General features: G+C 43.4%; 6 protein-coding genes across 9 annotated transcripts; 3 read left to right on the forward strand and 3 right to left on the reverse strand.

The window, feature by feature from the left end:
• Positions 1-299: 299 nt before the first annotated feature.
• Positions 300-22,505, reverse strand: MRPS5 (mitochondrial ribosomal protein S5). The gene is made up of 12 exons (XM_032352801.1): positions 22,400-22,505; positions 20,068-20,148; positions 18,018-18,155; positions 17,057-17,182; positions 15,404-15,637; positions 14,332-14,366; positions 12,499-12,589; positions 8,174-8,220; positions 7,632-7,689; positions 7,262-7,324; positions 3,148-3,284; positions 300-680 (listed from the first exon to the last, which is right to left on the reverse strand). Exons 1-12 carry the CDS (start codon positions 22,455-22,457, stop codon positions 456-458), a joined length of 1,293 nt encoding a protein of 430 aa, XP_032208692.1. The 5' UTR covers positions 22,458-22,505; the 3' UTR covers positions 300-455.
• Positions 22,506-33,234: 10,729 nt separating this feature from the next.
• ZNF514 (zinc finger protein 514) lies at positions 33,235-35,675 on the reverse strand. The gene is given in 3 exon segments (XM_032353703.1): positions 33,235-34,241; positions 34,244-34,268; positions 35,569-35,675. Coding segments are annotated over 3 exon segments (723 nt in total). The 3' UTR covers positions 33,235-33,650.
• On the reverse strand, positions 35,334-42,562 carry LOC116595940 (zinc finger protein 514-like). The gene is made up of 5 exons (XM_032352802.1): positions 41,914-42,562; positions 40,383-40,471; positions 37,025-37,151; positions 36,569-36,652; positions 35,334-35,728 (listed from the first exon to the last, which is right to left on the reverse strand). The coding sequence occupies exons 1-5, from the start codon at positions 41,930-41,932 to the stop codon at positions 35,697-35,699; spliced, it is 351 nt and encodes a 116-aa protein (XP_032208693.1). The 5' UTR covers positions 41,933-42,562; the 3' UTR covers positions 35,334-35,696.
• Positions 42,563-43,782: 1,220 nt separating this feature from the next.
• On the forward strand, positions 43,783-62,524 carry ZNF2 (zinc finger protein 2). Of its 4 annotated transcripts, XM_032352805.1 has the most exons (8): positions 43,783-43,843; positions 46,625-47,106; positions 49,813-49,872; positions 50,399-50,450; positions 56,087-56,158; positions 57,331-57,457; positions 59,753-59,866; positions 60,385-62,524. In XM_032352805.1, the coding sequence occupies exons 5-8, from the start codon at positions 56,126-56,128 to the stop codon at positions 61,389-61,391; spliced, it is 1,281 nt and encodes a 426-aa protein (XP_032208696.1). In that variant the 5' UTR covers positions 43,783-43,843; positions 46,625-47,106; positions 49,813-49,872; positions 50,399-50,450; positions 56,087-56,125; the 3' UTR covers positions 61,392-62,524. The 4 variants fall into 4 exon arrangements, with proteins under 4 accessions (XP_032208696.1, XP_032208694.1, XP_032208697.1 ...); XM_032352803.1 differs by lacking the exon at positions 50,399-50,450; XM_032352806.1 differs by lacking the exons at positions 49,813-49,872; positions 50,399-50,450.
• A 15,201-nt stretch (positions 62,525-77,725) lies between these two features.
• On the forward strand, positions 77,726-78,697 carry LOC116596402 (zinc finger protein 2-like). Its single transcript, XM_032353704.1, is given in 3 exon segments — positions 77,726-78,368; positions 78,371-78,536; positions 78,538-78,697. Coding segments are annotated over 3 exon segments (969 nt in total).
• A 5,764-nt stretch (positions 78,698-84,461) lies between these two features.
• On the forward strand, positions 84,462-98,673 carry LOC116595942 (zinc finger protein 135-like). The gene is made up of 4 exons (XM_032352807.1): positions 84,462-84,812; positions 85,549-85,715; positions 89,149-89,229; positions 92,138-98,673. Exon 4 carries the CDS (start codon positions 92,459-92,461, stop codon positions 93,401-93,403), a length of 945 nt encoding a protein of 314 aa, XP_032208698.1. The 5' UTR covers positions 84,462-84,812; positions 85,549-85,715; positions 89,149-89,229; positions 92,138-92,458; the 3' UTR covers positions 93,404-98,673.
• Positions 98,674-107,030: the final 8,357 nt, after the last annotated feature.

Raw genomic sequence — 107,030 nt, forward strand, 5'->3', positions numbered from 1 at the left:
ATGGTTTGCCCATTTTCCTCTAGTTTCAAGCTGAGTGACTGTAATCAAGTCATTGGGTTGACTCACTGAATTCAGTGTCTGCCTTTAGCTCAAATCATGATCCCAGGGTCCTGAGATTGAGCCCCAGATTGGGCTCCTCGCTCAGTAGGAAGTCGGCTTCTCCCTCTCCTTCTGCCTGCCGCTCTGCCTGCTTGTGCTCTATCAAATAAATACAATCTTAAAAAATAAATAAATAAAGTAGCCTTGATACTGTGTATGTACTGTTCTTTCGCAGTTCTCGGTAGATATCACATGCTCGATAAGTTAAAGCTATAGTTATTTATTATTTGTCAATAAAGAAGGTGGGCCTGTCCTTTAAAAGGAAAGTGACATTCCAAAATGTGAGTGGCTGAGCCTCCTCTAGATGCTGGACAGTACCAGCTGCTGCAGCTGTGCGAGGCCAGAGGGAAGGAAGCTCAGGTAGCGGCTCTCTTTAAATTCGACCACACTGAGCGCTTCATTCCCTGTGTGGCCCGTACTTCTTGCCAGTCCAGTTTGATGTCTGGAACCTCATCTTCCGGCTCAGGATCCTTTCTCAGGGCTCCCTGTGGGGAGGCCACCACGATGGGCAGAGGGCCACACTCCTCCCGGAATTCTACAACGTGGAGACTCTTCTTATCGGCCAGCTGTTGATGGGTTTCCTGGGCAAGACCAAATGGAGAACGCCAGGTTAGGTCTATGAGATGTATCTATAACTGAAAGAACAGGAATGTCCACAGACCACTTGGGGACTTAACATTTCAGAGGATTCTGGGCAATGTACCTTGCAGCTAAACGATGGGATCGGGAGTGGATGGCATCATCTCCCCACTCCCCACTGGAATGGAGGAAGAGACCTTGGCCTCTGGTCTCTTGGCTTCTAAACCCCCCAATGATGTGTCATGCCATGCCCAAAACTGAACTTGAATCTCATCAAGACCCCAGTTCTAGCCACTGTTTTATAGGACACATAGGGAGAGAAGACATTAAGAACCCACAAGTATTTAGCAGTAGATTGGGAAGCTACAGGACCAAAAAAAAAAAAGGCAAGGAAAGAAAAAGAGGGAAACCTACAGACTAGAAGTGACCTAAAAGACATGGCAAGAACTCATAATGTATAGACCTTTTCTGTAAACTAACAAATTATGCAAAAAACTTTTTAACAAAATTAAACAAATGGGTACATTACTATGAACACCACCCAGGTAACTGAAGATTTCAGGTATAACAGCAGTGCAGGGTATTTTTCAATCTTTATCTTTTAGAAATACATACTGAAATATTTACAAATGCTACAAGGTGATGTCTGAGACCTGGTTCAAATGGGGGAGGTACTGAGAGCAAAGGTGGCCACAGCTACTAACTGCCAACACTGGGTGAGAAGGCCATGTGGATTCATTACAGACAGCAGCCACAGAAGACCGGAAAAAGGCAAATAAATTTAGCAGATGGCTTATTGATAGCACATTAAAATACCTGATATGTCCAACCTCATTTTCCAGACTCTATGGCCATCTTATACTGTTCTAATTCTATGTAAGTTTGATATTAGAAACATGAGCTATTTCATAGAAAGAAAATAATTTAAATTAGTGGGTCTTACAATCAATGGCATATTGCTTAAACTGGTGACATTCTTTCTCTTTTTGAGTGGCACATAAAATAATGCAACATTTTATTTATGTATTATTTTTATTATTTTTGAGAGAGTGCATGTGCGTGTGGGGAGATTGAAGAGATTCCCAAGCAGCCTCCACGCTCAGCACAGAGCAATGTGGGGCTCGATCTCATGACCCTGAGATCTTGACCTAAGCCAAAATCAAGAGTCAGTCACTTAACTGACTAAGCAACGAAGGCACCCTAAATAATGCAACATTTTATAGTTGATGGCATTTTAGAAGAGATGATACATGGTGATCATATCAGAAAATTCAAAGTACTAACATAAAACAAAAATATTACAGGGGCGCCTAGGTGGCTCAGTCTGTTAAGCATCTGCCTTCAGCTCAAGTCGTGATCCCGGGTTCTGGGATCAAGCCCCCACATCGGGCTCTCTGCTCAGCAGGGAGCCTTTCTCTCCCTCTGTCTCTGCCACTCCAACTCGTGCACACACTCTCTCAAATAAGTAAAGTCTTTAAAAAGAAACAAAAAAATTACATAAAAGAGCAAGTTTCCCTGATCATAAATATAAACTATCTAAAACCAATACCTTAGTTATATCAAACAAACCTCTAATGTGAAGTCTGAATTTAGAAGTCCTTTTGAAGCCTATTTTTTATAGTACCAACACATACCACTGTTCAAAAAGGATCTTTTAACCAAAACTTTTCTTCCAATTAATTTTTCCTATTTTACACAGGGATATGTATAATTATTCCAAAGACCACATTATTCAAAACGAGGTATCACACTTCCTAAGTATCAGGAAGACTATCACAGTTGAATCTCTTGAACCTGGTTGTCTTTTCTGCTCACCCAGCTGCTAAGGTCTATCCATCCCTTCAAAGGACAGGCCATCCCTTGGAGCAGGTAAAAGGGCAGCCCAGGGGAGTAGAGCAATTGTGCTCCTCGCCCAGGCTGAGGGGGGCAGGCTGGGTGGTAGCACAGGGCTCTCATCTCTGCAGAGAAATAACTTGGCATGTTAAGTTCATGGCTCCTTCTGACTCAGGTGTCCGTCTGAATGACCTATGCGGGTAACATGAAAACCGCTTGTGCTTCTCCTGAAGACAGCACTCTTGAGTGGACCGGCTTCACTCTAGTCCCAACTGAAAGGACTAAATCAGGAAACAGACTTTCTCTCTCTTCGTTACATTTCTATACTGTTAGAACTGTAGAACAAGCATAAATTCTGTTCACAATAAAACACAGATTATAATTACTGGCTTCTATAAATATTTCATTTCAAAACTTTACGATAGCCACGAGGTATTTTTTAAAAGGGTAATTTTCATGAACTAACTCTCCAGTTCGATTAATTAAACAGATGCAGCCACAGGGAGCAAAGAATGCCCAAGCCCTCAGGCAGTAACGGGACAGCAACTCCAAGAGGCTCCCAGGACATCACGGTCCAAATGCCCACAACTGAAACATGAAGAAGAAATTCTGTTTCAGAGCCCAGGGAAGGGTTACCTGGCGGGAGAGCCCATGGAAGAGGCCCCGTGTGAGGTTGAGCATGTTGACGGACCCAGAGACCTTGGCATACATGTCTTTGATGCCAATGAGCCGGCAGATGGTGATGATGGCCCGATGGCAGCGGAGCCCATAGCCTAGAAAAGGAAAAACACCATTAGTCACCTTGCTGCCTTTCACACAGCTTTGGCTCTGAGTTTGGGAGGCCCTGCTTCACATTCTGGCTTCATCACTTCTCTAGAAAACTTACTTCCATAATGGCACTGATTTAAAACAGATGTTATAAAGACTAAAGAAATAATATATATAAATCTCTTAAGCAAGTGGGCAAAAATACCAGGGATGTTATAAAGATTAAGAATATAAACATTAAGTTCTTGGCCCCCCCATGCCTGAGTTGGCTAAGAACAGAGGAACACATCTGTTTTCACCCTCCTCAATTGCTCAGTTGCACTGAGATCTACTTCCTCTTCCTGGAAAAACGCCTCTCTTGGCTTTGGTAACACACCCTCTCCCTCTCCCCCCAAAACGCAGCATCTTAATTGCTGTTTTCAGGCACTTCGTGGAACTTGCTTATCTGATGTTTCCCCTCAGTAGAATGCGGGCTCTGTGAGGACTAAAATAGTGTTTATTTCTACTGTATCCCCAGAATCTAGATCAGTACCCAGCAAATGCAGGTAGCAGGGAGGGAAAGACACCCCAAGTTTAGACTCTAACATTTTGATAAGCCAAGACATGGAACCCAGCACATACCTCCCTGCTTTAAGACAGAGGATCTACTCTGTGTTCCTGGCTTTCTAATTTCCAACTTGTAATGGTAATTCAATATATGTATGTAAAAACTATATGGATATAAGGACCTAACACAGAACCGTGCTTTCTACTTGCAACAGTCAGTTAAATGTGGATCCCAGAGCTATGCCAGATCACGTGAAAACTAGGGACCTCAGAGGATAGCTAAGACAGGCAACAACAGGTGGTTTGCCCTTCTTTGTGGAGTTACATACACAGGACAAGTGTTCACGTGAGAACAAATGCACACGTGCACAGGTATGTATAAATGCACACACCTCTGGAGACTGGTGCCCATGCAAGACGGTGCAAGGCAGGTTGTGGAAGGGCCTGGAAGGCAGATTCTAACCTGCTACCACTCACAGGGCAAGAGCCTCCCTTCTCCACACCCACTTAGCAGAGCTGATGCTGGGCTCCCGAGGGAAGGCGTGTCTACCGCACAGGCACTGGGCCATACACAACGCTCCCCAAATGGGGGCCAGTTTTGTATATATACAAACATCCATGCAATAGTGGTCACAGCCCTATGGTAATTATTTGGATATACTTGGATTGTAAACAATTCCAGGCAAGAACTTTGTCAAAACCCTTTTTTTTTTTTTCGGTTTTCTGGGTTTTTTTTAAAGATTTTATTTATTTATTTATTTGACAGAGAGTGAGATCACAAGCAGGCAGCAAAGAGAGAGGGGAAGCAGGCTCCCCAATGAGCAGAAAGCCTGATGTGGGGCTCGATCCCAGGACCCTGAGATCATGACCTGAGCCAAAGTCAGAAGCTTAACCCACTAAGCCACCCAGGCACCCCTCAAAACCCTGGTTGAATGCAAGTTAAATGTATGTGTGCATGTGTGTGTATGATGTGATATGGGGCATGCTTGGCAGTGCTGCATGAGGCATTAACCACCACACTGCAGCCAAGGAAGAAGCATCCCAAGGTCAAATAAGTTTGTGAATGCTGCCTTCTCTAGCCCACTCTGGGAAATTCACACCGCACAGCAGTGCATTAAAGACTTCGACAACCCCAAAGATGCCCAAGCATCTTTTCCTACTTTCCGTAATCGTTTTCCCACATGCACTCTTTCTGGAGTTCACACCTATTAATATCTCCTCACAGAAATAGCAATACATGGGAACATAGTTTAGAAACTGCTATCTTGGGACGCCTGGGTGGCTCAGTTGGTTAAGCGCTGCCTTCGGCTCAGGTCATGATCCCAGTGTCCTGGGATCGAGTCCCACATCAGGCTCCTCGCTCGGCAGGGAGGCTGCTTCTCCCTCTGCCTCTGCCTTCCACTCTGTCTGCCTATGCTCGCTCGCTCTCTCTCCCTCTATCCCTGACAAATAAATAAAATCTCAAAAAAAAAAAATTAGAAACTGCTATCTATAATGTATCCTACTGTTTTAGCTTCAAGATCAGGAAATTTAAACCCGGGACGCTTCAGTGGCTCAGTCAGTTAAGCATCTGCCTTCAGCTCAGGTCATGATCCCAGGGTCCTGGGATTGAAACCTGCATAGGGCTCCCTGCTCATTGGAAAGCCTGCTTCTCCCTCTCCCTCTCCCCCCCTACCCCCCATGTTCCCTCTCTTGCTGACTCTGTCAAATAAATAGATAAAATCTTTAAAAAAAAAAATTAACCCCAATGCACAGGGAACAGGTTCAACTATATAGAAACCTGAAAAATACAGCTTCAAGAGACAGGGAAGATTAAAAAAAACAACTTTAGCCATTAATTCAGCCATCCTTCAAAAATCTTTCAGATATAAATTTATCTATACTAACACTGTTCAACAGAAATAGGACATAAGCCATAAATGCAAGCCATCTATGGAATTTTAAAATTTTCTCATCAATGTATTTGAAAAAAAGAGGTAAAATTAATTTTAGTTAAATCTTTGATTAACCTAGGGGCACCTGGGTGACTCAGTGGGTTAAGCCTCTGCCAATGGCTCAGGTCATGATCTCAGGGTCCTGGGATTGAGCCCCGCATAGGGCGCTCTGCTCAGCAGGGAGCCTGCTTCCCTCCCCCACCCTCTCTCTGCCCACCTGCCTCTCTGCCTACTTGTGATCTCTGTCAAATAAATTTTAAAAATATATATTTTTTAAATCTTCAATTAACCTATATCCCCAAACACTATCATTTCAACATGTAATCAATAATAACTTTCAGCTATTTTACATTCTTTTTTTTCATAATGAGCCTTTAAAATCTGGTGTATACTTGAAAATCTGATGTACACTTGGCAGCAGATCCCAGCAGCCACATTTCAATGGCTCGACAGCCACTTGGGGTCCCAGCTACCACAGGAATAGTGCAAGTCGAAACGTTGATGTCAAAGTGTTTGACTCAGTACTTTTTCTAATAATAAAATAAAGGTTTTTACTAGGCATACAAATGATTGTGATTTTAAAGCAGAAGGCAAGTTCTCTTGTGCACAATTAGTACTGTGATGTTTTTTCTTCCTGATTTATTTCTACATACTAGAAGCTTTGACATGAAAAGTTTAGATGTTTTATCTTTTTCTGACCCAAACTTTTTAAGATATATCTAGAGTATCATTTTAACTGTAGAACCACAGGCTAAATACAAATCCAAGTGCTCAAGAATTCTACACCCAGAGTCCACCGGGCATGACTGCCCCAGCTCCATGACCCTGAATTCTGCCTGCCTGCCCTTCCAAAGGACAGGAAGGTCCACTTTGGCATCCCCAGAGCTTAGCACAGCACCCAGTTCAACCGATACTTGATGATGCGAGCAAATGACCAGAACCAAAGAAACTGTAAGAGTCCTCCAACTAATACCATCAATTATTCTCGAGGAGGAACTCATGTTCCAACTCATCCAAACCCAATGACTCACTCGGTTGCTCTTTCCCATTCAGAACATGCTCTTCCCACCTAGAACTCCCCTGGAATATGCCTGTGTTCATTCGAGCCTGAGTAGGTTGACTACTTTTATGTCCCTGAGAACCTCAGCCTGCTTAGATCTAACGTAGGCCTTTCCTTTTGGTGTCTTCAAAAGGGAGTTCAAAAGGGAGTTTCAAGGGGCACCTGGGTGGCTCAGTGGGTTAAGCCGCTGCCTTCGTCTCAGGTCATGATCTCAGAGTCCTGGGATCGAGTCCCGCATCGGGCTCTCTGCTCAGCATAGAGCCTGCTTCCCTCTCTCTCTCTCTGCCTGCCTCTCCATCTGCTTGTGATTTCTCTCTGTCAAATAAATAAATAAATAAATAAATAAGGGAGTTTCAAAAGGGGATCAAAAACAGAGGACAGGACGATCTGGGAACATTTCTCTGCTTTATCTCTAACAAACTGTAAGAGTGTGTTTGGTTACCTCTAGGTTGTTTCTTCATCTTGATATGCGTCCTCTTAAATCTTAAAGAAATATCATGGAATACTGGAGGATAAAAACATAAACATAAAAGGATTAGGCATACAGCTTTAATGCCCTTACAAATACACAGGGCAACTGCTACTACCCTAAGCGGCTGGTACACACTGGCCAAGGATGAGTGACAAAACTCTGATTTCACTCATTACTAACCTTCTCAGGGGAGAAAACTTGTTTCTGTATTTTACATAATTATTTGTTCCAGGACACAATAACCAGCAGAGAAACACAAAGACAGCCATAGAGCTAAACTGCCACACTTAAGGAAACAAGTATAACCCTGTAAATTTTATGAGAGAAGATTAGCACTCACTTGTGTGGTCTTCGTATCGCTCTATATAATGCAGATAGTGAACTGCCCTGTTCTTCGCCTGAAAGGAAAAAGGAAAATCATTTTCTTAAATCTATTGATAGAATTTACATTTCCTTAGAGATTAAAAAAAAATAATAATATCTTCCAGAAAATGTTTTATTACAGAAAATTTCACACTCACACAAAAATTTCATTATATACTTCGAAAAGCTGAGGATTTAATTTTAAGAATTTGTGACAGTAACCCTATCACATGTAAAAAAAACATTAACAGTAATTCCTTAGTATTTTTGAACATCCTGTCGGAGTTGCAACCTTCAGCTGTCTCGCACTTTTGGTAAGCAGCCACAAGTCTGCCAAAACCAGTGCAAAAGAAAACAGATGCTGTCACGGCTGCCTTTGAGGAGACCAGTAACTGATGCCAGGAAGCCTCGGGAGAGGGTTCTTAATTTCATTATTTTTTTCTTTTTTTTTTTTTTTGTAGTTCTAATGGTGCCTAGCACACTGATCTTTTACTATCAACAAAAGAAAAATGTACATACTTTTCTGAAAGCATCCACCCGCTCAGTGGCCTTCCCAACAGCAAAACCTTTAAAAAAAAAAAAAAGGAAAAATATAAAAAGGGGCATAAATTTGGCACACAATGTCTTTCACCACATTTCAAGTGTCAATTCCTAAAATATTGCACAGCACTACATTTGTCTTCTGTCCACAGAAAACCCGTTACCCAAAACAAATGATAAAACATGAAGCTACAGGGGGGAGGGGGGTTGGGAGAAGGGGGGTGGGGTTATGGACATTGGGGAGGGTATGTGCTATGGTGAGTGCTGTGAAGTGTGTAAACCTGGCGATTCACAGACCTGTACCCCTGGGGATAAAAATATAAAATAAAAAAGGAAAAAAAATGAAAAATTTTTTAAAAAATGAAAAAAAAAAACAAAAAAACATGAAGCTACAGATGGGCGCCTGGCAGGCTCAGTCAGTACAGCATGCGACTCTTCCATCTCGGGGTTATGAGTTCAAGCGCCACACTGGGTTGTAGAGATTACTTAAATAAATGAAACTTAAAGCAAAAACATGAAGCTACAGAGACTCGCTTTTCTGTTTTGGGGCAATCTGGAAAGATCACATTTGAAATTATCTCTAAAATCCAAGGTTAGGTATATAAAACTACCTTTTATAAATCTCTAGATAAAACTAAATACACTTTAAAAAACTAACCATGCTCGGGCACCTGGGTGGCTCAGTGGGTTAAGCCGCTGCCTTCGGCTCAGGTCATGATCTCAGGGTCCTGGGATCGAGTCCCGCATCGGGCTCTCTGCTCAGCAGGGAGCCTGCTTCCCTTCCTCTCTCTGCCTGCCTCTCTGCCTACTTGTGATCTCTCTGTCAAATAAATAAATAAATAATCTAAAAAAAAAAAAAAAAAAAAACTAACCATGCTCTACACTAATAAGATAGTTTTGAAGATTTTTAAAAATAGATTAAAATAACCAAAACAGTTGTGGAAAAACATATGTTGGCTATAGAGTAAAAGCACAACTTCACTGGAACTTTTTTTTTTTTTTAACTAAGCTGTGTATTTTTAAGAAGTTGTTTTGTTTATTTGTCGGAGAGACAGCACAAGTAGGCAGAGGGGCAGGCAGAGGGAGAGGGAGAAACAGACTCCCCGCTGAGCAAGAAGCCCAATCCAGGACTCGATCCCAGGATCCTGGGATCGTGACCTGAGCCGAAGACAGGTGCTTAACGACTGAGTCACCCAGGTGCCCCACTAGAACTTTCATATGCAATTCAGATTTTCAATTAACCAGGAAATAAAATCAACAGTTCTAAGTTTGTGAATGCTTAACTCTATAAAATGAGATTTAGGGTTGCCTGGGTGGCTCAGTGGGTTAAAGCCTCTGCCTTCGGCTCAGGTCATCTCAGGGTCCTGGGATCAAGCCCCCCATTGGGCGCTCTGCTCAGCAGGAAGCCTGCTTCCCTCCGCCCCCACAATCTGTTTCTCTACTTGCTTGTAATCTGTCAAATAAATAAATAAATAAAATTAGATTTATCACAATTTAACAGAAATGCTGCTATTATTTGCTATTACATTAATTATTTACTTTGAAGAATGTATTTTATTTTTAAATTATATATACAAAAGTAACATAAAGCAATACTGCTCCATGAAATGAAATGCAAGACCTATGATAATCTGGGACAAAAGGGGCTATAGATTTTATTTATTTTTATTTTTTTATTTTTTTTAAAGATTTTATTTTTTTTTTTATTTGACAGACAGAAATCACAAGTAGGCAGAGAGGCAGGCAGAGAGAGGAGGAAGTAGGCCTCCCGCTGAGCAGAGAGCCTGATGCGGGGCTCGATCCCAGGACCCTGGGATCATGACCCGAGCTGAAGGCAGAGGCTTTAACCCACTGAGCCACCCAGGTGCCCCGGGGCTATAGATTTTAATTCCTAGTTTTAACAAAACAAATTAAGCCATATAAGTCTTAGAGGAAAATACCAATGAACTTGTATTGAAGGCTTTCTAAACAAGATACAAAATTAGAAGTGATAAAAAAAAAACTAATAAAGTTGCAATATAGGGACACCTGAGTGGCTTCGTTGGTTAAGTGTCCAACTCTTGATTTTAACTAAGGTAATGATCTCAAGGTCTCCCCATGTCAGCCTCCACACTGGGCATAAAGCATGCCTTGGATTGTCTCTTTCCCTCTCCCTTTGTCTCTCCCCTGTTCATTCTCTCTCTCTCAAAAAAAAAAAAAAAAAAAAAAAAAAAAAAAAAGCTGCTATAGAAAGGTTTAAAACTTCTGTGGATTTAAAACTTTTGTGTAGAAAAAAATTTAAAGTGAAATCAAAGTATAATAGACAAAGGGCTAATGCCCTTAACTTACAAAGAGCTTTTACCAATCAGTAAAAAAACAAACAAACAAACAAAAAGACCCCCATAACCCAATAGGAGAATGGGTAAAACAGGTAAACAGACCTCAAAAAGGAAATAATGGCAAATGAAACATGTAAAATGGTGCCCAAACTCTCATAATTAAAGAAATGCAAATCAAAACTAAGAGATCTGCTTGACAATCAGTGATGTTTGATAATACCCAGGGCTGGCCAGGGTGTGTTGGTATGGAGGGACCTAAACTGATGCAACCTTTTTGGGGGGCAATCCGGCAATACTTATCAACATTTAGAACACATCTAACTTTGAGGCAGCAATTTCACTGCAAGAAGCTTCCCTTATTGATATACTGGGGAAAGTACAACAAATTACATATACAAGAAGCTCACTGGTTTTTCTAAGCGGTGAAAAATGGAAATAATATGGACATTCACCAAAAGGGAAAAGGTTACAATAATTATGTTTCTTCACCCAATGGAACACTATGCAGTCAGTACAAAGAATGAGAGGGAATCTGTTTATGCTCCTACAGCAAGACCTCTGGGTATAATACTAAGCAAGGAAAGCAAGGTACAAAATTATGGATATACTCTGTAAATGTTTTTTAAAGGTAATTTTTAAAAAATGTTTTAAAAGGTAAATGGTGGGGCCCCTGGGTGGCTCAGTCTTTAAGTGTCTGCCTTCAGCGCAGGTTATGATCCCAGGGTCCTGAGACCGAGCCCCTCATTGGGCAACCTGCCCAGCGGAAAGCCTGCTTCTCCCTCTCCCACTCCCCCTGCTTGTGTTCCCTCTCTCACTGTGTCTCTCTGTGTCAAATAAATAAATAAAATCTTTTAAAAAAAAAAGGTAGGGGCACCTGAGTGGCTCAGTGGGTTAAAGCCTCTGCCTTCGTCTCAGGTCATGATCCCAGGGTCCTGGGATGGAGCCCCGCATCAGGCTCTCTGCTCAGCAGGGAGCCTGCTTCCTCTTCTCTCCCTCTCTCTGCCTGCCTCTGCCTACTTGTGATCTGTCAAATAAATAAATAAATAAATAAAATCTTTGGGGGGAAAAAAGGTAAATGGTGATACATCAATACAGAAGTTCTGGAAGAAATAAAAGTAACTATTAAGAGTGGTTTCTTTTGGCAACATAGTATCGTATAGATGACTTGTTATGACACTGTCAGTAAGGGTTTAAATAAACAGTTCTCTTTCCTAACACACCCATGTACGTACTTTAAAACCAGATATTCACTGGGGAAATTTTACCAAAAAGTATAAAGAAGAAAATTTAAATGATGCACAAACCTATGGACTAAACATTATTAACTTTTTGGGGATTATATTATATAATCTTCTGTGAAGTTTTTTCAGTTGCTTATTTTTACTTAGCATAATTTTATAAGTAATTCTCCATTACTCTTTAATGGCTACAGAAGATTACAATGTGTGGCTATGCTTTTTGTAACTATGCCCTTTTATTGAACATTTAGTGGCTTTTCCCTGCTAAAGTTTCACTATTATACATAACACAACAGTTTCTTTTTTTTTTTTTTAAGATTTTTTATTTATTTATTTGACGGACAGAAATCACAAGTGGGCCAAGAGGCAGGCAGAAAGAGAGGAGGAAGCAGGCTTGCCACTAAGCAGAGCCTGATGTGGGGCTCAATCCCAGGACCCTGAGATCATGACCTGATCCGAAGGCAGAGGCTTTAACCCACTGAGCTACCCAGGTGCCCCAACATAACAGTTTCTTAAGCCTTTTCAAATATCCATTGCTCTTCATGGAAAATGCAGGTAGAGAAAGATCTGTTCCTTCTTTTTCCTCTAAGGGGTTTTATGGGTTTTTTGTGGACCCAAGCCACTTAAAAGGTTTCATCTGTACAGAGAGTCTGGGCAGCAGCAAGAACCCATGGACCCCAGAGCGGAGCTCAGGCCACACCTGTCCCTACCTCCACCACCAGCACCGTGCCTATCACACCCCATTCACCTGCAGCTCCTCGGCCGTTCCCCACCGCGACCAGGACACGGACTGATTTTTTTCTTCCCTCTTTTGCTGTCATATTGAAAACATTTCTTACCTAAAAGACAAAATGTTTCATATGTATAGCACCTTAAGAAAAATCTGGGGGAGCCTAGCTGGCTCAGTCAGTAGAGCATGCAACTCTTGATCTCAGGGTTGTTGAGTTCAAGCCCCATCAATTTAAAAATAAAATAAAAAGGAAAAGAAAATTCGGAATTAAGGAACTAGAGTGACCTCCTTCCACACACACCCCCATAGTGAGTAGCTACACCATCCTCCCAAGCCCTGAGCACCAACAGCAAACTTTCTCAAAAGGAAAGCTCTCTCTGCGCCATTTCTTCAGTGGTAAAGTGGGAATAAGGCTCTCCCTTCCTATTTCATAAGGCAGTTAGAATGCTGGACTGAGAGCTTTTGAAGGGATTCAAAACTATAACTCTGTACAACAAAATTGTACACTATTTTAATGAATTTCACAAAGGAAAAGAGTTGCTGATTAAACTTTGAAAGAATTTATAACTGATAATAACATATCCCAATTATCAGAGATGTTAGAATATGAGAATATGCTCTTCTTAGAAATGAATGAAAATGCAGTACATAGAATTAGGGTAGGACTGGATCTCTGTATGAAGGATTAGGCTCACCTGATAATGCAGAATTTGGAAATACCTGCTTATTATGAACTACACGAAAATCTGTGTTTTATTTAGCTTGGTTATTTTGTTTTTTTGGTGTATTTAAAAGGCCAGGAATTATGAAACTGTTACTTCTAACTGCTTACTTACATGGCAAGCCCTTTCCCATAAACATAGCTTAAAGGAAAAGGGAGCTCCTGTTCACGTCCATGGATAATCCTACAGGAAATTATCCACATATAGAAGAATTTTCCAAGGGATTAACTTCCAAAGGTATAAACTGGTACCGAAAGACATAAAACGCTTGTAAATGTTATTTTAAATTACTGATAACAATGATACAATATACATATTTGATCACAAAATCAGTAAGTGGTTTTTCCATATGGTATTTAATTGTTCTAGCTCAAAGCGAAGCTCACTGTGAGGAAGTGCCCTGGAAAAAGTGACTGAAATTTACCTGATACAGGTTTCAGTTTCAAGGACCCACAAACAGCCAAGCAGATTGTGTCCTCATCAAGAGCTGGGTCCTCACAGCAACTCCAAGCTTTCTTCCCCTGCCCCATGGTTCCTCCTCTCTGCCCCCAAAACCAAGTACCCAATACAGCTTGGTTAAGAATTCAAGGAGAGATTGCTAATCCTACTTTAGCTTTGAAGGAGGGCTTTAACAGTAATCTCCAAATTCTGTTCTCCACAATACCACTGAGGTTGCCTGGTCATGGGTCCACAACTGGTAGCCCCCAAAAAGGGCAGCAATCAGGAGAGCCAGTATCAAGTAACTGCAATTAAAATGTCATCATTTCCTTATCCAGATCAACCCTGTGTCTCAGGAAAGTCATGCATCAAAGGCTTTTCCTCAGAGGACTGAATGGTCCTCTCATGCAGGACCCAGATGGTGCAGTCCGTTAAATGTCCAGCTCCTGATTTCAGCTGAGGTCATGATCTCAGGGGCCTGAGATCAAGCCCTGCATTGGGCTCTAGGCTGGGCGTGGAGCCTACTTGAGATTCTCTCTCTACCTCTCCCTCTGGCCACCCCTATCCCTGACTCTCTTTTCCCACCTCTCAAAAAGAAAAGACCTTTCCTGATGGTTCCTCTCGTGCTAGTTCCACTCCATCCACCCCAACTTCCAAAAGCTCCACTGGGTATTTAATTCAGCATGCCTACCTCAAGAATCCTGGTATCAAAATCATCGTATGTTTCTGTAGAGAGAGAAGAAGCAGACACAGAGATAAACGTGTCTATATGGTTAGTACATAAAAGTATTTTCCACCCAGGCACACCAACAATTTTTAAGTGAGAAAGAACCTCAGATCTCTGAAGCCAGTTCTAGAGACCCTGCCTCTTCATCAAGACTCTGGTGGCCACGCTCATCCACGCGCCCACCCTACTTTCAGCAGACGACCCCACCACCTCCTCACAGACTAAATGAAGCCACCAGACAGACAGCACTCAGACACCACGCCCCCAGCATGCACACGTTTCCACTACCAACAGCACAGGCTCCCCTGAATCCGTAGTCACAAGTGAATCCATTTATCCATTCTGGATCTGGACCCTCAGTAGGGATTTAGTTATGAGTTTTTTTTTCTCTCCAACCCACACCTTCGTCCTCTCAACTGAAGCATTTTGTTCCATTCTAAACACATTCACCTGAATCTCTCCACCTCAACTTCTCTTCTCCCCTCTAAGCCAAACTCGTTGACAAGAGTTTTTTAGATGATTTTTACTTCTTTATATATTTGGGATGGGGCGAGGGGTGGGGAGGACTCTCTTTTCTAATTCGGCCTGCTAAGTATTATCAATTTTTATTTCCTGTATACTTTTATGAAGCTGAAAGACAACTATCTAGTCTATCTCCTGTTAACAAAATAGCACTCCCAAGCTATGTTGCTCCATAGGTACCCCATGAGCAAACCTGTGTTTGGGGAACTGCACCCTACACGTGGCTCGTATAGACCCAAAAGGCATGGTACCACATTCAAGGCTCTGAGAAGTCACACAGTAAGGATGCCACACAAGTACTTTGCTTCTCATGTGTCGAATACCTCTTGGTTGTGGGCCTCTAATGTTCCATAAAATACAACTAAATAATAATGTGAAGTTATTTCGGTAATGTTCAAATCCTTTCTTGGGAAAAGGCAATTTAACAGACAAGTAAATAAAATCTTATTAAGGAATTCTAGAACTGTAAGTACTCTCTCTGTCACAAAGGAAAGCAACACCAGGACTCTGCTACCTCCATTGGGACCAGGGTCAGGAGGGCCAAGGCTGACGCCTCCCCAGGTGTTTCCGCTCCATCCTCGCTCGCGTTTAACCTTCATCTTCCTCTTCCGGTCCCATTCCTCCCTCTGCTGGACCAGATCAGCCTCTACCTTCTCCTGCTCTTCCTTGCTTCTTTGGGCAATGGTCTGCACAGCTCCCTCTCTCATAAGAGGGGCATTCAGACCAGGCCATAAGAAGCCACGACGCCCTGAAGGTTTAAAAAAAATACATTAATAAGAATTTTTAAAAATCATCCATTTCTTAAATGTTAAGCTGGCAGGCAACGTGTGTACAGATGATGACACTGCTGGATGGAGCTTAAACTAACGATCACCTGGTAGGCCACTCAGCACGGTCTATTAAATATTTAAGTGTACCTACCCCGTAACTAGTAATTCTACTTCATGATGTTACCTAGAGAAACACTCCTGTGCAAGTACGAAGCATAAGTGTGCTTGGACAAGGAGGTCCACTGAAGTGTTATTTGTAAAGGCAAAGAGTGGAAACATTCTATTGCTATACAGCAACATTGGACTGGTTAAATGAACTACGGCATCTTTAACCCATGAAATATTCTGCACTAAATTGAAAGAATAAGGTAGCTATATAGGTTTTGATATGGAACAATTTCCAAGACCTATTACCAAGTGAAAAAAGTAAACCATAAGCTAGTTCATATCATGACATAATTAAATTTTTTTTTTTAAGAAAACGTGTGTTTCTTTTAGAGTATTTATGTATACAAAAACATTTTAAAAAGTCAGAAGGAAACACATCAAAATGAGATCAATGCCTTGCTTGGGGGCAGCAACTGGGATTGGAAGAGAGAGAAAGGGCATCAAGGAGACTTTAGATTTCTCTATAATCTTTGAATTTTTTACTGAGAAAGTATACGTAATGAGACTGTTGTAACTTTTAGAAATGCTAAAAAATAAGATACAAGGTGAGTCATTAGAGAAAAAGATTCAAGTAGACAAGCAAGTGCAGTGAATGCTATTTTCTTTATGCCTGGAAGCCTATTACAATTAAAGATAATTTGTCAGCCCCCACGGCACAAAATATCGATTCATGTACACTGTACTATTTTTACTCTTCAAAAAAACACATGTATAAATGACCATGTGTTCCAGGGGTTGGCAAATTAAGGCCCCGGGGCCAAACCCTGGCCACCATTTGTTTTTGTCAAGTTTTACTAGAACGCAGCCATCCTGGTTTGATCATGTATTATCTGAACTGTCTTTGAGCTCCCATGGCAGAGCTGGATAGTTGGAACAGAGTCCATGTGGCTCACTAAAGCTAAAAAGATTTACTAACTGGCTCTTTACAGAGAAAGTCTGCCAACTCTCTCAATGAATCATAAGCTCCTTGAGAGCAGTGACTGTCACAGAAGATGCGACACAATGGCACTTAAAGCTTGTTGAATGAAAAACTGAATGAATTCCTTTCCACGGGATTTTCTTGCCCCCAGAATCATGGGACATTAAGTGAGCCATGTGGTTGAACTCTAAAACTACAGACCCTAATGCCCTTCCTGAAAAATGTGCGAGGCTTCTAGACTATAAAAACTCTCTATAAAACTAGGAGGGAAACCTTAAAAAGCAATTAGGTTTATTATAAATAAGCTTACCTTCACCAATGACCTGACCCCTGTTCAAATCCTTTCTTCTCTTTTTCTTAGTTCTTTTGCCTCTTCCTTTTCTTGCTCCTGCTCCAGTCTCTGCTAAAGCGCCTTTCCAAAGCTCATCTGCTGTCACTATAATGAAACAGGTTTTTTTGTTTTTTAATTACCAAGCAATGATCAATGGTCCTCTACTGAATGAAAAAGGCCAGAAGAGGCCACCTTCACTTGTATCACTGTGATACAAGTGGTGATCTTCTTTTTGATTTTCTGTATTTACCAAATAATCTAAAATGAATTGACTTTATAATCCTAACTTCTTTTTTTTTAAACAGAGACTGTTTTTTTTTAAGTCATCTCTACACCCAATACAAGGCTCAAACTCACAACTCCAAAATCAAGAACTGCATGCTCCACCAAATGAGTGGACCAGGCGCCCCAATTCTTTTTATTTTCCCCCAATTCTAAGTTCTTTTAATTTGCCAATGCTGAGTTCTGAAATCAATCTCCATTTATTACAAGCTAATTTCGGTTCAGATTGGACTATTTCAAATACCACTGCAAACAGGAACAGTATTAGTAACACAATGTCTACTGAAAATTAACTTTTCCTTTTGTACTCTCTCCTCTACCAAAGTGCAACTGAAAACAGACCTGAAGTACATTCTTGTTGTGAATCTAAATCAGCAGGGATTTGGGCCACAATTCAATACTTTAGGTCTCAGGTGCCCCAGACGAGGGGATTAAACTAGTGTTCACCAAGTACAGTACAAATAGAGTTGGTAGTACGTGAGATAATTCTAGGAGGTACACTAAGGAATATTTTTATTTCAAGAGCACATCATATACTAATTTTTTAAGTGTTAATTCATTAAAGGAAGAAGAGGAAAAAGAAAAAAATTAAGATACAAAAAAGCACCTTTTATTTTCCTGTTTCAGGAAATGAGAGGTTTGTGGCCAGTCTACGTACGTTTAGTGAAGAAACTATAGGCTCTATACTGTTGGCCCATCAAATTACTAGGAGAAGAAATACAGCACTGTGTCTGTAGGGCACGGCTCAAGCCGATGAAATGATGAATGTCTCTGGTTCCTGGAGACGACAGAGGGCCTATAGGTAGATGGAATAAAACTCCAAGTTAGATGCCCATGCCTGTGGAAAAATATTGCCAGCACCAAATAATTAATTGTTCCTGACACAAATAAGTCACTTATACCTGAACATTTAAGGGCCCTATTTTTTAAAGAGTTTATTTATTTATTTGACAGTTGGAGATCACAAGTAGGCAGAGAGGCAGGCAGAGACAGAGAGGGGGAAGCAGGCTCCCTGCTGAGCAGAGAGCCCCATGCAGGGCTCAATCCCAGGACCCTGAGATCATGACCTGAGCTGAAGGCAGAGTCTTTAACCCTCTGAGCCTCCCAGGCACCCCTTAAGAGTCATATTTTGAGGACAGCCTTTCTTTAAAAAATAATCATATTTAGACTGCTGAGCTAACTGCCGATCCTAGTTAGAGAAGTGAGAGTTCATCCACACGATGGATGCAGCTGTCTAAAAAAGTAGATCTGTCCTTACCTGGGTACCCACGGCGCTATGTTGCCCTGACAACCCCATGATCAGCACTGTCTACTCTGGGCAAGTAGTGACCTCTGCTATATTCAGCAGGCAATGCACCTGCGTGGAAAGACCTGTAAATGGCCTGGTTAGAAGAGCACAGTGCCAAACAGGAGAGCACCCTACCCCTTCATGCTGAAAAAACAAGGAGGGGACACAAATACACTTTACGGACTAATTTCAGAAGCATATATAAGAAATCGGTCACAGCAGTTGCCTCGGGGGAAGAAAACTGATGTGTCCGTGGTTAGTGGAAGAGATTTGCTTTTTTTGTTTTTTTGGAATTTCTCTAACCACATGCATGTTTCACACAAGAAGACGTTTTCAAACAGCCATGTCCTAGAGGCAGCCGTTTGACCAAGTCCATGGGTGGTAGTGTCCTGTGAGGGAGATGGCAGGTGACAGGAATCAGGGAAATGGGAATGCTGATTACAAAAACAGTACACACACTCCAGCTTTGTATTTCACTGGATAATCAAGTCACTGTGAAAAAAATGAGAGGGAAATTAAAACAGCCCTGGAGAGAATAAAGTTGATTTAGGGGCACTGACTTGAACAGAAAGCCAAAGAGTGACAGCAGCTGTTTTCACGTCTATGAGAAGTGAGGCCAGTCTGTGGCCTTCCTCATAGAAGCCTTCTGCAGACCATCTATCAGCTCAGGCTGGGGATACTGCCTGGCTCACAGCAGAGGACAGAGTCAGTAGCTTATGAATGAGTAAGTCGCCCAAATAAAGGGAAGAGCTCAGGTAAGCACACTCTTCTGGACCCCTCAAGCAAGGCATGAAGTTATCTCAACAAGTGGGGTTAACAAGATAAAAGGGAGTTAAGACTAAAAGTAAAGTTCCAGAAGGTCTAGGACACAATGAGATTTCAATTCTGCCCTAACTATAGGAAAAGGCATTTCACTGACCACAAGTACAACATGGGCTCAGCAAAGGTTGGCTTCCTTCCCTTCTGGAGAGTGACTAAAGAGAGGGCCCTGCGCTATGTCAGTGTAGCAGTAAGGCCTCTGTACAGACACAGCTTTACTAGGACGCATCACAGTATCCAGACAGCTCTAGACCTAGTCTTGCCACTTACTGGCTGTGTGATCTGAGCGAGTCTCTTAGCCTCTCAGAGACTCACTCGTCATCTGCAAAATGGAAACGAAACCCCCTCATAAAAAGTGGTGATAATTAACCAATATAACATGTTACAAGCCTGACACACAGTAATTACTCCAAAAATCACAGCTCTTATTTTTTAAAGCCCTGAAATATAACAACTATAATCATATAAAACTTGAAAACTACTCCAGGCCTTATGCACTTCCATTATAAAAAATGTGCTTTGTTCATTTTCATTTATTCCTACATAAAGTACGCTAGCATTAGATCTTGTAAGAAAAGGCAGTTGGATAAACCAATCTTACCATTGCTGAGAACAGTCTTCACTGCCAAAATGGAAGCTGCTGGAAAGGTATTTCGGTAAAGCTGTCTGGACCATATGTGACCTGTAAATTTTTTAAAAATTCTTTTAAAATACATTTCTACATTAAAAAGAACATTTTAAAAAATATTTTATTTATTTATTTTACAGACAGAGATCACAAGTAGACAGAGAGGCAGGCAGAGAGATGGGGGGTGGGGGATGCAGGCTCCCTGCTGAGCCAAAAGCCCCATGTGGGGCTCAATCCCAGGACCTTGGGATCATGACCTGAGCCGAAGGCAGAGGCTTTAACCCACTGAGCCACCCAGGCACCCCTAAAGAGAACATTTTTAACACCCAAAGAATATTGATATCTATAGAATAATTGAATCAAGAGAAGTAAATGAATCATTTTTGGATCCCATGACCACTTGAACATTACATCGTATCTTCTCCTTCATGCTGACATCTAACCAGTTACCAAACCCTATAAATTGTCCTCAAATATCCATCAGCTGCACCCCCTCCCATTGTCTCACTGCCCTTTCTTTGCTCAGGCGCCATCCCATGGCCACAAGATAACAACAGTCTCCTAGCAGGTCTTGCTGCTCCCCCTCTAAATCCCCACCTGTTACCAGGCAGGCCTTTCTAAAATAACACGCTTGGTCACTTCCCAGGCCCGATTTATCATTCTTTGGCTCCCTACTGCCTGCAGAACAAAGTCAAAACTCCTCCACATGGCATACAGGACTACAACGTGGCCCCAACCTTCCACATCAGCCTCATCTGTCACCATTGTCCCCTCCACCCTCTTTCACTACACCAGACTTGTAGTCATTCTTGAACACACTCTGCTCTTCAATCCCGTTGTGTCTCTGACATGCTCTCCTGAAACACCACCTACAACATCAATGAATCTTGACAAACTATGTTAAGTAAAAGAAGCCAATCATAGAAGGATACATGGATACATGAAATATCCAGAACATGCGAACTATAAAGAGAGAAAGATAAGTGGTTGACCAGTGCTGGGGGCAATGAAAAACTTGGGGGATGAGAGCCAAAGGATATACTTTAATGAAAATGTTCTAAAATTTGGTTATACAGTGATGGTTGTATTTATAAATGGTTGTTTTGTAAATATACTAAAAACCACTGAATTGTAAACTTTAAGAGGATAATTGTAGTGTGTAAATTACATCTCGATAAAGCTGCTATGAAGAGAAGTTTATAATATACCAGAAAAAGGGGTAGGCAAAAAATAAATAAATAAAAAACAAGAAAACAAACTAGACTCTGGATCCAAGTGGTATGGGTACAAAAACCTGATCCCCTCCCCGTGTAACCTTAAACACGTTTCTCAACCTCTGTGTGTTGATTCCCTCATCTTTATAATGGAAATAATAAAGGCATCTATCTCACAAAGGCACTGTGAAGAGGAAGTGAGGAAGAGCATAAACAGCTTAAGATAATCCCAGGAACACAGTAAGGGCTCACGAAGGAAAGCTACAAATGCCATAGATCTTATTTGAACCGAGCCTTGAAATAGGAGGAGGTGGTCCAATATGGGACAGAAGTAAAGAATGTTCAGGGCAGATTTTCTGCCAAATGATTTCTGGTTAAATTTCCCAACAAATGAGTTACAAAAAAAAAAAAAAAAAAAAAACAAAAAAAAAACTTCGGTTTTTAGAGGTCTTTGGTTTTCGGAATTACGAATGTTGGGTTGTGGATTTACAATAAAATAGAACGAAGAAACAAGGCCAAGTCGATCATGAAACATAGGGTAACACAGAGCAGACTGCCCCTCTGCAGGCTGCAAACCACCAAAGGTGGGAGAGGACAATTTAACAGCAAAACCTAGACATTCAAAACATCCTTCTTTTCAATAACGACACCGACCAGCCCGGAATCTAAAATGACTGATACTAACCTTATCCGACTCAAGCTGGAGGACTGCCTCCACCTGCCTCGAACCCTCACATCGACATCTCCAAGTGAACCCATCACCAAATGAATTACCATCACGCCCGCCGGGAAGGCGATGCTTGCTTCCCAGTTCCCCGCGCCTCTTAGCCAAGCACGCACTAGCAGTTTGGTGAACTGGAAGGAGACTTGGGCGGCGTCCCGCTCACCCTCACTTTACAGAGCCCTGCGATCCAGAGAAGGCGCGGAAGCGCGCAAGGTCACACAGCGGCTCTGGAAGGGACGGGAGCCGAGCATGACAGGTCCAGGGGCCGGGTTCTGTCGCTCCTTTCTGCCCGTGCATCTGCAGTCTGCGGGAAAGCCCAGGTTCCCGACCCCGCTCAGAGCCCCTCTCCCAGCATCCCGGCTCTCACCCGCCTGCAAGCCACACAACGTAGGGAGACAGCCCGCGGCTCGCACCGCCGCCGCCATAATGAAGCCCTGCGAGCGCCTCCGTCCGGACCGCCTTCTCCACTGCCTGTCGCGACTGCAACTCCCGAAAGGCTGGCCACAACCTGCGGCTGAATTCCCGAGGCCAGAGGGCCGTGCCGCCGTGCAGACTGAGGTGGTGGGGAGGGGGGGTTGTCTCTACCGGCAGCATGAGAGAGTGAGTCCGGCGCAGCCGCGGACAGCCCCCTCGGGGGGGGTCCTCGCATTAGGACCCGGGGGCGGGGCTTGGGCTGGCGTCCCGGGAAGCCGGGACTGGCTTACAGTGAATACTGCTGGGGGCACACGCGAGTGACCAGACGAAAAGGCTGCGGACTCTTGGGTTCCGTGAGGGCCTCCTAGGGCTGACAGGAGCTGGGGCTGCGGACCGTCCGCAACAAGAAGTGCGAGGTACAGACGAGCACGAAAAGTGTCTAACGCTGCAAGGGGTGATGTCTCGAGAAGGTTTAGAGTAGGTAAGACAGACAAGAAGTATAAAGTTCATACCCAACTCTGGTAAAGCTCTGACGTGTTTACAGTTATTACGCACCCTGGATTTCACACGCATTTATGGTTTCTTCCGATTCTCACGTTTGGTCACACACTCATATCCCAGGCCTACGGCTGCGGTGTTTTCACCAGCCCGGCTCATGGCTTCACTGCATCTGGGTCTGCCCGGATTGCCCAAATATGTGGATGGAGAAAAGATACGGATTTTTTTTAGTTACTTTTATTAACATAATGTACTATTAGCCCCAGGGGTATAGGTCTGTGTATCGTCAGGCTTACACACTTCACAGCACTCACCATAGCACACACCCTCCCCAATGTCCATAACCCCAGCCACCGACTCCCGACCCCCTAACCTCCCAGCAACCCTCAGTTTGTTTCGTGAGATTAAGAGTCTCTTATGGTTTGTCTCCCTCCCGATCCCATCTTGTTTCATTTATTCCCTTCCGCACCCGCCAAATCCCCTACTTTGCTTCTCAAATTCCTCATATCAGCGAGATCATATGATAATTGTCTTTCTCTGATGGACTTATTTCGCTAAGCATGATACCCTCTAGTTCCATCCACATCGTGGCAAATGGCAAGATTTCGTTTCTTTTGATGGCTGCCTGGTATTCCATTGTGTATATATACCACTAGTTCTTTATCCATTCATCTGTTGAGGGACAATCAAGGTTCTTTCCATAGTTTGGCTATTGTGGACATTGCTGCTATAAACATTCGGGTACACGTACCCCTTCGGATCACTACATTTGTATCTTTGAGTTAAATACACAGTAGTGCAATTGCTGGGTGGTAGGGTAGCTCTATTTTCAACTTTTTGAGGAACTTCTATACTGTTTTCCAGAGTGACTCCACCAGCTTGCATTCCCACCAACAGTGTAGGAGGTTTCCCCTTTCTCTATATCCTCACCAGCATCTGTTGTTTCCTGACTTGTTAATTTTAGCCATTCTGACTGGCATGAGGTGGTATCTCATTGTGGTTTTGATTTGTATTTCCCTGATGCCCAGTGATACGGAGCACTTTTTGATGTGTCCGTTGGCCATCTGGATGTCTTCTTTGCAGAAATGTCTGTTCTTGTCTTCCACCCTTTTCTTCATTGGATTATTTGTTCTTTGCGTGTTGAGTTTAAAAAGTTCTTTATAGATTTTGGACACTAGCCCTTTATCTGATATGTCGTTTGCAAATATCTTCTCCCATTCTGTCCGTTGTCTTTTGGTTTTATTGACTGTTTCCTTTGCTGTGCAGAAGCCTCTGATCTTGATAAAGCCCCAATAAGGATATGGACTTCTTTTAAGAAGTCAGTACTCCTGCTCAGCCAGACCTCCTGATTTTCAAATTTAGTACAAAAATTTTCAAACATACAGAAAAACAAAAATAGTGACAAGTTAGATTCCAAAAATTAAGATTGACTTGGTCGCTTCATCCATTTCTTTTTCTTTGCTGAGTTAGACAACCTATTTCACCCCTATTTTATGATGCATCCCTTTTTTAGTAGACTTCTAACATATCAAGTTGGCTAAATTAAAAGAGATTGATCCCACTCAGTGCTAGCAGGAATTTGGGTAAGAGGCATTCAAACAGAGGATTGAAGAAGGAAAATTACTGCTCAGTTAAAATCATAATGGTAGGATTACTGCAAAGATGGTCCCAACAATTCTTTCTCTGTCTCTAACTTACATGTTATTAATCTCATCAAGAAGTGAAGTTTAGGGGCACATGAGTGGCTCAGTCGTTAAGGGTCTGCCTTCAGCTCAGGTCATGATCCCAGGATCCTGAGATCGAGCCCCACTTCAGGCTCCCTGGTCGGTGGGAAGCCTATTTCTCCCTCTCCCCCTCCCCCGCTTGTGTTCCCTCTCTCACTGTGTCTTTCTTTGTCAAATAAATAAATAAGATCTTTTTAAAAAGATTGTGCTTGGATGGCACAGTTGGTGTAGCACCCAACTCTTGATTACTGCTCAGGTCATGATCTCAGGGTCTTGAGATATAGATCAAGACCCTGTCGTAGTCTCCACTCAGTGTGGAATCTGCTTAAGACTCTTTCTCCCTCTGCCTTTACCCTCCTCTAAAAATAAGTAAATAAATCTTAAAAAAAAAAAAAAAGTGAAGTTTATTTCCCCTTCCTTGAATCTGGACTGGACTTATCACTTGCTTTGACCAATAGAAAGTGGTGGAGGCCTCATCAGATTTGAGAAGGCAGAAGAGAGCATCAGTGAACTAGAACATAGAACTAGAACATAGAACTAGAACATCAGTGTTCTAGATCCATAAAAATTATACAGTCCAAAGAACAGAGAGAGAGAAAGAAAATGAAGGATAAGTAATGGAGCTTCATAAATATTCCAATACATATGTAATGGGAATTTCCAAAGGCAGAAAAAAATATCTGAAGACTTCATTGGAAAGCTATTGGTGTTCTGGGACTTCTAGCAAAGCCAGAAGAGGACTGGCAGCTTCCACGTTCATCCCCTAGGTATCCAGCTACCATGTAAAGAAATGTAGTTCAGCCTAGCCAAGTTGACATTTTAAAGCCATTACAGTCCATTCCGTGTCAACTTGATACCCACACACTTTACAGGAACTATTATAAAAGAACTCTATAAGAACCCTTATTCAAAAAGTGTGTTGTCCTTACCATACATAGTGTCCTGGTAAAGTTGTAAGAACCAACGGCATCTTTAACAAAATTAGCAAAACTTCTAGAAACACTTTAGCAGCCTGACCAAAGGTAGCCCTTATGGCCAGAAGCCCTGATGGCTATATGGGTCACTCCCTTGGGGATACAATATTATCCCCCTAAAAACTGATAACTGGAAGGCCCATGTATTTAGAGATTCTACTGCCAATACTAGACTCTGCCCTGCTGCATGCAGACATGGCAAAATAGTGCAGGAGATTCTTGTACTATACCCAGTTTTAGCATCAACAGGTCAACACTGTCTTTCCACAGCATCTTCCTAAATAGCCTCTTTGTGCTCTTCAACCATGAGGTTTTATCTATAAGAAGAGACATCAGAGAAAACTGCTCTTGAGCTTCATTGTATGGGACTTTATCAGGGACTGTTAACAAAAAATAGAGCAGTGAAACCAGAGTCAATTCTTCAGTACGTATTTCACAACTAAAGAAGAAATTCTTCCAAAAGTAGATGTGGTACAACTAGAAGTCTACTCTGGTAAAGGAGTTCAGACAAGATTGTCCAAGATACTCTAGAAGCAGATGATGTTCAGAAGTATATAGCTGACCAAAGACCTTTGGAAGAAATAGCTGACCTCAGATAATGAATAGCTTCTGCCCAAGATGTCAGACTGAGACTTCCATTAAAGTCCTGTTTTGTTTTTCTTCTGCTTGCTTCTATTATTTTTCTCATTCCTATAGGTCCCTGGTTGTCACCCACCCATAATGGTCCTTTTTTCTCTTTTCTTTCTCCTTTCATATAATTGTTAGGTTGGAACATATTCACTCTAATGCCATTCTTAAATTATCCCAAACAGTAAGCACTACTCTCAGTCTTACCAGCTGCTAAATATGCTGTCCATTGTCAGACCACCATGATATATTATATATATATGATTGAACAATTCTGGTCTCGTCTTAAGAGACTATAGGGAATTACAGCCAATTTTTTCCACATGTACCTACAGGGACAAATGACCTTAAACAAATCAACCTGTGACTGCTAGTGTCCCTGACTCCCATAAAAGGCTAGTTACTACAATCTAATGATCAGACCACAGGTAACTGTAGACTTGAATCTGACAACCTTTGTAGTGTTATGGGTCAGTTACTCATCACTTGGGTAGTAGGAATCCAAATAGGTAACAAAACTTATGTAAGGCTTTGGTCCCAATCTCATGTCCTGGGCAACTCCCCCCACACCTTGATTTATTTTTTTTTTTAAGATTTTTATTTATTTATTTGGCAGAGAGAGACACAATGAAAGAGGGAACAGAAGCAGAGGGAGTGGGAGAGGGAGAAGCAGGCTTCCGGCTGAGCAGGAAGCCTGATGCAGGGCTCAATCCCAGGACCCTGGGATCATGACCCGAGCTGAAGGCAGACGCTTAACGACTGAGCCACCCAGGCGCCCTCCCCCTTGATTTCTATGTGCCCCTACTGGATTCTGCTTCCCTTGCTGCCAGAACAACTGTCTTGTTTTTCTCACACTAAAACCTAATGCTGTTTAGAAATAGTATCCTAAGATCTGAGTATGTATAGAAATCCTTTGTACAGAAATCCTGTTAGTCACCAATGCTGGAAATTCTAACACGGATAGGAGCTCCAAAATGAGGAGCTTGACTATTCAGGCACTCTAGCAAGTTGCTAACTCATTGTTTACGTGGACAATCAGAGCAGTATTTCCAATGGAGGGAAATAAAAAGACTTTAGAAGACCTATCACTGACTCTGGCAGAAGTTATTAATGATATCACCTCTTCCCTACATGGAAGATCTGTAAATTTGCCTCATTTTGCTGGCACAAGTAGTTACGGGCATTTGTGCTACTCTAAACCTCTAATTGACTAACCATGGTGGTTCTGTGCCATGGCCGTAATTTCTTGCTGTTCTTAGATATATGAAATAGACACGGTAGCACTGGGTATATATTGCCTTAAAGAAAACACTACTTGGCTCAATACTTCTTCACAACTGCTCCCTTATTTGATTATTGCTGTGATAATACAATAACAAAAGATATGATACAGTTGGGAAAAATTGAAAAATCTGTAAGTTGTAAAGATCTGGAGGTCTAGTATATCTGAATTAGCCAACCTTTCTCAAGCAAGGGAATGACCAAAGCGGGGGAACTGAGGAACTAAATATACCAACAGACAATCAACACACCATATATGACAATAGAACTCTGACACACTCCTCTGCAGTAACCAACCTGAGAGGCAAACCACGGCCTCTACAGCAATCAGCTCAGAACAGCCAGAACTTGGTCAATGACTGCCAGTACCTCTATTTTGTTTGTCCCCACTTTCAACTTAGGATCAACCATAGAGAGCCAAATAAGCTCCCCAAACCAATCATGTAAGATGTCCTGGGGCACCTGGGTGGGCTAAGCCTCTGCCTTCAGCTCAGGTCATGATCTCAGGCTCTCTGCTCAGCAAGGAGCCTGCTTCCCCACTCCCTCTGCCCGCCTCTCTCCCTACCTGTGATCTCTCTCTCTGTGTGTCAAATATATAAATAAAATCTTTAAAAAAAAAAATGTCCTGCTCCCAGTTAACCTACCTCCAGCTTTCCCGTGCTAACAACCTCCAATCAGGGCATCCCTGAAGCTTCATTCTTTTTCTCAGTATTTTTTTTTTTAAAGATTTTATTTATTTATTTGACAGAGAGAGATGACGAGCAGGCAGAGAGGCAGGCAGAGAGAGAGGAGGAAGCAGGCTCCCTGCTGAGCAGAGAGCCTGATTTGGGACTCGATCCCAGGACCCTGGGATCATGACCTGAGCCAAAGACAGTGGCTTAACCCACTGAGCCACCCAGGAGTCCCTCTTTTTCTCAGTTTAAAGCATTCTTCCTTTCTGCATGCCTCTGGATCTCTGCCAAATGCAGGTGATAGTAGCTGATCCTTTGCAATCGCAGGCTCTGAATAAATAGCCTTTGTGCTCTCATTTGAGTGAGCTTCACTTATTTTCACAAGTACAGAGCCCTTCATCTTACAGAGAAGGCTGAGACCCAGAGAATTGTGGATGTGACCTCACACCCAAATGGCTTTGCAGTATTGGGTCTTGAGAAACAGATTCCTGGTCATCTGTCAAAATCCATCATCCTCTTTTTCCTTAATAACAGAATCCCCCCAACTTTTAACTGGACTATTTGCTGCCCAGGACAAAGACCAATTTCTGGCTTCCCTTGCCATCAGATCTGGTCCTGTGTCTAAGTTCTCGCCAGTGATCTGTAAGCAGATAAAGTATATAGCAGTTATTTGTTGAGGAATATCTAAAGTACAGTCTTCATGTTTATGCTTTGTTTATTTTGGATAATTGAAGAATTGAGGATGTGGAGAATTGAAGAATTGAGGATGTGCACTATTGGTGGGAATGCAAACTGGTGCAACTGATGTAGAGAATAAAGGCAAAAGAATGTAGGTAAAATTAAGTCTCCTTATAACTTACAGCCCATTGGCAAATACTTGGGTGGAAAAAAAATGGAAAAAAATAATTGAAGAAGTATTTTCACATTGACTTGAGTGTGTGCTTCTGTCATAAAGAACTTGGCTGGTCTTTGTCCTTGGCTCCCAGGAGGTAATTGTGAAATCTGTGGAAATTCCTTTGTACAGGAATAAGAGTGTCTTTGTTATTCATAGTGGGTCTTGGGGAACCACACCTGATAGTTCATGCAGATGAGATGACTCTTGGGATGCCTGGGTGGCTCAGTCAGTTAGGCATCTGCCTTTGGCTCAGGTCATGATCTTGGGACCCAGTCCTGCATTGGACTCCTTGCTCGGCAGGGAGCCTGCTTCTCCCTCAGCCTGCTGCTCCCCCTGCTTGTGCTCCCTGACAAATAAAATCTTAAAACAATATATAAAAAGGTGACTCTGGTTTCCCCTGGTTTATACTAATCAGATGATTCAAGATGGGGGCTGGCCAAGTGAGAAAGACCCTTCTTGTGATTAGAGAGTTGGGACTCTGAGCCACGTGATATCAGCCTGACCTCCAAGGAGGTTAAGAGGCACTGGAAATTGAGTTCAACTGTGTGGTCAATCCAACTGTGACATGAACCCCAGTAAAAACTTTGGCCTCTGAAGCTCAGGTAAGCTTCCCTAGTTTGCAGTACTCTGCATAGTTAACACATTGCTGTACCAATCAGTGGTGTGTTCCTGGAGAAGATGAAAGCCTCACATTTGAGATGCTGTCAGACCTCAATCTATGTGCCTCTTCCTTAGGTTGAATTTGATTTGTATCTTTTTGTTGTAATAAAATTGTCATAATAAATATAGCCCTTTCCTGTTCTGAGATTTGCTCAGAGAATTATCAAACCTGAAGGAGTGGTGGGAACTCCCAAATTTGTAGCCAACTCGTCAGAAGAGTAGCCTAAGGACCCCCACATTTGTGGCTGGTGTCTGAAATGAGAGCAATCTTGTGGAGTACTGTATCTTTAACCTGTGGAGTTTGACCTAATTCTCATAGTTGATATGAGAAGTCATTGTAGTGCTACAAAATAAAATAGCAATGAGTTTTTATGTACACACATACCAACCCACCCCCCAAAAATGGAACAATCCCAATCTACATTTGAATCTGAAAAATAATTATAGGAATCAACATTGTATTTTTCTTAAAAAATATTTAATTGGTAGTTTTCTAGAAGGAAAGTTTTTTATCTAATACAAAAGTGTGAAGTCAAGGGCACCTGGCTGGCACAGTCAGAAGAGCATGTGACTCTTGATCTTGGGGTGGTGAGTTCAAGCCCCATGTTGGGTAAGAGATTACTTAAATAAATACTATTTTTAAAAATGTGGTATATCAGGGCACCTGGGTCGCTCAGTTGGTTAAGTGACTGCCTTCAGCTCAGGTCATGATCCTGGAGGGAGTCCTGCATAGGGCTCCCTACCCAGCAGGGGGTCTGCTTATCCCTCTGACCCTCTCTGCCTCATGCTCTGTCTCTCAAAAAGTAAATCGTTTTTTTTTAATATTTTATTTATTTGAGAGAGAGAGAATGAGAGAGGAGTGAGCATGAGAGGGGAGAAGTCAGAGGGAGAAGCAGACTCCCCGCCAAGCAAGGAGCCGGACATGGGACTCGATCCTGGGACTTCAGGATCATGACCTGAGCTGAAGGCAGAGGCTTAACCCACTGAGCCACCCAGATGCCCCAAATAAATAAATCTTTAAAAAAATAAAATGTAGTATATCTGTACAGTAAAATATTTTTTTATAAACAGTGTGAAGTCAGAAGCAGTGAGAAAACATGGGCAATACAAGTTTCTCAAATTAACACCTGGTTAGTAAGCACCTATGAGAGGAAGTGGAGGAAATTATCTGAAGCAGCTGATAATCTGGTTCAGGAGACAAGAAAGGGGCAAGCTGATAAACAAATGCTTTAAAGAGATCAAGACAGTAATAAGAACTACCCACACATCTTTCATTTTTAAAAACCTTAAGCAAATGCAAATGCTTTTACAATTGCAAATCAGTAAGATATGACTTCACATCCGTGTTCAAGAGAATTCTTCCCTGATGAGAGGGTATTTGACCAGGGTTCTACTTATTCTGAGAAGTGGAGAGGGCATTTCAGGCTGGTGGAGCAGGCAGGGGAGTGTGAAGGTATCTCTGAGGTATGGCAAGCAAATTAGTTTGTCTGTAATAGAGGTTCTTGTCAGGAGTAGCAGGAGGTTAAGGCAGAGTGAAGAGGGCGTTAAATGCCAAACTGAGGAGTGAGGATTTTTCTTGTAGGCAGTACAGAGGCTTTCAGACAAGGCAGTGGGTACAGACTGATAAGAATGGTTACCATAGCAAAGATACACAAGACAGATGTTAAGCAAAGATCAGCTACAAAGTTGCAGGTATCCAGGTATATAAAGTGACTTAAGTTGGGGTTAGAAAAGAGCACTGGGAGGAAAGGTAAGACAGAGCAAACTAAGACAGTACTAATGTAGTAAATTTGCTGTTTCTCTCCTGTATACTTTGGCTCTCTGGAAAGAAATTCCCATGATTTCTAGGTTACTAGACGGGCATTCTGATCTCAGCTGTCTAGATGCCTCCATTCATCCTGTCTGCCTGCACCTCTCAGCCTTAGCCAACCTGTTGGACCTCTAGATTCTGCCTGTCTGCATGGACCCACTTTGAACTGATTCCCTGAAGTCTAGGCTCAGTGACTTAAAATGCTTGAAGGACTGTCTTTAGTATAAGCTAATCTTTTTAGTCAAGACTCCCCTGCTCTCTGCCAGCTCCTACTCCTGGTGTCTCCACATAAATTTCAGATGCATCATGATATGAACTTGAGACCCAGAAAGCTTAGGGTTAACTATTACAGAAAATAAAGACATACAGATGGCTTGAAGTAACAGACAAAGTAGGAAAAATAGTTTAGCAATAGTTGGTATATCTGTATATTTGATGTTTTATAAAAGCAATTTTACTGAGGTGTAATTTATATACCATAAATTTCACCCATTTTGTGTGTGCAATTCAATAATTTTTAGTAAATTTACCAAACTCTTCAATCATCAACATAATCCAGCTTTAGGACATTTAGGACTCTTTCTAATATTTGCATTTATTCCCAGTTGCTTCTCCCGGTACCAGACAACCACTAATCTACTTTGCCTCTGAGGATTTGCCATTTCTGGACATTTGCTATAAATGGAATGGTGGCATCTGGCTTTCACTTAGAATAATGTTTTTGAAGTTTTGATTTTTTTTAATACCCACATTTTAATGATTTTAATGTTTAAAAAAGATTTTATTTCAAAAATCTCAAATCTCAGAGCATAAAGATCTAATGAAATTTGCTTTTTGCTCAGACTTTAAAAATATCACTCCAGCCTCTTAAAGAGAGGTAACATGTAGTGCCATGGGGGTTTTTTTATGGGGAAGACCTTCAGTCTCTCAATCTCAAAACCACAGCTGTGAACCAGAAGGAAGAGAGACCTAGCCCAGCGCACGGCACTTTCAAATCAGTTTTCTTAGCCCTAAGATAGGGTCTGGCTGAATCAGTGGTGGCTCTCGACCTAGCGCAGCTTCAATTCTCTTCACCCACACAGTAGCACCTCTGCTCCCATCAGTAACAGGATAGGGAGGCGAAGCACAGTGCCGTTACAGAGAGCCCCACCAGGTAGGAAATCACTTGTTGAATCACTCAGATACCTTTCAGCTCTTGCTTTATGAATCTCAAGCCTGAAAGGAACTTTTCCCACATTCATTAAGTTCCCAGGGTTTCTCATTGGAGTAAAGCCTTAATGTATGCTGAGGCCTGAACTATACTAGTGGGTTTTCCCAGTTTCACCAAATTCAAAAAGTCACTCCAGTACACATTCTCTGATGTGCAAAATGGGTGGAACATTGGCCAAAGGCTTTTCCGCATGCATTCTATTCCCAGGTTTCTAACTAGCAGGGTAAGTTCACTGATTTTTGCAAAAGAAAGAGGTATGGCTGAAGATTCTCCGACATTCACTATTTCCATAGTGTTTTTCTCAAAAATAAATTCTCTGATGTTTATTGAGAGATGAGCTCTAAAAGGCCCTCCCACCTTTATTGCTTTCAAAGACTTTTCTTTTCTAAGTGTTCTTGTGCTTAGTAAGAGAAGTATCACAGATTGCTTTTACCACACTTGAGTTATCTGATATTTATTTATTTACTTACTTACTTACTTACTTAGTTTCTGAATAGTATGTGACTGAATAGTATGTGACAGTGCATTGATAAGGCTTCTTGCCAGTAGAAACTGTCTGCTGTTGAATAATATGTGTCCTCTGACAAAAGCCTCTCCAAATCGATCACATCTACTTGGTTTCTCACTAATATGGATCCTCTGGTGTTTGATAAAGGGCGAGGTGTGACAGAAAGCCCACCTTCTCTCTTGACATCGAAAGAGCCTTTCTTTAGCATGTACGGTCTGATGTTGAATAAGACAGGTCTTCCAACCAAGTCTTCCCACATACATTACACATACAGGATCTCTCTCCAGGGTGTGTCATGTGAAAACTCTGTGGGCTCCAGCTGAAAGCCTTCCTACACTGACTGAATTCATATAGCTTTTTTTCCAGCATGACTTTTCTGATGTTTAATAAGGGATGCAGTATGAGCAAAGGCTCTCCCACATTCATTACATTTGTAAGGTTTCTCTCCAGTATGAAATCTGTAATGTTGAGTGAGAGATGAACTCTGGCTGAAGGCTCGCCCACATTTATTACATTTGTAAGGTTTCTCTCCAGTATGAAATCTGTAATGTACGATGAGAGATGAACTCTGGCTGAAGGTTCTCCCGCATTCCCTGCATTCATAGGGCTTTTCTCCAGTGTGAGTTCTCTGATGTTTAATAAGAGATGAAGTATGACCAAAGGCTCTTCCACATTCATTACATTTGTAGGGTTTCTCCCCAGTATGAAATCTGTAATGTAAAACAAGAGATGAACTCTGGCTGAAGGCTCTCCCACATTCACTGCATTCATAGGGCTTTTCTCCAGTATGAGTTCTCTGATGTTTAATAAGGGATGAAATATGACCAAAGGCTCTTCCACATTCACTGCATTCATAGGGCTTTTCTCCGGTGTGACATCTCTGATGGCGCCTCAGCTCTGACTGGAAATGGAAAGACTTCCCACATTCATTACATTTACAAGGTTTCTTTCCTGGATGGCTTCTCTGGGAGTTATTTCTCCCTGAAGTCTGTCTGAATTCTGTGTCACATTTATAGGCTCCTTCTATAGGAACACTGCGTTGGTTAACAAGGACTGATCTCAGGTCTAAACTTCTCCCAAATTCACTCCGTTCATGATCTATCTTAAGGGTGGTAGATTTGTGAGAGATTGGCATTCCTTTCAGATGTCTCGCCTGGATTTTTGGTTGTATTTCTAATTGGTCATCACAACCACAGGTTGCTTTCAGTTTGCAGAAGCAGAATTCATCTCTGGTGTATTTTTCCACTGATGCTATCTGGAGTAATTCTTCTTTAGAAATTCCCTGATTCAGTACGGATTCCTTGGCTTTAGGCCTTTTCTCCCAGTCTGAGAGGAGGGGAAAAAAAAAAAAAAAAAAAGACAAGACATTCTCATATTAACTGTTCCATGTGCCCAGAGGAAGTAAAGTCCTATAATGGATGTAAGGTAATGAAGCTTTAAAATAATACCTGAGATGTGTACAGTTTCTTTCAAGTATAGTGTATATCTGAAGAAGGTTTTGGAGTTATCAAGAGGTGATAAATTACTGAATGGAGATTAGGAAAATCTAAAAAAATATCGTTTGGATTCCAGTACACACGGTAAATCTAACATAAAGATGAGAAGAGGGTAGGAAGATGTCCTCCACAAAGTCCCCTCAGCACCTCAGTAATATACTATAGTATATAATTGTGACAGGCAAAATAATTCTCCCCCAAAGACATCCATGCTCTAATCCCAAGAACTTGTAAATGTGTTGTCTTACATGGCAAAAAGGACTTTGCAGATATGATTAAGGGCCCAAACCCTTAGATGGGGAGATTATCCTGGATTATTCAGATGGGCCCAATCTAATCACATAAGTCCTTAATTAAAATCAGAGAACATTTCCTGGCTGGGTCAGAGAGATGTGTGAGAATGACTCAGCCCACCATTTCTGGCTTTGAAGATGGAGTAAGGGCACCATGAGCCAAGGAATGTAGCAGTCTCTAGAAGCTGGAAGTATTTCTCAGTTGACAGCCAGCAAGAAAACAGGGATCTCAGTTTCACAACTGCAAGAACTGGTTCTGCCAACAACTCAAATGACAGAAAACAGAATCTCCCCTAGCGACTCCAGAAAGGAACACACCTCTCCTGACATCTTTTGTGAGATCCATGCCAGATTTCTGACCTATGAACTATAACTAAACTCGTGTTTAAAGTCATTAAGTTTGTATTCGTTTGTTTCAGCAATAACAGAAAACTAATGTAATAATAGTAACACTTCTGAAGAGGTAGATGATTACTGATTCCAGTGCTCCCAGAAGCCATATTCTGAATCAGTAGGTCTCATGTGGCCTCTGGAGATCTGGATCTTTAACAGGCTCCCTGAGAGATTCTGAAACACAGCCATGTTTGTAGAGCACTGTCAAGACTAGATCCAGAGGTCACACCCTTGCTCCCATTCTAGAAGGGAAAAAAGATCAAGAAAATATGAATGTAGCAGAGATTAGCAACTTCACTCCCTGATCTCTATTCTAGGCTCCTTTAATGAGGCCCAGCCTGTGCTCCCAGGATAGAGCACTTATTTCCTGAGATTTTATCTCTGACCCAGGGCTATGATTCTACCTGAGATCGATACTGGCACAGACTGTCACCTTCCTCCATTGTGCCTTAGTTACACATGGCAGGCAGAAGAGCTTGAGTCCAGAATTCTGCTCCAAGAAGTGAGGCTCATGAGGTATTCTCAAGTTACCTAGGAACACGTGGTCTCAAAGAGGTGACATCAGTAGACAGTAAGGAGTAATTTTTGTTCCTGGAACCACCTCTGTTGAAGCTCAGCTTGATCAAGCATGAAATGTCTCTACCTTGATCTTCTTGACATCTACCATCTGTCCTTGCCTGTAACCCTTTAATTTCTAGGCTACTCTACTGTTTGGTCTTTCACTAACTCTCTTAACCCTGCTGGCAAAGGAAGGCCTGGCCATTTACAACCGTCAATCCTTTGATTCCATCCAACATCTCCATATGACATCTAGTGATGCTGAGTGGCACCAAGAACCCAGAAAGGGTGGGCAGAGATGGGTTCCAAAGTATAAATACTAGAGAAGAAAATGAGCATCTCTTCTTTCTGACACCAGACATAATTACAAAAGCCCGAGAATATTCAAAATACTGCAGTGGAGAGCTCCTGACAAGTGGTCTTACCTTCTCAAAGGAGAGCCCCGTGAGCAAGGGTTCAGGGCAATTTCTCACCCATGGCTGGTCCTTATTATGTGTGATGTTGCTTAGTTCTCATTCACTCACCTGTTGAGATTTCTCCTTCTAATACACAGGGTTCTTTCCCTTTCTCCAACTGGGAGATGACATATGGTTTAGCCACTGGAAGCCCTGATGGTAGAGAAGGAAAAGGACCATGACTCTGTATGTTAGAGGCAAAGGCTTTGGCTCTAGGTCTCTCTGGGGGAGATCAGACTGTAGGTGTAGAAGCCTCCAGGTCTCTCTGGGGGAGATCAGACTGTAGGTGTAGAAGCCTCCAAAGAATAGGCACTGTAAAATATTGGGAGCAGAATCATGAAACTTCATATGGAGCATAACTTTTTCTAGGAATTAGGACCCCAAGGTCAATGTAAATGCCTAATTCCATAACCCCAGGGCAAAACTCAGCAAACAGGCCTAGAAACCCCAAGCTTTTAAACACCAATGAAATAAAGATGGCAGGCCTGACAGGCAGGCTTTGGGCTTTGGAGGAGTTGAGCTCACCCAGAGAGGCCAGGTTCTTGAAGTTCTCCAGCATCACTACCCTGTATAGGTCCTTTTGAGCAGGGTCCAGCTGTCCCCATTCCCACTGGGTGAATTCCACAGCTACATCCTCGAATGTCGTCAGATCCTGAAACATAGAAAATACTCTTGTACCCTAAGGGAACACACTAGCAGCCCCAGGGAGAAGAGTGGGTGGATGTCTGAGTAAAACCTTAGGATGTAGAAGGGATTCCAAGAGTACCTAGCTATCCCAGTGCCCAGTGTTTTTTGTTTGTTTGTTAGTTTGGATTTTTTTAGATTTTATTTATTTGACAGACAGAGATCATAAGTAGGCAGAGAGGCAGGCAGAGATAGTGGGGGGAGGTTAGCAGGCTCCCCACTGAGCAGAGAGCTTGATGCAGGGCTTGATCTCGGGATTTGACCTGAGCTGAAGGCAGAGGCTTTAACCCACTGAGCCACCCAGGCGCCTCACCAATACCCAGTTTTGGGTCTTGTCATCCCCAAAATATTTTAAGCTGCTCCAGGGATTGTATTATTGTTACTACTTGGATCCTACCCATTGATGCCGACTTGTCAGTATCACGCTGCTTATTTTATATATATATATATATATATATATATATGGATCTCAAGATCTCAGGCCTACAGAGACAGTCTGCTTACATAAGGGAGGTAAATGAAATTCATTTCTTCCATTTTCCACATAGTTGCATTTAATTAGAATCAACTAGAAGTAACAGACTAATATGTTTTGCATTCCTTTTTTCTTAAGATGCATTTACTTATTTGAGAGAGAGCATGAGTGAGTGTGGGAGGGGCACAGAGAGAGGAGAGAGAAACTCCAGCAGACTCCTCACTGAGCTTGGAGCCTGACATGGGGCACCATCCCAAGACCCCGAGATCATGACCTGAGCCCAAACCAATAGTTGGATGCTTAATCAACTGTGCCACCCAGAGGCCCCTGTTTTGCATTCTCAGATGCACTAGTATCAACAGTCTCCAACTATTTTTGAAACTTGTGGCCTATGATTTTAAAGACAATTTTTACTAAGTCCAAATCAAATAATTGGGGATTTATAATAATATATCACCACCACCACACAGTTCAGTGAAAGTATATCCAGTGGCCTTAACGAATCAGTAAGTCTTTTGTGAGTTTGATTAACACAAATCCTCTCCCCCAAACCCTAATCACTTTTCGTCCCTACTCATTCAATTCCTGAATGTGCAAAACTGACAGACTGAATCCCAGGTCCCCACAAGGTACAACCATTCTGTGGGTCCCAGTCAGGACTCTCCTGTTATCCTCTGTAACAAAAATCAGAACACCTCCCATCTGACTGTTAAATCCCTGTTACTTTTCCCAAAATATATTTAGAAATCAAATCCCATTTAGGCATTGATTCCATAAAATAAGTCAAAGTAAAATTTTACATTAACCTGAAAGTCAGTCCAAAATAGTCAAATATGGAAAACTCACTGCTATAGTAACATCTTGTGATAGATTATATTATTTGTTCAAAATAATCACTGGCTCTCCCTACAGGATTGAGTTCCCTGCCCCAACAACGCAGGGGTAGTCAAATAATCTGCTTTCACAAATGGGATGTAAAACAGGTAATGCAAGCAAGATATAAACCTTTGTTGGTATAAGTCTTTGAGAGTTTGCAGTTGTTATTACAGCATAACTAGCCTAAACTGGCTCATTAAGAAACTAGTACTTAATGTAGGGTTCTGCCATAGCAAAAAGCCTAAAATATCTGACTTTGGCTTCAGGGCCGGTAGTAAAGAAACCTATTGGTAAGATGGCAACCTACATGATTTGATGGTGAACTGTGTGCTAAAACTGTTATCAGCAGTAACTGCAAAGATGAACAATGTAAGCATGAACTTGTGATGTTACAAGAAGCACCTAGAACATCAGTAGTGTGAGCTGGTTATTACTGGCAGAATCTGACAAAATATTACAAGAAAAAAAATGAGCTTAAGAGTTTGTGAGTTTACAAAATAAAAATGGAAGGCAAAAGAACATGTCTAGAAATTCCAGGACTTGGAGAGTTAGAGATTAAACCAGTTCTCCTTTCCAATTGGTCAAAGACAATGTAGATAAGGCTTTTGCAGTGACAAAGGATGATTAAAACTCAACCTAAGGGAAGGACCAAATTATGAGTGTGATAACCAAACCTTTTTTTAAACCTCTGAATAATTCCCGATGGCTCCCAGGATATCTTTAGGGCAACCAAAATGCTTACTGTCTAAAAGAATGGCTGTCCTGAGACAGCCTCAAAGCTCCACAATTAAGCCTAAAGAAGTGTATATTTTAAAAAGAACTGTGGGTAAAACTTGACACATGGAAGTGACAGAAAACAAACACATTAAAAACTGATTACAGGGGGCACCTGTGTGGCTCAGTGGGTTAAATAAAGCCTCTGCCTTCGGCTCAGGTCATGATTCCAGGGTCCTGGGATCGAGCCCCACATTGGGTGAAACTAGAATGCCTTCCTTATGAGCCAGATAACCATAAACAAGTTACCTTATCTCTCTCTGCCTTGGCTTTCTCAGTTGCCTCTCTGTGCCTTAGATGCCATTCTTCAAAATGAGAATGTTTGAAAGATGAAATGAGTTAGTTCAAGTAAACTGTGTAGAATAGTTCCTGATACATATTTAGTTCTCAGTACATAATGGCTATTACGGCTTTCATCTTTATCATTAACATGATTACCATCTTCATTTTACAGTTGGCAAAAACAATGCATAGAGAAGTCAGGTGCATCTTCCAGCAAGGAAGTAGTGCGTTAAGTCTATCTCCTCACTAATCCAGGAAGATAACATCTGAACAGGGACATAGACTCAAATGGCTTCCCCACCTGTCTATACCCTCAGAACCTTGTCCCTCTTTTCTCCATGAACCTTCCCCCAGCCTCTCCAGCACAGGCTGATTTTTCCTTTTACTAAACTTTGAAGGAAAGGCCTATCCGTGACACTCCCATCTGTCATTAAATCATGCATATCCTTACTGTGGCTGGGGCTGCATCCTAGGTACCAGAGTCCTCTCCCTTCTGTGGTAGTGACATTCTTTCAAGGCCAGGGCTCTCTCACATTACTTGGTACTCACTGCAGTGCTCATGACAGAAATAAACTAAAGGATCTGAGTGAGTACATACATACAGAGCAGAGAGGAGAGGGCCCTGGAAAGGGCCAGGGAGGCCAGCATCCACCTTGATGGGCTCAGGCTCCTACAGAGCAGGAATTGGGGTCAGTTCCCCTTGACATTGAACAAAGGGGCTCCAGAGAAAAGGGGGCAAAGACGTCCGCAGTTCAGTCATTTGAGAAAAAAACGAAGAGAACCTCAACTCACCTGGGACCTGGCTTTCAGGAATAAACTGGTTGTTCCCTTTTCTCCTGGGTATCTCTCTGGAGGAAGAGGAGGGTCCTGAGAAGGGAGAACTAGGAAGGTAAAAGGAGCCATAAGGAAGACTAACCCCATGGCCTTTGCAGCTCCCAGACTCCCCACACTAGAAATCCCTGAAGAGTCAGTGTGTCTTGGTTCTGGGGACAGAGCTGGTTCAAAGGGAGCTGAGTGGCAGCCTCTATCTATCCCACATGAGAAAGAAGTGCACAAACTCCCCGCCCCCTTCATGTCCAAAGGCCACAGCAGGCTGCAGGTAACTTAGGTTTCACCATAGCTTGGCCACTCCACTGGACAGTTATGTACTGGGCATCCACAATATAAACGTGGAGAAGACTTCCAAGAAACTTTAAATCTAGCCTGCGGTATAAGACAGGTTAAAAATACAAAACAAGGCCCAGGGCAAGGCGACAGAGGGATGGGGACTCTAAGGGAAAGCAAGTCACACCTTCCCCTCATCCTTGGGAAGCCAGCTCAAAGGCTGGTTCTTCCTGACAAGTTCCCAAGCATCCTTAGTTCTCTGCAACCATACTTTGCAAGTCCTTCTATGATAGGGTTTTGTCCCTTACTGCTTTTAAAGCCTGAAAATCAACTATACCAGATAAGTGGTCACAGCTAACAACAACGATAAAAGCATGGGTGGCAAGCAGCATGGTACAGTACAGGTCAGCACTTCTCAAACTTGAATGTGTGTATGGATTCTTGAGGATCTTCTTAAACAGACTCTGATTCAGTGAATGTAGGGTAGGGCCTGAGAGCCTGCATTTCTAAGGAATTTCGAGATAATTCCTGTGCTGATGGTCTACAGAACACAAGGCATAAAGGAATACAGAGAGGGTGGTAGTCCCACAGATGCAGCCCAGTTTTGCCATTGGCCAGTCTTGTGACCTTGAGCATTGGGACTGAAGACAGAAAAGTCTAATTAAAATGCCATTTGGTGAAGGACAGTAGATTCTAAATTTACAAAGGAATGGCTTAAAACCTCCTGGGTCACCTAGATTGCCTCCTCCCAAACACTAGTGAAAGAGTGGTACAGAAGGTGATCCCCCAGCCATGTGCACTGCTAATCGTGTACAGTTGAGCTAGAGGAATCTTATCAATGAAGCAATAAAGGAAAGGGCGGGCAGGCTCTAAATGGCCCCACTGCCCTCTGATCTCTGGCCAAGGGCTACTCCCCCACAGCTTTATATTGTTCACCCTCTCCCTCCCACACAGGAAGAGATCCTCTCCCGCCCGCTTCTCTCTCCTCTGGCCTTTGGGAAGACTTCCGTGGCCATCACCTCCACTTTTACCATGTTATCTGGATACTGGGACCTCATGCTCCTGGGCCTGGCAAATTAGGAAATGCCACAGGGAAGACGGTTACAGGCTCTGCCCCATCACTGGAGTCCCCGGCTTATTTCTAGAGTCGTCCTCCTCCTCGGCCCACTACTAACTCCCCAGAAGGGCTTCTGGCCCTCTGCACCCTCGAGAGCCAAACCTGATGCTGTGGAGTCCATAGCTGGGTCTAAGGGGCGACGTCCTTTCACTAGGTCCAAATCTCTGTTCTGCGGCCGCAGCCCTGCGGTCCTCCCTACGATTCAGGGAGCAGGGAGTACGCTGGGTGACACCGGGCATTCCCACTCCGCGCGGTGACACCCAGTCGACCCGCACGGCCCTGAGCAGGGATATCAAACCCGAACTGCCGCCCCGGCGCGGAGCTCTGCCACCCGAGGAGGGGCCGTTCCCCCGCTTTCAGGCGCGCTCTCAGACCCCTCACGAGCCCGGCCTGGGGGCACTGGCGCCGCCCCGCCGCCTTTCTCAGGACCACGCTTTGGAACCCAGTTCCCTCGCAGACCCACACCCACAGTGACGACTATACCACCAGGAGGTAGGTCCGTAGCCACGCCTGCGACCTCGGGGGTCACTGCGCCTCCGCTGCCCTAAGACCGCAGGATTTCGGGAGAGAGCCTCACAGGGACACGGACCGGCCCTGCAACTCTGTCCCCTAGCTCTAGGCTCCCAGACCCCCTGGCAGGCGGGCAGGCGGAAGAGCACTCCCAACTGTCACGGGCTGGGGCGCGGTGCCCGCGATAAACCCGCGCGCCCGAAGTCACAGATCCCACAAAGAGTAAAGCCCTTCCTGGCCCAAGACCGTCCGGAGCCTGCGCAGATGAGCCGCCTCGCGGGGGTCAAACAAGCGAGCGTCCGGGGCGGGTCCGCGGGGCGGGGCGGGGCGGGGCGGGTCCGCGGGGCGGGGCGGGGCGGGGCGGGGCGGGGCGGGGCGAGTGGCGCCAGCGCCTTGGGGGCGGGAGAGAATGGTCCTGATGGTGCGGGCCGCGAGTCCTTTGGGAGCCGCACTGTTAGCCACCGACCAGGGTAGAGGGTTTCCCGGGCTCTCACCACCAGCTGGGAACTGAGAGCAACTTCCATTTTAGGCTCCATAGCCAGGTTTGGGGCTGTCCAACCAGAAGCCACTGGAAATTTGTTAAGAAGAGAAGCCTGGCCCTACTCTGAATCTGCCGAGTAAGGATTTACAGGAGACTCTCTAGGCATATCTCTTACAGAGTGCCCAGGACATACAGCTGGCTTATTGCTAGTTACTTACTGCTATTCTACAGGCCGTCCCGTGCCTCTCCGCCTTCCTCCCACTTCTCCAAGCTCTGAGTTCAGAGAAGGGTCAACGAAGAAATGATATGGACTCCTTCCTGCTCCAGAAACGAGTATCATTTACATTTCTAAAAGAAATGTAGAAATGGTCTGAATATTAAAACGATGGCTCTCAGGAGGCAGTCCTCAGCCAGAGAGGGGACTTGTGAAGACTGAGTGGTTTATAGACCCTGTCGAGGGGTTCTGGGACAACCCATTAAGTCAGGGCAAAACCCACCATTTTCCCCTCTTGCTTTTCAATCTGTCACTTTTTCCCAGCACTCACGGTGGCACACATGGCCAGGATGGCATAGCAAGTGCCCAAAAAAGCAAGCCCTCTTCTTCTGGAGCGGGGAGGGGGCCAGCAGGTGGCATGGGGGTGCTGCCAGGGAACCCTGGTTTTGGCCCAGGAGTTTGTTCTCTTCTGTGCTCTGCAACCAAGAAGGGAAAGGGATGGACAAATGAGAAGAAAAAATGTCATCTCATTTGTGACTTAGCACAACTAGGAGAAATGGAACTGCTTCAGATTATCTTGAGGAGCACCCTCTGTGCCTGGTGTGCCTTTTGGCATTGGCTTGCTACAGTGTCTGAAATATCCGTCCTCTTAAATTCAGGACAGAGCCTGATCCAGAGGCCTCTGTCACAATGCACATGTTACCCAAGAGAGTTAATCAATAGCTTAACAAGTTTGTTAACAAGTTAACAAAACACTCTTCCAGTGTGTTTTCATGTGCCACTGGAGGTCAACTACTGTTAGGGTAGCTCTGGTTTCCAGCAACCCAGTAAGTTTGTGCACTGCCCCCAACATTCCCTTTTGCTGCTCCTTTATAGGCTTTATAACATTTCTCCCATTCCAACCCAGTGTGACTACTGTTCTGTACCCATAGTTTTGCCTTTTACAGAATGCCATATAAAGAGGATTATGTCGTATGTAGCTTTTTAAAAAAACAATTATTTATTTGACGGACAGAGATCACAAGTAGGCAGAGGCAGGCAGAGAGAGAGAGGAGGAAGCAGGCTCCCCTCTGAGCAGAGAGCCCAAATTGGGGCTCGATCCCAGGACCCTGGGATCATGACCCGAGCCGAAGGCAGAGGCTTTAACCCATTGAGCCACCCAGGCACCCCTAGTATGTAACATTTTGAGAGTGGCTTTTATCACTCAGCATAAAGCCCTTGAGATTCATCTCTGTTGTCATGAGGATCAATAGTTCATTCTTTTGTACTCTTGACTCCAGCTGTCCTGTAAGGAAGGCTGTCCTAAGGAGCCATACACCACATCCACTTACATCCTATTTATAAGAACACTTGGCCCCATCTACCTGCAGAGTAATGTACTCTTTAAACATGTGCCTGGCTAACATTCTATTGCGATGGAAGATGGAGAGAAAAAACAGAAGACATCAGATTTTAGGAACAATATTGGTAAATTGAAGTTTGTTCAGAGGAAGAGCAGGTGGCAAGAACATCTCTAAATCAAATTAGCCTGAGGGAGATGGCTTATCCTATTTTAAGCCAATTATAAAAAAAAAATGTAAAGGTGCTTTTGTAAGGCAGAATTGAAGCATAGATTTTTCTATAGATCCCCTGTGTGCTCAGGCATCCATCATCACACAACCTCCAACTTTCCTGGGCTGGGAGCCCCATAGTAAAAAACAGAAACCTGTTCACAATTAGGAGTCAGGAGTATGCAGTCATTGACAGTGGACTAAAGATGCCCCAATGGTGGCCATTCTGAAAGAAGGTATTATGAAAACAAAAACATAGAAGTAGAAAGCCGTTCCAATCTGGAATCAGATCTGGGTATTAAAAGCAACAGTGTTTTTCAAGTATAGTGTGAAATTGTGCCAGAATATTTCTCTCCCACCGATCACCCAGCTTCTGATCGTATGCAATTTCCACTCTCAGTATCTAAGGCTAGATAAATTAAAAACAGCAACACCCAGGAGGGAAACAGCAAGAAAGGATGTCCGTCTTAGACATCATGACTTCAATCAAGTCCTAATTCTGGAAGATCCAAACCCTTACTACAGTACAAAACCATCCCCAATCTGGCCCCAAATTACACTTGTCAGAACCTAAATACCCACTGGCCACTCATCTTGCTACTAATTTTTCGCACTTTTATCCCCTAGTCTGTATCTTTACAAGATGCTATTCTCTTTACATAGATTGCAGTGTGTGTGTGTGTGTGTGTGTGTGTGTGTGTGTGTGCGCGCACGTGTGTTTAAAAGATTTTATTTATTTGGGGGTGGCAGAGGTAAAGAGAGAGAATCCCAAGCAGAGTCCACACTGAGCATGGAGCCCAACTTGGGATCCTGAGATCCCGGAGATCATGACCTGAGCTCAAACCAAAAGTCCAAAGCTTAACCAACTGAGCCACCAAGACACACTTTCTTTCTTCTTAATAAAGCAAGTGGGTTTTTTTTTTAAATAAGATTTTATTTATTTGACAGACAGAGATCACAAGTAGGCAGAGAGACAGGCAGAGAGAGAAGAGGAAGCAGGCTCCCTGCTGAGCAGAGAGCCTGATGCAGGGCTGGATCCCAGGACCCTGAGATCAGGACCTGAGCCTAAGGCAGAGGCTTTAACCCACTGAGCCACCCAGGTGCCCCAAAGCAAGTGTGTGTGTATGTTTGTGTGGGTTTTGTTTTGTTTTGTTTTGTTTTGTTTAAGTGGATCGGTTATAAGACTGTAACTGTTACAGGCCTTTTTAAACATTTTCAGCCACAGTTAATTGCTTCCTGCTTGCACTCCCCTAGTGTCTCCAGTGTAACATATAGAACATACTGCATTGTTTTAACTTGTACATTCTGGTTTTTCCTTTAGACCATGAGTTCGTCTGAGGCAGTAACTAGGTCTTACTTACATTTGTAACAATGCCTTGTGTATGGTAGGCATTACAGGTTTTTTTTTTTTTTTTCAAAGATTGAGGTTTTTTTTTTTTTTAAGATTTTATTTATTTATTTGACAGAAATCACAAGTAGACGGAGAGGCAGGCAGAGAGAGAGAGAGGGAAGCAGGCTCCCTGCTGAGCAGAGAGCTTGATGCAGGGCTGGATCCCAGGACCCTGAGATCATGACCTGAGCAGAAGGCAGCGGCTTAACCCACTGAGCCACCCAGGCGCCCCGCATTACAGGTTTTTTTAGTGAAAGTGTCAACTTGTTTCCGAAGTAGTGTTTTATCATATTCTTGCAATCTCCAGTGTTCTCTGAAGCTCTAGCTCAGTGGTTCTTAGCTTTAGTAGCACATCAGAATCACCTGAAGATCTTTGTAAACTCTCTCTCCTCGGAGTGGACCCCCGTAACAATGTGTCCAAAGCTCTTCAGGTGATTCCGACATGGAGCCACCGATGAGAATCCCTACATGTCTCCAACTAGGGCCCTTCTAGCAGTCCCAAAGAAGGCAGGCTGGTGTGAGCTCACACTCTCCGGCAGTCAGCCAACTGCCCAGTTAAACAGACGTGTATCGTGGGCTTTCCTCTTCCGGCGCAAAAATGTGCACATACCCTGCCTCGGGCCCAGCCTTGTCCTAGAACCAAATTCTGCCTTTCTCCCAAATTTCAGAACAAAATGCCTGAAAGCGGACAAGCTGAAGCATGGAAAAACCTCTTCCAAGCGCCAGGAGCGCCAGGAGACTCGTTCTCTGTCTTCCGTCGGTGAAAAACAAGGGTAGGGACCGGCCCCAAAGATCACATTTCCTTCGGATGGCCCTTCCATCAGAGGACTGGAGGGACGTGACAACACACGTAGGCAGTACTTCCAGGGTCTTACAATTCTCCCATACATCTTCTCTCACCTGGCTACAGCAACTGGAACGCTCTATTCAAACCGCCAGAGAGCCTTCAGCCCGGTTCCCAGAAACGTGCGCTTGCGCAAAATTTCACACGTCATAGTGGGGCGCGCCGACCGCTGAGACTTCTGGGAAATGGAGTCTGTGAGGAGGCCGAACACTGTGAGCGCAGACGTCAGAGCCTTTACGCAGGCGCATTGCTTTTCAGACCTGAAGAGGCGCCGTCTTCCTGGGTACCCAGCACTCTGTGTAGGAGGTGAGCTCAGGCTGCGGGTGTTTGACTTCGAGATGTGGAGTGAGCGCAGCGGCCGAGAGAAGGGGACACTGAGAACTTGGGGGAGGTGCTATGGGAATTCAACGGGGTGACGCGGGCAGAGCCAGCCTGCAGAGAGAGAGAGAGAGAGAGAGAGAGAGAGTGTGTGTGTGTGTGTGTGTGTGTGTATCCCCGCTCGGAGAGGTGCAAATGGAAAGTTGCCCCTCGCCTCCTGTGTGTGTGTGTGAATTCCATCGAGTGTGGGCACTGTCAGGAGTGATCTTTCATCATACACCCACTATATGCCAGATCCCAGCTTTCAGGTTGGAAGTTTGGAGCCTTCTTCCGCTCCTGTCGTCCTCCTTCCCATAATGGGTGTTTAATAAATATGGGTGGAATCAACACTAAATCTTTGGGGACGCTGGCTCCACCCCTCCGTCTTTCTCAGAAAACATCTCAGATTGTCTCGGTTAGCTCCCTCCGTACGAGGCCCTCATTTAAGGATAGATACATCATGTTTTAGACTACATCATTAAACATTAAAAAAAAAAAATTAACCAAGGAAGTTTAACTTTTAAGCTGGTTGGAATCCATTGTTGAAACCGGTGATTATTATTTAGCTTATTGACAAGTTTGATTCTAGAGGTAACTACATCTCTGAGATATCTGTGATTTAAAAAAGGATATTTGCAAATTGAGTCTGAGATGCAGTCCTTAAAGCACTTGGCTTGACATATATGGTTATCCATTAAACCAGTAATTAAAGCTACCTTAATGCCTAATGTGTCTGTTTCAGCTGTCAACATCATGCACAATCTTTTCTTAGTTCAGAGGAATGAATGGTAAAACGAATGCTTTAATATCATTCTTTGGAGGAGGTAGGATTTGAGGTGGGGGGGAAAAACAGGGAAGAAGTAGCAAAGCATTAGGCAGATTTGAGAGGGAGCTGATTTTAACTGGAGTGAAGTGTCAAGGAGTAGTGGGAGACAAGGGTGGAGAAAAGTACACTGGCATGAGAACAGAGGATCAGGACAAAACACAGGGCAACTGGATAGTATAGTTCTGATCTGAAGACTGTCAGGAAGAAAACTATTTTGGGACAGAAATTCTAGAGGCCACATCCAGGACTAGAGAGAGAAAGGGACTAGTGGCAGGGGGCCAGTTGGAAATGCAAGGTAATCCTGATGTGGGTTGTTACAGACCTGAATTAATGGTGTCAGTGGTAGGAAAGGATAAAAATGACAATGCAGAAGAAGAGTCAGAAGGACCTGGTGAGGGGCGCCTGGGTGGCTCAGTGAATTAAAACCTCTGACTTCAGGTTGGGCCATGATCCCATGGTCCTGGGATCAAGCCCCGTGTTGGGCTCTCTGCCTGACGGGGAGCCTGCTTCCCCCCGTCTCTCTCTGCCTGCCTCTCTGCTTACTTGTGATCTCTGTGTGTCAAATAAATAAATATTTAGAAAAAAAAAAAAGAAGAAGAAGAAGAAGAAGGACCTGGTGACTAGATTTGGGAGGAAAGAGAGCAAGTTAAAAGTGAATTGGAGGCATCTGGGAAAATGATAGAACATCTGACAGAAATGTCAAGCTAGGGAGAGGGATTAATTGGGGAGTTGCATAGGGGAAGATGTTTTAAGGTGCTGGCAGAATGCCTGAATCAAAATTTGCAGTCACTTGGAAATGCCAGCTGAGTTTGGAAGAGTCATGGGGACTAGACTGGAAACCATCTCCGTAGAGGTGGAAAATGGAGGGCCAGGTGGATGGACTTTCTGAGGGATAGCAGGAACATTGTACAAAGACTAAGTGTTGTTGGGCAGAAGCCAGGTTTCCAGGGCAAGACTGGGGAAAAGAAGCCGGAACTTGTCAGAATAATCAAAAGCTGCAGAGAAATGAAGATAAGGAGAAAAAGACTATGGTAATTAGAGGTGCATTGGTCATTTTCAAGTGTACAGTTTCAGATGGTGAGGGGTGACAAGAACAGAAGAAGATTCAAAAAGAGGAGATGGAGTTGATAAGTATGTATTACCAAGAACTTTGATCATGAAAGGAAAACCTAAATGAGAACTCTTTTTTGCTAAAGAGAGGCCATGGGATTCGGTGAAGAAGGTTTCAGAGAGATGAGAGTTGTATCTGTTTGAAAATATGGGGAAGAAGTTACTGGTGAGCTGGGAGATGGTGGAGAAAGCAAGACCTGGTAATGCAGGGACCAGATTCAGAAAAGCAACAGTAGTGGAAAAGGAGGTAGGACACACAGGACACTCAGGGAAAGACCCAGAGACAGAAACATTTCTGTTTGGTCTTCACACCCCATGCTACCACGCACATAGCAGGTCCTTGGATATATTTGTTGACTCATAGGGTGAATGAGTGGATGAATGGGTTGGTGTTGGGCAGTCGAAAGGAAAGCAATTTTCATTTATTGAAGAGACTAAGATAAACACTTTACATTAACTGTCTCATTTACTGTTTATAACTACTCTGTGAGATAGGTAGTAAACAACTGGAGGTCAACCTTTAGCTTAATTTGCCCAAGCCTTCATCGTTAATAAATACGTGCCCATGGAATGCTTTTTACCACACAGACTTTGGAATTCTTGTGAGCATTCTTCCAAAATCGAATGGCAAGGATGCGAACAGGAAAAGCTTTCCAGGCAAGGGCTCATTTGAAGATCTAGAATAAGAATTTGAAGAGTTGTTTGTTTTTTTTCTCTAGAAATACTCTGAGAACCAGCAGTTGGACAAGAGAAAACACAAGTGACTCCATGTGAATTTGGTATACTTGGGGAGCCCTGAGTATCACTGGGAGGCTACTGAAGCGACTGCCAGGGGAGGGAAGTCAGCCTGGCAGGGATCCCACGAATCATAGCACCTCAGGAGTATTGGCTGTAGTGTAAAAGGTTACTGAATGGCTGGGGAGCTTTTATGCCCACCACCATTTGTAAGGTGTTCAGTGCTCGTTTTATGAAGTCATAATCCAATAAACAAAACAAAATTGTCTTTAAGGATTTAAACATTGAGCAGTTTTAACTACAATCTCAGATGTAGTTCAGCAGATTTGTTTGAAAAGCTCAAATGGCTTTCGACAACATATTCAAATACTTTGATTCCAAAGTGATTCCTACTCTTACACTTAAACCTATTCTAAAAAAGCAACAACACATTGTAATTAATGTTTTCATTCTTTCTACCTTCCTAAGATTATAACCCGTGTAGCCCATTATTCTATATGCTTTATTTGTATTCTACTTACGCATCACAATAGCTCTGAGGTATGTACTTTCATTATTCTAATTTTACAGATGACTGGGTGAACTGAGACAGAGGTTGAGAAACTTGCCTAAGGTCATACAGGTAGTAAGCAGAGCTGGAATTTTATTTCTGGCAGTCTCTCCTGTATCTCAAAATACTAATTTGGACTTCTTACGAGGGCCCAAGAGTAATGTGGTGTTTTTTTTTAGTAGTTTTTTTTTTTTAAGATTTTATTTATTTATTTGACAGAGATCACAAGTAGGCAGAGAGGCAGGCAGAGAGAGAAGGAAGCAGGCTCCCTGCTGAGCAGAGAGTCCCATGCTGCGGGGCTCCATCCCAGGACCCCCAGGATCATGACCTGAGCCAAAGGGAGAGGCTTTAACACACTGAGCCACCCAGGTGCCCCCAAGAGTAATGTTTTAAAACCCTTCTGGGAATGGGGGAATCTTGACAAGCAAGGGAAGGATTACGGTCTTAAACAACACAGCTTGCAGGCTACTGATGATATCTTAGCTGTTTCCATTTGTGTATATATCACTCTGCCTCCTCCTAACAAGATTCAAATCCCAATCTCTCAGTCCAAAAAAAAAAAAAAAAAAAAAATTGTAGTTACACTAAACATGTTTTCCAGTATTTTTTTTAAGTTTTTACCTTTTGCATAGTTTTTTTTTTTTAAAGATTTTATTATTTGACAGAGATCACAAGTAGGCAGAGAGGCAGGCAGAGAGAGAGGAGGGAAACAGGCTCCCCACTGAGCAGAGAGCCTGAGGGGGGCTCAATCCCAGGACCTGGAGATCATGACCTGAACCAAAGGCAGAGGCTCAATCCACTGAGCCACCCAGGTGCCCCACCTTTTGCATAGGTTTAAACATTTTTGCAAACTGGTGTTCACCCTCAAGGTGGTAATCTTTGAAAGTTTTGCTTGGCCAGTGCTCAATAACCCATTGTCTAGTAAATATGTATTGGTCTGGTCTTTTTGAAAACTTAACTGTACCTTAGTAGTATCTCATACTAAGACAATCTAGTGGGCTCATCTCCTAAAGGAGGAAGGATTAAGTCTGCATGATTACTTTGCCTCTTTAGACAAGCTCATACTCCTTCCTCTCCCCAGTACTGATTAGTCTGTTTGGGGTTTGACGTTCCTGATTCTGGGATTACTTGGTTTATCCACATTCCCTTGATTTCTTTTATATATCCTAAGGATACATCTATACTTTGTGAATAGTCATACAATTAATAGAAAAAAAAAAAAAAACCAAAGTACTTGTTTGTATCACTAAAGGTGTATTTGCCCTCTTTGTATTACAATGATTTTTAAAATATATTATTTTTTTTTCTCATTTTGAGTATGGAACTTGTGGTCTTTCAAAATTCAAACTGTTTCATTCAGCAATAATAATTTTTATAACCTGGCCGGTGGAAGCCAGAATCACCTGGTTTTTCCGATCCAAAGATTTGGTTGGCAACAGCTCAAACTCTAAATACTCCAAACTGTACCCAGTAGCTTTCCCTCCAAACCTCCTCCTCTGTTGCTCATCTCCATGAGTGGTACCTTAGTGCACACCGTTGTTCAGATCAGTGACCTGGAGATCATTCTTGCTTCTCCCATCACCCTCAGCCTCCACAGTAAGTCTGTTGTCTGTTCTTCATTTTTTTTTTTAAGATTTTTTAAATTTATTTGTCACAGAGAGAGAGCACAAGCAGGGGGAGCTGCAGACAGGAAGAAGCAGGCTCCCCAATGAGCAAAGAACCCAATGCAGGACTCGATCTCAGGACCCTAAGATCATGATCTGAGCTGAAGGCAGATACTTAACCCACTGAGCCACCCAGGCATCCCTGTTTTTCATGTCTTGACAGTAGTTCCACTTTTGTCCATTTCTGCTGTCACTACTTTCATTCAGCTTTTCATCATTTTTCCTTATTTAATTATGAGATTCCTCACTGGTCCAAATCACCTCCATTCTTGCTCTCCTCTAGTCCCATTCTGCTACAGCTACCCAGAATGGCATGGCTGCCTGTGTCGGAGGTCCCCAAGATCACCCCCCATTCAAGGATTTGCTGGAAGGATGTGGGGCTCAGCCTATACTTGCATTCATGGCTAAGACAAGGATGTACAGCTAGGTCAATCAGGGATGAGAGAGGCAGAGTCTGGAGAAACCCAGCTACTGGCTTTCTTGTGCTCTCTCCCTGGCCATGAGGAGTCACACCAAACGCATCCTCTCCAGCAATAAAAATGCAACAACATGTGTGTGATGTTCCAGCTCACAAAGCCTCATTAGAGGCTCAGAACCCAAGTTTTTTTTATTGAGAGCAGGTCAGGTAGGCACTCTCTGCCTAACACATACCAAAATTCCAGACCCTCTGGCAGGAGAGCAAGTGTTCAACATAAACCACATTGTTTGTTCAAATAGTTTGGCATAATGGGCCACCCTTCTTTCTTAGGGAACCCTCCCCAAATCGAAGTTCCCAGACCCCAGCCAAGGACCAACCTCGCAAATGGAATTTTCTGAGAATAGCTATCTTGGGTTTGCTTTAACTTTTCTATATACCCACATTCCTTCCTGTTTTTTCCCCCTGTACACCAACGTAAATACATACTCATAAAAACAAAAATCAGGGTATAAAGAATTACAAGAAATAGAATAAAACCATTTGAAATGCCACCACTCAAATTGCACTTACATTTTAGTGTATATTCTTTCAGTCCTTTTTCTTTACATATGCTTATACACAAGTAAATAGCTTTAAGTGTGCATTCTTTATTTAATATTTGTAAATTTGTTTTAAAAAATTTTTTTAACAAAACATCACAGACAAAGTTGAACTCTCCTGGTTATCTGTCCCAATTCCATATCCCTCCCTTCCCAGAGATAACTTGTAATTTGGTACTTATTGTCCCACACAGATTTTTGTAGATATTATTTACCTGTTTTTAAGTTTGGGTTTTTTTTTTTTTTTTTTTTAAGATACATTGATTTGAGAGAGAGAGAGAGTGTGAGCTTGGTAAGGAGGGGCAGAGGTAAAGAGAGAACCTCATGCAGACTCCCCAATGAGTGTGTAGTCTGATGGAGGGATCAACCTCATGACCCTGAGATCATGGCCCTAGATGATGACCTGAACCAAAATCAAGAGTCAGAGGCTTGGGACGCCTGGGTGGCTCAGTTGGTTAAGCAGCTGCCTTCGGCTCAGGTCATGATCCCAGGGTCCTGGGATCGAGTCCCACATTGGGCTCCTTGCTCGGCAGGGAGCCTGCTTCTCCCTCTGCCTCTGCCTGCCTCTTTGTCTGCCTGTGCTCGCTTGCTCTCTCTCCCTCTGTCTCTAACAAATAAATAAATAAAATCTTTAAAAAAAAAAAAAAGAGTCAGAGGCTTAACCGATTGAGCCATCCAGGTGCCCTGTTTTTTAAGTTTTATATAGATGTTACACAGTAATTCTAAAACTTTATTTTTTGCTCAGTAATTACCTTTTGTGATTTATTATTAACACTAAGCTCTACTTCATTTATCTTAATGTATAATACTCCAATACACATAAGTTCACACATAAAATAACAATTGGTCCTTCTGATGAACATTTAAGTTGTTTGCAGTTTATCACTAGTGATCTTTTCCTCAATGATTTGTAATGCCGGCTCAGTTGTATATCAAGTTTCCCTACATGTTTGGATATGTTGGGGATTTTTTTATTTTAGTCTATTGGTCTGTTATCTGTGTGGCTATTTTTTTCATGAAAATGAAAATCATATTATAGCATTGAGGTTAAAAACTGATGGACAGACCTGGGTTCAAATTCTCCCTCAAATTCTCCCTTTTAACCCTAGCTTTCGTAATCTGTAAGATAGTACCTATCTGTGGGGCACCTGGGTGGCTCAGTGGGTTAAAGCCTCTGCCTTCAGCTCAGGTCATGATCCTGGGGTCCTAGGATCGAGAGCCCCACATCGCTCTCCGCTCAGCAGGGAGCCTGCTTCCTTTCCTCTCTCTCTGCCTGCCTCTCTGCCTACTTGTGATCTCTGTCAAATAAATAAAATCTTAAAAATGATATTCTCACTTACTTCCTTAGGACAAACTCCTAGGAAAGACTTGCTGAGCCAGAGTATGTGTGTTCCAAGGCTCTTCATACAATTTGCAATGATCTTTCTAAAACACAAATCTGATAATACTTCCATGTTGAAATACTTCAGTGATCTCCATGCTTGTGGTCCCTCTTCCATGTATGGGACCATACAAAGCTGTCCGTGATCTAGCTGGTCTCTGTCTACTTCCCCACTGCATTGCTCACAGCCTAGACCGCTGCCATTCTAAACTAGTTCCAGTTGTTCATTTTTCCATGTAAAGACACACCTCCTTATTTTTGAAAACTTGGTACTTTTCCTGCCTAGAATGTTCCACCTCTTCCCCCAAATCAAGCTTTACATCCCATTTCTGCCAAGGAACTTACAGCCTCCTGTCTGGATGAGGCAAGCCTCTGCTGGGCTCTGAGAGTTTGTTGTGGGTATCTCTGTATAGTACGTACCCATCCTGTAGTGACACACTATCGGGGCTACTGGTTTGTCCTATATTCTAAGCTATAAGCTTTTAGGGGACAAGGACAGTGTCCTAAAGTTTTTGTGTTTGGTATAAATAGTTGGTGCTGAATAAATGTTGGTTGGATAGACGGATGAGTGAATACAAGGATCAGTACCCGTATCCCCTTGACCGCAGGAGAGTACTCGGTGCGCCCCCTCTTTGCCTCGTCCTTCCTCGGACCGCACTTCCCGTCCCACTCGTGATTTCCAGAAAGCTTGACTTAGACTCTTGAGTGTGGGAAACTGAGACCTACTCAGCTAACTCAAGGAAAGGGGGTTAGCGATAGGATTCACACCAAGCCTAAAACAGTTACAGGAATCCCAGAATAAAGGAGGCTAGTCTAAATGCAAATTGGAGCCCAGGGGTGGTCTGCATGCATTGAGGGACTTCACACCAGTAAAAAACCCTTAAGTCTTTGCTCCAGTGTTTCACCACTAAGGTGACCAGGCTCTTCTTCCCCCAGCCTGTGTCTAGTCTTCCCGGGTCATTCCTCCTACACACGCATGGAATCTGCTTCCGGGTAGCTTTGGCTCCCCTGATCCTCATGGTTACTTCCGTCACTCCTGATACCCTTTCAGCTCATTGCTCACCTGTTATGCTGACATTTCTTAGCTCATGTTCCCCTTTCCAAGCTAGATCACATCTCAGTCCACTACCTGAGGCCTATGTCAGTGTGGCTCCAGGGGGAGAGATAGTGTCATGTGGAACAAGATGTGGCTGCCCAACAGTGGCTCCTTTAGCACAGGGTTACAAATGGGGTATTTTTCCCTTAATGAGGCTGTGGGTATTTACTGGACATGTCTTTCCATATAGTCATTTATAAAATTTCTTAGACTTCTTACCTGGTAACTGTCAGGGCAATATTGAATGTGAACTTATATAGTATAAGCTTCATATGTTCTTGATTCCCAGGAACAGAGCTCTACATTTGGGGTCACGGTCAAACCAGCACCCCCTTGTGTCCTGAATAGCACTATCTGTGGCCTTTCACTCCATTTCTGGTTTAGGGTGGGGTTGCTCCTAGCCTGGCTTTGCTTTGTCTTCCCTGTTTGTAGGGTATTAAGAAAGAGAATGGGTATATAACTCACTGGTATTTGGAGACTTCTTGCTTTATGGGTCAAAAAACTACAAACCAAGACTTGTCTTTCTCATCCCGTACCTTTTCCTCGTTAGGACTCTGGCCTTTTCTACAAGGAGAGTACACAGGAGGGAATGGCTGCTGTGTCTCCGACTGCCAGATGCCAGGTGAGGTGAACTTTGTGTGTCTGGAATACTCGGTTAGTCTCCAGATTGTAACCACTTTTCTCTCTTTATCCGGGAGCTGCTTGAGTCAAACTGAGCCAGGTAAATGAAGGGCTCTGGGGGGGAGTGCGTCTTTCCCATTTGACTTGTGGTATCCTTCAGTGACCTTCTCTTGCCTTGAATATGTGCCCAGTAGTGTGTCACCAGGGACACGGCCCCTGTGGACTTGGCTCTGAGAGCTTTTGCCTAAAAAATGATGGTACAGGTTGGCTTGGGTGGTTTGAGGGAACAGTTCCTGTCCTGACCTGCCTTCAGTGCATCCATTTGAGAGTGGACCCCAAGTATTCCAGGAAGTGTTGGGTTAGGCTGGGGGATATGACACTTGTTGAAGAGCCCCTCAGTGACGTGGTAAGAGTCCCAAAGAGAGATGAGTATAGGTAGAGACATGGGGCTTGCCCCACACCTGCCCATGGACCTGGAGTCTTGAATTCTATGCTCTAGCTTAGAACTTGCACACTGGAAACTCATCTGGGGTTTTAAGATTGGGGGTAAAGATGCTGTCTTACACAATCACAAAGCATTTGCGTGAAATGAGGGGATCCTAAGGACAATGTAATCAATACCATCATTTTAAGGATTTGTAAAACAACAACAACAACACCCAGATAATTGGTAGAATTCAAATAAGGTTGTAGATTATAGTATAATATCAATGGTGTTTGCTTGACTTTCATAATTACACTGTGATTATATTAGAGAATATCCTTGTTTTTATAAAATAGGAGTAAAGAGGCATCATGTTTGCAAGTTACTCTCAAGAAGTTCAGGAAAGAGGAGAATGTGTATTTACTGAGAGAGACAAAAAGATAAAGCACATGTGGAGAATGTTAACATTTGGGGAAGCTGGGTGAAGGGTACATAGGCATTCTTTGTTCTGTTCTTGCAAATTATCTGAAATTTACAGGCTTGGCTGTGAATATAAGAATTAAGACCAAGAACTTCATGCCTCAGGGAATTATGCCACTTTCTCCCAAGTGCTTCAAAGCCCAGCTTCATCAGAACAATTTTACTTACCCTCCTTCCACAACCTCAGGGCTATCATCTTTATGACTATTTCATCTGGTCCATTTAAAGAGAAGGGTTTTAAGTAAGGGGCAATGTGATTGTGTTTCCAGGAATCAGTGACATTCGAGGATGTGGCCGTGATTTTCACAGATGAGGAGTGGAGACATCTAGTCCCTATTCAGAGGGACCTCTACAAGGAGGTGATGCTGGAAAACTATAAGAGTATTGTCTCATTAGGTAAGGAGAGCTTCCCATAAGAAGTTAGACTCGGTACTGTGTTAATGGGGGGTTGAGGGGCCAATAAATGATACCTCTTCTCCCACCTGACTTCTGAAGCAGTGAGAGACAAGATAGAGGAGTAGAAGGTATGGCTTAGGGGTACAGCGACAGTGGGCTTCTTCATCCTGAACCCCAAGATTGGACAGACTGGCTTCCTGAGCCATGGGCAGATTGTACAACCCCAGCCTCCCTTGTTCAGGAGCCTGTCCCTATAGTATAGAGGACCCACTCTCCAAAGGGGGTGGGGGGCAAACAGAAGAAGCTGAGTTACATATGCCCAGTTCCTCCACCAGCTCATCCGTCAGGTAACTTACTCAGCTCCGTCCAGAGGACTAAGGATGCCATCTTGTTAAGAGAAAATTTCTCCTCAGAGAAGCAGAGGAGGGGAGGAAGAAGTGTTTTCCTTTATTTTTTTTTTTAAAGATTTTATTTATTTATTTGACAGAATGAGAGAAAGAGTACAAGGAGGGGGAATAGCAGGTAGAGATGGAGAAGCAGGCTCCCCACTGAGCAGAGAGCTGAATCCCAGGCCCCCGGGATCATGACCTGAATCGAAGGCAGTCGCTTAACCGACTGAACCACCCAAGTGCCCCAAGTGTTTTCCTTTAAAAAGAGGGCAGGTATGGGTGTAGAAATACAAGCTTGTGCTTCAGAGTAAGTCACTAAAAGTGTGTTTCATTTTGAATATTGATCTTAAGTGCAGGCTTAGATAGAGGCCCACAGAAGGCACTTTGCAGTTATAGAGACTTGGCTGACAAAAGGAAAATTAAGAATGACTGCTCTGAAGGCCCCCGCCCGGCTGGCTCAGTCTATAGAGCGTGGAACTCTTGATCTGGGGGCGTGCGTTTAAGCCCCACATTGGGTGTAGAACCTACTTTAAAAAAAGAAGAAGAAAAGGAAAAAGAAAAAGAATGTTGGTTTGAGATATTCATGAGAAGTAAAGGTTGGGCTCCTGTACATAATGCCAACCTCTCGGGAACTTCCAGAATTAAGAGACTGAGAGAGTGTGCAGATTCAGAAATAGGTATAAAACAAGCAACAGGTGGCCATCAGAGGACTCACACTGCAGGTTTTCTATGAGGCCAGTCAAGAATTTAAGTATGCCAAATAGGAAAAACAGGATAGCCAGGATAGAATGTTCAGGGAGCACTAAGGGAGACTGCTGAGCCTTTGTCACAGACTTTGGTGGGATGAAATATTGGGGAAAATAGAATTCTTAAGATCAGAAACAGGAAACCAAACAGGAAGGCAATGGATGTGGCCCATTTATAGTAGGTGATCAGAATTTAACCAGATAGGTGATCCTTGGGCTCAATAAGAAGGTGTTTCTCTTTCACAAGTTGGGGACCCCCAATGTAAGGGAAGTTTAGACTTCAAGACTGCTTCTAGGATGGATTGTTTCTTTCAGTGACCAAAAATGGATAGGCTCACTTGTAGAAATTCATCCCAAGCAAATAATAGCATCAGCAGCCCAGAGTGTACAAAAATGTTCGTCACATCATTGTTTGTTAATAGCGAAACAGTAAAAACAGTCTGAATGGCTGTCAGCAGGAGATTAAATAAATTAGATTATCCCATACAACTAACAGCGTGTAGCCATTAAAGTGGTGATGTAGATCTGTGCTAGTCGAAGTAAAGTAACACTTTATTATGTGAAAAAAATAAAATTTACAAATTAGCATTATTTCATAACCCATTTTTTAACAGAATGTATCTATAGGTATCTTTCAGTTTCAAAATGAATAGAAAGAAAGAAAAAATGAATACAAAGTACAAAAGGTGATCTTTCTTTTTATTTCTACTTACCTCTAATTTTCCTACGATGAACGTGACCCACTTGTGTAAATAAAAGCTTAATACTAAAGGGTAAACCAACCAACAAAATTACATGTTTTTTTACTCAGGATGATCTGTTTTCATTCTTATCTTTCCTGAGCCAAGGACTCCTTTCCACGATTGTACCAGTGCTAAAGCTATGACATCCCATTCACTTCAGCGGGGAGAATAAACACATTAGTTCAAATGGATTTTATCAACTTTTGACCAAGTGCTACTTGTTCCTTTGTAGAACCTCAGTCTTGACCTCCATTGTGAGCTTCCCACATCCTTTTGCCTCACTTTGTACTCTGCATTCCCAGCGTGGGTCCTCTGGCTTTCCATTTTCTGTCAGAAAGAGGGAGAGGTTGGGTTTAAGCTTCGGAATAGTTGCGTATTTCCATCACATACCTGGCTTGTTTCTTTCTCCTTGAGCAGGACTTCCAGTTCCTCAACCTGACATCATTTTTCAGTTGAGGAGAGGGGATGAGCCTTGGGTAGTTGATCTTCACGGATCTGAGGAGAGAGAATGTCCAGAGAATGTCTCTCTAGGTAACTGTGTATGAACAGAGCAGGGCCGACTTTTGTTTTGTGGCTGTTATTTGGTGGGTGTGTGGGAAGGAGGCTTGGGTACCACATTTTTCTCACATTCACATCTTCTGCCTTAGTGTTTATTCTCTGTCACCCACCAGCTTTCGTTTTTTTTCTCCGCACATGAAAGTGTTACTCCTCTTTATCCATCAAATGTTGTTTTTCTCTCAGATCTGTCATGTTGCCCATACACACCTATTGCCCACCGCCCCCCAACACCACTTAGCCTACTCTCCCAATTATCCCGGCCATGCTCCCGTGGAAAGTCTTCTCTCTCTTCTGAGCTGTCCGCTGTCAGCTCTGTTCTCTTTTCAAGTCTCAGTCTTTTCCCAACACGAACAACTGTCTATGGGAGCCAGCGGGGCAGTCCCTGTACACTACTGTTCAGATTTATTGTAGCATCTCATCTTTCTGCTGTCGTACTGTAGTATTTCCTAGCCCAGGAGAGAAACTGCATCTGTATTTTCTGTCTGTTCCAGACCGGGAGACTAAGCCCGAGATTCACGGTCCTTCAGAAGGAGAAGAATCAGAAGGAATGGGGAGGGGAAAGCTTCGAGGAGAAGTTCCCGTATGTCCTAAATTCGACGCTCATGCACTGGAGGGTGAGTCAGAAGCAGGGAAAGAGAGGCCTGCCATCCAGACCTGCAAGAAGTCCCTTTCCCAGAAGGAAAGCTTGCAGCCGGGGTCTACCCCTCTCAAGAAAATCCTCACTAAAGAGAGAGACCAGGAATGCAGCCACTGTGGGAAGACCTTTTTTGACCACTCATCCCTTACCCGCCACCAGAGGACTCACACTGGAGAGAAGCCCTATGACTGTCACGAGTGTGGGAAGGCCTTCAGTCACAGGAGCAGTCTCAGTAGACATCTGATGTCTCACACGGGGGAGAGCCCCTATGAATGCAATGCCTGTGGGAAGGCCTTTTTCGACCGGTCATCCCTAACTGTCCATCAGCGAATTCATACTGGAGAGAAGCCCTTTAAATGCAGTGAGTGTGGAAAAGCCTTCTTCGACCGCTCATCCCTTACTCGACACCAGAGAATCCACACCGGAGAAAGCCCTTATGAATGTAATCAGTGTGGGAAAGCCTTCAGCCAGAAAAGTATTCTCACTCGACATCAGCTCATCCACACCGGCAGGAAGCCTTACGAATGTAACGAGTGTGGGAAAGCCTTCTACGGCGTGTCATCACTGAACAGACATCAGAAGGCTCACACTGGAGAACCTCACTATCAGTGCAGTGAGTGCGGGAAAGCTTTCTTCGACCGTTCATCCCTTACACAGCATCAGAAGATCCACACCGGAGACAAGCCGTATGAGTGCGCCGAATGCGGGAAAGCCTTTAGCCAGAGATGCCGGCTCACGCGGCATCAGCGAGTGCATACAGGAGAGAAACCCTTTGAATGCAGCGTGTGTGGGAAAGTCTTCAGTTCTAAGTCATCCGTTATTCAACACCAACGGCGTTACGCCAAACAAGGAATAGACTGAGTTGGGTGAAAGCTTTAGTCAAAGGACCTCCGTAGAAACTCAACCTAGGTCTTCCCCATTGTAAGCAAACCCATCCTTTGAGCATTCTACTTATTCTGGCTACGCCTCTCCTTTTCCACCTCTGCTACCACAGTGTGAATAAACATTCTCTACTTACCGTGTTCTAGAACTGCAGGATGCCAGAAGTTAGGATGTGACTCTAAAGGGTCGACACTTTGCAGAAGTTTGTTAGACAACAGGATAAATATTAGGAGGTGATCGTCAGACATGTCTCTTGTCTGAGGCCCCAAATATCACTGCACTTTAAAAACCGGAGGCTCAAGCAGGAGGGAAGGCGAAGTTAAAACAGCACTGTCGTTTCCAGAACACTTCTTTTTATAGCTTGCGTCCCTTTCCCTGGGCGCTTTTTTGGGCCCTGGTCTTGTTCTTTGTGTCCCAACTTCTAGGTTCCTTTCTACTACTACTACTACTACTACTACTACTACTACTACTGCTGCTGGCTAGCACTTAGTGCTACTACTACTACTACTGCTGGCTAGCACTTACTGAGCGCTCACTATGGGGTAAGCACTCAGTGGAGAGTTTGGCAAAGAGTAGACTGTTTGGTCCTCTCACCAACCCTGTGAAGTAGAAGTAGGTACTATTACTATCCTCATTTTACATATAAGCAGACTAAAATTTAGAGGTATTAAATAATTTGCCCAAAGTGACACAGCTTGTAAAAGGTGAAGCTAATCCTTGAATACAAGTCTACCTTCAAAGTCTATTCTCTTAACCATTATGCTATGTGGTTTAATAATTTATGTACAGGTATCATCTCCTCAACTAGATTAGAAGCACTTGGAGGCGTGACTTAGGTGTCTTTGCATCTCACACAGTGCCTTGCACATAATAGGTGCTCAATAAATATTTATCTGAATTAGTGATTTTTCTACTTACCAGGTTCTCTCTATTTAAAACATCTGTTGAGTGTACATCCTTTCTCTGAATTTTCAGTGTAGACTGCACCTTTATCCTCTCAGGCTCCCATTACTGTGGTAGTCATTGAATTCTTCCCTCTTCCTTATTTTTTTTTTTATTAAAAGATTTTATTTATTTGTCAGAGAGAGAGTGTGTGTGCATGCACAAGCAGGTAGAGGCAGAGAGAACCAGGCTCCCTGCTGAGCAAGGAGCCAGATGCAGGACTTGATCCTAGGACCCCAGGATCACAACCCAAGTCAAAGGCAGGGGCTTAACCGACTGAGCCACCCAGGCATCTCTAACCTCTTCCTTACTGAACAGGGGTATGTTAAGCTTTGGTGCCATAATAAGTAACCCCTAAACTGAAAATTCACATCTCACATAAAATCTGTTATGAGTCAGTCCGTCTCACTCCATCTTCATCATTTAGAACATGTTGCCTCTAAGGGTATCATGAAAGAGAAAGCTGGAAGATATTTTAGGTTATTTCTAAGGACCATCACTTGTGTCCACATCTCATAAACCAGAACCTAGCACCAGAGGCCAGAAAAGTAAACAAGCACCTCAGTATTTGGTAACATTAAAAGTGTCTGTCACGAATTACATTTTGCACATTACTGACATTTTGCACATTATGCTTAGACCAGTCTTTCTAAATGACCCTTTCCTGCTCATCATTGCCTTACTTGAGACCTAAAATAGCTCCCTGTTTAATGAAAGCTTCTCTGAATATTTAAGGTCTGCCTTGATGTGATTCCACATTAAGTTCTGACTCCCAAAACTCTTCTATGCCCTGGGCCCAGTCCTTTATTTTTATCTTATTAAGGATCAGGGACTAGGCAGCTTTGGCCCTAGGCATCTGCATTCCCTTTCTAGTTGCTTCAAGTGAAGCCCGGAAGAGGACTTGATTCTAGACAGAGGCTGTCTAGAATTTAGCTTACCTGCATGAATCCCAGTGGACCAAGATGCATTTCTCCTAAGAGGTAAAGCCAGATTCAAGAAGATGGATTGCCAAACAGACACCCTTCCCCCACACCCCAGTCTACTAACAACCCTATTTGTCCACCTTTCTTAAAGCAGATGAGTGACAGGGAAGACTTTTCACGTGTGGACTCTTGAAGCAACTTGAAGAAAAACACTTCAGAGAGTGCAGAATCTATTGGAGTGGATAATATCTCGTATTATTTAATAATGTCAAGTAGAAAATAAAAGGGACTATTAACAGACTTTGGACTGGACTATATCTGAGAGTTCTGAATCTTTAATCTATTCCCTTGTTAAAAATAAACACGATTGAGTATTTCCCCCAAGATATTCTGCCATTGTCAGCAAGATGAGACTAGAACAAATTCAGAACACTAATGGAATTCTGAGTATGCTGATAAGTGAAACAATGGGGACATTGCCTTTGTTCCTTTTTTAAATTTGGTGATCTGCAGAGCATTTTTAAAAATGTGAAGTGCTATTCTACCTCCTACTAAAAATTCTGAGGGAAGGGCCATTTTCCCTTTTAACTGATATCTTCCAAGAGGGCATACAGTACTGGAAGCCTTAAATTTTTTTTTAAAGATTTTATTTATTTATTTGACAGACAGAGATTACAAGTAGGCAGAGAGGTAGTCAGAGAGAGGAGGAAGCAGGCTCCCTGCTGAGCAGAGAGCCCGATGTGGGGACACGTGGGGCTCGATCCCAGGACCCTGAGATCATGACCTGAGACGAAGGCAGAGGCTTTAGCCCACTGAGCCACCCAGGCACCCCATGGAGGCCTTAAATTTTGAGGTGTTAGCTTCACCAAATGATCATTGGGTGTACAAATCTTGGAATCAGAAATCGGTCAAATTGGAAGTATGCCCTATTTTTAAAATCAAAAATGAAACTGATGGAATTAATTTTAATATTTGAATTTAATTCAAATATTTAAAATTTTCATGCAGTGTTACTTCAACATGTAATCAATACAAAAAATATTGAGATACCCTACATCCTTTTTTAAGAAACTGAATCTTCAACCACTTTGTATTTAGAGCACGTCTCAAATTCAGACTAGACATATTTCAAGTGCTCAATAGCTATTGCCTTGAATAGCACAATTTCAGATAGCCATCAGGAGCTTTTAGAGGGAAAAGATAAAGGGATTGTTTTGGTCATTGGAGATGTTGGAGGGATGCTTGCTTCTGGCCATGAGGCAAGCACTCTGCACCTGTATAAGGTAGTCATCTGCTTCCAGTAGGTCAAGTGGGGTCCAAGACTGGGAAGCCTGTTCTTACCATCCCTCAGACACATTTTTAACACATCTCAAAACAGCTGCTTTGATCTCTGTGTGCCTGTCTCCTTTGTTCTGAGTTGGATCTTTTGTTACCTCAGGTGGGGAAGAGATTGTTATTTATGAATCTTTAACAACCCAACCAGGATATGGAGGAGGATGTATCTAAGACTGCCCGTTAGTGAAAGATGAAAATTTCTTTGATCATTTCACGTTTTCTGAGCAGACTATTAGAATCCACTTATGATTCTGGAGGGAGGAGGGGTTCTGTTAGAATGAGCAAAGCATGAATGGGTGCTGGCGAAGGATGTGCCCAATAGAAGCCACTGGAGGTCCCCCACCACTCCAAGATTGTCAATACAAAAAAGGAAAACTACAGAGGAAGACAAAACCATGATGATAAAGTTGGAGGTCTTGGGAGTGATTGTCCCACCATTTTCTTTCTGATTCCTTGGTTTGATCAAAAAGGTAGATCCTGGAAGTTGTGTCTCTGATATTACAGAAAAGCTAATGAAGTGGAGTCAACTGTAGCTAGTTCTGTGCTTCACCTCGTTTCTATATTGGGAGGTAGCTGTAAGTTGCCCTTTGATGTGTAGCCACTGATCTAGTTAATTCTTTTCTATACCCATTAAGTTGATCTGTCGATAGCAGTGTAAATTTAGCTTCACCTAATACACTAGCAATTTATTTTTATTGGCCTGCCCCTGAGATTTTTTTTTTGCATTGTACCATAATTTGATAAAGCAAGATTTAAATAATTAAAATAATTAAGTTATTCATTATAGTAATGGCAGTATCTGTTAAAAAGAGAAGGAGAAAAAGCCAGTAAATAGTACATAGTTAGTCACTGCCATGGGCAACTGAGGCTCAACCCCACTGGGACATGGGAGTCCTGTTGCATGGGCTTCATAATTGTCTGCCCCTGAAGCGGGGAGCATTTATCTACTGGCTTCCATTCCCTGGTGGTTAAGTGCTGCTGCATGAACACCCAAGGTTTCTGTAGTCATCCCCTTTGGCAAAGTCAGAGACTCACTCCAGGGAGTAAAGTAACGAGGGTGGGGTACAACTGAAGCAAGGGTTTATCTGATTATGTTTGCAAAAGTGGTTGCTGCCGTGTGGCTGGGGTAAAATTTGGGCCAAGAGAATATGGGGTAGTGCACCCAAGGTGTTTGGAATGAGGGTAGAGAGTAAGTTCATTTGAATACATTGAGCTTGAGATGCTTGTGAAATATCCAGACATATGTGGGAATGTTCTGTAGGCAAAACTGAAGGTGAAAAGAGTGATCCCAGGTATATGGGTGGTGAGTGGTGGGAAACAGTTTATCAAAGTGTAGGTAGGAAGAGACTAGGATCTAGGATAGGTCCTTGAAGAATATGGAGATTAGACAGGCATGAAGTGAGGAAGAGCCCACAAAAGCAGAATGCATAGAAGAGGATAGGGAAGCAAGAGAAACACTAGGTGAGAGCAGGGTCACAGAAAGACTTTCAAGAAAGAGGATAGCAAAAAAGTATTCAATGCTGCCAAGTGGTCAAGAAAGACAAAGCATTAGCCTTTTCAGGAAGATGGCACCAAAGGGAAAGGAAAACCCCGCCCTTCCCAAAGCAGAAGCCAAAGCAAAAGCTTTGAAGGCCAAGAACGTGGTGCTGAAAGGCATCCACAGTTACAGTGAAAAGAAGATCCAAGGTCACCTACATTTGCACAGCCCAAGACACTGTGTCTCTGAAGGCAGCCCAAACACCCTCCAAAGACCCCCGCCAGGAGAAACAAGGTTGACCACTATGCCACCATCAATTACCCCTGACTATGGAGTCAGCCATGAAGAAAATGTAAGACAACACCACACTTGGCTCATTGTGGATGTCAAGACCAACAAGCATCAGATCAAACAGGCCCTGAAGAAGCCTTATGACACTGACAGAGCCAAGATCAACACTCTAATCAGGCCCGATGGAGAGAAGGCATACAGTGAATACTGAATACGGTGCTTTGGATGTTGCCAACAAAACTGGGACCATACTAAACTGAGCCCAGCTGGCTAAATATAAAGGTTTTCACCTTGGTGGCGGGATGGGGGAAGACAAAGCAATAACGTCCACTCCCCGCATGTTTGTCGGTAACTGGGATGGTGGCGCCAAAGCCATGTTGGAATGAATGTGGTTAAGGAATGAGTGGGGAGTGGAAGGTAGAAATAACAAGTATCCTCAGTGCTGAGTAGTTTGGCTTTAGAAGAAGGAGAGGTCAAGACTGGTAGCTGGAGGGGGACGTAAGACTAAGCAAATACTTCTTTTAAAATAGGAGAGATGTGAACATGTACCAGGATGCCTTCAGGTACAGGGGACAGAAAATTCTTCCCTAACTTGCTTAAGCCTAAAGGGACTTTATTAACTGATAGAATTGCAGAGCTCAGGTCTAGTTCTTGTTTATTGTTATAATTGGCGAGGGCAGTAGAATGGAAGTAAGGAAAGGCGAATTTGTATATCTGATTACAGGTAAGTATGGGAATTCTCTCGGATGCTTCTTGCGCACCCCGCACCCCTCCCACCTCACCCCACACCCCCCACCCCCGGCAAAGTGAGGAAGATGAAGTAGCAGGGGCCTGGGGAGAGCAGAGGTTACAAAGATCCTCCTGGAGAACTGAATTGCAAGCAGCATAAAAACAGGCATACGCGGTGCGGGGTCCGCCTGGCGAGGGCGAAAAGATCCAGGAGACAGCTTTAGTTCTTCACCCCTTCACCCCTCGACCTCCCTTCATCTTTACTCCAAATATCAATTTCCACCTTTTTTTTTTTTTAAAGATTTTATTTATTTGACAGACAGAGATCACAAGTAGGCAGAGAGGCAGGCAGAGAGAGAGAGAGAGAGAGAGAGAAGCAGGCTTCCTGCGGAGCAGAGAGCCCGATGTGGGGCTCGATCCCAGGACCCTGAGATCATGACCTGAGCCGAAGGCGGAGGCTTTAACCCACTGAGCCACCCAGGCGCCCCTGGGAATTGTAGATTTTTGAGGGCACTGTGCGCCGGCGCTCTGTGGTCCTTGCTGCTTGTAGGGCCGCCGCGAGCAGGTTGGCGCCCAAGGTGAGGACCAGGGGTAGCGTGTGGTGGGAACGGCGGCAGGGGCAGGGAGGTGTGAAGAAAGGACGGGGAAGGAAGGAGGGATTCGAGACGCGATGACGTGAGGGTGGAACCGAAATGGGATGTTTCGAACTATCCTTGGCCCCTTCCTCAGGCTGACCTTGATCCGACCTGCTGCAGGGCAGGGGAGGAGGCGCCGGCTGCAGGCCGGGCGCTGCTCAGGGTGACGACGGGGCTCGGAGGTGTAGTGAGATGTCGCTAGCCTGATCCCAGAGCGTGAGTGCCCTGGGGTGCGCAGGGCCGCGCTCCGCGGTGCGAGTCCCTCGGGTAGAACGGTGCATTTCCTCCCCTAGCCTTCCTTTCCGAAGCTTACCCTGCTGTCCTTGCCCTACTTACCCGTGGTAGGGGTTCAGTACACCGGGATTGAACTGGGCCCACAGAACCCTGTTGGTCCGTCTTTCCCGGAAAACACCTCAATCGCTCATTTCTCTCCGTTCCCTGGGCCAGGTCCAGGCGTTTCAACCTCTTACACCCGGCTCCTTGGAGCTGCCCAGTGGTGCTCCCTCTTCTGAGTGCTGCTTTCCAATGCCAGCCAGACTTCGTGCACAACTTGGTATTTCAGTTAGTCTGCAGATAGTTCTGGAGTACTATGTGGAAGTAGCTTTCTTAGTGTGAGGGAACCAAGATGTGAGTCCCAACATTTACCACCTACTTGGCAAGACAAAGATACAAAGATAACTTACATACTAGGCGATTGAATCAGAAATCTGAGAGTTCAAGGAAGATAAAGACCCTGACTCTTTGTTTCATCATGAGGATCCATTTGGTTCTGGATTGGAAAAGAGTTTTTATAGGCTTGGCTGGAAACAGCCATAGCTTATTTTAATGACACTGGTGGGCATCTTAAGATTAATACCACCTTTTGGTTCTGTGAGCTACATTGGATGCTGTGTCCTCTATGTACCCGCCAGACTCCAAAGAGCTCTTGAGAGGAGAAGTCTGGTAGCAGAACATGAACAATGAAACCTTAGGTGAGGAAGGTAGAAGGGTTGCCTTTGCTACCTCTCTGGGTCTCTGGGTTGCAAATTACGGAGACCCAGCTCAAACTAGTATGGGGGTGGGGGGAGATTTCATGCTGAGGATATTTTTTTAGGTCATGGAGCCCCAAAGAAAAGAATACAGGTGGGTAAACTGGGACTGGGGACCCTCTCTTAACTCCCTGCCTCTGCTTTTGTATGTACTTATATTTCATGTTTTCCTGGCACTGCTGACCGGCATTTCTGCTCTCCAATGGCTTGACAAAATGTGACTGTCAAGGGCTCCCAAGTGGAGCCTCATGAGAAGAGACTGACCTCTTTTTCTTGGTTCCACTTCCAAAATTCCATGAGAAGGACTAATTGGTTCAGATGCCAATCAGCTTTGGCCAGGAAGTAGAGTCTGTTTTTATTATTGTATCCATGTGGGTAGAGCCATTTCCTTGAAAAGTGTAAAGTATTGGCAGAGCTCAAGAGACGGAACAGTAGCTGCTCCCTGTTGCCTGTCACTCACCCTGAAATAGGACTACTAAGAAAATTACTTTATGTAGAGTAATTTACACCCTGTCCTTGCCATAGTCCCTTTCTCTGAGAACTGCTCTTTCTGCTCCTGGGAATGGCTGAGTGGGCAAGAGGTGGAAACATGATCTAAGGTCATTAGTCTCTCAATGGCTAACAACAGATAAGGTCCTGAGAATTCTGAGTAGGAGATGCAGAGACCATGGCCAGTGAATTGTGGGTGTTAGATCAGCAAGCCCAGGAGGGCTGGGAGTTAAAGACCTCACTGAGCCTTATCTGTACAGAGGACAATGTTCTGAAAACATTCTGTTGGGAGATGAAGAGATGCAAGACCCATTTAGCCCCTGATGGCTTGAGAGAGCACCCTTTATCTCAGCACCATTCTCCTTTGTGGTTGCCTCCATGCCCATATCTGATGGCCTGCATACACAGAAATTATAAATATAATCTTGCTATCGGCCATTCTAAGTGTCCAAGATGGCATATCCACGTTCTCTATGTAGAGATCTTAAGAGCAAGAGATAAAGAATGTGCAGCACCATCATCCTTCAGTATCCAGCAGGGTACACAACTCTATTAATGAAAAAAATAAAATCTGATTGGTAGTGGATCACAACCATATCAGAATCCCAAATATGGTGCCAAATAGGATTTATCCTGCTGAACCATAGGGATTATGTTACATAGAATCAGCCTCAGATGAGCACTGATGGATCCTTTTACCCTTTTTTTCTCCTCTAACGTCCTCCCTACTGGTACTGACTCCATCTTGCAACAGCCTTTGTAATAGAACCCTGACAGAATATTGTTCTAGCTTTCTCTGTGGGCAAGCTTGGGGAGACCATTGTTCCTGGCCACTCCTGGAAGGGTTTTTCAGATTCCCTGAATAAAATTTCTGTCAGATGAATGCATCTTTCTCTTGAGAATATTACCTCTCCTGTCTTCCAGGTACTGTTATGTCACAGGTGGTCTCCACATCAGGCCCAACGATGAGTAGGATTGGAGAGAAGAGGACAGAGATTCTTCATCCTGTTCCAGATGGATAGTTACTCTGTGTAGTCTGCCTTCGCTTTCTGATATTTGACTGCTGACAGCTTTTAAGACTCACCCCTCCTATCCCTTGAGTCTCACACCTGTACAAGCTGATAAGAAAGCCTGAATGCTGTCTCCCTGGGCCTTGGCAAGAGATCCACATCACACAAGCCCCTTCCCGTGGGCGTGGGAACACTCACCCTGGTCCTAAGCACAATACAAACCCAACCTCCTTTTTTCACTCTCTTAAGCCATTTTGGGCCAGATTGAGAGACTGACCCTGGTCTAGACCTCAGTTACGTAAGTAATGAACCTTTTCATACACTTGGTCTGTGTTTATGTGGCACCGTCATTCTCAGTATTGGAACCAAACTTTGGGTGGGGCCTGTCTGCCTCTGCAGGTGACCATTACACTCTGGATACACTAGCCCTCTAGCTAATCCTTTATTTCTCATGGTCTTCTGAGATGCCAGCCCATGTAGGGTCAGTGGTCAGTCAGTCCACTGGTTGGTCCTGCTGCCCGGTATTCAGGCCTGGACTCACCATTGAATAGCTGGGTGTCATTTTGTGTATAGCCTCCTAGTGCTGTGGAAACTTAAAAAAATGGCTAACAGAGGAGCTGGCTCAGTTGGAGGAGTGTGCAACTCTTGATCTCAGGGTTGTGAGTTCAAGCCCCGTGTTGTGTGTAGAAATAATAAACTAAAAAATAAATAAACTTTTTAAAAAAATGACCGTGACCAAAAAAGATTACCCTGAAGAAGCTGGCTGGGGGCGCCTGGGTGGCTCAGTGGATTAAAGCCTCTGCTTTCGGCTCAGGTCATGATCCCAGGGTCCTGGGATGGAGCCCCTCATCGGGCTCTCTGCTCAGCAGCGAGCCTGCTTTCCTTCCTCTCTCTCTCTGCCTGCCTCTCTGCCTACTTGTGATCTTTGTCTGTCAAAAAAAAAAAAAAAAATTTAAAGAAGCTGGCTGGAGGGGCGCCTGGGTGGCTCAGTGGGTTAAGCCGCTGCCTTCGGCTCAGGTCATGATCTCAGGGTCCTGGGATCAGGTCCCACATCGGGCTCTCTGCTCAGCAGGGAGCCTGCTTCCCGCTCTCTCTCTCTCTCTGCCAGTCTCTCTACCTACCTGTGATCTCTCTCTGTCAAATAAATAAATAAAATCTTTAATAAAAAAAAAAAAAGAAGCTGGCTGGAATTTCTAGAATCTGGTGTCTGACTCCATTTCTTGGTTAGATGAAACACAGTCACTTTTTTTGAACCTGTACTTGGGACCTTTGGCAATCAGGAAGGAATTAGGACAGGAGGCCAGTGCTCTTCAGATCCCAGTAGGGGCCACAGAAGTCATAAGGCCTAGATGCTGTGTGTTTTGGGTTTTTTTCCCCTAAAGATTTTACTTATTTATCTGAGAGAGATCACAAGTAGGCAGAGAAGCAGGCGGTGGGCCGGGGCGGGGGGCGGGGGCGGCGTGGGGAAGCAGGCAATACAGGGCTTGATTCCAGGACGCTGAGACCATGACCTTGACCTGAGCCAAAGGCAGAGGCTCAACCCACTGAGCCACCCAGGTGCCCCGACCTAGATGCTGTTTAATTTCATTATAATGCCCACCGTATCCTATAAATAACACCTGACCTGGCTTAAATGTATTTCTGGTCCTTAGAACTAAATAAAACTTGACTACTAGTACACTAATCTGCTTTTACTGTGGGGTTTTTTTGTTTGTTTGTTTTGTTTTTTTTAAGATTTTATTTATTTATTTGACAGAAGGAGATCACAAGTAGGCAGAGAGGCAGGCAGAGAGAGAGGAAGGGAAGCAGGCTCCCTGCTGAGCAGAGAGCCCGATGCGGAACTCGATCCCAGGACCCTGAGATCATGACCTGAGCCAAAGGCAGCGGCTTAACACACTGAGCCACCCAGGCGCCCCTGCTTTTACTGTTTTATTGGTGATCATATAATTTTCACAATAGCCTTTTAAAAAATGTTAGTATAAGCATCCTCCTGGTTGTCTTGAATTTAAAAGTCAAATTGAGTTATTTATTAAATTGCTTGCTTGTATCAAAATACTACAGAGTATAATGCTTATTATAGGTTTATAAAATGGGGTAAAAATTGACTTCATTGTAAACTCTTTTTTTTTTAATAGTTTTCTGATATGGGTTCTGTTTCCAGGAAGCTACTAACTCAGGAACAGAGTTGTGGCAATATCCATAATTTCCATCTCCTGGGAAAGGGTGAATTTGCTTCTAGGCTTGCTCTGCTCTTAGAAGAATATTGAGAGTAAGGACTGTTTCGTACCAAATTGATATGTAGAGATTTTTAGTTTGAGTCAGAGAACTACAGAATGGGATCTTTCATGTCTCCTTCTCTAGCTCTGCCAGCTCTGACCTGGGCCTTTTCCAAGAGAACATAGAAGAGGAGAGAATGGCAGCCAGGTGGCAGGTGAGTTAAACTTCCTTTAGTCACGAGCTTTTTTGCAAACCTTAGAGATTATCCCATTATGATAGAAGTTGGGCTCTATAGAGAAGACTAGTATGTTTGCTGGTTTCAGATTCTCTTCTTTCTTGCCATACAACCCAGCTGTAGGGATCTTCCTTCTGAACGGCCCTTCATAACGCCTGGGTGACCGGCCCCATCATGTGTTTTGTAATGGATGGGAGCAGAGGATTGAGGCAGTTCTCCCCTTAGCAGTAGCTTGGGGAGTGTTTAGAACTTTCATGAGAACATAAAAATTCTGAATCTTCTAGTCCCTTTCAAAGGGACACCATATTTTTAATCTTTTTTCTCCAGTTTTAGTTCTTAAAAGTATCTTATGTTCCATGTACACTTATCATGGATCTTCCCTTGACTTGAGAATCAGCTGTTCAGCCTGAGATCTTGTGGATCCATGCGTGTTAGAGCTGAAAGGGAACTCAAAGATCATCTAATTGAATTCTTTAATTTTATAGTTTAAAAAATTAAGACTAATAACTGTCCCTGAAGTTTGGAGGCTCAGCCATGGATATGACATAGGCCATCACCAAGAGTTTCATGCCTCAGGTCACAGAACTGATGTATGATCTGTACCTCTTTTTTTTTTTTTTTTTAAGATTTTCTTTATTTATTTGAGAGAGAGAGAAATCCAGCATGAGCAGTGGGGAGAGCAGAGGGAGAGGAAGAAGCAGGCTCCCCACTGAGCAGGGAGTCCAATTCAGGGCTCAGTCCCGAGCTGAAGGCAGATGCTTAACCAACTGAGCCACTCAGGTACCCCATCTTTTTTTTTTTTTAAAGTAGTCTCCACATCCAGTGGGGAGCCCAACACAGGGCTTGAACTCAATGACTCTGAGATCAAGATCTGAGCTGAGATCAAGATTCAGACGCTTAACTGACTGAACCACCCAGGTGTCCCTCAGACTTATATCCCTTATGTAAAATATCCAGTGCCCTTATATCATTAAAACCATTTCTTTCCTATTTCATACATCTTCCAGTGCTGTATTCTTTTCTCTTCCTCGGTAAGACATAAAAGAAGACACATGGGTGAGTAAGAACATGTTTGTCTTTCAGAAGTCACTCAAGTTTAAGGATGTGGCTGTGAGGTTCTCAAAGGTTGAATGGAAGCAACTTGTCCCTATTCAGAAGGCTCTTTACAGGGAAGTGATGCTGGAGAACTATCAGGGTTTTGTTTCTTTGGGTAGGCATGACTTTCCTTGGTGACTCAGAATCTGCCGTTGGGTGTGTGTGTAAAGATGGCCCTTCTTTTCTTACCAGGGAAGAATTGTATGTCTTTGGATAGATCCCTGGGAAGGGTGTAAATGGTTTGTGAGTTTATTTAACTTTTATTGTTTGTGTTTAACTAATGGCTGTCAGGACTGTCAGTAAATGGCCTTTTTGATCTGGATAGAGTCTGTAGGGTACGTGAAGTTTGGTCTGAGACCCTAGCTTTAAGCAAAAAATTGTATTAAATAAAATGGAAAATGGATAGCCCCTTTCCTGGGGATTTTCATAAGGGGGGAAAATCAGATAAATGTTTATTTGTGTTTTACCTAAAATTGTGAAACAATGGGAACAATGCAGGCACTTGGGAATGGGGATTTAGGTAAATGAATCATTGTACATCCATAATGGACTACAGTATAGTATGGGCCTTGACCATGAGTGATATTTATAGAGTTGGCAAGATATTAATGATATCCTGTTGAATGATAAAAGCAGTGTACGAAATGATTGGGACCCAAGTACATTTACAACATGTATCTATATGCATAGAAAAAGTCTGGAAGAATCTACACCAGAATTCTATCCCTAATTATCTTTGACTAGTAGGCTTACAGGTAACTTTTTCCCTTTTTTATATTTCTTAATTGTCTACAATGAACATAAAATTTTTTTTTAATTTAAAAAATTAAAGGCAGAGGGAGAGCGAGAGAGAGAATCCCAAGCAGGCCCATGCTCAGCATAGAGCCTGACATGGGGCTCGATCTCATGACCCTGAGATCATGACCTGAGTCAAAATCAAGATTTAGATACCCAAATGACTGAGCCATGCAGGTGCCCTGAACATGAAATATTTTTAAAGCTACAAAGAAGATAAGGAAACATTAAATGCATAGTGATTAACACCAAATTTAATACAGTGGTTGCCTCATCGTGGGGAGGAAGAGGGAATGAGGGAGGGGCTTCAATCTTAGTTTTAATGTTTCTTTCTTTTTTTTTTTAAAGGTTTTATTTATTTATTTGAGAAAGAGGCAGTGGGAGAGAGCATGAGCGAGGAGAAGGTCAGAGGGAGAAGTAGACTCCCCGTGGAGGTGGGAGCCCGATGCGGGACTCGATCCTGGGGCTCCGGGATCATGACCTGAGCCGAAAGCAGTGGTCCAACCAACTGAGCCACCCAGGCATCCCCTTTAATGTTTATTTCTTAAGTTAGATGATGGGTTTGTAGGTGTTTGTCTTAGTCTTTATGCCTTTTATATGTCTTAAACATTTAGTAATGCATTTAAAAATTAAATATAGAAAACGTATATATTTCACTATATAAATTTATATATATATGACATTTATAAATGTCACTAAATCATTAAAAGAGGGGTGCCTGGGTGGCTCAGAGGTTAAGCCTTCAGCTCAGGTCATGATCTCAGGGTCCTGGGATTGAGCCCTGCATCGGGCTCTCTGCTTGGCGGGGAGCCTGCTTCCCCCTCTCTCTCTGCCTGCCTCTCTGCCTACTGTTGATCTCTCTCTCTCTGTCAAATAAATAAATAAAAATTTTAAAAATCATGAAAAGCCAAAGACATTATAATTTTTCTTTTTAAGGATTGCTAAAAAATTGTTTACTGATGTTTTCAGTTTTAAGCATTTAATATTAACTGCACATAAGCTGAATAATATTTCTTAAACTGTTCCAGTTTAATTTGTAGTTGCATCAGATTCATTTTAATTGCACAGAAGTGTAATTAAGGGATACAAATCTATTATTTAAAAAACTACAAAAGAAAGTCAGGTAGCTTCTTCACCTTAGTTCCTTGAGGTGTGGAATCTTCTCCACATTCTACTTCTCTAAGCTAAGAATTTTCCCTCAACTCACAAGAATACTAGTTCCACCTGGGGGAGGTTCCTAGATCAGGGCAACTGCTTCAATAGATCTAATTCAGATTTTCTAAAAAGTCGGTACTGACTTCCCTTCAGAGAAGGAGAATTAGCATCTTAGTTTAGAAATTAGCATATGCTTTTTGGATACTTCCATTTTCCTCTCCAGAGACTAAGAGGATCTTATTAAACCCTGGGAATGGTTGTGAATTTCCATCCCAAACAGCATTTCTCCTTTTGTCCTTTGCGAGCAGGACTTCTAGTTCCTAAACCTGATGTGATTTTCCAGTTGGAGAGAGGTGAAGAGCCAAGGAAACTTGATATTCAGGAAGATGAAGAATATAAAGTCCCAGGAAGCACATTTCTAGGTATGTGTGAACTGGGCAGTTGGGACTTCGCTGGACAGTTCATTAGAGACCACTCCTTGGGCTAGTCATAGGCCTGTAGAGACAGTCACTGCTATACTGGGCCTTTGTCTGGAAAACTCCGGTCCAGAGAGCCACATGACTTTCTTGTCACCTTTATCAGGTTTATGCTCAAATGCGCTGTCTTCTCAGTCAGGCCTGCCCTGATGACCCAGTCTATAACTGAACTCTCTCCGTCTCTTTCCTCCTCCTCTGCACTACCTAGCTCGCTTCTCAGTGTGTCTTCCTAACGTGCCATATTTTTACTTGTTTGTTTTGTGTTTGTCCATACCTATCCTGATGAAGATATAAACTCCATCCGAGGTTTTATGTGGTTCACTACTGGACCCCAGTGTCTGGAACAGTACGTGGTATACAGCACTTAGGTATTTGTCAGATGAACAGACAAACATCAGGGTCTCACCTGTTGGGGGTTTTGGGAGAGGGGGCTGAGGGAGGGTTGAGACCTATTTGTATTTAACTCTGATAACACTTTTTTATCTTTCCTACTTAAATCTTTTACAGTATCTCCTTCCCCTTCCCTTAAAAACCATTGTCATTGACAGTTCACTTTCTTGGGTCCTAGACCATCTTCCCACTTACTCTCTGCTGTTTAAACTCAGGGACGTGTAGTAAACTGAGCAGTCATTTCCATGCTTTTGCCCTGCTTTTCTGCATGTACCTCTCCCTGAAATGTTCTTCTTTTGGTTGTTTGCATGGCTCACATATCTTCCAGAGCTCTACTTAAATGTCACTTCTAGATGACCATTCTTAAGTTTTCCCTCTAAAGAAGGCCCCATGCCAACTTCCATTCATTTATTTCCTTCACTGGACTTACCGTATGTGTTCCATTTTATTTGTTTACTCTCTGTCTTCTGTCGTGTAGGATATAAGCATCGTGAGGGCCGGGCCATATTTCTCTTGTTCAGTAGAGTCCCAGTGACTTCTTAGAGCTCTTTGTAGGCACCTAGTAAGTATCTAATGAATGAAAAACAGAAACATGGGTGGTGGGCTAATGCACACCTTCTACTTCTCTGTTCTAACTCTGCCATTTTTCAGCCTCTCTGTGATGTTTTTCTTTTGAGGAGTTACCAATAAACCAGACAGTATTTTGTATTCATTCTTTTCTTTTCCTTTTTTTTTTTTTTTTAAGATCTTATTTATTTGAGAGCATTGGAGAGAGAGAGAGAGCACAAGCCAGGGGGAGAGGCAGAGGGAGCAGGGAGCAGGGCTGAGCAGGGAGCCTGATGTGGGACTCGATCCCAGGACCCCAGGCCCATGACCTGAGCCGAAGGCAGACACTTAACCAACTGAGCCACCCAGAATGAACTCCTGTTCATTCTTTTCGTAACATGGATAATGTTCTCTTTTTCACTAGCATCAAGACCCAGTTATATCTGTAATTTCTATTTGTTTTAGACCAGAATGCTAGACTTGAGAGCCAGGACCCAACTCAAAGGCAGGATGTTTCTAAAAAAGTGAAGTCACAAAAGACATTAATGGAAACATTGAGAAAAGATGGTCCTCTGGGTCTTGTACTTGGCCCAGAAAACCTTGAGGGCACCAAGAAAGAACATCTTTCAGGGAAAACTTTGAAGAAATCCTCCTCCGAGGTGGACTCGCAAAGATCCACTCCTGCCAAGAAAACCAACAGTAAGGGGAGAAACCCTGAATGCAGCGTATGTGGGAAGACCTTATATAACCACATATCCCTCACTCGTCATCAAAGGACCCACATGGGAGAGAAGCCCTATAACTGTCAAGGGTGCAGGAAAGCCTTCAGCTATAGAAGTAGTCTTAAGAAACACCTGATGTCTCACAGTGGGAAGAGCCCCTTTAAATGCAGGAAATGTGGGAAAACATTCTATGACCGAATAACCCTTACTGAACATCAGCAAACTCATACGGGAGAGAAGCCCTTTAAATGTCATGAACATGGCAAGGCTTTCTTTGTCTGCTCGTCTTTTACTCGGCATTGGAGAATTCACACTGGAGAAAGTCCTTACGGGTGTACAGAATGTGGGAAATCCTTTAGCCAGAAAAGCATCCTTGTGCGCCACCAGCTCACTCACGCTGGTGAGAGGCCTTACGAATGTCAGGGGTGTGGCAAAGCCATGGCTGACTGCTCCTCCCACATTCACCACCGCGAGCACACATGGGAGAGCGCGCTTTCGAAGGTCATGAGTGCACGAAAGTTTTCTTTGACCGCTCATCACTTAAATGGCATGAGAAAGTTCATAGCGGAGACAAGCCCTATAAATGCACCGACTGTGGGAAAGCCTTCCTCCAGAAGAGACCCCTTACTCAGCATCAGAGTGCACACCAGGGAGAAGCACTGTGAGTGCAGCGCGTATGGGAAGGTGTTCCAATGCAAGTCCTCCATCACCCAGCACCAGCGACCTTATGCCAGCCAGGCTTCAGAGTATCACAGACATGCTTCTGTCCTGCAAAGGACCCCCACAGAGACTTAACACGCCTTTGTGCAAGAAAAGGAAGCTTTTCTGTTTGAGCGCCGTCTAACTTATGCTTATTCTCATGCCTCCGTTTAGTCTAGAGTCTCAATAAATAGTCCCAGTGGACCATGCCACAGACTTCCTCTGGGATGTCTCATACTTTATATAATACTATCACGATCCCCAGAGGAGTCAGAAGCTCTCCAGTCAATATGTTTTGTAAGTGTTTGAATGGGACGCTAAGATAAGCCTTATTTATTTATTTATTGAATGGGAACTATCTCATATCTGTGCACTGCCGTGTCCCCAGTGTGGTGCCTGCCACTTATGACATATTTTCTCAATATGTGAAAACCTGTCTAATCATGAGAACTTGAGTCCCCCGTCAAAAGTACTTTCTAGAACTAGACACTTTAGTAAGAAAATCACCAAGAAGCTAGGAAGTATGCAGGACTGTAAATACCTTCACTGTAATGGTGCTGTTAGCTCCTAATCCACTCTTCTTGGAGGTTCCTAGAGCCCTGGTTTGGGTATGCAAGTGATCTTTGCTCAGGATCCTTAGTTTCCCTGACCTGTGCTCTTCCGCCGTCTAACCTGACCATTGCGCTCTAGTAGACTAGCCCATCGCCCTTGTTTCTAGGTTAGTGGTTGTGTTTTTGTTTTATATTTGTTTAACCTCATTGGTAACTAAAATCCCTTAGCCTGGTTCTGCCGTTCCATCCATACCCTAGACACACCACCTTCCCTTTCTCATAATGTATTTGTGTATAAGGGAAAAATAATACACACCAAAGGTTCAAAGTCCAGTTGCAAGTCAGCTGTAGCCACGGCAGCTGGGTGGGGTTCCAGGCTGAAGAAGTCAGCCACAGTGAACCAGGAGATGGGGCTATGTCTAATCTCAAAGAATATCACAAAGCCAAAGTTAACTCCAGGCATAGCTCATCCGTGAGTTCTCATCCTTCAGTACTAAGGCAGCGGACATGAGGATGTAACTGAGAGCCAGGCCATCACATCCTATTAGACATGATGTCCTTCTTGCCAGAACATCAGTATGCGTGAAACCAAAATCCACACTGTCCTATCCACACCTTCACAGTGGCGACATAGATTGACTTCCTCACACCTACCTCTTAGGAATCCCTCAGTAATAAAGCAATAACTCCAGAGAGCAGCTGAGAGAACACGAGCACTTAGATGAGGAGGAGGATTCCTCACATCTAGGTGGGTTTTTTTGAAAAGCACAGTTGTTTTGATTTCTTATACTATATTGGTATTACAATGGATGAAGGATAGAGAAGTAGCATGGCACTCTCTTCTTTCGTCTTGTTAATGGACAGCAATCAGCAGCCATCTTGTGACTTTGAGGATCTAAACCATGCCTAAAGGACGGGAAAGGAGAAAAAACAGAAGACATCTGATTGCTGGATGATCTTATGGAGATTCCATGCCAGCTCTAGACTACCTACTTCTGATCTTGCATGAGAGAGAATAAACCCTTATGTATTTAAACCACTATATTCACAACCAAAGGAAATTCCTGTTAAAGTTGATGGGCAAAGAGAAGCAGAAGCAGTGTATCTGATCCAACTCCTCTTGTTTCCTTCATACATTCAGGTTGCTTCATCCAGCCACCCCTAGGGAGGCCAGATCCCACAGCCCACTGTGTGGCAAGCCTGGAAGTGGTACAAGGAACGAGAGACTTGAGCTGTGCAGTTGTTTGGCCTGTGGCAGGTGATGGGGAAAGACTGACACCCCCAAAGAGATAACTGTCCAGCTGAAGCTGGTGCAGTCAGATGTGCAGTGGGTTCAGAGGCTCAGGCAGCTGAGGTGGAGCAAAGTGCTGAGGGTATGTGCAAAGGCCCAAAGGTAACATGTAACTAGACTAGGCACATACTCATGCCTAATTTATTGCCTTTGCTGTTTATTTCACTCCAAGTTTGATTGCCTGTCTCCAATCTGCCTTCTTCTCTCCCTACCCGAGACCTGTAACTCCTCTCACTTCTGTTGAATCTCATGTCCCTGGGACTTCCACCTGTTTGCCACTCAAATCCCACCTTTCCATTTCCAGTTTGGCCCTCTCCCGTGGTGACTAAAGGTTTCCTTGTTATGATCGCTCTGCGTATCAGTTTTTACCTCAAAGTAAATGTCCTGTCAAGGTAATGTAGCCTCTAAGGAATGCAGAGATGCTTTCCTGGTGGGATGTTGTGGCAAACACAGAGACAGACTAGAAGGAAACAGAAGCCCTCACTAAATTTAGGAAAACCCTTAAGAGACTATGGGGACTCACTGGGGACCAATGGATTTTTATCTTAAAGTGTCTCAACTCCACTCTACTATGGAACACTAATTTATGTGCTTGGGCCAGCTGGTATTGTCCAGGACTATGAGATTTGTAAATTAAGGCCTCTGTAAATAAAAGTAGGGTTATGAAGGAAGGCCAAGTTTTCCAAAAGCACACAAATGTGAAAGCCAAGAAAAGCAATGAGGGCAATATTAGTTTCAGGCATTTACACCTTCTCTACAAGCACAGAGAAGAGTGTACTCGGTTATTGATCATCTAAGGAGCAGTAAATACTCTGGGATACTCCTCCCATGGACCTTAATCTGTGGCATATGTGTGTTGGGAGACACCCAATAAATAAAATTAATTATATGTTAGAAAGAGATAAGTACTGTGGAAAAAAATAAAGAAGTGGTCAGCAAGGGCTTCATAAAGAAGGGGAAAAAAGGTTTGGAGGAGGTGAGAGAGCAAGTCATGTGAATACCCTCCATGCATATACTGGATACTGCCCCCCCCCCCCCACATGTCTATCCAGGCAGAGGAGGAAGCACAGAAGCTCCATAGTGGAAGCATGCCTCACTGGATTGAATGACAGGCCAGTGTCAGGAGAACAAATGAGGGGAAAGTGGTAGAAGATGAGATCAGGGAGTGGATTTTTCAGGACTTTGTGTGCCACTGTAAGGACTTTGGCTTTGTTTTGAGATAGGAGAGCCACTGTGTTGAGAATAGGATGTGTAGGGCAAGGGCAGGAGTGAGACCAGTGAGCAGGCATTTGCAGTGATCCAGGTAACAGACGATGGGTGCTTAGACCAGGGGGGCAGCAGTGGACATGGCGAGACGTGGTCAGATTCTGCATGTATCTTGAAAATACAGCCAACAGGATTTGCAGAGGAACTGGGTGTGGGCTGTGGGATAAAGAGAAGAATGATGACTCCAAGGTGTTTGGACTGAGCAACTAGAAGGAAGAGCTGCCATTTACTGAGTTAAGGAAAACTACAGGAGGAAGAGTTATGGCATTGGGGGAGGAAGGGCATCAAAAGTTCAGTTTTGAACATCCTATATTATAGATATTTATTAAAGAAGGAAAGACTAAAGAAATTGAGACAGCTCAAGTTTGGAGGAGAAGCCCATGTTAGAGGCAGAAATTGGGAACACATTTGGTTGGTATTTAGAACATGTAGACTGAACAAGATTACTAAGAAGTGAGTGTTCACAGAAAAAGAACAGGATTGAGCCCTGGGACATTGCAACATTTACAGCAGCTTCAGCAGCCCTTGGAAACTTGTTAGAAATGCAAAATCTCTGGCCCCACCCCAGCACCCTGAATAAGGGTAGAGAGAGTTCAGCACTGTGTTTTAACAAGCCTTCCAGGCGATTCTGATCATTGTACATTTTGAGAATCACTGGTTTCGAGGCTAGGGAGAAGAGGAGTCTACTTAAGAGACTGAGAAGGAGTGACCAGTCAAGGAGGAAAACCAGAGTTTTTCCAGGAGCAGAGAGTGGTCAGTTTTCGACTGCTGGTGATAGATAGGGAGACTGAGAACTGCCCATTGATTTGGTAATAAAAGAAGGGGGATTTCTGTGATGCGGTTGGTTAACAAAAGGGAGGACAGGATCCCAGGTGTTCAACCACCCTCCCTTTTAGACAAGTCAACTAGTGGCACCTTTCATATATAACAGTATTTCAAATTAACTATCCACTCCATAGCTCTTGCTAATGGAGGAAGGGAGTTGGGGGGGGGGGGGGAGTTCCTTTCAGTTGTTCTTTGAGCTGGTAGAGCAGTGTTCTCTACCACATGCCCTCTCTCCTCTCAGCCCTAACTGACTGGACCAAAAGCAGCCAATCTTACAAGCCAGTTAGGAGATGAACATACCTATCTGTGTAACAAACCCAGTGTAAGAGTGGCTCACATAAAGTATAAGTTTACATCTCACATTAAAGTTCAACCTCTGTTCCACCAAATTGTCAGGGGCTCAGTTCCTTCTATGGGGTTGGTTTGCCATTCCTCTGGGGTTAACCTTATCCACGTGGTCCACAAGGACTTGTGTTGTAGCCTGCATGGAAGAGTTTTCCTCTCCCCTTTAACAATCACTTGCTGTCATTTCCCTGGCAAGGGGTAGGGATGATAAGAAATGTAATCTTTACTCTAGGAAGTTTTAGGCCTACCTAGAAGTTGGGAACGCTATCAGAGTAAGGAGAAATTGTCATTGTGGTTTCTACCCAAACAGGGACAGTTAGGCTAATTTGATTTTCTTTCTCTGGAATCTGAACTAGAGAAAGCTGGCTACTTTATTGTGGGAGGATACGGGAAACCATGCACCGGCCTGAAGATACACCCAATCCCAGTTGGGACCTCCTCGAACTTCTCTGGAATCTTGAGAGACTTTTCATGTTCCAGTCGCCTTGAGGTTAGCAGTACCAGTGTTAGGTCCCCTCCCAAATGGGTACCCCAATAATGGGTCTGTGATTAAAGGAGCGAGACAATACAAAGCGAAAGTCAAGTAAAGCTTTATTTCACGCCAAGCATCAAGAATCAGACCCGCTGTCAAACAGACCGGTAGGGCCGCCCCTTACATTGGACGACCCTTCCCTGCTTTCCAGACTAACTTTTATAGAGCAAAGGCCTGCGGTTGGGCCTGGCCACACACTAGGCCAATTAAATTACAATGGCTAATTAAATTACAATTCACCCCACAGTAGTCATGGAAACTAGCCCATCACCTTGGTAGCTAGGAGACAGTATGCGCGCCCCCCCACCCCTCCCCCCCCTCCACTCATCAGATGTCTCCACCTGGCTTGACCCACCCTTGTATCTGGGCTTTTTTACCTGGAGCTTGTTTCCGGGACTTGTTTTTAAGTCCCCTGGGGGAAGGGCAGCAGGGACTGTTTAAGGGTTAAACAACAAAGTTATTAACTTCAATGGAAGCCTCTGGGCTAAAATAAAAATATAAAATAGGTCCTTATACCAGTTATCAACCAATAACTTCTTGGGGACCTGTGTCTGTGTTGAGGTAATTTCCAGGAGTGAGATTTCACTTTTCCTTATTCTGAGACACAGCCTGGAATACACACCCCTGGTTACTTTATATAAGCCCTGTTCCCATCACAATGGGCTCACACCACGGAGGCGCAGAAAGGAAGCCACGGGCAGGGAGCACCGCAGGTAAAGAGAGAACCCGGCGGGGGAAGGGCAGGATGCCGCCAGGCCCTTAGCCCCTCACAGTTGCGGGGCAGTAAATGTGTCACGCTAGGCGGGGTTTAGCGTGGCCGAATACATCCTGTGGGCCTGGGTCCAGGGTCCGCATCAGGAAGGCTCCGCCTTTCGAGCAGCCAGCAAGGGTTTTTCTAAGGGGGGTCGACGCTCTCGTAGAGCCGGTAACTGCCTGGCGTCGAGGGACTATTAGCCCCGAATGGGGAGGTCCGCCTGGCTAGCGTCCCGCGGAGTCCTCTGGGAAGCGGCGTTCCGTGACGTGCGCCGCGCCCCGCGGAGGGTTCTGGGAGTTGTAGTTCAGCTTCGAGCTCGGCCGGCGAAACTTGGCCTGGCGGGCTCCTAGATACCTTTGTCGCCTGGCCCGGGCTTCCTCCCCGTCGAGCAGGAGGTCGAGCCTGTTGTCGAGGAGGGCTGAACGCGGGGCCTTCCAAGTCTGAGTGGCCGGAAGGAGGGCGGCGGGAGGGCCCCGGGGTGGCGCCAGGCTGCCCTGTGAGATTCGCGCGCGCGCGGTCCCGGGCCTCCGAGTGCACCAGAGCGGTGGACACCCTGGGTCCCTCGCGCTTTCGCTGCTCCCTTCTCCCGCGGCATTCGTCACCTGCGTGGGCCGGGGGAGGGAGTAGCCATGGAGCCTGGGGCAGAGGTGAGAATTTCGGAGGGATGCGGCCGCAGAGCCTGCTGGAGAGAAAAAGGGAAAGGCTGCCCTCTGGCTGGGCAGTCTTTGGAAGGGGAAGCATCACGTCTTCTCTGTGAGACCACAGCCCTTTCCATCTGGTTGGTCTCACGTTGAGGTTTTGCGGGAGAGCCCGCTACCTCTTGCCCTGCTGGTCTTTGGAATGATGTATGCCTCCCTTGCACCCCAAATCATCAAATCCAACAGTGTGGCTTTTGATAATGATTTCGTTTTCTTTTCACGGGAGTCCCATAAGGTGGTAGGAAGGAGATTGTCATACCCATTTGGCAGATGGGTAAAGTGAGGATTCCAGAAGTCACAGGATTTGTTTAGAATCCAGGATCCCCCCCCCTTAAGACCCATTGCTTTCCTAAGAAGGCCAGTATTGTATCTGAAAAACCAGTGTTCAAGAAGACTTTAACTAGTCTTCCTTCATCCTGTGAGCCTGGAATAGGACAAGAATGGGTCCTTAAGTGAGGAATGGATGGACACACAGAAACTTTGAGTATTACTTTGACTCTCACTCAGCCGATGAGAGAGAGAAATAATGTATTTAATTTATATGTCCAGATTTTCATAGCAGAGTCTTAATAGAATTTAAGGGCACAGGAGTATAGGAGGAGTGGAAGGCAGTGATGGTCATGTTTGTCTTGATTCAGGGATGCTGTGGGATTGTCCCTTGATTTCCTGTGTTGATTCTTCTTAGGTGACAAGTAGCTATGTACGGCAGTATCTTCAAGTTTACCACAAGGCAAGAGTAATCATCATGGCTCCTGACTCCACTTGTAGGGTTACTTTCTGAGGACTCACACCTTTTCTATGCTGGAGAAAATGGCATGACCACGGTGCTACTGACCCCTGCCTGCATCCCAGGTGGGTTAATTTCTTCTTTATTCTCTTTTGTTTTCAGAACAGAAATATGGTTTCCTCCATTGTTTAGGAATTGCTCAGCCATGATTCCTAGACCACTGGGTTCATCCTGATAAAATGATGAGTGATGAACCAGACAGTAAATGCTCCTCACTTGGGCAGAACTTTCCCTTTGGCATTCCTTCTCGATACAGTGAGTGCTCAGTTCACTCTTACTCGCACTTTGGTGCTGTCATTGGCCTCGTGGTCAGACACAAAGTAATAAAAGCCAGTTTCCCTGACCCATAAAATTTACCAAGACAATAAGATAGAGATAAGGAAAATAGTTAATCAATAAGAAGATATATATACATATAAAGATGCAGGAATGACTGGTAGGACAAGTCATAAACGGCCTTGGAAGAGGTTTTCCATCCTCTAGAGTATTTGAGGGAAAAAATACTGGGATAAAAGCTATACTTTGGAAAATAAGAGAGAGTAGGTAGTAGGTAGTTGGAGAATAGAATAGAGGAGAGAGAAACAGCTTTGGCAGAAAGTCTGTAAGCACGTTGGAGGTCTTCACGGTATGTGTGTCACTGTAGGGTGAGCTGGAGTGTGGTAAGGGAAGTTTAGGTATTTGTAGTCAGACTGCAGGAAAACCTACATGGGGTCTTATTCCAGAGGTAAATAAAGCCCCATAAAAGTTTGTAGAGGCCCAGCAAGATGAAACATACCTCTCTCTGATTGAAGGGAAATTAGTCAAGATGTTCTGTAGGCTCTGGCCTGAGACCCTGGGAGAATAGCAGACTCTGTGGTAAAGGCAGTGGGACGATTTGACAACTTCAGACCTGCCTCCCAGCACATAGGTCTGAAAGGCTGGGGGTTCTGATCTGAATTTGTAGATCTCTTTCAGAGGAAAGGGGAGACAGAGTCAGTAGCCTCTGTTGGACAGTTTGCGGTTGGTCTTCCTATGTCTTCCAGCCCCAGCACATGCACACTGAGCAGCAGCTCTTTAACAAGTTCAGTTGCTGAGGTTTTTTCAGGAAACTAAAGTCTGAAAGGAACTGCCAGTTAGTCTGTTACTGTTACTATTTGTAAAGAGAGGAAACCATATAAATTATATTGCTGTGCTGATCACTCCTAAGGCATATGGCCTTAAGGGACCATGAACTTAAATAAAAAGGGTAGTGATTTCATACTTAAAGTATTAAAGAATTAACATATGTGAATTTTTTTTAAGGTTTTTTTTTTGTTTTTTTTTTTAAGATTTTATTTATTTGTCAGAGAGAGAGGAGTGAGGGTGAGCACAGGCAGACAGAGTGGCAGGCAGAGGCAGAGGGAGAAGCAGGCTCCCTGCCAAGCAAGGAGCCCGATGTGAGACTCAATCCCAGGACGCTGGGATCATGACCTGAGCTGAAGGCAGCTGCTTAACCAACTGAGCCACCCAGGCGTCCCAACATATGTTTAATTTAAGAAACAAAACAGAGGAGCATAGGGGAAGGGAGGGAAGAATAAAACAAGATGAAATCAGAGAGGGAGACAAACTGTAAGAGACTCTTAACTAGGAAACAAACAGCGTTTGCTCGAGGGGAAGGGAGAGGGGGAATGGGCTAACTGGGGGCTGGACATTAAGGAGGGCAGGTTACGTAATGAGCATTGGGTGTTATATAAGACTGACAAATCAGTGACCTTTACCTCTGAAACGAATAATACTCTGTTAATTAATTCAATTTAAATTAAAAAAAACAACATAAAAATAAAAATAAAGAATTAAATTATAATTTTCCAATTAGGTAGTTCTCTTAACTTTATTTTATTATATGAATTGTTTTTACCATTTATTTTTGGAGAGCTGCATCATAAACACTGGAATGCTGACTACAAACGAAACTACCCAGTATATTCATAGGTACGTTCAGGGAGCCATGGCAAAAGTGGTAGTTGAAAGAGAAACAAGACTTTCATTTGCTTGCATCCCAGGGAACTGGTCTGTTTTAATGTATCAATATTAAATTAAAGTTGTACATGAACTTTTTTATATAGAATTAGAAAAATTAGTAGACATCGGTGTTATCCGCAGTAAATAGATCAGCTACAGATTCCGAGGAGCATGGCCCACTCTGCTCCCTTACCCTGCGTTTTAGGAGACGGTCTGAGCTGTGTGCCTGTCACATAGATCAAGGTTAGACTTGGCACTCCTGCAACGTCTGATATCCTTCTCGTCCCTTCCCCACCTGTGTTCCCATGCCCACTTTTACAGAACTTCATTTTGACTTGTTTCTACTACTTCTTCTTCAAGTGTTCCTTCCTTCGTTCAGCCTTTGACAAATACAGTGTTTCTGCTCTGTGCCAGGTAACCAGGGTTGCTTAGACCTGGCCTTGGCTCTCGTAGAGCTTCCCATCAAATAGGAGACACAGACATGACGCCCAAAGTCAGTGTGTGCATCACCCAAAAGAAGGGAAAGAACAAGGCTCTTCAGCCCAGAGAGCCAGGAAAGCCTTCCCTGAGAGGGTAACACCTGAGCTGAGACATGAAGTGTGAGCAGGATAGAAATAGCTGAATGGATGCGGCAGGGGGAGAACATTCAGGAAGAGGAAGCAGCTTGTATAAGGGGGTTAAAGGGAATGTGGCCCACATCTCAAAGGCAACCACCAGCTGGAGGCACAGGGCATGTGGGAGAAGTAGTGTGTGATTGGGGAAGAGAGAGAAGACGGAGCAGGGTGGCGGGTATCAGACTCATCAGGGCCATTATGAGACATGGCAGGAACACTTTGGGGACTTTGGTAATTTGAGCTTGAGATACTGTTTTACAAATCTACATTCTGTGACAGGTATAGCAAACATCTTAACTTTTAATATGTATTGGACAGATTTTATTCTTTTTTTTTTTTTTTAAAGATTTTATTTATTTATTTGTCAGAGTGAGCACAGGCAGACAGAGTGGCAGGCAGAGGCAGACGGAGAAGCAGGCTCCCGCTGAGCAGGGAGCCCGATGTGGGACTGGATCCCAGGATGCTGGGATCATGACCTGAGCCGAAGGCAGCGGCTTAACCAACTGAGCCACCCAGGCGTCCTGGACAGATTTTATTCTTAAAGGAAAACTAGAGAGAAAAATTTTGCCTATTTCTTGAACCCCTTACAGTCTGAAACCATACCACCAAGAAAATAGTTAACTCATAACTACATTTTTTTTTTACAGAGAGAGCCAGACAGCACAAGTTCCGGGGGGGATAGCAGAGGGAGAGAGAGAAGCAGACCCCCCCACTGAGGAGAGAGCCCAATGTGGGGCTCATTCCCAGGACCCTGAGGTCATGACCTGAGAAGAAAGCAACCTCTTAACCCACTGAACCATTCCATGCTCCCCTCTTTCTTTCTCTTATACTATCTTCCTAATAACCAAGGAAATAACACCAAATAAACTCTTTACCAAACGAATTTTTCTTTTCCCATGAACAGGGCTTCCAATTTCCAAGCATGATGTCATTCCTCAGTTGGAGTGTGGGGAGGAGCTAGAGAGAGAAATATCAAAAGCGTCAGGTGAGTGGTAACATAAAACCCAGATGGCCAGTGGGATCAAACAGGTCAAAGCATCTTGGAAGTGCTTGTGGAGGAGCCTCTCCAGATTTCACTAGACCCATGGAAACGTTGCAGTGAAGTCCCTTTCTCCGGTGCTGCACTCCAGCTCTGGATGATCATCTTTTATAAATGCGTTCTTTATACATTTTTTTTTTTTTTTAGAAAATAAATATTTTCCACCCTTTCAAGCCAGTTCTTTTTCCCAAATAAGGTAAAACAAAGTCAGTATTTTAATATTTGTTAATAATATGCTTGGTTGAGACGTCTGGGTGGCTCAGTGGGTTGGGCCTCTGCCTTCAGCTCGGGTCATGGTCCCAGGGTCCTGGGATCGAACCCTACATCAGGCTTTCTGCTCAGCGTGGAGCCTGCTTCCTCCTCTCTCTCTCTCTCTCTGCCTGCCTCTCTGCCTACTTGTGATCTCTGTCTGTCAAATAAATAAATAAAATCTTTAAAAAAAAAATAATATGCTTGGCTGTTAGGCTCTAAATCAGGCTTTTCATATATGTTATTTTATCTCAAGAGTGTGACTTTTTGTCTCAGATCAATGACTAAAAATCGATCTCTTGACTTTCCCTTTGCCTTCCTCTTTATCTAAGCAGAGGAAGCATAGAATAGTGGTTGAGTGCAAACCTTAGAACCAGTCTAAATGTGTTCAAAGCCAATCTCAACTACTTACTAGCTCTGCGACCTTTAACAAGTGAATTATCCTCTCTGTGACTCAAAATCCCCTACTATAAAATAAAGATAATGATAGCACTTAACTCATAGGATTGCTGTGAAGATCAAATGAAATAATCCAAGAGAAATGTTTAGAATAGTACCTGGCCAAATGCTAAGCAAGTAATAACTATTGAGTAAGTCCTGGTAACTTATTTTGAAAGATATCATGAAGTTGACTTGATCATTTCTATCAAAATGGATACTGTCACGGACTGCCTGCTAATTATACTTTCCCTAGTCTTATCCTTGTCTAACTGAGGCAGCATCCCACTGCTAGATTCCTCACTCTGCCAGTTCCGTATTCCTCTGCCTGCTTTCAAGGCTTTTGTTACTTACCTGCCTAACCTTTTCATCTTCTTCATCCTTCAGCTTGAACCCTTAACACCAGACAGGCAGTCTCTTACTTTCCTCCACTTCCTGTGTGTTCTCCGTGGACATTTGGGAATTTAATTCCTCCATTCCCCATAGCTGAAAGTCCTGAAAGTCCATTTGCCTTCAACCTGTTTCTGCCCATTTGCCCTTTAAAATCCCAGGTACTTCCCTGATTATGGCATGTAGTTGAGAACATTGTATTGCATCGATTTATTTGTGGATATTAAGGAGCATTTAAGCCTGGAAATATTTAATTAAATATTTTTAGCTTTTTAATAATTAAACATTTTTCGCTTTTCTCCCAAAACTCTTACTAGGAAACCTAGGATTTGGGGCAGGTCCCCTGACAGACTGAGAACAAATCTGAGCATGTAGGGATTTGCCCTTCTCCCTACATGCCACTCTTTTTTTCTGAACTTCGTTCTATTTAACTCTTTGAAGTTTGTTAAGTGTGGGGCAGTCAGAGGTGATCAGTTGCTTCCTTTTTTCTTTTTTTTCTTAAAGATTATGGGTGCCTGGGTGGCTTAGTCATCGAGAGTCTGCCTTTGGCTCGGATCACGATCCCAGGGTTCTGAGATCGAGGCCCACACTGGGCTCCCTGCTTGGCAGGAAGACTGCTTCTCCCTCTCCCACTCCCTTTGCTTGTGCTCCCTCTGTGTGTGTGTGTGTGTGTGTCTCTGTCAAATAAATAAATCTTTTAAAAAAAAGATTTATTATTTTTTAAAGATTTATTTATTTATTTATTTGAGAGAGAGCACAAGTGGAAGGGGCAGGAGGAGGAGAGAGAATTCCAAGCAGGCTCCATGCTGAGCACAGAGCCTGACATGGAACTCAGTCTCATGACCCTGAGACTGTGACCTGAGCTGAAATCAAGTAGAGTTGGATGCTTAACCAACTGAACCACCCAGACATTCCATTTGCTTCTTAATCACTAAGCCTTGTGATGATGTGAAGTTGCTGATCTGGACCACTTTGTTTCTTTGGCTTTTTAAAAAATTTTTTAAAAGATTTTATTTATTTGTTTTAGAGAGTGCACGCAGCTCTTGCGAGCGCACACAAGCAGGGGGAGGGGCAGAGGGGAAGGGAGAAGCAGACTCCCCGCTGAGCAAGGAACCTGATGCGGGATTCAATCCCAGGCCCCTGGGATCATGACCTGAGTCAAAGGCAGATGCTCAGCCGACTGAGCCAACCAGGCGCCCCGATCTGGACCACTTTGAATGCTAGCTTAGAGAATCCGTGTCTCATCTTGAGACAATGGAAACAACAGAGATATTTTTTAAGGTTTTGAAGGTCAATCTGTTAGCAGTGATTGGGAAATCCTGGGATGGGGAAAGACTGGTAGCAACGAGATCAACTAACATTGATCACCTCAAGGCATGAGGTGCAGAGGCTCCAGTGAGGGGGGGTAAGAGTGGGCAATCCTTACAAGACTGTCTTTCCCTGTCTCCACCTCACCCATTTTTAAATCTCATCGGCCATTTCCCCACATGACCTCTGCCTAGTCTTACTCTCTCTTACTCTTTCTCATCTCCTCCCCTCCTGGATAGAAGAATATTGAGTGCCTGCTCACTCTTTCCCTTTTGGGCACCTCTTTGCCCACTCATCTTTCTTTTCTCAAGTCCTTTCAAAATTGTGAAGTGATTTTTGAGAGCTTTCAAGTTCCTCTATTCCCTGTAAGTGTTTTTCATTTGTTTGTTTTTCATTATTTTCCTACCACAGCAGTTACTTTCCTTTCCTGTGTAGGAAATGATCCATGTGTATTTTTGTTGTTTTTCAGACTGAGAGACAAGACCAGAAGGCAAGGAGCTTACTCTAGAACAGAATATTTCTGAGGAAGAACCAGCCCCTGGTGTGTTACTAGAAAGATTTCCAAAGGAAAGTTCCAGTGAATGTGAAGATTCTTTAGAGAGTCAGCAGGAGAACCATGAGAAACATTTAATACGGGAGGCTGTCACTCAGAAGAAATCTTCTGGGGAGAGACGTTACCAGTGTGATGAATTGGGGAAAAGTTTTAGTCACAGGTCATCCCTTACCCAGCAACAAGGAGGGAGACTACATAACTGTGATTCATTTAAAAAGAACTTAAAATTCAGATCTAATGAGGCACGAGAAGATTTGTGCCGAGAAGAAACCTTGGAAGTGTAATGAGTGTGAGAAAGCCTTTAGTTACTACTCAGCTTTTGTCTTGCATCAGAGAATTCACACAGGAGAAAAGCCCTATGAATGTAACGAGTGTGGGAAAGCTTTTAGCCAGAGCATACACCTTACTCTGCACCAGAGAGTTCACACTGGAGAGAAACCCTACGAATGTCACGAATGTGGGAAAGCCTTCAGTCACCGCTCTGCTCTCATTCGCCACCATATCATCCATACTGGAGAGAAGCCCTATGAGTGCAGTGAATGTGGGAAGGCCTTTAATCAGAGCTCATACCTCACTCAACATCAGCGAATTCATACTGGAGAAAAACCTTACGAGTGTAACGAGTGTGGGAAGGCCTTTAGCCAGAGCACATTCCTTACCCAGCATCAGGTCATTCACACTGGAGAGAAACCCTATAAGTGTAATGAATGTGGGAAGGCCTTTAGTGATCGATCAGGCCTTATTCAGCACCAGAGAACTCATACTGGGGAGAGGCCTTATGAGTGTAATGAGTGTGGGAAAGCCTTTGGCTACTGTTCAGCCCTGACTCAACACCAGAGAACTCACACTGGGGAGAAACCCTATAAATGCAATGATTGTGCCAAAGCCTTCAGCGACCGCTCAGCCCTTATTCGTCATCAGAGAACACACACTGGAGAGAAACCTTACAAGTGTAAGGACTGTGGAAAAGCTTTCAGCCAGAGCTCATCTCTTACAAAGCATCAGAAAACTCACACTGGAGAAAAGCCCTATAAGTGTAAGGAATGTGGAAAAGCCTTCAGCCAGAGTTCATCCCTTTCTCAACATCAGAAAACTCATGCTGGGGGGAAAACCAAAGAATACGGAAAAGCCTTTAGTGAGCATTCAGCCTTTGGCCAGCAAAAGAGAATTCATACTGGATAGAGACCATGTAGATGTGGTACCTTTAGAGCATATTTAGCAGACAGTTACTAAGCGTCATGTGAGGGCTACAAATGAAGTTCAGAGTGTGTCATGCAAATGATACTGAGAAGTCATTGCTGATACATAGCATACTTAGGATGTGAAGGAGAGGTTTGACATTTTTCCGGTGCAGCAGAGGACTTTAAATTTCCTTGGGGAAAGAGAATGATTATTTCCAACACCTTAAGGTGTATGTAAGCTTCCAAATCCTTGGGAGAGAAACAGGGTGTGTGGTGATGCAAAGAAGGCATCTTGTCTGGGCTGGATAGTCTCTTAATGCTAAGGAGACGAAGCTTTAAAGAGTTGAGGGGGTTCTTTAGGGAAATTGCAGAGGCAGATATAAGAGATTAAGAATTCACAAGTTGGTCCAGGGTTGGGAGTGGCGGTGGAAGGGAAGTGGTCCTCTGGCTTAAGTATAGGGTCACTTGGGAGATAGATGAGAAGGATCGAGAAAAAGGACTGGGGGAATGAACTCAAGAGATGTTGATTGCAGTAACTACCCAAATGAGTGCTAAACCAGGGAAAGTATTAGACACGTTAGTTGGCCAGGTGCAGAGTTTCCGCCCCAACACCAAGGAACGTCGGCGTGCCGGTCTGCTGCCGCTCTCTTTGTTTCGGAGACCTTGCTTACTGATTCACAGCCTGCTAAGAATCGTACTAACTCCAGAGGTCAAGACTGACAGTCTAGAAAGAGAAGGTACAGAAGGGACCTTTGATGTTTTCAGTCTATTTTAAGCTACCTATTTTAAGCTAAGTTACCTGAGGATGTGTTTATTTATAAAGATTTTACCTCAATTGTATGTAGTTTGTACTTTAGACTTATCCATAATCACATTAAGTTGTAGACCTGAGCTGACACTGCATATTAGTTTGTGAAATTTGGTAAGACTTTGATATACCTTTCACCATTTTATTCTTGGGTAGAGGCACAGGACAGCCATATATATATATATATATATATATATTTTTTTTTTTTTTCATTGAAACTTTGAAGGTTATTGCACATATTTTGAGTATTTTGTTTTTAGTTTTCACAAGTTTGATGATGTGTCTTGATGTGGATTTCTTTGAGTTTATCCTGTTTTCTGAACTTCAGTCTGTAGGTGTATGTGTTTCACGACATTTGGGGCATTTTTACCCATCATTTCTTTGAACACATTTTCCAGCCCTCACTCCTCTCCTTCTAGGACCCTGATGACACACATGTTAGATCTTTGATTGTAGTCCCACAGGTTCCTGAGGCTCTGTTCTTCTTCTGTTTTGTTTTTTTTTTTCTCCCCCCGCCCCTACCCAGAGTATATTTTTACCTTGATGTCCTCAGGCTACCATAACAAAATAATCTAGAATGGGGAGCTCAAACAACAGAAATGAATTTCTTACAGTTTTGGAGGCTGGGAAGTCCAAGATCAAGCTGTCAGCTTTGGCCCCTGGTGAGGGCTCTTTTCCTGGATTGCAAAGGGCCACCTTGCTGTGTCCTCACGAGGCCTTTTTTTTGGTGCTTTCATGGGAAAAGAGAGCTCTCTCTCTTCTATTTCCTATAAAGCTGCCAGTCCTATCTGGTTAGGACCCCAGCCTTATGACCTCATTTAACCTTAGTTACCTCTGAGAATCCCTGTGTCCAAATACAATTCACACTGAGAGTTAACACTTCAATATATGAATTTGGGGGGCACACAATTCAGTCCATAGCATTCTGCCCCTGGCTCCCCCAAATTCACATTCATGCAAAATACATTTGCTCCATCCCAACAACCCCTCAAATCTTAACTCATTCCAACATCAAGTCTGAAATCTTACCTAAATATCACATAAATCAGATATGGGTGAGGCTTAAGGTATAATTTATCCTGAGGGAGAATTCTTGTTCAGCTGCGAACCTGTGAAACCAGATAAGTTATATGCTTCCAAAATAGGATTGTGGGACAGGCATGTGATAGATATTCTCATTCCAAAAGGGAGAAATAGGAAATAAGGAAGGAGTGAGAGGTCCCCAGCGAGTCCAAAACCCAGCAAGGCAAACTCCATTAAATCTTAGGTCTTGAGAACAATCCTATTTGGCTGGATACCCCACCTTCCAGACCCACTGAGACAGTGATACCACCTTCTGGACCCACTGGTCAGCAGTCTCCGCACCAAGTCTCTGCTGGGTAGTCCTGCCTCCAGAACTTTGTTGGCATCTGTGGCAGCTGGCCTGTTGAAACTTAGGTGACATCCCCATCCTTTGACACAGGAGGCAGTGATGATCCTGAAATTGACTTGAGTCATTCTTTTTTTTTTTTTTTTTTTTTAAACATAGAGCATGTTTGTGTTTGTGGCTGAGTAGCTTTATTGTCCAGTACTGTAGGATCTGAGAGTCTTCCTCCATTTGTCTACTTTTTCTGTCCCTTGAGTCCCAGCTGGCGTGTTTCTGCTGGTACCATCCCGGCTTCTGTGGAGATGGCTGAACTTAATCACACCCATGAGTCACACCCCTGTTCTCTTTTTCAGATGGTTGTTCAGCCACACCCTTGGCGTTCTCTGCAGAACAGGCTTTCTCATATTTTGCAATATGGGTGGACAGAATTTTCCAAATCTCTAAGTTCTAGGGTTTGGGGTTTTTGTTTTGTTTTTGCTTAACAAGTCCTTCAGTGTACCTCTCACCTCTCGCATTTTGTTACAAGCAGTAAGGAGGGCCCAAGCTGCACCTCCAACACTTTGCTTGGAAATCTGTGTTGAATGTCTACAGTTTCTTTGCTCACAAGTTCTACCTTCCACAAAACACTGGAACTTTACAACAAGGATTGCCTTCCAGTTTCTGATAACGTGTTCCTCATTTCTATCTGAGATTTCATCAGAATAGCCTTTAACATCCATATTTAGAGTGTGCACCTCAAAACTCTGCCAACCTCTACCCATTACCCAGTTCAAAGGTGCTTCCACATCTTTAGGCATCTGTTAGAGCCCATCTTGTAGGTGCCCAAATCTGTTAATCTGCTTGGGGGTGCCAAAACAAAATACCATAGACTGGGGGGCTCATATAACAGAAGTTCATTTCTCACCATTCTAGAGGCTGGGAAGGCCAAGATCAAGGTATGCACTGATTGGGTTTCTGATAAGAGGTTTCTCTTCCTAGCTTGTAGATGGCCACCTCCTTGCTGTGTCCTCACAGCTTTTCCTCTCTGCATGCACGTGTGGAGAGTATTCTATCTTCTTACAAGGCTACCAATCCTATCAGCTTAAGACCCCATACTTACAACCTCATTTAACCTTAATTACCTTCTGCAAACCCTGTCTCTAAATACAGTCACATTGGTTAGGGCTTCAGCATGAATTGGTGGTTGGGGGATGGTTGACGCACAATTCCATCCACAGTAATTTCTTTTCTGTTGTTCAGGTTGCGTATTTTCTATTGTTCTATCTTCAACTTCACTAATTCTTTCCTCTGCTCCTTCCCTTCTGATGTTGACTCCATCATTGGGTTTTATTTCATTTCTATTTTTCAGTTCCATTTGATTGTATTCTACTTCTTTACTAAAACTCTTCTAAAATCGCGTCAAGCATGTTTGTCCTTGCTCATTGAGGCATTTTATGGCGGCTATTTTAAAATCTTTTATCAGGTAATTCTAACATCTGTGTCATTTCAGTGTTGGCACCTGTGGGCTGTCTTATTTGAGTTGAGATTTTCCTTCTGTGTGCGCCGGCAATATTTAGTTGAAATCTGGGCATTTTGAGTGTTACGTTATGAGACTCTGTTTCCTATTTAAAGCTTCTATTTGGGCAGGCCTCTTTGGAGAAAGGGTTGAGGGGTTACTGCTTATTACTGTAAGTTGGTGTTGGAAGTGCAGGCTCATCATTGGCCTCTACTGACACCAGGATAGGTGTCCTCACTACTGCTAGGTAGGGGTGGGAGTTAAAACTCCCTACCAGGCCTCTACTGACCCCACACCAGCGAGGTAGGGGAGAGACATCTTGTCTCTGGGTAGCATTGGAAGCCTTCTCCCCCATGGTCTCCATGGACACTGCCAGGGTGGGATGGGGAAAGAGTTGGTTTGGAAAATTCTGTCCTTACTTGACCTTCTCTGATACCACTGTGATGCAGAGGCGGAGCATTGAGGAACCTTGTTACAGACTGGGGAGGTAGAAGTGTAGGCTCCCCATTTGGTCTCAGCTCTTTGGCTGGAGTAGGATGGGTATTGTCTACAAGTTTTCCGTCTTGCTAGTCCACTTCTTTCCTCCTCCTTTGTTAAGAAAGAACAGATTTTCTTGAGCCGTTTTTGTTTGTTTCATTTTGTTTTGTTTTTTGTCTGTGCGCCTTGGCATTTCTTCATTGCCAGCTTCTTCAGAATCCAGTCTGGGATAGATGAGGGCAAAGGAAAACCCAAGGGACTCAGTCTGTGTTGTTCTTCAGGCCCTGAGGTCCCCAGCCAGTTTGTATTCTCCCCACCTTTCAGAATCTTAACGTTGTTTTACATAGAATGTCCATGGTTTTTAGCTATACTTAGAGAAATAGGGAAAAGCACTCCTACATATTTCCCACAACATCCTTTCATTTGACGCCAAAATAGCAGGTCAAGTTGTCAGAGGTTTGTGGCATACAGAGGTATATGCAACTAGTTAGGATTAAGTACCAAGAGGAGTGCTCACTTGTCCCTCCAATATAAGTTGCCAGGTTGGTAGGTAGAAACTACCAGGCTGCAAGCTTCATCTAGCTTTCAAGGAACTATAGTGTTTAAGTTGAGGAAACAACTAGTATTTAACTATAGATTACAAATTTCAGAAGGAAAGGTAGGTTTGATTAAGTACATAAACATATGAACTATTGTGTTAGTTTTTTTTATTTATAGCTTTGTTCCAAGAGCATGTAAAAACCACTGGAGAATTGAATTCAGAATTTTGGGATTTTTTTTCTATTATATATTACATGTATATAGATATCTGTTCATTTAAATTTGATATACAACACAGGATATCCTAGAGAACCAACTAATAAATGAAAATAACTGGGATTTGGGACAAATCACTTCATCCTTTTAGATCTGTTTCCTCATTTATATATTTTTTTAAAATGTAATACCTCCTTCAGAGTGGCTAGATTATGTAGATAATGGATGGAAAGTGATTTGCAAGCTATCAAGTGCTATGTGATAGGTATCGTTGATATAGTCATTTATGACCTGTTCATCATGTATGTTTTATGATGGTGTAGTCCAATAAAAATGATGAGTATAATGGAATCCTTTTATATTTTTTTAAAAATAAGTTTTCTTGGACAGAAGTAAAATGTGCATCTTTTGAGATGATGGTAAATTATAATGATAGTTGGTTTTTTTTTACTGATAGATTTTCTAATGTCAAAGAATACTTGCATTCTTGGGATTATCTAGCTTAATGATTTTCCCACTTCTGGATGAGTTTGTTAGGGTTTTCCAGAAACAACCAATAATATTTTATATATATTATATATGTATAAAATATTTTATATTTATATATACATATATATCACCACTTATTATATGTACATATATATATTCTATTGGATAAGTAGTGACATATGTTATAAGGAATTGACTCATGCATTTATATGACCTGTTGTCTACAAGCTGGGGACCTAGGAAAGCTGGTAGTGTCTTTCCAACCCAAGTCCAAAGCCAGAGAACCAAGAGCACTGAGGGCGGAAGACCCAACATCTCAGCTCAACAGTCAGGCAGGGAGAGCTAATTCAACCCTGGCCTTTTTGTTCTGTTTAGGCCCATAACATATTGGACATTGCCCACTCACAGTGGGGAGGCACTCTGATTTTCTCAGCCCCCAATTCAAATGCTAATCTTTTCTGGGAACACCTTCACAGACACACCCAGAAATAATATTTAACCAGATATTTGGGCATCCCCATGGGTCAAACTGATACATAAAATTAACCATCACACTCATGTGTTTTTACCAGTTAGTCTTGTTCTTCTTCTTCTTTTTTTTTTAATATTTTTTTTATTTATTTGACAGACAGAGATCACAAATAGGCAGAGAGGCAGGCAGAGAGAGAGGGAGAAGCGGGTTCCCCGCTGAGCAGAAAGCTTGATGTGGGGCTCGATGTGGGGCTCGATCCCAGGACCCCAAGATCATGACCTGAGCCGAAGGCAGAGGCGTAACCCACTGAGCCACCCAGGCGCCCCTAGTCTTGTTCTTCTATTTGCCTTTCCCCTCTTCTTTTTTGTTTTCTTTCAGATTGATTAAGTTTTATTTTTTACTTTACAGGTTTGAGATGTATATACTCTGATTCTATTTAATGGTTATTGTTCACATTTTTAACAAGCTAAATTATATTAAAGCATGTTTAACTGAAACTCTAAAATTAATCTCACTGTTCCTACAAAAACATTAAGGACCTTAGAATGTTTCAGCTTCAATCACTGCTGTATCAGTTATTGCTGTGTAGCAAACCAGGCTAAAAATTTAGTGTTTTTTTTTTAAGATTTTATTTATTTGAGAGAGAGAGAGGGCATGCAAGTGAGGGGGAGGGGCAGAGGGAGAAGAAGACACCCTCCATGTGGGGCTCAGGACCCCAGGACCTTGACATCATGACCTGAGCCCAAGTCAGACACTTAACCGTCTGAGGCACCCCTAAAACTGAGTGGTTTTAAACAACAGCTGTGGATGATTCTTCATGAACCTGCAGGTCAGCTGGATGGTGCTGGTGATGTGATCCCAGCTGGAATGGGTCCTGTGTCTCTCTAGTCGGGGTGGGTCGGCTGAGGCAGGCTGGCAGAGGATGGCCTTGGATGGAATGGCTCTGTTCTCCTCCCTGTTATTCCAGTGGGCAAGCTCAGACATGCTTCCCTGGCGGCAGTGGCCCAAGAGAATAGAAAGAAGCATCCAAGGCCATTTGAAGCCTTAGCTTTAATCTAGCACACCCAAACTTTCATCACATTCCATTGGCCAACGCAAGTCACAAGGCCAGCCTCGATCCATCCACGAGGTGGGAAAGAGACTCCACCTCAGTACTAAAGGAGCTGTACAATCACAGCACAGAGGGTGTGGCCCCAGGGAGGGGAGAAGAACTGGGTCAGTGTTGCCAACAGATAGACCTCTGCTCCCCCTCCCGCCATCTTACACAGTGGAAGCACTAACATTGTCATTGAGATTCACCCACATGACTCTTCCTTCTTGCTTTGCAGAAGAACTTCCTTCTGGAGACCTATCCTTTCTTTCTGAATGAGATCTTTAAGAGGTTACTCTGCTGAGAATCTGCTGATAGTAAAATGTCAGTGTTTGTTGACTGATGTCTTTATTTTTGATGTCTATTTTCATCAGGTGAAGAATCCTAGACTGGCTCTTCTTTTTCTCTCAGAACTTTAAAGATACTGTTCTACTTTAATCTGGCCTGGTTTCTACTCTAATCTGGCTTGGTTTCTCATGGTTTCATAATCATGAGTTATGAGTTATGAGCTTAAGTGTTATTGACCTTCCTCTGTGGGAATACTGAAAAATGTGTGGTGGGGTGTTTCTCCAGAGAATTGAATAAATCCATTTTGTCAACTGAGATTTCCTGGACCATGCAGCAAATATTAGCTCAAATGCCAAGCCCTCCTGGTATAGGTCTGTGATTATGATTTCCTAGAGGAAGATCACCCAACCCCAACTTCCTTTACCAAGTTTGGGGGTTGCTCTCGTAAATGTCCCTGTGATCTCCCCTCTTTGGTGGTTGGATTTATTTTCTGCCTCCTTTACACAAAGTGTCTCAGTCACATGTGGTGTCCTAGATCTAACTCACCACCCTGCTCTGGCCCAAGTCCTTGTTTCCCAGCCTCCAGTGGGTCTTGAATCCTCAAATTCCAGGTGGTTAAGATTAGCATGGAAGGCAGAACATTTCTGGTTTCTTTTGTCCTTAAAAATGGCTGTATTTTAAGGGTGCTTGGTGGCTCAGTCAAGCATCCAACTCTTGGTTTCAGTTCAGGTCCTGATCTCAGGGTGGTGAGATCAGGTTCCACACTCAGCCCAGAGTCGGCCTGAGGATTCTCTCCCTCTCTTTCTGCACCTCTCACTCTCTCTCAAATAAATAAATAAATAAATGTGAAAAGAAAAGAAATGGCAGGATTTTATTAACCTAATGAATTTTACAATGAAACAACAGCAGGAAGGAAGCTGAAGATCCTCCCTCCTTTCGTCTTTTTCTTCTCCTTTTTCTTTTCCTTCTACCGCATTTGCTTTGTCTATGTATGTTTTTCCTCTCTGAACTATTTGAAACTTAATTGCCTACACTGTGGCATTTCGTCCTGACCTCCTATGTTTTGTAAGAATATGTGTCAGTTTGCATTTTGTATGAGCAAGTACATTCTCCCAAACAGAAGCACAAAGCCATCATTCAACTCAAGAAGTGTAATGTTTATTCAATAATATTATCTAACACAGAGCCAGTTTTAACTTATCCCAAAATGTCATTTACAGCCCCACTGCCCAGTTTCCAATCAATGACGGCACGTTACAATGTTTGTCCTGCCTCTTTAGTCTTCTTCAGTCTAGAATGGTCTTTCAACCTCTCTAGTCTTTCATGCCATTAACATTTCGAGAAGTCCGGGCCAGGTGTTTTGTGAAATGTCCCGCGATCCGTATTTTTGGATTACTTTCTCATGATTAGATTCAGATTAAGCATTTTTGGCAAGAAATCTACATAGGTGTTGTGTATCCTCAAGTCACATCGAGAGACTCAAGATGCCTGTTCCTCCTGTTATTCCTAATGCTAAATTTGATTACTTTGTTTAAGTGTGGTCCAAATTCCTTCATTCTAATTAATAATCTCTCCTTTGGGACTTAATAAGTAAGTCCCTATGGATACTTTGTTTCCCAGCAACAACCTTCCCCCCGTGTTTTTGGACTCACTGATGATCCCTGCCTGAATCAATGATTAGTGCTTAGAGAATCGTATTTTTCTAACTCTATCATTCCTTCTACATGGAGTAGATGGCATCCTTACAAAAAGAACAGCTTTCCATCACCACGTCCCACACTGTTTTTGTAATATCACTGTGGGTTCATTAATTTCTTTTTCAAATTTTATTTTAATTGAGGTTACACATTCCTAACGTGTATAAATCTTCAGTATACAGCTTGGTGAACTTTTACATAAGCATCAACCCACATAACCACCAACAAATTTTAGGTCAGGATATAGAACATTTCCATTATTCCCGAAGGCTCCCCTTGCCTCTTTCCAGTCAATCCATCCCTCCCCACCTCATCCTCCCAGCCTCTCACCTTCCTGTCCCCCAAGGCAATTACTGTTTTGGTTTCTACTATCCTGGACTAGTTTTACCAATTTTTGATCACCATTAAAAAATCATATAGTATTAGACCACCTTGGTGGTTCAGTTGGTTAAGTGTCTGACTCTTGGTTTTGCTTCAGGTCTGATCTCAGGGTCATGAGATCAAGCCCCATGTTGGGTCTCGTGCTCAGCGTGGAGTCTGCTTCACTGTCTCTCTCCCTCTTCCTCTGCCCTTCCCCGCCTTTGCGTATGCTTGCTCTTGCTCTCTCTCACTGAAATAAATACATAAATCTTTTTTAAAAATCATATAGTATGTACTTTTTTGGTATCTGGCTTCGTCACTCCACATTTTGTGTAATTCAACTATCTTGCATGTATTTTGTTCTTTTTCACTGATGGTGTAGTATTCCGTTGTATGACTATGTGGCTGTTTGTTTATCCATCCTACTGCTGATGCATATTTGAGTTGTTTCCAGTTTGGGGCTATTACGAGTATAACTGTTACACACATTCCTGGTAGACATATATTTTTCTCTTGTATATATATATTTAGGAGCAGAATTCCTGGGTCATGCAACCGGAAATGTTTAATTTTAGAAGATAATGTCAAACAGTTTCCAAAGGATTTTAGCAATTAACAATACCCCTATCAGCAAAGTATGAGAGTTCCAGTTTTTCAACACTTTTTAACTCCCTGGTTAGTAATCTCTCACAGTGGTTTTAATTTTCATTTTTCTGATAACCAATGATATTGATTACTCTTTTGAATGCTAATAGGACATTTGGATATCTACTTTTTAAAAAAGATTTTATTTCTTTATTTGACAGAAAGATCACAAGTAGGCAGAGAGGCAGGCAGAGAGAGAGGAGGAAGCAGGCTCCCTGCTGAGCAGAGAGCCTGATGCAGGGCTGGATCCCAGGACCCTGAGATCAGGACCTGAGCCTAAGGCAGAGGCTTTAACCCACTGAGCCACCCAGATGCCCCAATATCTACTTTTTAAAAATAGCTAGGCAAGTCTTTTGTCCATTTAAAATAATTTTTTGATTCACTTGTAGGAATTCTTGATATGTTCTTGACACGAGTCCTTTGTTAGATATCTATACTGAGAGTCTTATCTCCCATTATTTTGTTAGAAAAAAATGGAGAAAGTGGGAGTCCTTCATGCTGGCCCCTCTATCCTTTGAGTATACACCCCATCTTTTTTTTTTTTTTTAAGAGAAAGAGAGAACACTTGTACACACGTGACGGGAGGGAGGGGCAGAAGAACAGGGAGACAGAGAATCCTAAGCAGTCTGGGCGCTGAGCCAGACAAGGGCCTCCATCCTACAGCCCCGAGGCCATGACATGAGCTGAAATCAAGAGTTGGATGCTTAATGGACCAAGCCACCCAAGTGCCCCTGGCTCACCTAACGCTGACATAATAGTTCACATGAAGGCTTCTTCTCCTTGTTTTGCCACTCAGGTAGAATTGGACTTCTCTAAACTTTAGAAATAAAAGGAATATTGCAGGCAGGAAGGCAAAAATTCTACCACCATATTGGGAAACGATTTGGCAGTTTCTTATAAAGGTAAACATACACCTACCCATTGACCCAGAAACCTGACTCTTGAATATCTGCCCAAGAGGTAACTTTGTTTACGAAAAAAGTCACACAGAATGTTCCTAGTACATAGTACTACTCTTGGACACAGTCCAGATGTCCCTCAGCAGCTTAGCAGAAAGACAGATTATGGCATATTCACACAATGGACTATCCCTCCGCAATAAACAGAATGAGCTCCTGATACACGGATGAATTTCAAAAACCACACGTGGAGTGAAAAAAGTCAGAACACTACAGTAGACACTACATGATTCTGTTTACATGAAACTCTAAAACAGATAAAACTGATCTCAAGTGACAGAAATTAGAAGAGTCACTGCCTGGGGAGGGACACAGGGATATGTTCTAGGGTGACGACAATGCTCCTTATGGTACAGATTACACAAGTGTTATCTGTCTATTAAAATGGTACGGTTAAGACATATGTGTGCAACACATATAAAATTGTCTCAAATGTGTGACTCATGTCTCTTGGATTTAAAAAGAAAAAGGAATGGAAGGAAATACTAACTGCCTGGCAAAGACTTAGAGTTAGCTGAGCAGATCGCATTAATTAAACTTCAGAGGAACACTCGGAGAAAGAGGGGCAGGAAAGCTGGGCTGAGCTGTGAGAGCTGTCCAGGAGCTCCGCCTTCTGCTCATTGCTTTGAGAGATTTATTGGTCTTTTAAGAACTGCCCTGCAGAGTGCCTGGGTGGCTCAGTTGGTTAAGCGACTGCCTCAGGTCATGATCCTGGAGTCCCGTATCAGGCTCCCAGCTCCATGGGTAGTCTGCTTCTCCGTCTGATCTTCTCCCCTCTCATAATCTCTCCCACTCTCTCTCAAATAGATAAATAAAATCTTAAAAAAAGGAAGAAAGGAAGGAAGGAAGGAAGGAAGGAAGGAAGGAAGGAAGAAAGAAAGAAAGAAAGAAAGAAAGAAAGAAAGAAAGAAAGAAAGAAAGAAAGAAAGGAAGGAAGGAAGGAAGAAAGAAAAAAGAAAAAGAAAAAAGAACTTCCCTGCAGTTCTCCTATATTTCACCAGGTGGCAGTGTTGCACCAGCCGCCAGGTGCCTAGGAGGCGTCTGATCGCTAGAGACACCCCCGCTCTCTCTCCAGCTACTGAAGAGAACCCATTTCCTTATGTCATCATCATAATCCACTTTTAAACAGATGATATTACTCATCTCGATTACCTATTTAATTCACCAGCCTCGGCTGAAAACGACTTTTATCTTTTTCCAAAATCTAGTGTCTAGAGCGCAAATGTGCCCCCCACCCCCGCAGGTATTGGAGAGAACATACTTAAGGCCTGCTGAAAGCTCGGGTGAAGAAGAGCTATCCCCACCCCCATACTGGCTGACTTGTGACGTAGTCCCCTTGGAGGAGTCCGGAAAGTCGGCATGATTTCCCTCCAAAGCTTCCTCCTTTGTGGGGCCCTACCACCATGATTCTCAATGTATGAATGAGCCCCAGGTTCCACTGGTAATTACTACCATTTGTTGAGCCTTTGCCATGTGGCAGGAACTATCCTGAGTGCTGAATATTCCATCATATCATTTCCTCTGTGGGAAGTAGGGACTATTAACACACAGATTTCCTAGTGAAGAAACAGATGAAAAGGTGTTTTTGGGTCACCTAGGTGGCTCAGTTGGTTGGGTGTCTGCCTTTGGCTCTGGTCATGATCTCAGGGTCTTAGGATCAAGCCCCACAGAGGGCTCCCTGCTCAGCAGGGAGTCTGCTGCTCCCTCTCCCTCTGCCTGCTGCTTCCCCTCTTTGTGCTTTCTCTCTCTGTGTGTCAAATAAATGAATAAAATCTTAAAAAAAAAAACCAACAACGGATAAAAAGGTGTCCTCTGATGTCCCAGGGCTAGTGAAAATGGCGCTGGGCATGACTCTGGTAGGGGAGTTAACTGGATTCAGACTCATCTGGTCTAGTGGCTGAGTAAAACCATAGGAGATAGGTTTTGGCTGACATTTCCAGGATGGTATTTTCCAGGATGGTATTTTACTTTTCTTCTCTTCAAAACTCCAGAATGACTTCACTCTGGGAGCAATTTGGACTCCGTGCTCCCTGCCTGGTCCCCAGTTTGGTCTAGGTCCTTGCTTCTAGCTTCTTCCTTAGCCTTGTGGGTCTCAGTACATTCCATGGATTTGCTGACGTTTGGTCCAGAACCTTCAGCAGGTCTGCTTCAAAAGAGAGGCTGGTCTCGTTAAAAGCCTTGTCTATGGAGAAACAACAAGAAAAAGGATTTTATTTTCTTGTCATTCCTTAGCACATCTTTGTACCCTGGTCCTTTCAATAGCTTTTACTGATTTAGGCTTGCTTCTTTTTTAAGCAAAGAGTCGGAGAAATAGTCTTCCATTCACCCATGGTTCCAACATGGTAGTGGCTACATCATGGGCTCTCCGGGAAGGTTTGCGGATTGAATGGTCTTTTGAATTCTTGGCAAAATTCACCTGAAATTATTTTTACCTCTAATTTCAGTTTGCCTCATTAGGCAGGATGTCCTGTTCTCTGCTGGACTAATTGTTTTGGAAAGTTGCACTTTGCCCAAGGACAACTTCAAGTCACATTCAGATCCTTTCTGTTTTCGGAAGTACTCCTTTGTCCAGGGTTTCTAATAAGGACTCCAAATTATAAATCTTTGTTTCAGCTTTACACACACACACACACACACACACACACACAGGGTTTTAATATTTCCTTTCCTTTTCAATAAACACATTTCCTCAGCTCCGACAGGCTGCTGTAGCCGACACCTGGACA

The sequence above is a fragment of the Mustela erminea genome, chromosome 7 (assembly GCF_009829155.1).
Source record: "Mustela erminea isolate mMusErm1 chromosome 7, mMusErm1.Pri, whole genome shotgun sequence".
NCBI classification, from domain to species: domain Eukaryota; kingdom Metazoa; phylum Chordata; class Mammalia; order Carnivora; family Mustelidae; genus Mustela; species Mustela erminea.

Excerpts from the sequence above, each read along its gene's own strand:
- MRPS5 (XM_032352801.1), bottom strand. The coding sequence starts at position 22,457 with ATGGCGGCGGCGGTGCGAGCCGCGGGCTGTCTCCCTACGTTGTGTGGC. Across the intron at positions 8,221-12,498 it reads GAACGGCCGAGGAGCTGCAG|GTTTTGCTGTTGGGAAGGCC; the intron begins GTGAATGGGGTG and ends TTTTTTTTAAAG. Across the intron at positions 7,690-8,173 it reads GGGTGGATGCTTTCAGAAAA|GCGAAGAACAGGGCAGTTCA; the intron begins GTATGTACATTT and ends TTTTCCTTTCAG.
- LOC116595940 (XM_032352802.1), bottom strand. Across the intron at positions 36,653-37,024 it reads CAAGAACCTGGCCTCTCTGG|GGCTTCCAGTGGCTAAACCA; the intron begins GTGAGCTCAACT and ends CTCTACCATCAG. Across the intron at positions 35,729-36,568 it reads AGAAGGAGAAATCTCAACAG|AATGGGAGCAAGGGTGTGAC; the intron begins GTGAGTGAATGA and ends TTTCCCTTCTAG.
- LOC116595942 (XM_032352807.1), top strand. The coding sequence starts at position 92,459 with ATGAGGCACGAGAAGATTTGTGCCGAGAAGAAACCTTGGAAGTGTAAT.
- ZNF2 (XM_032352805.1), top strand. The coding sequence starts at position 56,126 with ATGGCTGCTGTGTCTCCGACTGCCAGATGCCAG. Across the intron at positions 57,458-59,752 it reads TAAGAGTATTGTCTCATTAG|GACTTCCAGTTCCTCAACCT; the intron begins GTAAGGAGAGCT and ends CTCCTTGAGCAG. Across the intron at positions 59,867-60,384 it reads TCCAGAGAATGTCTCTCTAG|ACCGGGAGACTAAGCCCGAG; the intron begins GTAACTGTGTAT and ends TGTCTGTTCCAG.